Source organism: Vanellus vanellus, assembly GCF_965231255.1.
Source record: "Vanellus vanellus genome assembly, chromosome: 14".
NCBI lineage: Eukaryota > Metazoa > Chordata > Aves > Charadriiformes > Charadriidae > Vanellus > Vanellus vanellus.
In genome coordinates this window covers 15,465,488-15,607,505 of record NC_138919.1, presented here as the reverse complement: position 1 = coordinate 15,607,505, position 142,018 = coordinate 15,465,488, and the positions used below count along the sequence as shown (strand labels likewise).

At 52.2% G+C, this 142,018-nt stretch overlaps 4 protein-coding genes across 5 annotated transcripts; 1 reads left to right on the top strand and 3 right to left on the bottom strand.

Moving 5' to 3' along the window:
* Positions 1-3,045: 3,045 nt before the first annotated feature.
* Positions 3,046-22,178, bottom strand: FBXL18 (F-box and leucine rich repeat protein 18; the record flags this gene model as incomplete). The annotated part of the gene is given in 6 exon segments (XM_082490631.1): positions 3,046-3,264; positions 15,023-15,241; positions 18,083-19,623; positions 20,518-20,718; positions 21,893-22,111; positions 22,113-22,178. Coding segments are annotated over 6 exon segments (2,403 nt in total). The 3' UTR covers positions 3,046-3,107.
* A 5,375-nt stretch (positions 22,179-27,553) lies between these two features.
* On the bottom strand, positions 27,554-32,265 carry ACTB (actin beta). 2 transcript variants are annotated; one of them, XM_082490855.1, is made up of 6 exons: positions 32,170-32,265; positions 30,726-30,854; positions 30,156-30,395; positions 29,186-29,624; positions 28,694-28,875; positions 27,554-28,311 (listed from the first exon to the last, which is right to left on the bottom strand). In XM_082490855.1, exons 2-6 carry the CDS (start codon positions 30,846-30,848, stop codon positions 28,168-28,170), a joined length of 1,128 nt encoding a protein of 375 aa, XP_082346981.1. In that variant the 5' UTR covers positions 30,849-30,854; positions 32,170-32,265; the 3' UTR covers positions 27,554-28,167. The 2 variants fall into 2 exon arrangements, with proteins under 2 accessions (XP_082346981.1, XP_082346982.1); XM_082490856.1 differs by lacking the exons at positions 30,726-30,854; positions 32,170-32,265 and adding an exon at positions 29,992-30,038 and having other exon boundaries at positions 30,156-30,219.
* A 26,093-nt stretch (positions 32,266-58,358) lies between these two features.
* FSCN1 (fascin actin-bundling protein 1) lies at positions 58,359-68,125 on the top strand (the record flags this gene model as incomplete). Its single annotated transcript, XM_082490672.1, has 5 exons — positions 58,359-59,181; positions 66,597-66,753; positions 67,236-67,357; positions 67,655-67,822; positions 67,923-68,125. 5 exons carry the CDS (start codon positions 58,359-58,361, stop codon positions 68,123-68,125), a joined length of 1,473 nt encoding a protein of 490 aa, XP_082346798.1.
* A 6,254-nt stretch (positions 68,126-74,379) lies between these two features.
* Positions 74,380-140,523, bottom strand: RNF216 (ring finger protein 216; the record flags this gene model as incomplete). The annotated part of the gene is made up of 16 exons (XM_082490529.1): positions 74,380-75,752; positions 76,412-76,481; positions 86,427-86,649; positions 89,163-89,260; positions 125,006-125,084; positions 125,543-125,691; positions 126,698-126,835; positions 127,805-127,855; positions 128,868-129,007; positions 129,287-129,401; positions 130,425-130,589; positions 131,497-131,599; positions 135,292-135,368; positions 137,230-138,087; positions 139,140-139,273; positions 140,457-140,523. The coding sequence occupies 16 exons, from the start codon at positions 140,521-140,523 to the stop codon at positions 75,433-75,435; spliced, it is 2,787 nt and encodes a 928-aa protein (XP_082346655.1). The 3' UTR covers positions 74,380-75,432.
* Between the last annotated feature and the right edge of the window lie 1,495 nt (positions 140,524-142,018).

Sequence of the window (142,018 nt, the reverse complement as noted above, 5' to 3'; positions counted from 1 at the left end):
GCAGCCCCTGTGAGAAGGGCACCTTCTGTAATTGAATTCATTTATTTTAGACTACGGACAGTGGCATCAGCAGGCTCAGAGATCACCTCATTAGATGCTCACAGATAGCAGGAGGGAGATTTCTAGAGAAATGGGGACAGAGGCCAGAGAAAAGGAGGGGGAATTTCATATTAAGTAAAAGCTAGGAACAAAACACCCCTCTCTCCGTTCTCCTCTCCTCCTCTAATGCTGCACGCCAGAGTCTCAGCGCTGAGTGGGCTCCGAGTCCCATATATTGCTCTGCTCAGAACATATGGTGCTATGTTTAATAGCCCGGCTCTGCCAATTGGGGACTATTAGGGTGGGTTCTTTTCCCAGTGTAAATGTTGCAGAATATAAATTGTAATTAACACCGATGCCAAAATAGCACTTAGAGAAAATAAGCACATTATTAACATCTGGTGAATCCTGCCTGGAGTGCAGAAGCAGCGGAAATTCTCACTCACCATAAGAGGTTTTGTAGTAGATATCAAGCATTGGCCCGGAGTTGGGGAGTCAGGGGTGGAAGGAGTTTTTAGCTTTTTATCACTATTTGTGGTGTTATCTTTATTACCTGTGGGTGACCTTTCCTAGCCCCGATTATAACTGGTAGTGTTTGCATCAGGACTGCCAACCTGCTTGTGCGAATACAGATGTCTAAACATCATACTCCAGGCAACAGAATAATGGCATTATAAAACATGCCTGATTGTCTGCCCCGATCGAGCAAGACACCAGGCAGATGGTCATCGCTTTGCCAAGCACAAGGTCTAAGTACAGCATGTTTCATCAGGTTACTCTAACCCCCAAGAGCAAAGGGTTAACACCACCATTAAGCAACAGGTGTTTTCCGCATACCACTGTCCCCCAGCCCAGGTTTTCCAGCGGGACAGGAACAGGAAAGCTGGCGGTTCTGCCAAACTCTTGCTGATGCCACAGTGTGTATGTGGAGGGGAAATCCCTGCTAAGGGTAGGAATGGCCTCGCTCCTACAGCAGGTACCAAGCATCAGGATCCCTCCACAGGACAGAACATTAAACATTAGAGAGCTGGCTCCATATCCTCAGCCCTCCCTGTACCCTGCCCTGAGACCAGAGGAAGGAGGAGGAGAAAGCAGCTTTGCAAATGCTCGCTGCCTAACCCTCGCTATTTATCCTAGGAAATAAAGCAGGACAAAAACTAGGCAGAGCTGAAGTGACTTCAACTGGACAGAGCAGTGGCTCATGTTTCTGCCAAAAAGTACATCTGATTTGCTGAAGTGAGGGAGGAGGAGAGAGGAAAGATGTTGGAGAGGGAGAGAGGGATTCAAACGGGTGAGTAATATGACAAGAGGTAGAAAGAACGACCTCGCTGGGAGAGCAGGAGAGAAAACAGTGGCAGGATGCCAAGAACAGGGCACCAGCTCCTCACGCTCACCCGCATGGTGTCTAACCTGAGGCAGAGTCTCAAATACTTCAGGAGCGATCGTGGCTCAGCTGCAGCCATTCCCAGAGGAGCACGAGCTGGCCTCACCACCTTGTTACCGTCTGCAAACCAGAGACTGCTGCTGGCACCCTGTCCTGAGTGGGGAAGGGAGAGAAACTCAAGGCAGAGAGGAAAGGCATGTAGGAGTTAGCTTTAGCAATGCACAGACCTGTGCTAGAAGAAGTCTAACACTAACCTGCTCATTAACACCATAACCTATCCAAGCATAAGGGTTAGTGCAGTCTGGCTCAAGATTCACACCAGCAAGACAGATTTCCAGACAAGTTCACACCTGACTGATGGGAAAGTAAGGAGGGAAAGTCCTCCAAAGCTGTGAGATGCATTTTGCTCTCAAATCTATCCCATCATCCCAGGCTTCCTATGAACGACTGATACCAGAACATTATTTGGGAGATGGCATCTTGTGTAGAAAATGCCAACAAGGAGATGGGGACATCATCTTTGGACAACACTGGGCCTCCCCAGGAAAGCACGGCTCAACGCATTAGGGAGCGATTAGGTGGACAAGTTGGACAGCTCTGGTTGATAGGTTTTGCAGAAGACAGACCCAGTGTGCTACCACAAAAAACTGCAGCAGAAGGGGAATACAACTGTCACCCAGAAATGTAGCTCCAGGAATTCATAACTCAGCTTTTGGTACAGCTGTCTGATGTTTCCAAAAGTGCTCAGTAAATAAGGCAATATGAAAGTGATCCAGACCACTTACTGATGCCTGAGGAAGTTCTGTGGAGCAGAGAAGCTGACTGAAATCACACTGTGAAAATACCTCATAACATCTCTAAAATTAGCATGAGCTCAAGGCATGGGATCTAAGGACAGAACTGGAACACTACATTTCCATCTACACTGCAAGACAGACTGCATTTAAATCAGATCTGAGCCTCAACTTATTCACTGTAGGCACCATCTACCCTAGGACAAGGATTTCCAAAAGAGCTGAGAACTTCTTCCACCAGAGTGATGGAAACAGCATCAGCAAGAACATACCATGGTTGAGGCCCTAATAACCTTTATTTGTTATTAAAAAATAAAAAAGAGTCCTTGTGGTACCTCTCAATCAAAAAAAAAACCTTTAAATATCTGTGATTGCATGTGTGTGACTACAAATGCGTATTTGTAACATAGAAAAGATGTGATGCACTTCAATTGAGCAACACATTTTTGTGCCTCTTAGCTGGCTTAGGCTTTCTACTTTGCCAAAACCAGACCAAAGCAAAGAATGATTTCCATCAATATCACAAAGCACACTGCCAAAGTACACAGGGGCCCTTAGGAAATACACCAGGCGACACAGGGGAAAGAGCATCGTTAGGTCAGTTTCTCTTACCTTTAACTTCAGTAAAATAACAAAACAATTCATATTAACCGCAAGGAAATACTCATCAGATTCCAGAAGCCTTTGAGACAGGATTTTCAGATGCAAGCAATATCCAATAGATGTTTCCCCACTGCAAAGGACCAGCTTTTTTTTATTTTGCAATTGAACCTATTTAAAGTGATTGTACAGCATCCAGTGAGGTGGCCAGGAGCTGGAGATGGGGAATCCAGGCCAACTAGAAGCCATTTCATGTGTTCATGCTGACTGTCCTTTCCATGCTGTGACAGTCACCACCACAAGTTGGGAGGTTCCTCAGCCACTCTGCTTTTAAACAAGGTAATTTCATCCAAGTGCCGCATGGGAACATCTCTGATGACCTCTGTCAAGTCCTCATGAAGCAGAGGGAAAATGACAACATTTAACGCAGGGCGGTCCGCCTGGAAACTAAATCAGACACAGGTTATTAGTCGAGAAAAAATACGAATTCTCCAGTGCAAGAGAAGGGGATTGCATGGATATAGATCATGCAGTGGTGGGGGCAAGGAAGGGTCGTTCAGAGGAGGCAGGAGGGGCAGCTGGAAGTCAAGGTCTCCCACTCTTCTCTCTGTGTCAGCAGGGAGTGCAGGCTGGGCTTGCACCCCTTTTCAGCGAGTCTGTCGAGCTGACACAAGCACAAATTGGTCCTATCATGGGGAGGGAGGAAGAAGTTTTACAAAATTAATAAATAAATCACAACATGTAGGTATTCTTAGAGGACCAGAGATCCTGAGAGCTCTGCCCAAACTGGGCAAGGTGCTCAGAGATAACAATTTAAACCACCTACAAACCAGCGGCAAGTTGCAGAGCCATTAAGAAAATCAGGCCAAAGCAGTGCCAGGCATTCCCTCGGGGCTGAGCCTGGGATTATCACTTCAGGCCGGCTTGTTCTGCAAGCAGAGTCTATGCTCTGCAATTAGAGCACAGGCAAGTTTAGAAAGCTTAGATCTGCAGATAAGCGCACATGCACACACACACACTCTGCAGCCTCCTTTTTAACCCAAGTTGCAGAAAACCTGTCTTGGCATCACAGGAATTTGCCCTAACAGAAACACACACATGTATCCCTGTTTGCCACTTCAGTTTTGGGTTCCAGCTTCTGAATCTACAGCCTCAGACTTTTGGTCCTCTCTTAGAGAAATCTGCATTCTCCTCCTGCCCTCCCAGCTCTTCTTGCCAACGTCACACCACTGGATCTGCCTTCCGGCACACATCCCAGACCTTGCAAGCGAGAGGCCCGATATGGCAACATAAGAGAGGAGCAGCAGGGTTATAACTACAGAGCAGAGGAAGAGAACAGCAAAAAAAGTTAGCGCCATTTATACAACGTAAAAAGAGCCATACAAAAAGAGTCCGTACTCTACATGATAGCAACCTGGTGAGTAAGAGAACATGGGGGAAGAGAAATAGTATTACTCAGTGTAGCATAACAAGAGTTCAGTCTTTTAAAGTTGGGAGGTAAAGGGAAGTTATGCTATATCTTAAGAGCTACACCCTGAAGATTAAAAGACTTGTGACTATTAGCCCCATGCCACCAAGATGCTTCCTCCAAACCATGTGACAAGGGCCAGTTCATTATCACTCTAAAGGAGGCAGAGTCAAACCGGCAGCATCAGTCCCTTGAGGCTGAACCAAGTTGTGTTGGGTCAAAAGCAGAGTTCACTGCTCAACAAACTTCTCTTATACAGATGTGTGTCTGGAAAGTTCCCAGCTCATCTCTAGCTCCGAAACAGCCAGATTTCTGTCAAACTGAGAGGGAACGGCTGGAGATTCGGCTGCTGAAAACACACACAAAAATCCCAGGTAGCAATAGAGTCAGCTGAAGAAAAGGCCTCCAGAGACTGGCATTTCCCAGGAGACAGAAAGGATGTTCTCATCCACAAATGATTTGGGGTAGAGCTGCCAAAAGAGTAGCAGAGAAACTCCCGCTTCAAGGCTAGTTACTCAGTCCTGGTGGGTTAAATTAATTTGTCTGAACCTAAGTAGCTGCAGGAGTAAGGATTTCCAGCAACAAAACTACCCGGGGCAATTTTATATCTTTCTGCATCACAGACCTGCCCTTCATGCCTCACGCCTAAGGGCTGGCAGAAAAGGACACTGCTCCTTGAATGGATGTAGGGGCTCGTGCAGGAGCTGTGCAGTTTCTTACTTCTACTGCACTGCCTACAAGAAATCAACCAGCAAATAACTGCTGATCTGGGAGGCAGTTGGTAAAGTCTGCAGTGAAATTACATAAAATACAGCAAATGTCTCTTTGATAGTTCCTCTTCTGCATCAGCTCTTCATGTTTCTTATCCAACACCACAGTCCTGCAGAGAAAATCATGTTAATAGACCAAGTTTACTGAAGTTCAGCTAGGAAGAAACAGCCATCTCCCCAAGGCAAAGAAACCTTTGCGTCTTTCTTTGTATATAGACTCTCCCAAATTAGATCTGCATGCTGACTTCTCACCATATACAAAATTGTAGTTTATAAGCAGCCTTTACATGTAGCTATAAAAACGAGAACCTAGACAAGTTTACATGACAATCTGCCACCAAGACAACTGAAAAAACCCAACACAGTAAGTATACCTTCCAAAGAGGCTGGATTTATATGAGGTTTGAACTTGATCTTAAAAAAAAAAAAAAAAGAAAAAAAAGGCAAAAAGAAAGCTTTGTAATTTTCTCCCCCCCCTCAACAGGAAACTGTATGTTACTGCAAAGCTTGTAAATTCCATACCCCAGCAAGTTGACGCCGGAGAATTCTTTCCATGTACAATTTGCGTGATTTAAGAAAAAAAAAAAATCAAATGCACATGGTTCACTATTATTCTCAGCTAAATGTGCGTGCAAAGCCTCTCCTTTAACTGCCTGTTAAAAAACACCCTGATTTTAACGAGCAGCTGTCATAATGTTAAACTGGGATTAGCAGTTCCCAAAAGCAGACTCCCTCTGCAATCTACGCTCCTTTAGTCCTTCCCCGGAAGGCAATTCTTTCTTCGTACACCTGTCCAGGTGGGCTAGATTAAGTGAGAAGCACTTAGAGCACTAGTTTGAAAGGCCCCAGGCATGGGGAGGAGATAACAAGAAGGGGAAGAGATTGAGTTAATGAGTTGCAGAATAGCTCCTGTAATCTTCTTGACGGTTCTTTCCTCATTCCACACCTGGATGGACTTCAAACTGGATCTACCTCTGCAAGCGCATGGCTTGTAAAATTAAAACCCGAAGGACAGAGAAGGATGTTGACCTGGGGAGACAAAAGAGCTGCAGTTTCAGACATGAAACCCTGCTTTTTTTTTTTTTCCAAGGGAAAGAAGCCAAGGATATGCTTGCTTGCTCTCTCCTACAAAACCTCCAGACTAAACTCATCATGATTAATTAAATGAAAGCAAGTTTTCTAGGCAACTGACTAGCAGCCCCTTCAAAACAGATCCTTTAATCAGAAACAACCACTGGGATAACAAAGAAAATAGCCCCCCCCACACACACATATTTTCCAGCATAGCCTCTGGTCCAGCAGACTCAAGACCAAACCATCAACCACCCAGCGGGAACTTTTACAAGGAGGTCTCTGAAGTGTCCTCATTTGGATGTGGACACATAGTGGGCCTGGCTTCAGCAGCTGGCTGGACTCATCCATGGAGCTGGGAAACGCACAGTGAAGCGCACCGTGTGTCACAAATTCCTCCTGGCATCAGCAGAGGTATAACCTCACTCCACAGTTAGATCTTGAGCGGGTTGCACATGGCGGAAAGGGTTAATGACACTTTGTTATTTGCCTCCAAAATTATCCCAGAACAGGTGTGGACCGGACACAGTAAGGTTATTTTCAAGTGAACAGCTTGGTAAATAGCCTAACACTACAGTCTCAATTACTTCCAACCAGCGTGGCAGGATCCAATATGTAGGTCAGGGACAAAGTCAAAAAGAAAGAGAAAAAGTCTAATGCAAGGCTGCACTTTGATCAGATTTCCTCGATTTTAGCAAGACAAAAGAGTCACTCCCTGGAATGCAGTTATCTCCTGGCAAACACTCTCAGTGTGTTTTCAGACATACCTCTCTACAGAGGCCAGTGAGTCCCCAGGACTCCACCTGCTGATAGAGCTAAAGGGCAGCCCAAAGCCAAAGGAGAATCTCACCAGCCAGCTTGTAACCATGGATGATGCCCCGCTGTAACCCTGCACCACAGACACCAGAAGACACCACCTCCGCTGCAATAGGAGCTGCTCAAACTTACCTTCTGTTACTTTTAAGGGAACAAAAAAGCAGGATTCAGGACTGAATAATGTATTTCTCCTTGAGATTTCCAGAGAAACCTAAGAAAAGCCTTAAGCCAAATTCAGATGTTTCAGCACATCCCAATTCACAAAAGCTGGCAAGCAGGAATAAGGGCACACAAGGTGGTATAATTAAGCACTGGCAACAAAACCAGCACGTACCAGATAAAATGAGGAAATACGGTGTATCAGGAGTGGTTCAAGGCCAGTTTTTTTTAACTCCACAAACAGAGGTGAGCTTATGGGAAAAGAAGCTCTAGAGAAGGAAAGTAAAGAAGGAGAAACCAGGAGAAGCTTGATTTGGCAGAACAGAGCAGATGTGCTCTCCAGTTTGCACGACACTCACAAACGCAAACCAATCTCTGCTGCAGTCGCACTCCTTCTCCCCTCTCCACTTAGACTTTCCTCACAGGCTGCTGAGCTGCTTCTCAAGAGGAGCAAGTTTCCCAAGAGAAGAGAATTCAGACCGACTCACTTTTTGCCATGTATGCAGCTCTGTTACCCGCATGCACAAAAACCCTGTTAATCCTCTGCCAGGCACAGCATAAATTTGTTTTCGCTGGAAGACTTGCTCACATCTGAAAGTTCAAATGTGGCATCTGTCTTGAAAGCTTCAGCCAGCATACCTGAGCCAGGCTGGAAACTGCCATCCCTGAAGCATGGCACAGTGGAACAGAGGAAGTACCAGGAGAAGCTGGAGCAGCTGACAAGTGGCATGACCCAACATACATACACACATTTTTCTCAACTTTTCAGGAAGGCCATAGATACAGTTAAAATTTGTTCCACTGGCCATGCCCTGAACTCAGTACCAGAGAGCTGCAAAAGCTCTCTTTCTTTACAGTAGCGTAAAATGAAGCTTCTCCAGAGCATCTTCCAGCCACACCAAAGAAACTGGGGGTGGAATTCCCCCAGGCCCTTTCCTCCCTCAGCAGGGAGGACCCTTCCCCCCCTACTCACCCTCCAGAAGCCTCTCGAGAGGGGTCCAAAGCCTCCACAGGCTGACTCTAAAGCAGACCCTTAGTGCCATTCTCACTTCCAACCCTGGCAGAGTATCAGTGCTGAGCAGATTTCATTTTCTAACCTCAGAAATGGACTTCAAAAGTTCACGAGGAAGGCTGTCGTGATTCCTCAGGTTGCTCTTAACTCCACACGATGAGGGTATTTCCTCCATGAAGTGTTTTCCTTCAAGGGTGTCTTCCATGCCCTCTTGTCTACACAGACAAACTGGCATTCTCCCAATGCCTGAGGTTTCCCCACACCTTACGCCCCATCACTACAGCCTCCACCCTGACATGAAGGGGCGTAGATGGGACTCTGAAGTCATCCACGCACAGCACTGCCAACTCTCCCATTATCTTCAGTGCAGCATCCTCTGCCACTGCATCGTGTTGTGGGAAAGGAGCAATACATGACAGACTCATCCCAAGTAGAAGCAAATTACATCTCTCTACTGTGGTTTCTCTCTGGAAGGCACGAATGACACTCTGCTACTTCTCCTGTGAACTGGGGTTTATATCAAACACGCTCACAGATTGAGGTTCTTACATTATTTTGCCAGCTGAACTCTGCATCAGTCAAATGTGACCGGACAATTAGAGGGGGAGGGAATAAGAACCCAAAGAACGATGCCAGAGCGCCCAGGACATGTCCTAGGGGAGTGCTCTGCCAGAACAAGCTGAAAGTTATTTCCTAATCTCTTCCACAAATTAAAAAGCTACTGCAATAACTGCTCAATTAGATTTATTTTACTATGGAAATGCTTTAATGCTGCAGTTAATGCTTCCGTTCAGCCTTTTACACCCTCATGAAGAGAAAGCACGACAGTACTATTCCACTATTATTTCTCAGCCAAGAGAGAGAGGAGGACACTCCTTCAAACCTATTTCACACACAAACCAATCTACCCGCTAAGGAAGGTTTCAGGACTGAATTCCCTTCAAAACACATGAGCTAGCAGTTAGAACAAGCCATTTGGGTCAACCACAGGAATGCATTTATAGAAAAGAGTATGTTAGTACCCCCAGACGAAGATACATTAATGTGCCAAATTGGGGATGGTCCCACAAGCTGTGCTGGCTTGTAAAGTATTTGAACCCACCCATAAACAACATCCCTGGTAAAAGCAAAGGTGTCCGGGCCACACCTCAAGCAGAGTCAGCCTTCGCCAAGCCCGCCAAGGAATTCTTGGGTAACACAAGCTGACAAGGATGCAGTTTGTTATTCAGTCTGTGACAGAATGATTCAGGGGTTTCTAAGAGCAGGAAATGAAACAGACAATGAAAGCTGGAACAGGATGCTAATGATTCACTATACCAGCCTAGCAATACATTAAGTCTTCTGCAATCAGACGCAGGGCCTGAGCCCACAACATGCTTAGGCTAGCGGAGTGGGATTGGCAGCTACCGTGCTGGCTCTGGGATCCAGGAAAGCCAGCAGTGTGCCGAAAGGGACTTTTTCAAGGTCAGAAGGAAAAGAAGGTGGTGAAGGGATGCAAAAACGGCTTGAAAATCTCAAGTAAGCCCTAGGTGCTAATACCAGCTTTTTGCAGTGTCAATACAATCGCAGCAGTCAGGTGGGCAGTGCAGGAGGGACGCTGGAGGACTCTGCTGAATTCAATGATGATCTTTCACTGACTTACTGCCCTAACAGCCCCCTCCCACCCAATCTAACAGTAAAAAGGATTCGCCAGAAAGGCTTTTTCTGAGGCCGAGCCCACAGTGAGAATCCAGGCAAGAGGAATACTGCAGGGATATCCAGGGCAACAGCAGCAAGGGAGGGTGGAATGCTTAGCTCCAAGGTAAGCAAAAATTAATTTGTGACAGTTCAGCCCTGTGCTAAATGCCAGGAGAGGGACTGGCTCACTCAGCACTTTCCAAATACTCAGTTTCACCCCCATGCTCCCACCTGGAAGCCCTGTTTCTGCAGCTGAATCCCAGGAGGGTGCTTCATCCCTTCAGCGAGCATCCCGGCTCTCGCAGCCACACAGGGCCACTGGAATCAGCAGTTTAAGAAAAGGTAAGATCCAGCCACGAGTTTCATGTCAAAAAAAGGACAATAAACAAGCAAGGGAAAATTAGGTAATGCTACAGAAGCTTGTATAGTAAGATCTAATTCAGACTGAAATAGCTATTCCTGGAAAGTGGCAGGAGTCCTATTGTGAAAGTCACTTCAAACTAAGTGGTGGTCATACCTGACACAGGCAGAAGAAGGAAGGTTAAGTCAGTGTTTCTCCTTCTCTGGGTCTTGGATCCCTAGAACAGGCAGACTGTCCTAAACCAGTAAAATTCTCTGCACTTTCCAGCACTGGTTAACCCTCAGAGTCACCCGAGTCGCAGACTCACTTTGCAAAGCCATTTGCTGGAGACAAGTAGCCACTGTGGCTCAGAGAACAGGGGCAGAGAGCTTGAGCTAGGACTGCCAGCCCCCCACTCCCCACCCCGCAGCTCTTGGGGGATGCTGCAGCAGGACCCCAGCCAGCCCCAGCCCCCTGCACCTTCTCCCAACAGCTATCAGACCCCAGGAGACGACAACAGCGCTTTTGGGAGAGGTGAGGAGCTGAGCCCAGCTACCCACCCACCTCCCCAAAACACACTTCAGCTGCACTGTAATCTTTCGCTTCCCGATTACGCTCTCTACCATGGCTTCCCTTGGATTGCATTTCTATAAATCACAACTCACCTCTATGCCTTGACACTTTTCCCCTATGTATGAAGAATCCCTAATGACATCACGCTCCCAGAGATTTTTTGTTTTACTTTGGGTTTTTCTTTTTTACCATTGCTTTCTTGATCTTTTACAAGGTGTTTTTTCAAGGACTTTTCACAGGCTTGTATTGTCTGGTGTTGTAGAGTCCTTGAAATCATTACAATGATAGGAGCTATCAAAACACTTAAGCTAAACCTGACAAAATTCTAAAGGAACATGCTGGAAAATAAAATCTGTCCTTGAGGCCAAGGGGTATTTGCCAAAGCATTTCCCATCCCCTCTTCCAGCATGTTTTCTCCTGGTAAGCTTCACTAGGAAAGCAACTTCTCCTGCACGTTTGGGAAGTGCCCACTAACCACACCGTGTAGCTGTGCAATCCTGAAGTCATCCAAATTCCTTGCCCGCAAGATTTCTGAGGCAGAGAAAAACAGGCATATAAATACGATTATTTAGCATGCAACACATCAGTAAGCAGTGGGACACCTTCCATAGGCCACAGCTCCATCTACTGACTCTTTCACAAAATAACAGTGTGGAAAACGTCGGGGAAAGCTGTTCGAAGCACACCCCGTCCCCCCCCGACCGAGCTTTGGACACGTCAGCTCTTCGCAAGCATTTAGAAAGAATCCCAGCACAGCAACTCAGCCCAAAAGGGAGAAGCAAATCTCCCTTTTCAGCAAAGAAGCTTCTTTGCGCAGCAACAGGTCTGGGGTCACACTTCAACCTACAACGTGGATCCACAAATTGTGGTATTTTAGCGTTTCTGGAATTACCGCTGCAGTGGTTGTAACAGAAGAGCTATTTAAACAAAGACAACACGCGCTTGGAGCCAAGCACTTTGGCAAAGTTAGGGTGCAAGCATAAAAGGGAAAACATTGTTTTCGTTAGATCCACTACTATCTGAAATGTGGCAGCAGCTGAGCACCATGTGACAGGAAAAAAAAAAGTCATTTTACAGAGAAACTGAGACTAGACCACTGTCACATGTGAAATCTGAGGAAGAACAGGGAAGTGGATATGGATCACTCAAGCCACATCTTCCACTCTAACCACTGGGCCCTTCTTATGTGCACAGAGTATCTCCCTGAACCATAAAGGAGATTACCCCTCCCATTCACACAGAAGAAAAAAGAATAAAGAAAAACACTGCAATGATTTATCTGCCCAGAGGGAAACAGTCTTCTCTAAAGCTCAGAGGAGACCTTGCCCTTGCAAGCCTCTTGTTTGCTGATGAGGGCTCCAGATGAGTGCTGTTCTGCTTAGTGTATTTAATTGCAAAAGAGGCAGAACTGAATCAGAGGCTTTTAATAACTTAAATATGTAAACTAATCTGTCCCAAATAGCAGCAAACTTCAACCAGAAAACTGCCCACAAGAAAGCTGGCCACCACAGGGCCTGGTTTAGAGCTGTCACAAGACTAACAGACATGAGAACAACTCTCTTTTGGGGCCAGTAGAACAGAAATACATAATACGATCCTTATTTTACAGTCAAGGGGAAGAGTTTGAGAATCAATTCAAGCTTTAAGCCATCAGTGTGATGCAGGAGATTTAATGCCCATGCCCCCATCACCACACCCTGTATATACACCATCTTCCAGTACAACTTGGCAGCTGAAACCAGTTTTTTCTCCCCAAATCTGTCCCATCCTCCTATTCTGTGATCTGAACCCTCCCGCACATCCACCTCTGAAAAAGGAGTGCACTGCACGAGACTGCATTTTCAAGCCCTCCCGGCCCTACCACCTGCAGCAAACTGCTGGTCTATGCCCAGCCCTAAGCCTTTCCAGTTCCCACTCGCATTTCTTCTCTTTTTAGAGGCATTGGGAGAGTGAGAGTCACTTTGGCCCCATCTCCCTGTTCAAAACCAGCAATCACTTGGCTGCTCTCAGCCTAAACAAGGCCATCTCCATAGCCCTAAAATGGGAACTCTAACCTTTAATGGGACCTGAGGAATATGGATCAATTCCCCCAGCTCAAGAAAGGGAGGAAAAAAATAAAGGTTCACAGCCTTGTCATCCCTGCTCTCGCCTCCTCCTTCCCACCCGCTCTCCATGTTTTCTACTCTCCACGTTTTTCCCGCAGACGCAGCATCTCCACACTTTCAAAAAAAAAAAAAAAAAAAAAAAAAAGAAAAAATATCACCTTATTTCATTCTGGCAAAGGATATATAACTTCAGGCTTGCTGCCCAATGGGCTCTTCCAATTTAAAACTTGGATTAAAGAAGCACTAGCAGCACATTTTTAGAGGAAGCCATACTGCATGAATTAGGGCCTTATCCACAGGTTTAAGCAATGAACTAGCTCACACGTCTCTCTGCCCTTGGAGCAGCAGACAAAATGCAGTCAAGAGAAAGTCAATTCCTGACCCCATCTGAAGGCACATTTGTGCAAAGATGAGAATGGGATCACTGGAAAAGTCACGTGGTTAAAGCCTCACTGATGGCTCGTGGAAGACTCCAGGCTTTGCTTACACATCGTTTTCTGTATTTTGTTCCTTCCCTTTTATTACTAGAGACAGTTGCATGAGAACAGGATCTTTGTTGCTTAGGAGAGCATCTGCTCCCACTGCTTATCCTCCTCCTGAAGTCATAATCTTACGTGACATCAAAATCGTTTCCAGAGCCACCAATTACAATGTCATAGAGGATTATGACTTCAGGTGTAGAATTTGCAGTAGGAGCAGATGCTCTCTTCGGGGGGAAAAAAAAAAAAACACAACCCCAACACTTCAAAAATCCTGTTTCCATACAAACGTCTCTATTAATAAAATACAAAAGAAGAAAAATAGTATGACAGCCAGAACTGCCGCTAAATATAAAAATAGTTTTTAACATTTCCACGAGGCATCAACTGCTCTTTGGAAAGTTCCCAGGGTTTAAATTATTCAGAGGTACAGAATGTAGTGAGAATCCATCCACAACAGAGAAAAAGATGGAGAAAAGACTGCAGAACAGCGTATTTCTGCTCAGTAAGCGAACATTAACATTTTGGCCAGTGTTGCAATGGCATCTCAGAGGGGAGGGCAAAATAAGAAATGGGAACTGCGGGTTCTTGGTTGTTTCTAAGGATCCCCAAAGCACAACTGAAATCCACCAAGAAATGTTTTCACAGATATGAAGCTCTGTGAAAAACAAACTCAAAGAACCCTTGTCACATCACAAGGAATTTACTTAGATGTTTCCAACAATTACTCTCCCAGAAGGACACTGAGCCTTTTAGAGGCAGTAACAAACAATCTCGTGTGCAGTTTGGTAGGTAGCTAATATAGTCATAGGCTCTTCTGGATCTGATCCGCGGAAACAAGCCAAGTGTAATAAGTCAGTTTGAAGCTGGAGAAAGGCTGGGGGGAGGAGCACCCTTTAGGATGCAATAATAATGCCGTGTGATTTGAAATTTTTATTAGAGCTTAACAGGGAAAAGCAACAGTAGGTGACAAAGAAAACAGACTGAAGGCGGAGAAAAATCCTTATAGAAAAAAAAATAATAATGGAAAGTCTGTTGCATGGGAAATATTTTGTAAGATGACTGCCACTATTAGAAGATTTCAAAATGCCAAGCGTAATTAAAAGCTCTCTTTTCAAATGCAATTCACGGCTCACACACAAACGTTTCCCACCACGTGAGCCTCAGAACACTGCAAGGGGCCAAGCAAAAGCATTTAAGAACTGCCAAACGTGCAAAGGCAGTTTGTACCAATTCTCCCCCACACGCAAACCCCCCGAAGAAAAACCCTTCACAACAACCCTTTAAAGGCTTTGAATTGCACTGCCAGGGGATTATCAGTAAGTGACATTTACAAGTGATTAGAGGACGGAGAATTATCTTAGTCACTTGTGGGAAAGGAGGAAAGCTTCAAGGTCAAATCTCTCAGTACTTAAAATGTCGGCAGATGTTTTGTTTACACAAAAAGTGTCATTTGATTTATGATGGAGCTTTACATCCAGAACTTCAACTCAGCCAACGGAACTGCAGAGAACATGGGTGGGAATGGAATCAAAAATTCATATAATACCTTCAAATATTTCACTGATTCACTGTTATTAAAATAAGAGGCTAGTTCATGTGCCAAGCAGTTACACAGTACCTATTAGCTTCTTGGAACAAGTGCTCCAAGCCATATAAACCTTGGCAAGCGAGGAAATGGAGATAAATCTTCAACAGCTCCAGAAATCCCACATCAACCCTTTTCTGCACTCACCTCCGGACAATAGATTGCTGGAGATTTTTGCAAACGGTAAGAGATTCTCCCATAAACATGTGGCACATGATGACCTCAAGGCAGTTGGCCATGAATGACATCACTGCGTCAGACTGCAGAGTCCCACTCCGGGAGACGATGCAAAGCCGCTGGAGAGAGGAGCAATGACTCAGTGCCTGGAAGAACTGGGCGCCCGCACAGAAGTACGGCTGTTCCAGCCTGCAAGAATAAACAAAACCAAGTCAACGGGCAATTCATGCTTGAGCTGCTTTCAGACAAGAGGGAAGATAGCACATTCATGGGGGGCCAGCAAATGGTGCAACCAGTGTCGCCCACCGCCTGTGTCACTTACACATGTGGTAACCTTCTACCTGCTTGTGCCAGCGGTATGGCATAACAGACCCAACGTTGCAAGCTCAGACCTCTTGCTTGCTAGTTACTCTGGAATGGTGTGTGCTAAAGGACAAGGACACGAGTAGGCAGAAGGGCCCTGAACTGCAGAATTCCAGCGCCCACAGGGAATAACCCTGGTTTTACAAGTTTTCCACAAAGCATGTTGGGCCTTAGATCTGACCAGCAGATCCATTCTGGTCTCATGACAAGCACAGCCTGGCTTTTGCTACCTGACATCCACTGAGCAGCTGATGTGGATTTAGGGACTTACTGCTCCAGTGCACCAAACACTGATCAAACTACATCTTCAGTTTACTGCCTCGAGAGAAGCAGGCATGAAAAATTCACCATGGTGATACAGAACTTAGGCCTCTGAGCCAACAGGGCGGCCACAACCAGCCCTCCCTGGTCAGAGGATGGCAAAGGATCAAAGCTACTGCTCTCCCACAGGCAGAAGAAACATCATCAATCCAACCTTTATCTTAAAGATCTGGCTCAGAGAAGAAAGACAGGATTTTTTATCATGTCTATCCACAATCTTACGTCACAGCCCAGAGCAGGACAACAAAATGACGTGGAGAAGCCATACATAACCAACAAGGGCCCCATGTTTTAACTAGCAGCATAACTGCATGAATCCCTCACATAATCCAGTCTGCAAGAAGCAGAACCTGCTCAGGGCCAGCGTCACCAGAAGAATACGTCTGCTTAGTGCAGATTTCCTTCAGGGCCTCAGAGCACTTGGAATCTCAGTCATTGGGTCAGCAAGGCCAAGAGCTCCAAGAAGGTTAATCCATTAGGTGATAACAAGCTGTCGGTCCCAACCTGATCTGGATAATCTCTGCGCAGGCTTTCGTAGTATGCGAGGGTATCTCAGCAACTTAATCCTGTTAATTGATAAATTCTGTTTCAGAGTCTCAGCCTGTGACCGCTGGTCAGGTAGCATTGCCTGAAGAGATCCTAAGACCCCACGAGTACTTTGGGTAATGGCTTATAATTAATATTGAGGAAGCGGGAAGCCTCTCCAATTTTTCAACAGCATCACTGGTCCATCGTGAGTTTAGGCCAAAAAAGCACAGAAGCCCTTGCAAACTCACAGCAGGTTTCTAAATTCATCTCTGTGACACGACAGCCATACTTGCAATACTGCCTTTCACTCACTAGATGACAATGTTGCTTTGGAATATTCCCTTAAACTACTTTCTCAGCCTGAAAAATGGGGAGGGGAAAAAGGGTGGAAGCGCAGAGAATTAGGCAAATGAAAAGGAAGCTACATTATCAGGAGGAAGTGCTAAACATTAAAATCCTCTTAAACCTATATAAAACCTTAGACTTTACTCAAGAAAGAACAATGACAGCTTACATCGAAACACTTGGCTGTTACAAGGAAACACCCTTGTTCGTCCTTTATTCAAGGCTCTACGCTGCCTCTCATCTTTATCGCTCTGGGCCTCCATTTCAAAGTCTCCGAAAACTACAGGGCCTAGACTGAGCGAAGCACACTGCACACCCAAACCTCCTTTCCCCAGATCTTAGTTCTTCCACGGCTATTTATTCTCCTGAAGGTTAAAGATACATTCAGTTGACCCAAGCCATTAAGCAACTGAATTTCCAACAGCCGCCATCCCTGGGGTGAAAGACCAACACGCTCCTTGCCTGTCATAAATGGGAAGTGGTGGAAAAGGAAAACCCTCCCTGAGGTGTTTTAGCCACCCTGGCTCCTTTCACTATTGCAATGGATTAGAAACGTGCACACAAACACCAGTCTTAGCTGATGAGCAATAATTTCAGTCACACCGACTGCCTTTGTGATCACAGGAGTGACCTTGCTGTTACTACTGTTAGGTGTTTTAGACCCATTTAGTGAAGAGAGGACAACGGGACTGACAGTTCTAGCACTTTCACCAAGAGAAGCTGATTTAGGGAAAAAAAAAAGAAGGAAAAAAGCACCTTTCTGAAGTAATAACATTTTTGTTCGTATGGACTGGCACAAGGACGCCATCACAGTTCATGCTCTTTGCTTTCATAAGCACATTTTGGCTACTGTGAAGCTCCTTTATGCACCCTTTAGGATCAGATCCTTAGTAGGATCCTTTAAATCCTACCAGGAGAGGAACATCAACAGGACAAACTCTAACATTTGGAACATTCTCAATATATTATCAAGAAAAGAAAAAGAAATTAAAAAATAAAGAGGCAAGACTTTAATACAAACCAAAGGCAGAAAAACATCTCATTGGGAAACCTGAGGAGATCTCTACATTATCTAGGTATTGTAGGAGTCTCTTCCTTCCTGGAAATTTAAGAGATGTACGTGTACACAAAGCCAAAAAGTCAGCAAAGGCATGTAGTATTTCACCTAGCCCCGACACACTGCTAGCTCCCAAATTTGCAGCATCCACTCTTCCTTATCTAAAAGGAAGGCAGTTGCAGCACAGAGAATTTTTGCTCTTAAAACACTGGTGAAAGGGCATATCCTGAGCTCTCAAGGACAGCATGCGATGCCTTCCACAAGCCAGGAAGGAAAATACTCAGTTTTCAAGCCATTGCATCTACTTTTCACCAGAACAGGAACGCTTGCAGCTTTCACACTAGCCACAACAAACCACACACTACATTTCTAGAGATCCACAAACAAAATGGAGACATTAAATGGCAGCCCCTCACCTGAGATCTCTCAAACACTTGCAGTATTTCAGCATGTCCATGAGAGCAGACATATAGACCACTTTCCCCATCATGCCCAGGTTGGCCAACGAAAGAGTCCGCAAATGCTGGCACTGCATTCCGATGCTAATAAGCCCAGAGCCAGTAAGAATATTTGGCAGTTGTGCTAAGGTGAGGCTCTGCAAGTAAGTCAATTGGCTAATGGCAGCCACCTCTGAATCCCCCACGCTTTGTGCCCGGACACAAGGAGGCAATGAGTTCCGAATTGCTGGCTCGTTGCGGGGCATGGCAGAAGAAAAACTGGACCCAATTATTTCCAAGGTTTCCAAAAATCGGAGGCTTCCCATCAGAACCCAGAATACCGAAGACTCTATCTTCTGATTTGCCTGGCCCGCTAAGTTCTTTGGATATGTCTGTATCCCAATCCGAACTTTCCTTCCAAATGTTTGGGGCACCAAATTAGACGCCGTGGGAGGCTTTTCCACGTTTGCAGCAACGTCTGTGATGGAGCAAACCGGTAGCGCTAACGAGAGCAGGTGCTTTAGCCTGGAGAGAAGCTGGCACAAGTGATTCCCTATGCTTTCTGAGCTGTGATGGTGAGCTGCAGAGAGGTTGAGGTGTCTCAGGTTGCAGCAAGACACTACCAGGCTTTCCAGAATGCTACTGTCAATGTCATCTTCTGCTTTTCGAAACAAGGACTCCGGAGCCAGACAGTGAACGCAGCCACTGAGATTCAAACTGGTCAAGCTTTTAAGATCCTTCCCGCCATTAATAACCCTCTGGATCAGGTGACCACCAGATAAGGTGCATCGGCTAAAGCTGAAGTAGAAAGGGTTGTTGAACTTCAAGTGTTGCAGGAGCCCAGAGCCATTAATCCAGGCTTTGGGCAATTGTAAAGCATCCAGACGTACGTTTCGAGCCATAGAGTCCAGGAGGTTTTTAGTAGCTCCCGTCTCCACAAAGCTACCAGGGGCAGAAATAAGGAAGGCGTGAAGGTTCTCAGGTGTCCGATCACTTAGCACCGCCAAGTACAGCCTCACCACCTCCTGATTAACGTAGCCAGGAGCCAGCCTGGCATAGAAGACACGGAGGTTCTGGTAATGGGGCACATTGCTCTCACCTACCATTAGCTGCCCAGAGAGCATAAATCCTTCTCGCGAGCGATCAAGGATCTCAAAATAAAGCAGCAGTTTCTCAAGGCTAGTGCAGCACGGAACGACACCATATGACGGCGTGTAAAGGGTTTGCTTCAATTCCGAGACACGGCTAAGAGTGGCTTTACACTCACTGCTTAACTGACCGGCATCAAAACCCGGATTTACATCTATCGCCAGGGAGCGCAGGTGCTGGAGCGTGGACAGCATCTTTGAGAGACGGAGAGAGGTGACGTGGCACCCAGACAAGTTGAGTTTTACCAGGTTCTTGCATTGTGTTACGTGATCAATAGTGGAACTGGGCAGCCAATAGCACCCAGCCATGTTCAGCTGGTAAATCTCTTTTCCGATATCCCTCATCAGTTGCTTCACTTTGTCTTTGTTTACCTGTACTCAAACAAAACCACATTCAATGAGATATACGGCAATGGTGTGTACTGACTCAGTTTCCCATCTGACAATGGGGATAAGAGTGGTTAGCACTCAGATTACGTGGCTCACCCAAAGATTTCGGGATGCTAGCACAGTCTAAGAATTATTATACTGCTGGTAGCTGTCTTAGCCTGCCATGATTTGGACTCTTAAGATTACACTTCCTTTAGCTTCTTAGTCTGCGCAGCTCTGCATTACTGACTGTGAGGCCAAATCTGTTCAGCAACTGATAGCGGACTGGAAGACCATCTCCATTTTCTAACAGCAAAGCTATTTCAGCAGAACTAGCTAGCTACAGAAATTCAAATTGAAAGAAGAATGTTTCCATTCTCCTTCATCCAGTTTCCTCTTTTGGAAATGAGTAAGAGAGGCTTCCCCTTGCCTGCACTTGGTGATATAGTCCTCATAAAACGTATCAGCCTTCATTCCCAAGCTTTATTTTTGTTATAACACATATCCAAGTTCTGGCTTAGCTGACTGCATGCCTGGCAGCAGTACGCATAGGATTTCTTTTGCACAACAACATGGAAAATGTATTTTGAGAAAATGGTAACTTTACACACCACAGCTACAAATGGAAGGTCACGTTTACTTTCATTGAGCTTCCAGAAACACAGAGAAAATAGTTTTCACTGATGGTATTTTATATAACTAAGGGAGAACAGAGCTGTTCTAACAAAGCATTCTGGAAAACAAATGCTTTTATAAAACAGTTTATTGTTTATTTGATTTCAGAATTCACGAGCAGTTCATTTATGCAGACACACTGGAAAGTTCTACTTCTTGGCATTTTTTCAGAAGTCAGATTTGTCTTCACAGCTAACAGAAGAAGCAAGCTACTCTCCCCACCTTATAGTCTTTCTGAAGTAAAACTGTATGTGTTAGACTCTTGTCAAGGCAAAGCGTTGCAAGTTTCCTGCAGGTTCTCCTGACGTTCAGGACAAGGTCTGTGCAAGGGACATAGCTGAGGATGTGCAAAAGGATCTCATCTGAGAACTCCATCAAGTTGACGCCATTACTTTCCTCCTCGCTCTCTCCACTTATGATCTCCTGGTGGGGAAAAAAAAAAAGAAAAAGAAAAAAGAAAAAAAAAGAAAAGAAAAGCTACTAGCTCAGAAACTTCAGCAAAGCTTGTAAGAAAATAGATGACCCGAGTCTCATAAAGATTTATAAAGTGAGACAAAACAGAAAAGCTTGAATCTTTAAGTACTGCCATCTGCATGAAGAAACCAAAATCTTTCCCTTAGAAGACAGTATGGAGGTAGTGTAAACCTTCACACAAAGCCACAGTATTTTCACTCACTCTTTCGCTGTTGGCTGCTTTAGAACAAGGAGGAAAACGTTTACATTCATTCCGCTTTTGCCACTTACTTTGCCATTGGAAAAGCAACCGTCCCTGATTCTTTTCTAAATATAACGCAGCAGTCTCTTTCTACATCTTCGCTCTATGTGCCATCTGTTTCAATAACCTTAAGAGTTATATAACCATATATATATATACACACACAAACAAAACCGCAGTCCAGCATCAGATCACCCATCGCGCTCACACCTTAACCCTGTGAAACCCCACGACTGACAGTCAGGCTCCGAAGAGGGCATGAGAGCCCTCCACCCCACACTCCCTTCCCGCGACTCTGGGGTGACGAGGGACACCCCAAACCCGCCGGCACCGCCTGACGGGAAGGCGAGGGGGTGCACACCGCCATGTGCGGTGCGGGGACAGGACACAGCTCCCAGCCCACCCCGCCATGACAACGGCAGCTGCAAGGGGACGGCTGGGACTTTAGCACCGTCTTTACTAAAGCTCAAATTGGCCTTAATGCCATGGCATCCCCTAAAGGGAAGGGGGGAGTTGATCCCACCTTACAGCCCCTGTAAAGCCCCCACAGAAGCACCCCAGAGGAGAGCGATTTCGGCCCCGTTAGACGGCAGCAGTCCCGCCCCAAGAACCGGCTCCCCGGGGCCTTCCCACGCCGCCGGGCAGCCCGCGGGGAGAGGGACCGCCGGTGCCGGCCGCCATTCGAGTCTCCTCACCGCCCCCGCGGCCGGCTCCAGCCCCTCTCGCCTCACCCCCATCCCTGAGGGGAGCCCGGCTCCCCCCAGCCCCAGCCCCAGCCCAAGGAGACGGCGGCGGACGAGCTCCGGTTAACGGCCCTCCGAGGGGCCGGGGCGGAGGGGGAGACGGAGGGCGGGAAGAGGGCCCCCCCGCGCCCCAGCTCACCTCTCCACAGCGGAACATGGCGGCGGCCGCGCGGTCCCGCCGCCGCCTCCCCTGAGAAACGCTCAAACCGGCCGCGTCCCGGCCTGGCTCCTCGCCGGCCCGGCCGCCGCACGGTTCTTCCGGCGCTGCCATGACCCGGCTTCCGCGGCTCGCCACACCCCCGCCTTCCCCTCGGCCACCCCGCGCCGCCATCTTGAGCGTGGCGCCGGGTGCGGCGGGAAGGCGCCGGCCGTCGCTCGGCGCCATCTTGAGAGCGGCGCCGCCATGATGGGAGTGGCGGGTCCATGTTGGGGTACCCGCCTCAGTTGTGCCGTCCCTTCGCAGTTTAGCCGTCTCTGAGGGAGGCCTCGTCTTAAGGGCGGCAGCTCTCTGCCCCGAGCGGGTGCGGAGGTGAAATCCGGCTTGTTCAGCGGGTCTGGCTCCTCTGCCCCCAGGCCGGCAGTGCTGAGGCATGGGAGACAGTGGGAGCCAGGCTAGCGGCTGCTCAGCCTCCTCCGCCTTCAGTGGCTGCCAGCCACGGGCCCTCTGCCACCCCGGCAGCTGAGTCACACCAGGCCCGCGCCCCGCAAAGCCCTGAGTCGGCTCCAAAAATGTAAATCTGCCCTGTCAGGATTTACAGCCTGTGAGGTGACTGGGAAGGGGAGGGCAGAGCGACACTGCCACAAAGGCCGTTGTGCGGCCCCCGGGGCGCTCGCTGCGTTAGCACCCTCGTTTTCCAGGGAGCAGCAGGGCATTTGAGAGAATGATCCTCTCCCGGTTCATGCTGTGGGCTGGAAGAAGCCGGGGGTCAGAGGGCAGGACATCCACGAGCACTGGTGCTAACAAGGGGGCTGCGGGTACCACCCCCTTCCTCCCAGGAAAACCCTAAATATAAACCCATCGGCTTCAGGTTCACTGGTCACCTATGCAACAATCATCAACCTGGGCTCTAGCCAGGCTAAATATTCTAGTTTTGGCTGCAGGTGCGAGATACGATCCTTTGCTGTGCTGATGCACAGAGGGGCCGTGCAGAAGTCATCCAGGGCTGCTGCAAGCACAGCCATGGCACACAGCAACGTCCAAGGGGAGCAGCTGGCTCAGCACTCTTACTATTAGCTCCTCATCCCAAATCTCAAGTACAGACAGGACCGGAGCGCTGGAATTTCCAGTTACGTGTATGCTTCGGGAATTTTGTTCATAGAAAATGTGTTTTAAAGATGACCCACAAAGGAAGATGAATAGGTTGCTGTTTGCTTACTGCTTGATTGTTGCCATTTAAGGCCATGAATTAGATTAGGGGTAGATTGGGGTTTTCACTTAGAAATATCAAGTGCCTCTTGATTACCTATTTCGCTTCTGGGCCTGTGAGAAGGCTCTGGAGTTGAAGAGGAAAACTCCTCAGCCCTTAAATGAGGGAAAGCCTCAGTAAGAGAATCTGTACCTGCTTTGTTTGTCATGTGTTTCACTTAAATAGAAGGTAATGACAAATTAAATCCAGAGGCCCTTCAGTCAAGACCGACTTGTTTGACATCTGGGAAAAATACCAACCTACCATATTTGCAGTCATCAGGGAAAGCAGAGACCAGGGTGGAGGAGACCTTTATTTCCAATGCAAATGGTAAATAAAATCATCAGCAAGGCCCATAAGCAGAGTAAAACCCTGCCCAGAGATCCGGATCGGCTAGAGCAGCCTGTGTTTGGACTAGCCACAGCTTCTCTCCAGCCCAGGGGACATACATGGACCAGACAGCAGTTGACAACCCTGAGTAAGAGCTGGGAACAGAGATAGGTATAAGAACCTCCTGCGGAGAAACCAGGCTCACAGCAGTTTGTAAGAGGAGCTGCACTTGGACTCATGATCCACCAAATAAATGAGCAATGTGGCAGTGTAGATTAAGACATGGAGGTTGAATACAAGACAGCAGCAGGACATCAGATGGGCGGTAAAAGAGGAAGGAAATGAACAGCTACACCAAACTGTGGAGTTTCTCTCAATGGTGGCTGGGAGGTGGCCAGCCGGTGAGAGGAGGAACCCTCCCTGCTGCACCTTGCTTCAGGAGCGCTCCTCTCAGTGTAGGCACTTGTGAACCTTCTGTGAGGATGGTTCAGTTCAGGGCTGGGCCATCTCAGGGCAGACTTTGTTCATCTTATGACTAATACACAATTTCCTTAGGTCAAAGAAGGTAGGCACATACCATGCTGTCCCAGTCCAGGAGGGCAAACAAACAAATTAATGCTAGTATCAAGGTATTTTGCTCTGTATGAGACAGAAATCTCTTAACTGCTCAAGGCCAGGCTGACCTGTTGATTTTATATTTTTCTCTCTGAAAGTTTTGGGTCATTTCTCTCTGATTCTTCTTATGACTGATACAGTCTGGACATCTCATCTTTTTGTCAGCATGACTAAAGCCCAGCTGGACTACTGTGGCCAGAGCACTTGGTGAGCTTGGGTGAACAGTTAGCTCCAGTGCTGTAAGTGATTTTCAATACTTGATACGGTTTAGTACAGTAAGGCCTGCTAAAGTAGATTACAGATGGGTATAATACAAGTCAGGGCAGGCTCCAGGTCAGCAATCCCTCTGCAAAGACCAACTTCAAAGACCAGGAGTCTTCCTGCCCCCAAGCACAGCCGATACCCACAGTTCCATCCATGAACCAATACCTCAGAAAGCCCATTTTCTGAAGCTGACGCTTTGCACCCTTGCAGGGGACTTCTGCGAGGAGGCCAGTTTTGTTTGAATGCTTTGGGATTTCCTGGGACTTTTGCATGCAGCCAGCTGGCACCTCTCCTGAAGCAGCACACACTCGCTAACGAGAGAACAGGACCCCCCCGCCCACACTGGGACTGTTTCTGGTCAACACTCCCTGACACGGCTAAGAGACAATGAGGCCCTTCAGGGCTAAATCCCGAGAGCCGCTACCATCTCCTTTGCCAAGGACATCACTAATTCCTGGCGGTGGCTTGATTCCATAAGCAGCTCAGCGAGGTGACTTTCCAGGTCACCAGCTAATTGCAGGTGAAGTGCCAGTGACTGTCTCCAGCAGGAGCGAAAGTTGGGAGCACTGGAGGAAGAAAAGGCATAAAATGTGTTTGCTCAGCTCCCTTTAGCTGAGCCGGCTCCCCCCAGGCAGCTGAAAGGAGGTGAGAAAGGGCTGGGTGGCTTGCAAAGATCTACGGCTGAGTCCCGCTGTCTTTGCAGCCTGAGAAATCCTGGTACATCACCAACGCTGAGCCAGATGGGGGGACATGCTCAGCTGGGCCCGTGGGTGGCCATTTTAAACCTCCTTGGTGCCCCCACAACCCCTGGTTATTTGTGTGCTGGAGAGAAGGAGGAGGTGGTAGCCAGGGGATTGCTTATGCCCTATACATCATCTCCTTTGAGCCTTCCCCACTGCTGGTGGCTTCAAGAACCAGGAGGTGGCTAAACCAACTCCTCCACCGCCCTCCCTGTGATGGGCCCCTCGGCATTTCCCCACCTCTGTGAAACAGCGAGGGGTGAACCAAACCTTCCGAAACATGATGATGGAGAATCTGCAGTTAAAAAGAAAATAAAAAATCCCCCCTCTTCCAGCGCCTGGCGTTCCTGAGAGGAAACCACCCTGGGGTCCCCCCCTGCTTGCTGGAGTCGGGAGCGGTGAGTAATGCTCGAAGGCTTCCCTGCCCGGCACCACATTCTTTTCTCCAGCATGTAATGGCCCAGAGGAGGAATAAACTGAGCCTTGTTGGAGCAGCTTGCAGAGGAGCTGTGCACGCCATGGCCTCGCACTTGAGAGGCATCGGGAAGGGTTGTGAAAGGCTCAGCCTCATTTTATTGGGGGGCTGGTTGCCTGGAACAGCAAGTGAAATAGGAAGAAAGGAGAAAAAACCCCACCCTGCAAAGCGTTGACTAACAGAAAGCCTCATCTGCTGCGTTCTGGAACATGAAAATCAGCCCAGCTCTCCCAGTGGCTCCACACCACCCCATCGCTTGTCCTCTCCCTACGCCTGCACCTCTGCCCGCTGCTCTCTGCCCCCGGCGTTTTGCTGCTCTGTGGTTTCTCCCTCACCGCCACCATCATCTCTTCTGGTTTTTGCATCTCAACACATTTTTCCACAGTAATCAGGGACCATTTTGGGAATGGCTGAAGAAAGGCACCCCATTTCCCTTCTACCATCATCTCTTTTTGCCTCCCGGCCTTTTTCCTGCTCCGCTCCCACCAGCTCCCTCCCCAGCAGCTGCCATTGCTTCCTCCTCACCCCATTTCCCCAAAGACCTCAGGTTATAAGCCCAGTTTGGGCCTTGCTCCAACCTGTTTCACCTCCCCTGTTGCAAACTGGTGCTTCCAGTAACTCGTCTACCCAGGCCAGTGTCTGCACCTACAGCCCTGCCAGGCTCCTACTGCACCTGGGGCAGCCAGGAGGGACGCTGGGAAGATGAAGGACAGAAACCGGCAGGTCCACCCTGAACACAGCATGATGCCAGAGCAGGATCCGGCCAGGCAGAGGATTAAAGAGCCAATGGAGCCTCTTCCCTGCCTTTCATCTGCTGGGAGCATGACACAATCACAGCCATTAGCTCTTCAAAGCCAGGCAGGTTGGAGGAGCCTTGGGAAGCCAGCACGCCTGTGAGCAAGGCTCCAAGGTCTGGTCTGCCTGAGTTGGCAATGTGCGGTGTCACCTGGCTTTGCGTCTCCCTGATCCCTGACCTGGCAGCCTCGATCCCCTCTGTCTCCTCTTTTCCACAGCTGTGGCCCCAGGCTTTGCTGTGCCCAACAGTGTCCCAGCACAGCTTTGTGAGGGTCCCTGCTGTGGCTGCTATTTTCATCAAACTGGAGAATTTGATCCATCAAACAAGGCTGAAGCTTCAGAGAAGGTTCAGAAGCCCAGAGGATGTGGACAGAGCCATGGCACTGTGCAAACCTCCTTCCTGGCAGAGACTGGGCTACAGGCAGGTATCTGCACTGCCCACAGAAAGTCCTAGAGCTGTAGGTGTCACTCACTCTGCCAGAGCTTCCTCCCTCCCCACACCCTTTGCCCAGCCCTGCCCAGCCACGGCTGACAGCCCAGCAGCCCTGCTGTCTTCTCAAGTTAATTTTTTTTTCCACTTCACAGAAGACTTTCTCTTGCTTTCACCTGAAAGCTGCTCCACCCAGCACAGCAGCCTGACAGAGTGCAAGTCTCCCAGCCTGAGCCCAGGCCTTCTCCCAGGGCAAACCAGGAGGACAGACAAGCTCAGGCACCTGGTGCAGGGACAAAAGGGGACACTGCCCCATGAGCCATGGAGGAGGGCTGCAGACTAGCCAAAGGAGCCTTAGCTAAAAGGGAAGGCAGCTGTTTAAGGTACCACCACCCCACTTGCTTTCATCAGGCCAAAACTAGTCACACTGCAGCACTAATGAGACACACACACAAGGCAGCATATCAGAAGGCGCTGTTAGATCCCCAAACTAAGCCCAGCTTCTCCAGCAGCTCCTCACTGCACACACGGGCAGTATCTGGAGAGCTCCAGCCTTGGAGAGCTGCAGGTTTGGCAAGCTCTGCTCATCTCCACTGTATCACCGTGAGCCATCTGGCTTGCGCACCAGACAGCCCCCAGCACCAGTCAGATAGCCAATCTGCACAGCCTGGCGAGGATAGATGGGAGCATGTAGTAACTGTCAAGAATTGGCATGGAAGAAGGAAAAATGAACAATCGACACCAGTCAAGCCTCTATGGTGTGCACTTTTATTTGAACTGGTCTTAAGTCAGTGTACAGGTAGCCCCTCCCTCCCCCACATACTGGCACCGCTTCTCCTAGACCCTTGCAGGGGACTGTAAAGCCTTCATTCACATCTATCACTGGGGATACACAGCCCGCTTGCTTGCTTGACAAATCGAAGAGAAAAAGGATCAAGTGTGTTTTGTTTTTAAGGCGGAAAGATACAAAAAGACACTTGTTGGGTTACATAATTTACAGACAAGCAATTATAACCTAACACCAGAAACTGGCATCGGCTCCCTCCGAGCTGGGCTGCTGCCTTCACAGAGGCGAGTAACTTCCTGTAACAATGCATTATAACAATATTTGGAATGACTATTAAAAAAAGAAACAAATGTACAATCAAAGTCCTCAGATGCATTGTAGAACTTTGGGGGCGTTCGCTCCAACATGTTTCATTTTAAGACTGCTGCTGACACCTTCACCGTTCCAGTTTTTTAATCCTGAGTCAAGCGCCAAAAAAAAAACAAATAAAGCCATGCCAATCTCGTCTTGTTTTATGCGCATTTATGGGTTTCATTTGATCACAAGGGTGTGGGTGTTGGTAACAGTCCGGTTTAGAAGCATTTGCGGTGGACAATGGAGGGTCCGGATTCATCGTACTCCTGCTTGCTGATCCACATCTGCTGGAAGGTGGACAGGGAGGCCAGGATGGAGCCTCCGATCCAGACAGAGTATTTACGCTCAGGTGGGGCAATGATCTGCAGGAAGAGGAGGAATCAGTCAGGTGCACAATGTCACACTATGCTCACTGCCCACGCACAGCCCTCCCTGCAAGACGGAGCTGCCCAGTTCCCTTATCTAGCCTTGGCCAAGATACCGTGAAGTTCAAAAACAGGCTTAAGACACAACTTCACACACCCATCACCTCCCTCCTCCCCGCTTTGCAGCCACTATTTACGCTAATCCCATTATTCATATGGTTGGGTAGATGCCATCTTATCCAGAGCAAGGCCATGGAGGCTGCACCAGACACAGCAGTACGGATTCTATCTTCTCTAGCAGTTCAGCTTACCCTCCTCCACCCACACTCAAGCATTAACAGGGGTGCTGAGAGCTTCCCCTGACTCCACTCCATCCTACCTTGATTTTCATCGTGCTGGGTGCCAGGGCTGTGATCTCCTTCTGCATCCTGTCAGCAATGCCAGGGTACATTGTGGTACCACCAGACAGCACTGTGTTGGCATACAGATCCTTACGGATATCCACATCACACTTCATGATGGAGTTGAAGGTAGTTTCATGGATACCGCAGGACTCCATACCTGTGAGGAAGAAGCAGTCTCAAGTCAGCAAGGGCTCAAACACAACCAAGGAAGGATGAGGAGCTACTAGGGGCAACCAAGAGACCAGCGTGTGGGCACTACAAAGCCATAGCTCTGACAGGCTCAATCTCCTGTTCTACTGTCCCAAGTCTCTCAAATGAACAGCTTTAGGCCATGGGGAAAGTGAGGCTAACTGGTAGGACAGGACAGAGCTTGCTAGAGACCAGCAGTAATACAGTAGCCGGCTGCCACGGTCTCTAGGTCACCCTTTAGAGAAAGGCACCAGGTCTTCTAGAGCAGTTGGACTTACCCAAGAAAGATGGCTGGAAGAGGGCCTCAGGGCACCTGAACCTCTCATTGCCAATGGTGATGACCTGGCCATCAGGGAGTTCATAGCTCTTCTCCAGGGAAGAGCTAGAGGCAGCTGTGGCCATCTCCTGCTCAAAATCCAGGGCGACATAGCACAGCTTCTCCTTGATGTCACGCACAATTTCTCTCTCAGCTGTGGTGGTGAAGCTGTAGCCTCTCTCTGTCAGGATCTTCATGAGGTAGTCCGTCAGGTCACGGCCAGCCAGATCCAGACGGAGGATAGCATGGGGGAGGGCATAACCTTCGTAGATGGGCACAGTGTGGGTAACACCATCACCAGAGTCCATCACAATACCAGTGGTACGACCAGAGGCATACAGGGACAACACAGCCTGGATGGCTACATACATGGCTGGGGTGTTGAAGGTCTCAAACATGATCTAGGGAGACAAAAGAGGGGGTTGAGTCAACAGCAGAAACCATGGTTCTCACTACATGTCTACACCAAGTCCATGCAACCAGTTTTACTTTTGTCCCTAGATAAGAGAACTTGCTCTCTGCTCCCCCTCAAAGTCCATGCTTATCTTTGCCTGGTCTCCACCCACACCTGCCAGGTCAGAGACCGAGCAGGGGCACCACCACCACAGACCCATCCACATCACAGCAAGGAATAAAACAAATGCCAAGTAAACTACAGTACAGTCACTCAAGGCTGGTAAATGGATTAGTGTGGCTAGTCAGAAACAGCAGTTAGACAAGTTGCTAGTTCAGGCTCAGAGAAAGCCAGCTTAGAAGAGCAAACAAAACCTGTCAAGGTCCAGCAAAGAGGAGACTCAGGTCAGGAAAGGAAAACCCTGTAAAGATGGCAAAAAGGGAGAATAGTGGTGAAGGAGGAGAGAGGACAACATGGAAGAGGAGGGCTGGCCTGCAGCAACATCTGCTGTAGCTCCAAGCTCTGGAGTTTTACACACCTGTGTCATCTTCTCTCTGTTGGCTTTGGGGTTCAGGGGAGCCTCTGTGAGCAGCACAGGGTGCTCCTCAGGGGCTACTCTCAGCTCGTTGTAGAAAGTGTGGTGCCAGATCTTCTCCATGTCATCCCAGTTGGTGACAATACCGTGTTCAATGGGGTACTTCAGGGTCAGGATACCTCTTTTGCTCTGGGCTTCATCACCAACATAGCTGTCTTTCTGGCCCATACCAACCATCACACCCTGCACAACAAAGAACAACCAGTAAGTACAGCTGAAGGGCAAGTCCCACTGGGTGGGATAACCTCTTTTCCCCCAAGACAGGTCTCCGATTGCTGTCCCCACTCCATCAAGAGAGGCATTCTGCCAACTGCTCCAGCACAAAAGCTCTGCAGGAGGCTCTGTTCCCCACCAGTTGGGTTGCAGCACAGAAGCTTCTGGTGTTATAAACTCAATTAAAAGGATTTCTTCTTGAAGCTCAATGCCTCTAGAGGAACTGCTTCCACCAACCCCCACCCCCCCAGACCCCCCCCCGGCTCTTTTGCCCGGTAACAGCCACCCCCAACCACCTACCTGATGTCTGGGGCGACCCACGATGGACGGGAAGACAGCGCGGGGCGCATCGTCCCCGGCAAAACCGGCCTTGCACATACCGGAACCATTGTCAACAACGAGCGCGGCGATATCGTCATCCATGGCTGACTGCGGAAGGAGAAGAGAAGGAGAGGGGAACAGGGGGGGCACAGATGAGCATCCGCGGGTCACACACCGACCACCCGCCCCGTTCACCGGCGAGAGGAAGGGGAAGGGCAGCCCGTGCCGCCGGGGGCCCCTTCCCCACCCATTTCCTTCCCGCCGCCGCCCGCTAGAGGGGGCGGCGCCTTCCCCCATTCACCGATTTGGGACAAAGGAAGTCCCCGCGCCCTCTTCGCGTTATTACCATAAAAGGCAATGGATGGGGAAGAGCGCGCGCGCGCCGCGCCCGCCAGCTTTTGGGGGGGGGGGACGCGCGGCCACGCCCCAGTGCCCACCCCCCCCCCCCGGTCATGCACGGTGCGGAGCGGTTCGGGCAACGCAAAACGCTGTCCCGCAGCCCCAAGACGGGACGGAGGGGGTGGGCAAGTAACACCCCACCCCCCCCCCCAGCCCGCTAGCCAAGGCTACGCCCCGTCAAACAGCGGCGGCACGGGTGGGATTAAAGCCGAGGGGTTTATGCAATTGCCACAGCGCCGTTTTAATCCGCTGGTGATGGGGGGGGGGGGGGGAAGGGGGAGTGCACATGTGCGGCCGCTGCCCGGAGCGGGCAGGATGCCTTCTCCCCTCCCCGCGACGAACACGCGGGGGCTTTTCTCCCCTTCTCCCCCCACCCCACCCAGCTTTTGTTCCCTTGCGCCAACCTCGCCCTGGGGAGGGGGTGCGGCACCCCCCCCCCCTTCCTCTGCGAGAAAAAACCACCGGGGATACTTCCATGTGCCCGAGTGGGGGGGGACATGAGGACCGCGCCCCTCCCCAGCGGGGGACAACGCCCCCAGGCCCAACCATCGGTCCCCTAAACGCCGCTCCCCCGCCCCCCCCGGCGGCTGGGGGAGGGGAGCACCGCAGAGCAGACAAAGCCCCGCGCCCCATTCTCCCCCCCCCCCCCCGCTCCCCGGCACACAATAGCCGGAGCCGCCCGCTCCCCCCCCCCGGCCCCACACAGGGCCGCCAGCAATCCTCTTAGGAGGCGGATTAACCCCACGGCCGACAAGGGGGCGCGCGCCCCCCCCCCCCCCCCCTCGGGCGAGCAGCAACACCCCCTCCCCCCCCCCCAACCCCTCATTAAAACGCGATGCCCTTTTACACCCTATGAAACACCCCACCGCGCCGCCCCCCCGCAAACAAAGGGCGCCCCGTAGAGCGCCCACGCCATCTTCTTATAGATTTAATTAACCCGATATTAACAATATCAACGAATTAACAAATTTAACGGCGGAAAAGACACCCCCCCCCCTACACACCGGGCCCGGTCGCCACTCACCTTCGGGGAGTTGCGCGGTCGGAGCCGGGGCGGGCGGGCGCGAGGAGGCGGTGGCGGCGGGAGCGGGGCACGCGCGCGCGGGAGGCAGGCAGAGCTCGCGGCGGCTCCCGCCCGCCGCCCGCCCCGCCTTTTATGGGGCCGCCGCCGCCGCCGTCTCGCCATAAAAGGAAACTTTCGGAGCGCGCCCTTGTGATTGGTCCTCGCCGCGCCTCCCCGCCTCGTGCCGCCCCGCCTCCCCGCCCGGCGCACCGCCCCGCCCGGCGCGCGCGGCAGCGCCCCCCGCCCCCCCCCCTCCCCGCCCTGCAAAGAGAAAAAATATTGGGGGGGGGGGGGGGCAAAACAAATCGGGGGGCGTTGGGGTGCTGCCCCCCCCCCCCAACCCGGTGTCACTGTGCTTTGCTGGGGAACAGGGCTTGGTGTGTCGTGTCCCCCCCGCGTTCACCCCCCCCGGGGGGTCGCGGGGGTCCCACTGCCCCCCCACCACCACCCCCGGAGGGGAACTGCCGCGACCCTCAGACAAAGCCCCGCGGCTGTGGAGGGTACACACAACACCGGGGTTCGCCCCCGGGCTGTGCGGGAACCGGGCGGGTGTAAACCCCCCCCTCCGGACCCCCTCCCTCGGGGGGGCACCCCCGTGCTGCCGGTGTGTGTTTGGGGGAGCGGGGGTGTGTGTTGGGGGGGGGGTGTCTCCTGCCTGCTCCTGCCTGCAGCGCTGCCCGGCGCCCCAGCCACGCAGAGGGCCCATCGCCTGCACCCCCAAAGGGGGGGTGATGGGGAGGTGTTGGGGGGGGGGGGGCAAACACCAGTAACCCCCAGTGGGTCCCAGCCCCGAGCGGGCCGCGGGGCCAAGTTCAGTGCTGATGTCAGCAGCCAGCGGCGACAGGGCTCCCGCCAGCCCCGCGGCCCTTGAACCTGCCCGGGGAACGGGGAACGTGGCGGCCGCCGCCGGGCACCGCTAAAGGCCGTGTCCCCCACCGCGGTGGCAGTACCCGGGTGATGGAAATGCCCCACCGGCTCTGTCTCGGCTGGGGAGGACCCCACTCCACCCTCAAGCCCCCGGGGCTGCCGGGGGGGGGGGGTGGCGGTGGTGATGGTGATGGTGGGAGCAGCGATTCGGTTAATATTTTGTTGTTTTGGGTTTTTTTTTTTCCGCTTTCGTCCAAATCTTGCCGGAGCGGGAGACTGCTTCCCCCCGCGCTGCCTCTCCGCAATTCCCTTTTTGGCTGTTACCCTCAAAATATGGGTTGGAAACGAAGGCGAGGGCAGCGGCCGCGGAGCAGCCGGCAGCAGCGACAAGAGGGATTCGCGGTCCCCAGAGCGTTGCGCGAACGCCGGGCTGATTAATCAAGTTAATTAAGCAGCCCTGTAAGTAAAGTAGCAGGAGCCACTCGCAATCTGTTGCCGGTTGGGAGCGCGCAGGCTTTGGCGCGGGGACCTTGCGTGTCTAATCTCAGCGGTGTGAAAACAGCAATAACAGGAGGGGGTAAAAATTAAAATCTGGGGGGGGAAAAAATGCTAAAAATGCCTGTTTTCCGTGGGACACCCCACGCTCAGCATCATGGGGGTGGGTGGGGGGGGTGGGCTGGGGGAGCTGGCCCTGCCATCAGGGTCTCGCAGCCCGTGCGGAGAAGCTCTTTGTCACCAGGGAGCTGTAGAGATCACCGTGAGGATGAGGATGGGGTCTGGAGGATGGGCCCCCTCCCCGAATTGCCAGCCGTCCTCCCCAGCAGGCGTCTGGCCAAGGGGGGGGTGACCCAGGCGTTATCACCCCCCCCCTCCCAGCATCGCTCCTTGCTGTGGGACAAACAAAGGAGGAGAGCAGCAGGAGGAACCTGCAGAAGCCTGCTGAGATGGAGATTTGCAATTAGCTGGGGGGGTGGGGAGGATGGGAGGAGATGGGACAGCAGGCATGGATGGGCACATGAGGAGCAGCCCTTTTCCACAGGATGGCATCCCCTTCCCCAGCAGCACCTTGTCCAGGAGCTGGTGGAGGTGCCCCAAAACCATGGCTGTTCCCGGATGGGTGCTTTGGAGAGGATGGTGTGGAAAGGAGAGACAGGAGCCCTGTGGGCTCTGCTGGACCACTCCAGGGCCATGCCTCATCCCTCAGGACAGAGGTGGCCATGGGGATGGACCTGCCCTGCCAGACCACACCATGGCCATGCCTCATCCCATACATGCTGGAGATGGCTGTAGTAATGGACCTGCTTTGCCAGGCCACCTTAGGACCATGCCATCTCCTCCACGCTGGAGGTGGCCATGGTGATGGAGCAGAGATACTCCAGCACATGGGGACTGTTCCCGAGGGAAGTCCTCGGTCGAAGGGGACCCAGCCCGAGTGAGCCGGAGTTTCTGCAGGGCAGTGCCGGAGCAGAGCTGCCTTTGCACAGTCGTTTCCCTGCCACCTCGAGTGGATCGTGCAAGATCTCCATATCGCAGCTTCCTTTGCAGTAAAATGGGAGTCATCACTGTTAATTACCTACCTCACAGGGAATTAATTAATGTTTGCGCTCTACTTTGAAAAGGCTGATTATTAATTAGAAGATTATACGTCAAACAAGGGGAGCCACAAGGCATGGGCACAGCCTTGATGGCCCTCACGGGTGCAAATCATGGTCCACGGACATGCTGATAAGGGCTTTGCAGGAAACAGCAGTGGGAAAAAGTCCTACGATAGCACTGGGGTGGTGGGTTTGGGATGGGGAACACCAGCAGGAGCTCAGCACCAGGTGGGGAGGCCACCATGACTCGTGGGGCTCTTGGTGAGCTGGATGCGGTGTGCATCAAGAGGGATGGGATGTTCTGCTCCGCTGCATCCTGGTGAGCCGGTCTGGTGGAGCGGGGCTGGGGAGCCACAGATAGGAGGCAGCCCATTAAGTGGGGTAGGGAATTACCGGGCAATTAGCGTCTCTTGGTTATTGGACTGAATCAGGAAGCAAATCAATCCGCCAGCATCCGGCGGGCGGTAATACCGGACCCCGCGTCTCCTGGCTTTGGGGGGCAGTGGGATTTGGCCTTGGTGGGGATGGCAGGATGTGGCCCTCAGCACCGCTTCCTCCCAGCCCGAAGATGCTTTGATAGCGAAGCCACCAGCCAGTCACCGTGTTCACCACCCAGACCATGCACCGGCTGAGGGACCAAGCCGGCTCCACTGGCCACGGCTCGGGGCTCTCCTCCCGGCTGCTCCCGGAGTGTCGCAAGAGCCGAGAGGAGGGAAAGGGGAACCGAGCAAAGAGCTGCCGGGCCATCGTGTTGCCCTCGGGCACGCATCGCAGCCTCCCAAGTTTCTCTGTTTTGCTTCACTTCTCCCTGTTTGTCCTTGGCGTTCCACTCGCCCCAGCTCCGGACAAAACTATCCGAGGGAGGATCCTCCTGCCCGTCGCTGGCTGATACGGCCGGGCTTGAATTTCTGCACTTGTGGGACAACATGTGAGCTCTCCTTTCCACTCGCTTCTTCTCCCAGCCCTTCCCCTAGAGCAGAAGCCCTTTGTCAACGCAGAGACGGCGTCTGCCACACTTTTGGGGAGAGGAGGGGCAAAGGGAGGAGTGTGGGGGAAATAATCCTGGCAGTTTTGGGGGGCTGGCTTGAATTTCTGCATATCACCTTCGGCGCCAGCTCCTCCATCACTGCCCCCGCCGTGCGCTCGGGCCCCTGTTCTCTCCCTCCCGCTGTTGTGACAATGAGAAAAGCAGTGGAAACTTCTGAAATCAGCCTAGTGGCTTTAAATCACCCTCCTGCACAAATCGCGGAGGTTTTTTTCGGAGCGTTGCCTTTCCCCTCCCTTCCCGCTCCCCAAGGGGAAGAGGGAAAGGCGCTGGCCACATCCCCTGTTTGGCAGCCATGGGGACCATCCCAGCGCCTTCCTCTTTTTCACTTCACTCCTTGCAGCATCAGCTCCAACGGGAATTTGCAGGAGGTAAAAACCTAAGCAGGAACCCCAGGCCCATCTCCCGCTTTGGAGGTGTTCGGGGGCCTCACCGCAGCCCTTTATGGGGACACGTTCAGCGGCAAATCCCAAAGAAAAACAAACCCCGACATTTTTCCTGACTAGCTTGTGTTGCATCCCCAATGCTAGCTCATCTCCAACGAGCTGCTGACTCTCCTCTCCCCCTTTAAGCATCACTCCCCACTCATACATCCCTCCCCGAGGTTCCTGCTCCTCTGTATTGATCCTCGCCCTCTCTCTCATTTATCAGTGCCTTTTGCAGAAAACCACGAAAGCCTTTCCCTCCGCAGACCTCCGTGTGCAAGGGACCGTTCTCCCCTCCATCCGCTGTGTCCGCAGTGCATCGAGCATCTCCGCCCATCCACAACCAAGGTAAATCGTTATATTGTACCACGCTGGAAAACTGTATAAATTCACCGCTTTCCATCTTCGGGCCACCGATAGCCACCCCGTGCCAGGTTTTGCTGAGGCTGTCGGAAAGGGCACAGCCCTACGCAGGTGGTGGAGGTGGTTGAAGGGGACACGTGCCTGCTGTCCCTCATAACAGGACTTTTCTGGAGGGGTTGAAGCCCTGAGCAGTGTTTTTTCTCCTCCCCCCGTTCCCCCAACTGTGCCTGTCCTCGCTGCCTCCAGCCCCATCTCTCCGTGTCCCCGGTCCTCCCCCCGCCCCTTCGTTGCGTACCCTCCGCGCTCATCCCTGCGCCAGCATTTCCAGATCGTGATGCTGGCCCCGGTGTCCCCCAGCCCACACAGGCAGCGGGAGACCAAGGCTTTGTTCCCAGCCTTGCAGGCAGCCGGGTAAGCAGCCGTCAGCCGGTGCCGGAGCTGGGCATCCTCTGCCCAGCGCCATCCTGGTCCCCGGCAGCCGTGCCGCCCTCTCACCTTCCCCAGGCTGAGCTGGCTCGGTCGGAGCAGAGCAAAGCCCTCCCTTCCCCCACTGGTTAAACGTGCTGCTGGTGCTGTCTTGGTTGACCTTGACAGCAAAAGCCAGTGAGGCCCAAGCGTTGAATTGTTTTCCACCCAAGGTCATTCCCCAGCACAGCGCGATTACACCGGCGCAGCCAAACCCCCGGGGCGATGCCGGACGGGGTCCCAGCCTCAGCCCTCCCGGCCCCCCCGCACATCCTTGGGGTCCACTTCTCCCATGGCGATGGGACAGGTATAAGCTAAGCCCTACACTGGTCTCTTCCCCACCCGTGGAGAGCTTTCCCGAAGGGACTGAGAGCGGCGGAGCAGCCCTGTCCCTCCAGCCAGGCCTGGCGTCAGCTTCAGGGGATATTTCCTCCAGCTAAAAACGGAAGGGGAAGAGAAAAAGCTGATGCTCCCTGGGCTTTCTCTGCAAGTTTTGGCCCTCTGGCCCTGCTCACCCCACCCGCATCGCCCCCCCAGACACCACCCTCCGTAGTGATGCAGCCCCCGGGAGGGGATTTTCCCACAAAGGATGCTCCCCGGGACTCGGTTACCTGGCCCGCCAAAAAGCTCCCTCAAGTGTTACGTGGCGCTATGCCGAGCCGTACGGTGTATTTTCAACCGCTTCTTAATTACTTTGAGAATTGATTTTTCTCGGTCGCTGATGATAAAGGCACGGAGGCAGCTGGATGGAGTTTTCCGCTCGTACCGTACCGAGGAAATGAAACAGATCCCGGGCTACCCAGGCGCACCGGGAAATTCGCTTTGATCTCTCTTGGGCTAATGGGTCTTTCCATCTGGGGGCTTCAAGCCTTCGGCAGAGGTGACCTGTCCCACCTCGGAGAGGGAAGGGAAGAGCACTGCCTTCATTTTCGGTGTGGGAAATAGAGGAGCAGAGAGCGGGAATGCCCGTTGCCCCCGGTTGGGATGACTCTCCCACCCGTGCCAGGTAATACAAAGCACTTCTGACTGTACGCAATTCAGTTTTGGGTTTGGGGACACAATCTCCATTCATCTCAGCAACAGGGGGGTCACATTGGCTTAGAGGTTAAATGGCAAAGAGGTGTCTGAGACAGCCGTGCTGTGGCTGGGGCAGCCCTGAGCGCCCGCAGACGGGGACCCTCACCCCTCCGGTGGTCCCAGACCCGCACCCAGCTCTTCTGCCCGTGGGCGCGGGGATGCTCGGGGAAAGGTGAGGTTTGCCCGTTCCTAGAAGGAGGGATGCGGAGGCACGCATCCCAGCCCCATCCCTGCCCGGGCTGGCCCCCGGCTCTGCTTGCGCAGTCGATGCCGAGCCCTGACGCATGTGGCTCGCCCCAGGCGGGGAGGTGGTGATGGAGGAGTGGGACCTGCTCTTCTCGATGTCCCATCCACTCCTGGTGCTCCTCTGGGTTGAAATAAACCCTCAGGGGTGATTTGGCCTGTGTGGAGTACTCAACTCTTTCACCAGAGCCACCAGAAAAGAAACCCAGCTGCCATCCATCTGCCCCCACCTTGGCCCCCCGATGGGGAGCGGGTGCAGGGAAGGAGGACTGGGAGGTTTTCACATGGTGACGGGCAGACCGGGCTCATTTCTGATCCCCATGGCAGGGATAACAGCGGGGTGATGCCACTCGCGACAGGCGCTCGGCAGGGGAAGGAATCACTCCACGGGGTGATGCCGCTTCCAACCAGCCCCTCCAGTCCAGCTCTCGCCAAGATCTGCAGCAAACCCAGGCGTGAGCCGGCGAGCTTGCAATGGTATCACCCCTCTGATATCGTCCGGAGGCCACTCCGCACACAAACTGGGGACGAAAGGAAACCACCGCCACAGAGCTGGTGTGCAGAGGTACCCATCCTCGCTGCATTTTATTACCCTCTCAGCCCACTGCCCCCAAAGTTTCCATCCCTCACTCGGGACAGTATTTCCTCGTCTGCTTTGTTTGGCTCATTTCACACATTCCTGCTGGCAGGAGATAACATCTCAAGAGAAAGGCAAACAAAAGCCGTGGGTGCCCTGCGCTGTCACTCCGCTGATGCGTTCAGGTACCCTGCCTGCTCCTCACCAGCTCTGACCTGGGACCAGTAAGGACACCCTGATGTTCATCCCACCGCGGGCTGGTCCATGGGATGGAGATCCAGAAGGAGAAAGCGTGATGGGACAGATTTGGGTGGTTCTGTGAGTTGTCAGGTCCCTCCTGCTCCTTGAGGAGGAGGACAGCAGACCTCTGGCCTTGCCTGGCACCGGGGTCCCTTTGCCACCCTTGGGTGCCTTCTCCACTGTCCCATGTGGGTGATGGGTCCATGGGTGGGTCTTGAGCCCCTCCGGGGTGGTGGAGGTGTTATCAGTTCTGAGAATATTTGAAAAATGCACTTAAGTCCCATTAAAACCTCGAGAGCTCGCAGGTAGCACTCACCAGAGCAATGGCACTACCCTGGGGACTCCCCACCTGCCCTGGCCCAGGCGTCCCCCGAGGGTCCCCGTGCTGGCACATGCAGGACGGTGTATGAACACATCCCTCCCTCCTCTAGACCCTAACAAGAAACCAGGTTAAGATGTCCATAGTCCTGCTCTCTTCCCTTCCCCACACGGCGCTGGAGCCATGCAGGGTTGCAGAGGTCGCTTCCAGACCTCCTCCATCGCTGGAGCACCACGGGCAGCAGAGCTGCAGAGGCAGCTGAGCAGATACAGGGGCCACCAGAGACACCATGGGGCCAAGACATGAAGGGTGGCTGCTGTCTCTACAGCTTCTCGGCCCAAGGAAAAGGAAAGCAGAAAAACAGGGAGTGATGTTCCTACGGGGGCTTTGCAGGAGACAACCCCAGTCTGGAGCCTCCTTGGTCCCAGTACCGCTCCCCGTGGCTGTGAGATGGCTGCACAGCACCTTTCGCTCTCTGGGAGCACTTGTTCTTGTTTTGCAAGAGCTCGGGGCAGGGGGGAACAAGCAAGAGGAAGATGCAGCGACCAGCCGTGGTGCCAGGAATGAGGAAGCCCCGAGCACGGGGCAGCTCCGGCCCCAGCACAGCCTGGGCTTGGTCCTGGTGACAGCCTGACAGGGCAGGGGGTGTCCCAGCTTCACCCCGACATCGCCTGTCCCGGGTTCCTCGCTGACCCAGCCCCACGGTGACCACAGCCCCCTGCCCGGACCTCTGGGACCGAGAAAGGTTTTCTCCTGCCTGTCCCAACACAAAGCACACCGCTCCACAGCCGAACCCAAATCCCTTCCCTCCACTTTTTCCTCTGACATGGAGGTCGGTGAAAAGGAGAAGACGAGGGAAGGAGGGAGGTCGGGATGGCGAAGGTCCCCCCGCCTCACCTGCGAGCACCCACCCCTCTCCGGCCACACCATTTCATGAACGCAGGGTGGCCATGGGACCAGCACCCAGCAGCTCTCGGCACGGCCACCGGCCTGGGGAAATAAGCCTTAAATGGCAAAACCTGGTCCCGTCTCTGCGCAACCAGCCGGAGAAAGAGGCAGCGGAAACCGGAAACCAGAGAGCAGCTGAGGCCCACGGCCTCCCCCCTGCCCCGCCGCCACACAAACCCTAAATTCATTAGGAATACGCCTTAGAAATTATGGCCTCCCTTCTCTGCCCCATCCGAGCGGTGGGGGTACCCTCCCGCGGGATGGGTGCTCCGCATCATCCCGCATCATCCCGCATCATCCCGCATCATCCCGCATCATCCCGCACCCCTGTACCCCGGGTGGGCACAGGGAGGGAAAGGGTCTCTGTATTTCCCCTCCTTTGAACATCAGCTCGAGGAACGATGGGCAAGAGCCCCCCCGGCCCCTCCCGTTGTTAGTTTTGCATGTTAACTTCCAGCAGACACCAGGGCACGAGTTGCTGAAGTGCTGCAGGCCTGTGCTTGCTTCCAGGATAACCCTCCGTGCTCAGCAACGAAAACATTTCTGAGCTCCCGAAGTCTCCATGCGCTGGGACGGAAAGGAGCTTGGGCGGTCACCCATTTCCCCGGGGGATTTCGGGGTGCCCCCTCAAGTCCCGTAAAGGAGAGCCACTGACCCGCCGGCAGCCTCAGCCCCTCTGCAAGGCTGATGCTCTCCATCGGGTTGTGGACAAGGAATTTCCTCCCATAGATCACCAGTCCCACCTAATGAACCCTGTGCCGGTGCCCGGTCTGTTGGGAGCGCCCTACATTTGCTTTGGCCGGTTTATTGCCCATCCCATTTTTTTGGGGGGGATGAGCATATTTCTTACGCTTGGTCTAATCACATCCTGGCTGGGGTGGACAGCAAGGTCCTTCGCCCGGCTGCTCCCGTGGATTCACGTCTCCGGGATGGGGCAGGCAGCCCGGAAAGCCGTACGATCCCAACGCCAAGACTTGCTGCGTTACCATTTCCCAGCACGTTTCTCCACGAGCGCTCTTGCCAGCAGACTCGTTAGCTGCGACATCTCATTAAAGCACCCGTCCTTGGGGGGAACTGGCTTGCACATAGGAGCGCTGGTTTTGGCGTTGCCCTTTTCCTCCCCACCTTCAGCCGGGAGCGAGGACCAAGCGGTGGGATACCTGCAGCAACTCCCCTTGCTGCAAGGGAAAATCCGCAAAGGGAAAGTCAGAGGGAGAAGTCTGCACACATCAAAAAGAAATAATCTCGGCAAAGTCACGATTATTTAAAAACCACGCAGACAGTCGCCTCCCTACAGCTCTCGCTCAGCCTGCGGAGGAGGTGGGTTTCTCCTCTGCCAGGACCGGTTTCCAAACTCGCCAGCCCGGTGGGGATGAAGCTTGGTCCGCCAGCCCCGCTCTTGTCGCAGGGTCCCCACCCCGGCCGGCTGGGGGACGGGGAGTCGCAGCACCCCTGGACATGGGAGCGTTTCCTCCTGCAGAAGAAGTATGGAAACGACCTGGAAACTGGCTCCAGGTGGATTTAATCCCGTCTGATTTCCTCTTCTGTGAGCTTCAACCCAGTCTTTTGAAATTGTTTCCACTCCTAAATAATAAGAGATGTTTCCAGCCTGGGATACAGTCTTCTTCATCAAAGAGGGAGGCACCAGCCCCTTCACCTCCCTCTGCTACAAAAGTCCTGAGGCTTAAGTTAAACAGGACACAGCCATCCCTGTTGGGTAGGGACCCAAATCCTGTAATTCTAAGCCCAATTTTAAACAACACAACGGGGCTGCGGAAGAGCAGCAGAGCGATGAATCCCCGTGGCCGTCCAGCACCTTGGTGCCCAGGGTGGTTGATTTTCACCAGTAAAGGTGATGCCACCACTGGCAGTTGGCTTTGTCCTGCATCACTGCGTCACCTCCGCGCTGTTTCCCATTGCTCAGTCTTGCAGAAAAATCACAGAAAATCAGTCTCCGAAGACGGAGACCCCACAGTCTGCATGAGAACGGTTTCCTCACCTCTGGCCCGTGGCTCCGCCACTGATGGTTGAGCCCACCTCACTGCCCATCATTCACTGTGGCCATGGAGGACAAGGTGGTCCCTTCCTCTCCACCTTCCCAAGTTGTTGTCTCCTCTAACTTCTTTTCTTCAGGCAGATAAGGGGAAGGGGAGGTTCCCTGCAGCCCAAGCACTGGGGATGCTCAGCGCGTTTCTAAGGCAGGTGAAGCTTTTTCCAGCCCATCGCATCTAGGTCTGGAGCTCACGTCCCCCAGCCCACCTCCACCCTTAGCTTTATTTCTAATATTTCACACGCAGGGTGTTTGAGCATGACCAGCTCAGCAAGGAGAAATAAAACCGAGATGAAAAAGTTTAAAAAAACTCCCTCACCCTATCTTTTTCAAGCCTCAGAGAACCTCAGTCCCTCTTGGTGCGAGCTCCTGGTCCTGGGAAGACCTCACCGTCCCTCCGACACAGGCGGCAGAACCAAGCTGTGAAAAAAAGGACTTTGAGACCCTTCTCCCTGGTTTTATTTTCCTGCCAGTGGCTGCCAGGAGCAGTCATGCTGCTCAAGGAGGTCAGACGGTATTTTTTCCCCATGGGTTGTCTTGACCCAGGGTTGAGTGAGCCCTGCCCATCAGCCAAACCTGGCTGCCAGTAGCCACAGCCAGGCCAGGTGCCCGCAGGGCTGCAGGGACTGTCCTCTGACATGCCGTTCCCACAGTCCCAGCCTTCGAAGGCTTCACCTTCTCCGAGGAGGAGCAGCGCCTAATGACAAGCGAAGGATGGTGCCACACCTGCAGAAAGCCATTTTTGGAAGGACACCTGGGGAAGAAATGATTCCCATGTTGCTGCTCTGTAATTAGCATTAATTACTGGGGCTTGTGAAACCTCTTCCCCATTTACTCCAGGCAGTGCCTGACGGAAACTGTGGGAATCCCATCCAGCTGAGTCAGCCGGGAGCCAGGGAGGGGACGATGGGCCCCCGCAGGGTGCAGGGATGAGTCCCCGTGGTCCCTCCCTCTGCCCCCCCCCCCCCAGCCCATGGGGACGGGGTTTTGGCCAGAGGGGGCTGCAGGGCTGGTTAAGACCCCAAAGGACAGCTGAGGGTCATCCATCTCACCCTTAGGTCTTTCCCCACCCCTGGTGACAACCCAACGCATCCTGGGGCTGGGGGGCTCCCATGTGCCCCCCCCTCCCCTTGTAAAGCATCCTGGCAGCCCAGCCCTGCCTCGCAGGGCAGAACAAAAGGGCTGTCCCCAGCAGCACATTTCTTTGGGTATTTGCCTCTACCCCAGCTCACTGCCTTCAGCAACACCCCGAGGTGTTATTATAGACCCGGGGAAAATCCACCCCAAAAGCCTAACCCCAAGCAGCCGCTCCGTCACCGCCAAATGGCAGGGTACCGCTGCCTGAGTCACTTCTTCATTAGTCTTTCTTTATTTATTTATTTTTCATATTAATGATTCGAATGAATCAGGACATTTCATCATCCGGAGCCGCTTCGGAGTCATCGCACCCTGCCCCAGTGACTCCTCGGTGGCCTGGTGCTGGGGACACATCCAGCCTCCCCCCGCCCGCTGCGGCCTCACCCCCAAACCAGCAGCGTTTGGCTTCAAACTAAAATGATAAAACAAAAGGGAAAAAAAAAAAAAAAAAAACCAAAAAACTCCCCACCCGCAGGGGCTGTTTTCTCGCCGGCCGCTTGCAGCCGCTCGGGGTGCTCCAGCATCCTGGGGGTGGGGGTGACCCCAACCCCCACCCTGGGTGGGGGTCCCAGTGGCATAGGGCATCACGATGAGGGTCCCAGGGGCAACGCCTCGGTGTCCCCCAACTTTCCACACACCATCGCTGCTGTGACCCCCAGGGATGGCCGTAGCCCCCGTCCCCCCACGCGGGACCCCCGTCCCTCCCCAGGGACATAGGCGTCCCCTCACCCTCCCGCTTGACCTAACCTCCTGTCCATAAATGGAGAGGTTTGAGAGCCCGTCCCCGGGGTGGAGGAGGAGGAGGAAAAAGGAGAATAATGCCAAGAATGCAGGACACAACGTGAGGAGCCCGGTCCCGGCCCCCCAGTGCGGGCCGGGGGCTATGGGGGCAGCCGCCGGGGGAGCCCAGCCAAAGCCTGGCCTCGTCCCCATAAAGCCACCCCGGCCGCTGGCAGGAAAGGTGATATTTTTGTTTTCTTTTTCTCCATGTTTCTCACCAGCTGGGGACTTTCCGGGGCTGGGCTGCCCCCTTTCCACCTTGGCCCTGTAGACCACCCCCGGGGTGCAAAGCAGTGCCCCCCTCCTCCCCTCCCCCCCCCCCCGGAGTGTCCCTTTGCAGCGATGTGTCCCCTACAATGCCATCACCTTGCAGCAACGTGTCCCTGTGCAGATGATGCCCTCAGCCCTGTAGTGTGTCCCCTCGCAGTGATGTGTCCCCGCGCAGAGACATGTCCCCCCACATCCTCTCCCCCCTTCACCCCCGCAGGACCCCCCAGCCTGCGGGAGAACCACGCTGGGACAGAGCGGTGGCCTCAATGGCGGGTGGCACAGAGGGTGCCGGCAGTGGTGGCACCACTGGCCAGGCCTCCGCTCGGGGCCAGCGTCCAGCTCCTTAAAATAGAAAGTGAAAACATTCCGGTGCCCCATCCGGATGGGGAGAGACGGAGCGGGAGGGGGGTCCATCCCCACCTCCACCGGCCGCAGGCTGCCCCGGTGCCTCGCCACCCACCCTGCTCCCCAGCCACCTCCGGCCACCCTGTCCCCAGGCTGGCGGTGCCCGTCCCCAAGGTCAGGGTGGATCCCTTCGGGTTCTCTCTTGGAGAATTGCTCCAGCGGCTCGCTCAAATCCTCCTTAAAAGGAAAAACAGCCGGCAGGTAGCACTGCCAAACTTAGTCATCCCCAGTCCGGCAGCGTTTGCAGCTCCGTCAGCAGCAATTTCCTCCCCACGTTCCCCTCCGCGCGGGGGGGACAGGGAGGAGCGGTTCTGCTTCGGCAAACGCCGTGCCGAAAGCACCCTGCGCCGGCTGCGACGTGCCGGGCTTGGCCGAGGGCCGCTGCCGGACTCGCCCGGCTTCGGGAGATGCTGCCGTGGTCCTGTGCGAGGTCCGGGGGGGGGGGGGGGGGGCGGAATTCCACACCCTGGGGCCAGGCCTGGGGCCAGCGGAAAGCTTGGCGCCTTGGTGCAGTGGTACCGCCGTCGGGCAGACACCGAAATCTCACTTTCCTCAAAGAACTTGGTCTGGAGGCACGGAAGTGTAAATACACCCGGGAGCACCTTGAAGGACGTGGAGTTGGGTGGGTGCAGCCTGTTTGCTGCCCGTGGGAGAGGCGTCACGGAGCCCGTCGTTAACGTACAGGACCTTCAGCCCACCCAGAGCACAGGGCTGCCTCCAAGGGTGACCCCGAGCTGGCCCGTCCTTCCCCAGCCATGCCCAAGAGTGGGACATGGGGCATCCCTGTGTGTCCCCCATGCCACTTCCTCCAGCCCCGGCTGTGCCTCAGTTTCCCCATGGAGGATGCAAGGCTGATTGCCTGCACCGCCCTGGGGGATGGTTTAACGAGCCCTGGAGAAGCCACCGGGGCTCAGCACCGACTGTCACCGCTCAGCTCACCCCTGCCGGGGACCTCCGGCATGACACATTCACCCGGGATTACGTCAAGGGAGCAAATGCCCCCGGGGTATGAAGGAGGAAGCGAAGTCTTCTCCCATCGCCCCAGGAGGTGGCGGGGGTGTTGGTCCGGGTGGTCCTGTCACCCACGCATCCCTTGTCACCTCGCCACGGGGACATGGCAGTGCCCCGCGCTTCGGAGTCTTCCCCCGACCAAGGGGCTGGGAGGGGGTTGGGGTTGTGGCATCCCCACCTGCACGATGGGGCAAACGCCCCAAAATACTCATGGGGAGGCCAAAGCAGCAAAGCCGACCCTGCAATCGCCCCGGTAGCGGGGTTTCAGCTGGCTTCTCGCTCCAGAGCTTCCCCAAATCCTGCCTAAATAAACCCACCCCGGACGGGCAGCCCCGGGATGCAGTGATCTCAGCCGCACACCGACTGTCCGCCCTCTCCCCTAAATTCCCCTTTTGCAACCCGTTCCCTGCGCAGGGCAGAGGGACCGACTCAGCTCACAGCTTCACTCGGGGAGACCCCCCAACCCCATCCTGGCCGTGCCCAACTGGCACCGGCTGTTACGAGGCTTTTGCCGGCAGCCTGCCCGCCCCGGTAAATGATTCACCCCAGTGATAAGACGCTGGGGAAATGGCCTGGTGACGTCCCACAGCATCAAAGGCTCACGTGGAGCCACGGGGTGTGCAGTGTCCCTGGGGTGAAGGGACCCCCAAGGGGTGGCCAGGGCTGCTTTGGGGTAGTTTGTGTTTTTCTACTGAATTTTTCCCGGCTGCTTTGGGGTAGATTGTGTTTTTCTACTGAATTTTTCCTGCCCGCATTGGTGAAGGGTGATTGGGTCTGTGCTGGGGCCAGTTCCCCCCCGCCCCAGTCCAGGGACCGGCAATGGGGATGATGCTGGGATGAGGTGGGGGGGTTTTGGGGACTCACAGCCTCTCTTGTCCCTGCACTGGGTACCAGGATCTGGATCAGGCTGTGATGGAGTAAGCGGTTACACCATCACTTTGTGAAATCACGGCGCAAGAGGAATCAGCCCCAGCAATCAGGTCGGAGTCTGCTGTCAGTGGCACGGAGCCTCCGGCATCACTGGTGGGGATCAGTCGGCGCTGGGGCACCCAGTTCCCGATGCTGTGATGCTCGCTCCCACCCAGGGCTCAAATCCTGCAGCACCAGCTGCCAGACCGCTGCGGAGTCCTGGTTTGTGTCTGCAAGTGATGCGCAAGAGCAAGGGACATGCTCCTGGAGAGATGCAGCATCCGCAGAGGGGATCAGAGACACCCCTGGGGGGGGCTGAGCAGGCAGCAAAGCCTCCGCGCTCCCTCCCCGCAACTGCTTTGTTCGTTTCCATATTGCCCACCCTGCAAAGCATTTATTTCCACAAGCTGCAGCACCCGTCCGGCCCGCTGCAAAGCACGGCCGCGCTGCTGGGTGGCAGTGTTGGGATGCACACTGCACTGCGCAGAGCTGCACGCAGGGCCGCGCACACCCAGGCGCACGCTGCAGGCAGGACTGCGCACCCCAAGACGCACGCTGCAGGCAGGACCACACGTGCCAAGATGCTGCGTGCAGGACTCTGTGTGTGCCAAGATGCATACCCCATGCAGGGCTGCGCACACCCAGGCGCACGCTGCAGGCAGGACCACATGTGCCAAGATGCATGCTGCATGCAGGACTGTGCACCCCAAGATGCACGCTGCAGGCAGGACTGCGCACCCCAAGACACACGCTGCAGGCAGGACCACACGTGCCAAGATGCACGCTGCATGCAGGACTGCATGGGCCAAGATGCATACCCCATGCAGGACTGCGCACCCCAAGACGCGCGCTGCAGGCAGGGCTGTGCACCCCAAGACGCATGCTGCAGGCAGGACCACACGTGCCAAGATGCATGCCGCATGCAGGACTGCGTGGGCCAAGATGCATACCCCATGCAGGACTGCGCACCCCAAGACGCGCGCTGCAGGCAGGACTGCGCACCCCAAGACACACGCTGCAGGCAGGACCACACGTGCCAAGATGCTGCGTGCAGGACTCTGTGTGTGCCAAGATGCATACCCCATGCAGGGCTGCGCACACCCAGGCGCACGCTGCAGGCAGGACCACATGTGCCAAGATGCATGCTGCATGCAGGACTGTGCACCCCAAGATGCACGCTGCAGGCAGGACTGCGCACCCCAAGACACACGCTGCAGGCAGGACCACACGTGCCAAGATGCACGCTGCATGCAGGACTGCGTGGGCCAAGATGCATACCCCATGCAGGACTGCGCACCCCAAGACGCGCGCTGCAGGCAGGGCTGTGCACCCCAAGACGCATGCTGCAGGCAGGACCACACGTGCCAAGATGCATGCCGCATGCAGGACTGCGTGGGCCAAGATGCATACCCCATGCAGGACTGCGCACCCCAAGACGCGCGCTGCAGGCAGGACCACACATCCCAAGATGCACGCTGCATGCAGGATACCCCACACAGGACTGCGCACCCCAAGACACACGCTGCAGGCAGGACCACACGTGCCAAGATGCTGCGTGCAGGACTCTGTGTGTGCCAAGATGCATACCCCATGCAGGGCTGCGTACATCCAGGCGCATGCTGCAGGCAGGACCACATGTGCCAAGATGCACGCTGCATGCAGGACTGTGCACCCCAAGATGCACGCTGCAGGCAGGACTGCGCACACCCAGGCGCACGCTGCAGGCAGGACCACACGTGCCAAGATGCACGCTGCATGCAGGACTGCGTGGGCCAAGATGCATACCCCATGCAGGACTGCGCACCCCAAGACGCGCGCTGCAGGCAGGACTGCGCACCCCAAGACACACGCTGCAGGCAGGACCACACGTGCCAAGATGCTGCGTGCAGGACTCTGTGTGTGCCAAGATGCATACCCCATGCAGGGCTGCGCACACCCAGGCGCACGCTGCAGGCAGGACCACATGTGCCAAGATGCACGCTGCATGCAGGACTGTGCACCCCAAGATGCACGCTGCAGGCAGGACTGCGCACACCCAGGCGCACGCTGCAGGCAGGACCACACGTGCCAAGATGCTGCATGCAGGACTGCGTGGGCCAAGATGCATACCCCATGCAGGACTGCGCACCCCAAGACGCGCGCTGCAGGCAGGACCACACATCCCAAGATGCACGCTGCAGGCAGGATACCCCACACAGGACTGCACACCCCAAGATGCACGCTGCAGGCAGGACCACACATGCCAAGATGCTGCGTGCAGGACTGCGTGGGCCAAGATGCATACCCCATGCAGGATTGCGCACCCCAGGACGCGCGCTGCAGGCAGGACTGCGCACCCCAAGACGCATGCTGCAGGCAGGACCACACATGCCAAGATGCATACCCCATGCAGGACTGCGCATGCCAAGATGCACGCTGCAGGCAGGACCACACATGCCAAGATGCTGCGTGCAGGACTGCGTGGGCCAAGATGCATACCCCATGCAGGACTGCGCACCCCAAGACACACGCTGCAGGCAGGACCACACGTGCCAAGATGCTGCGTGCAGGACTCTGTGTGTGCCAAGATGCATACCCCATGCAGGACTGCGCACCCCAAGACGCGCGCTGCAGGCAGGACCACACATCCCAAGATGCATGCCGCATGCAGGACTGCGTGGGCCAAGATGCATACCCCATGCAGGACTGCATGTGCCCAGATGCATGCCGCATGCAGGACTGCATGTGCCGAGACGTGTGCCGCATGCAGGACTGCATGTGCCGAGACGTGTGCCGCATGCAGGACTGCATGCACTGAGGTGCAGACCGCACATATGCACCTCGCTGTGTGCGATCCCACCACACGCGGAGTCGCATGTACCGAGGCGCACGCCGCACATGCGATTGCACACACCAACACGCACGCTGCGCACCGAGGTGCACGCGGCAAAGTGCACACCCCACATGGGATCACGCGCACCAAGGCGCACGCCGCACACGGGATCACACGTGCCAACACGCCTGTTGCACAAGGAATCGCGCGTGCCGAGGTGCACGCCGCAGGCGGCATCACCCACTGACCAAGGACCTCACCCAGCTCCGACCCCCCCACTCCCACCCACGCTCCCCCTCCCCACCAAAGGCCTTTGCTTTGTCCTGCAAAGCCGCATCGGTCCCTGTCCCATCCCCTCTCCCTCCTGTGACACACTGCCTCCCCCAGAGCGCAGAAAACCCAATCTCCAGCCCCGTTTTTCGGGCTCACCCTCATACCCAGGACCGGGGACCCCCCCCAGCCCCCCATCACCCGGGGTTTATTCTCCTTCTCGCTTCCATTTCCAGCCTGAAAACCTCTCGCACGGCTCAACCCCGGCTGGGGAAGGGGCTGGGGAGGGGGTTCCCAACACCGTCACTAAAAGCACCTTCCCTCCATCCCCGCCACCCCCCCACCCCCCCCCCCCCCCCCGCGGGCGCGGAGCCCGGTGCCGGGCGGAGCCGCAGCCCCTTCCCCGGCCCGCACCGCGGGGCCCCCGGCTGCAGCCGGATGCCGACACCCGCGGCCCCTCCGCGGAGGTTTTGGGTTTCAGCGGCCGCCTCCCCCCCCCCCTCCCCCCCCCGCCGTCCTCGACTCGCATTCCTGCCTTCTCGGGGGCCTCTCTGCAGCCAGGCCCGCAGAGAAGCCCCCCCATCTTCCCCCCCCCCCCCCATCTCCCTCTCGCCTGCGGGTAAATCCGGCTTGACAGCCCCTGTAATGGGAAGCGAAGACAGCGGAGGGATGGAGGGATGGAAGGATGGAGGGAAGGAAGAGGGAAAAAACCCGTGTGTGTCCCCCCCCCGGCTCCCATTTGCCACTGATTTCACACCAGGAATCCCCCCCGGGTTTGCCGAGCCGGAGGTGGGATCCAGCACCTCTTTGCAGCGCACACAGTGAGTGATGCTCGATTCAACAAGGGGCTCCAAATTTTGCTTGGTGCCTTCCCCCAGCACCACCGCCCCTCCTTGCAGACCCTGCAGGGAGGACGCCCTCTGTTTCCATCCCAGGTGTGGTTTTCCACATGCCAGATGGGAAGGGAGCGCACGGCTGGGCTCCCCTGCCTCAGTTTCCCCATGCACAAAACCTCCTCCAGCCTCGCTGGGGCTCACTGAGGATGCAGGGAAAGCCCAGACGCTAAAGGGAGATGGGCACGGATGTGCCTAAGGAGAGAAACGAGGGGCTGCAACGACCCCTGGTCCGGGATAACGCTCTCTTTCCCTCCTGCACCCCCAGCCTGCAGCTGCCCCTGACCTGACAAAAGCACAACCCGCCCCGAGCGAGCGCAGGGAGGTCTCTGCTTGCCCCAAAGGCTCCCTCCTCCCTTCCTGCAGCCGTTCTCTGCCAGCGGCCGAGGTGGCACAGTCCCACGCACCGGCTGCCGGCGGTGCCGCCGGGACAAGCAGTGCCATGGGCTGCAGACCCCCTGCCCGAGGGCTGCTGCTGCTGCTGCAGGGTGCGGTGCGGTGTGTGTTTGCATGCGCGTGAGAAGACGCAACGGGGAGCAGGCTGTCGAGTCACTAGGGGACCCAACTGACCCTCTTTTCTGCCAGCTCCCCCATTTCTCAGCCCCACAGCTCAATGGGAATCCCATTCCCTCCTGCATCCAAAGGATGCCTCCAAGGAGGCGGAGATGGGCGCCCGCAGGAGGCAGGGGAGGGCTGGGTGGGAGGTGCGGGGCTAATCCCCAAAGGCCCCGTTCCTAATCCTGGCTAATGGACTCTTTTCACCGTTGACAATGGATTTATCCATCTGGAAAGGGATCTCTGGGCCCAGGAAGGCACAGCTGGCGGAAGCCGTGCCTGGGCAGGGAGGTTTGACCCCCCCTCATCCTCAAACCGCTGCCTCCAGCCCTTTCCCTGGGCCAAAAATCCCAGCTCCTGCCTGCCTGGTGCTCCCTGCTGCAAGCACTGGTGCATGCGCTGCTGCAGCCCTGCATCCTGCCCTGGGATAGCCGGATACTGCCACCAAGAAACCCAATAACCCCCTCCCCTCCAAGCCTCGGATGGTAAAATCCCCCCCTGCATCCCTCTCAGCCCTTTATAGGGATCCCCTGAGGCTTCCCAGCTGGCTCCAATTACTGCTCCTGTCACTGCTACCTCTTCCTTAAAGATATGGGTCCTCCTGCTCTGGGGGTGTTTGGGGGGAGCCCCCCCTGGTCCTGTTGGGGCTTGGCCATGGTTTCTCTCCAGGCTGAGCCCCAGCCCTCTCACTTCGCTGGATGGGTTCACGCGCAAACTCCTGCACCCGTGGGATGCAGCTACCCAGGGGGTGGGGGTCTCGGTCCCAGCCCCCCCCCTGCAACAGCATCCTGCAAAGGGTGCCCGTGCACCCCCCCCAACGCTGCGCCTCGAGCCCACAGCGAGATGCTGGGGTGACGGCAAACACAAAACATGAGCCTCTACCTCCTCCTCCTTCTCATCCCCCATCCTGGGCGGCTTCCTCCTGGCCTGCTCGCCTTGTCCCCCATTCCTGATGTCCCTCCTTGCCATCCTCTGACTCGTTTCCAGCCGCTCCAAGGCTTCCCCATCCCTCTTACGTCCTCTTTGGGATGCACCGTGCACCGTCCCAAGGTGAGGACGGCACCAATGCATTGTGTTTCACGGCAGCGATGTCGTGCTGGGAATGGTGACCACCATCCCAGCCGCGCTCGGACCAGCCCTACGGCATGCGGCGGGTTTGCAGAGAGCAGCCGTGCCGTGGGGATTCAGGCAGTGCCGTTCCTCTGCCCACCAAACCCTTTGGCATGAGCGGAGGCGGCGCCGGGGCCGTCCATCAGGCACAGTGCACCGGCCACAGTGGGAAACGTGGATCCGGGCATGACCGAGCGAGAAAATCGGGGCAGAAAGGAGCTGCTGTCGCAAGCTGAGTCACCTGCTCCGCCTGGCGCTGCCGAGCGGCTGGGGCCGGGTTATTTTGGAGAGCTGCGTGGGCAGATGCTGATAACACACTTTCTTCTTCCCTGCAAATTCTTCCGCGCTGACTCTGTGCTGCAGCGGGGAGTTAAAAGCGGGGATGTGCGGTGGGCGATGGGGCTGGCGCTGGAGTTTTCCTCTCGGCCCCCCGGTTTGGGTGGCGGCTGCGGCTTCCGCGCTGATGGGCACAAGGTGCAGGTGAGAGCTGAGCACGTGCGCGCTCATTGCACCCATGGGCAGCGGCACCACCGTGGCTTCCCCCAACATCACCCTCCTGCCGCCACGGACCGACCCGACCCCGGCCCCGGCCGAAACCTCCGCGCTGGAGCATCCCGGGGGAGGAGGGCAGCCGGCATCGCCCGCTGCCAGAGGCTCCTCTGAAGTGGTTTCGGAGCCAAAATTCACCGCTGGGCTGCGTGTGGGCCGCCAGCAAGAGCCTTCCCCTCCGCGTGTCACAGCAGCGCTGCTGCCACATCGCAGGAACCGGCCACCATCACACAGACGTGGCTTATTTTTCCTCCTAAGGGACTACAAAAAGCCCCCAGGGCTCTCGCACCTTCTGCTTGCAGTTTGCTGCAAGATGGGCAGCAAAGAATGCACGTCCCTATTCTTCCCCCACCCCTTTTTTTTTTTCCTTTTTTTTTTGTTTTTTTTTGGTTTTTTTGAAAGGCTGGAAAGCATCCCTAGAAAGCTTCCTGATTATTTTGGCCCCCCCCAAATGCCCCGCATCTCTCATCTGCTCCTCCTGGGCACTTCCATGGGGCCACAGGCGCCCCCAGCAGAGCCCCCAGGGACCAGGCGGGGCGCTGGGTCCGGGACAAAGAGCATCGTCCCCGCTGCCGAGGTTAATAACCGCCACACAAAAGGTCTTTTAAGCTTTCCCAATAAAATTCATTCTCCTGCTGTATGAACCGGGGTCCGGCCTCCACCCCACCTCCGCGGGGTCCTCGGGGGGAGCTGGAGGAAGGGGCAGGTTTTTGCCTTAGTTTCTGATAATGAGAAAACCACACCAGAACACAAACTCGAGCAGGAAGAGAGGGACAAAGTCCCAAGCCGGGCCTAGGACTGCCCAATCGTACGTGCTTTCCCGTCCATTTTTTTCCTTCATTTGTTTGAGGCTTGCCTATGCCCAACACCCAAACTGCTTTAAAGAGGGCGCTTCGAGCATTTCCATCCCTTATTGTGCTCTGGGTGCAATTAAATTACGCTAACAGGATAAACCCAGCTAATAAAGCACTGAGCAAACCCCACGACCGGTACCGTGACTGCTCCTGACGGCCACCACATGCGGGGACACGTCTGAGCCCCAACGATGCTCCACCACTGTCCTGGGTGATGTGGTTGAGCAGCATCCCACGGGAAAACTCCCCCCGGAGCGCGATCCACCGCTCCGAGCCCCTCTCTTAGGGCTGTCCTTTGTTTTCCCTGGTGCTGCTGCTGCTTTTTTTTTTTTTTTAAATACCGCCTAATACAATTTTAATGAGGCTGGGGCGCCTGCCAACTGTTGGGACAGCCGCAGGAGAACCTCTGCTGAGCTGCCTGGCGGCATATGGCAGGGAGGCCGGGGCAGCCGGGCACCCCGGGGTGTCCCCCGTGGCCACCAGTAGCAGCAAGGGACTCGTCGGGGACCCCAGGGAGATACAGCCCCCGGCCGGGTTGTTGGGTCTGCGCTTGGGGCTTCTTCCCAGCACCGGTCCAGCGGTCCCTGATGGCAGGGTGGTTTTGGCAAAGCCCTCTGTCCCACCAGAGTTGGGCTCACTGGGCTGCACAAGGTCACCCCGTCCGGTGCCAGGGCTCCTGTTGTCACCAAGCCCTGTCCTGCTTGAGGACAGAGGTGGCTGGAAAGACGGTGGCTGCCCGGCTGTGTTGGTCCCCGAGCTCTGCTGAGCCCCCTTGGTGGGGTGAGGGGGGGATACCCACGTTGGGAGGAGCTTCCCAGACCAGCCTTGGCCATCTCGCAGCCACTGCCACCACCGTAAGGGACATTGACACCCCTGGGACATCTGCCTGCACGTGCCAGCGACACCAAGCTGGAGTTCACAGAGATCCCGGGGGGAACAGGCAGCTGTAAGCCAGTCTGTGCCCCGTGAGCTGCTGGGATGAAAACCTGCGAGCAGCCTCCTCGCAGCGAGCCCCCAAAATTGCTCCACCAAAGACGAGGAGGGCTGAGACCCGGCTGGCAGCTGAGATGTGGCTTGAAGGCAGAGGACAGCCACGCTCCGAGGGGTGACCCGGTGGCACTGGCTCCAGACGCGCTGTGACACAGCGGTGACCCAACGGGCTGCGTGTGCCGGAGGAGAGGGCTGGACACGCAGCCCAAAGCATCCCCCGGCTGCTGCGCCTCGGGCTGGTGCCTCCATCTCCGTCCCACTGTGCCACCATGCCCCTTCGCCTGGGGACATCTGCTGCCCTGGGACGGCTCCGCTGTCCTCCAGGGGGACAGAAGGATGAAGCAGCCCATTGCACCCCTATAACTCTTCACCAGATGTTGCCGTACCCTGCGTTGGCCATCTCTGCCCTCCCCCAAACCCCCCGTGCCCGCCGTTGGCACCGCGCCGGTGTGCCCCGCAGCCCGCCCTCCCCGCAGCGGCCCCAGCCACCAGCTCCGTGTTCAAACCCGATTTCACGAGCTCAGCTCAAAGCCCCCGGGACCGCTCGCAAACCAAGCCGGGCTGCGACAAAAAGCATCCAGGCAAGCATGAAAATCCGAGGGCGTTTCTGTGCCCGAGGCGGGCAAGACAAGGGTCACTCCATGACCGGGGCTCCTTTTCTCTTTGCTTTTCTTTTTCGGAGCCGGGGTTTATTTGAAGTCCCAGCGGGTGAGTCACGCAGCCCCTCCGGAGGGGACACGGCCGTGCTCCGGAAAGCCCTTGTCATGGATGCTGTGCGCTGAGGATGAGGTCTCCTGCAGGAGCGATGGTGGGAGGGCTGTGGGGGGTGGGGTGGGTGACCTCAGAAGCGTTTAGTCACGGCAGCTTCCAAAGACGATGGGAAATGCAATATATAGAGGGAAACCCAGCGCCTTTCTTACTGCTCCAGCGCACCCGGCACGCACGGATGCACCCGGGAGATGGGTTTTGACTGCTGCATCCCCAGGCCGGGGGGGCACCAGTCATCCTTTGCCACCACAGTGACACGTGGGGGACATCTCGGACGGCATTTGGGGCTCTCCCGTCCCCGCCAAGCGCAGGCTGCCCACGCCGTGAGGGCAGCTGAGCCAGGCAGTGCCAGCCATCCGCGCCGCGCTGCCGGGCGGTGGGGAGAAAACAGGGTGGGTTGTTTGGTGTTTTTTTTTTCTTTTTCCTGCATAATTGCTAATTTTTTTTTTTTTTTTTTTTTTTTTTGCCTGTGTGTGTCGAACAGAAAAGCCGTTTCTTTCTCAGCCTCGCCACCATCTGCCCGCTGCGGCAGGAGAAGGCAGATCCCGGCAGCTGTGGGTCCCGGGCAGCTGCTCGGCCTCGTGGCCGGGTCCTAACGCCGGGATTGCTTTTACCAAAAGGAGCGTTTTTGCGAGAAAAACGTGGCTGTGCCTAGCTGGCGCTGGGGGAGATTTGTTCCCGGCCCGGCTGAGAGGCTGTGGGGTTGGTTCTGGTTGCAAATGGTCTGTCTGTCTGTCTGTCTGTCTGTCCGGATTCGCAGGGCTGTGAGGCAAGCGCCAGCGCAGAGCAGGTCTGGCCGAGGCATGCGGGAAAACAAACCCCATGCAGGGCTGGCAGGTTTGCCCCCGGGGGTGGTTGTGCCATCGCTCCCCCCGGGGCAGGGGCGGGTGGTTGTGGGGTGGTGCAGGGGCTCTAACCAGTACGGCCAGTGCAGAACCAGTGGAGCCTGGAGGGCCTGGGGGGGCTGGATGAGGTCCTGCCCGAGGTGGGGGATGAGCGTGGGGAAAGGCTCTGTGCCAGCCAGCCCCGAGCGCACACTGTCCCACCCGTGCCCTTCCCTTGTCCGGCTTCCCGATCTGCCTGGAAACCAGTCCCTGTGTCCCTCCTATCCCTTTTTCTCCAATTATCTACTTTTGCACATTTCCCCAGCGAACAGCTCGTTTCCCCCAACCCTTTTCCCCCCACAAGGGCGCGGGAGCCTGTGTGCAGCCTGGGGGGGGCTTCAAATCTGCCACCCCAGCCACGCTCCTCTTCCTCGGGGTTCGTTTCCATGTTATAGACATGGGAAGTGTCCTTGTCCCCAGGGAGCGGTGGGCAGCACCCCTGGGCAGCACAGGCAGCTCTCCCGCGCTGCGGTCCCTCGCGGGGTCAGCCCTGCGGTACGCGCCACCGGAGCGTGGCCTCGGACGCCGCTGACCCGCACCCCGAGAAACGGCCTCAAAACACCCGCCTTGCACAGGAGCGCCCCTGTTTTGTTTCTGGTTTTGCTGGGGGAATTGGGATTCCCCACAGCCCAGGTACGCCAGCCTCGCTGGGGCCTGGCGCGGGGCGCCGGGGTGACTCGGCGGTGGCAGGGGGGCCGTGGCACCTTTCACCCTTCTCCCCTTCTGTCCCGCAGCCCCGCAGCGTGGCCAACGGCCCCGGAGGGGCAGAGGGGTGCTGGGGGGGTCCGGCAATGTAGGAGGAGTCTTATAATGGGATGGGGTCTCGCAAGGCAGGAGGGGGACTTGCGGTTCAAGGGGATGTCTTGCAATGCAGGGGGTGGTCTTATAATGAGGGGGGGATCCTGGAATGCATAGGGGGGTCTTGTATTGTTGGGGGGGGTCTTGCCACACAGGGGGTGTTCTTGCAATGGGGGGAGCACCCTGGGGTTAAAGGGGGCTCCTGCTACGCAATGCCAAGGGTTGGACACGCAGGGAGGAGTCTTGAAATGGGGTGGGGAGGAGTGGGGGGGTGTCTTCCATTGCAGGAGAGGGGTCTTGCAATGGGGGGGGGGGATTCCTGCAATGCAGAGGGGGTCTTGGGGCGTGTGTGGGGTGGCCTTGCAATGCAGGGAGGGGATTTGCCATGTGGTGGGGGTCTCGCAATTGTGCGTGGGGGGATCCTGCAATTCAAGGGGGGCTTTTGTAATGCAGGGAAGGGTCTTGCAATGCAGCGGGGTCTTGCGATGTTTGGGGGGGGGGGAGGCATGCAAAATTCAAGGGGGCTCTGGCAATGCCGGGAGGGGTCTTGCCATGCAGTGAGGATCTTGCAATGTGGGGTGGGGGGGAAATCCTACAATTCAAGGGGGCTTTTGTAATGCAGGGAAAGGTCTTGCGATGCAGCGCAGTCTCGCAATGGGGGGGGGGGGGGTCCTGCTATTCAAGGGGGCTCTTGCTCCACCGGGAGGGGTCCTGCCCCACTGCGGGGCTCTGGGGGGCGGCGGGAGGGGGGGGGGGAGGCAGCGGCGGAGGCCGGAGGGGGCGGGCGGGCGTGGAGAGGGGGGGTCTCAGCAGGGGGGGGGCGGCCCCAGCGAGCGGAGGAGCGGGGGGGGGGGGGGAAGGCGGTGCCGCGGCGGCAGCGCTATAAAGGCGGCGTCGGGGCGGGCGCGACGGCAGCGGCGGTCGGTGGCGGCGGCGGCAGGATGACGGCGAACGGGACGGCGGAGCCGGTGCAGATCCAGTTCGGGCTCATCAACTGCAGCAACAAGTACCTGACGGCGGAGGCTTTCGGGTTCAAGGTGAACGCCTCGGCCGCCAGCATGAAGAAGAAGCAGATCTGGACGCTGGAGCAGGACGGGGAGGACTCCAGCGCCGTGCTGCTCAAAAGCCACCTGGGCCGGTACCTGGCGGCCGACAAGGACGGCCGGGTGAGCTGCGACAGCGAAGAGCCGGGTCCCGACTGTCGCTTCTTGGTGGTGGCTCACGGCGACGGGCGCTGGTCGCTGCAGTCCGAACCCCACCGCCGTTTCTTCGGCGGCACCGAGGACCGCCTCTCCTGCTTCGCCCCCGCCGTCTCGGCCACCGAGAAATGGAGCGTCCACCTGGCCATGCATCCCCAGGCCAACCTCTACAGCCTGGCCCGCAAACGCTACGCCCACCTGGGACCCCGCCGCGACGAGCTGGCCGTGGACCGCGACGTGCCGTGGGGGGTGGATGCCCTCATCACCCTCCTCTTCGTGGAGCAGCGGTACAGCCTGCAGAGCTGCGACCACCGCCTGCTCCGCTGCGACGGTCGCCTGGTCCCCGCCGCCGAGCCCGGTACCGCCTTCACCCTCGAGTTTCGCTGCGGGAAGGTGGCCTTTCGCGACGGGGAGGGTCGCTACCTCGCCCCCTCGGGACCCAGCGGCACCCTCAAGGCGGGCAAGAGCGCCAAGGTGGGCAAGGACGAGCTCTTCGCCCTCGAACAGAGCTGCCCGCAGGTCGTGCTCCGGGCCGGCAACGACAGGAACGTCTCCACCCGGCAAGGTACGAGGGGATGGGGACACACACACACACACGCGACGCGCCTCGGCCACCCCTAAGTCCCTGGGGTGTCGCCGCCCCGGGGTGAGCCCCTGAATCCCCCCCGGCATCGGGGCATGGCGCGCCCCGAGCTGCCCCCCCTGCATCCCTCCGGCATCACCTCCTGCGCATCCCCTGCATCCCTTCGGAGCGCCCCCCCCCCCCCTCCCCCGGCAGCCCCCTCCCATCCCCCCAGCATCCCCTGCCTCCCTGCAGCAGCAACCCCACAGGGTGCCCTCCTGCATCCCTCCGGCGTCACCTCTTTAGGGTCTCTTACGTCCCCCCCCCCCCTTGAGCCCCTCTTCACACCCCTGTAGTCACCATCTCCCCAGGGCACCCCCCTCACCCCTCCAGCATGGCTGCCGCCGCCCCTCCCCCAATCCCTCCATCATCCTGCCCCCCCCCCCCCCGCACCCCTCCCACATTCCCTCTCCCATCCCCCTCCAGCGTCGCCTGCCTGGGGGCCCCCCATCCCTCCAGCACCCCCCATCCCTCCAGCATCGCCTCCGCAGGGCGCCCTGAGGGGGGGGGGGGGGGGGAATGGTGAGGGGTGTGCCTTGGGGTGCAGGGATGGACGGGGAGGGGGAGGGGAGAGGGTTGGGGGGGTGGATGGGGTCTTCCCATGCCATGAAGGAGGCAGGGCTGCCATCCATCGCCTTCCTACCTGCGGAGCCCATTGTTCACCCAACAAAGCCTCCACCAAACTCCCCCTTCCCCGAGCATCCCTGAGCCATCGGCTGCCCCCCCCGCGTCCCCCCGCAACTCGCCACCCGGTGCTGCTCCCCGGCCACATGGTCGCCCGCCCTTCTCCCAGCACCCAGCCTGCATCCCCCCCCTCCCCTCCCCCATCCCCCCAGCTTGAGGGGTGCTCGCTGGAGGGGTGGTGGTGGGGGGGGGTGTCCCCCACTCTGCAGGCAGGGCGATGCTGGAGGTACAGGGCTACTTGCCACGAGGCTTGCGAGCCCAGGGGGGCACATGGCCGGGTCAGGCCGGCACACGCCGGGCGCGGGATGGGTGCGAGCACGTCTGGCTGCTGCGATGCCTGCAGGAACAAGCAGCGGGGAATTTTTATATATATATATATATATATTTCTTTTTTTTTTTTCTTTTGTGTGGATATAATATTTCAAGGTTGCAGCTTAACCCCCATCCGTGCCTGGGCAGCTCCTCGCAGGGAGCTCATGGCTTTTCTTCTTTCCTAGAGCAAATCCTGCCCTGCCAAGCAGCCCCTTAAAAAAATAAATTTATATATATATATAAATGCCTGCAAAGATGGGCAGTGGGGACTATTTGCCCAGGCGCAGGGGTTTGGGGGGGGGAGGGGGAGGGGGGAGGAGGAGAAGGAGGATGGTGATGGCGGGAGGCTGCCGCAGCGCCGTGGGGGGAAGGGCTGCTGCAGCCCTTTGTCACCGGAGATGGGAAAACCAGATGTGGGGGGGGGGGAGATGTGCGGAGGGGGGGGACGGGGGACGGGACCCCACGGCGCGGGTGGGAGAGCTGTTGGCGGACCCGTCGGCTTTGTGTGATTCGGGATGGATGGGGGGTGAGGGGTGGGAAAAGGGGGGGGGGGGTGGGGAAGGCACAAATCTCCCCAGCAACAGGGGGCTCTGGGCTGTGCCCGGCCCCTTTCCAAGCAAAACACGGTGGGGAGGGCCGCGCTGGGGCTGCACATCCTCACTGGAGTCCCGTTTTGGCCAGAAAAGCCGTTTCCACCCGCTTTATCCTGCCCGGCAGCAGGGAGAGGCTGGGAGCTGCTGCTCGCCGGGGCTCGCCCTCCCTTCTCCCGTCGGGAAAGGGCCTCGTCCCAAGGTTATGGAGAAGGCAGCCGAAAAAACAGCCGCCGGAGGAAGCGGTTGCAGCCAGACAGTCCTTTCCCCCGCCGAGCTGATAACCCCGCGGCTGCTGGCAGATGCGCCGGAGGCCGCCGGGGATGCGGGATGCGGGATGCGGGCAGGGAGCGGCTGTGGCTCGGCACAGGCTCCTGGGAAAAGGCTGCTCGTTCCCGCGTGGAGTCAGGAACGGAGCAGGGATGGCAGTGGCTGTGCTCCCGCTGACCCCATGAGAGGAGCGGGGATGGCCCCACGGGGGACTTTTGTGGCTCCCGCAGCTGGGAGCTGGAGCGGGTCCAGCCTCGGGGACAGCGCTGTCCCACGAGTGCCGAGTCAGCTCCTGGCTTGGAGCCTCCTCCCTGTCCCGGGGATGGCCGACGTCGCTGATCCCTGCACACAGGGCGCTGGGGACCACGACGCCAACAATCCCGGGAGGGGGAGCAGGAGGTGGGTGCCAGCGCTGGGGCTGGCCCTGGCACCTCTCCCCTGCCTCCAGCCGCAGAAGGACGGGGTCCCCGGAGAGCCCCGGGCTCCGTGAGAGCCCCCGTCTCCCCACTGCACCTTCAAACCGCACCGAATCGGGGTGCTGCCCGCCGAAAGCAGCCTCCTCCCCGGCTCAATGGCTCCTTTCTAGCCCCGGCTGCGGCAACAAAGGGCTCTTTGTGGCGCGAGGGTCCCGGGGGCAGAGCGCTGGCGTCCTCCCCGCTCCGCTGGGCCCCTGCCAACCCCCCGCCCGGCCGAGGTGTGCCGCCTGCCTCCCCCACCGCCATGGGGGGAGAGGATGGGCCGACAGGGAGTGAAGCATTTCGGGAAGAGGGGTCCGAGGAGGGGGGAGGCGAGCGAGCAGTGCGGTGATGGGAGCGCGCCTGGGCATGCCGGGTTGGCAATGGGGAGCTCTGCTCCGGGGCCAGGAGTCGTGTGTCGTCCCCCCCAGCACAGGGTGGGTTGATGCTGGTTGATTCCCCCCCTCCCCCCGGCTTCACCTTGGTGCTACAGTGAGGTGGAGAGGTGCAGCTCTGGGGTGGGGGGCGCGTGGGCTCGGCCATTTCATCCGGAGATGCCAAGTGGCGCGTTGGCACTTGGGGGATACCACGAAGACACAGGAAATCCATAGGGAAGGAGAGATGGGTTTTCCAGGAAATCTGTGTTTCACCTTCACCCCACACCCGTGACCCCCTTCGCAGAGCTGCACCCCCCGGCGGAGGAGCTGCGTGATTCCCGGCTGCTCCGGGCTGTTGCTTTTAGACAAAAACGTGTTTGAATTTATTTACGGGTGCAGCGTAAGCCCGTCCGAAGGGCAGGGAGGGGACAAGCCGAGTCTCGGGGCACGTGCGCGGCTGCAGCGTGCGTGGGGTGCAGGGCGCCAGAACCCTGCGGGGAGACTGGACCCGACCTGCATGGGCAGAGCTGGGTGCAGCCGCCCCCCCCCAACCCCCGCCCCCGGCTGCTGGGGCATGAGGACCTGAAATCCTGCCCTTGCCTCCCACGAGGGCTCGGGGGCTTTGCGGGGCGCTGCCGGCGCTCCCTCGGAGGGAGGCGGGCTGGGGTTTTTAGGCATAATGGTTTTTTTTTTTTATTTTTTGGAAGGGAGCCTCTTGGCTTTTGGGGAGTTGGGGGATGGGGAAGGTGCAGCATCCCGCCTGCTCCCGGTGCTGGGCTGGGCTGGCAGCTGCCTGCGGGCCCTGCCGGCTCCCAGCCATGGGAAGGCAGCGAGCAGAACCTGTGCAGAGGCAGCTCCTGATGTGTGGGGCTGCCCCCCCCGTGGGTCTGGGTACGGGGGTGCTCCAGCTGGCTCATCCCACCAGTTGGCCGTGGTCAACCCAGGCTCTGGCATCCTCCATGGAGTGTGTCCATGGGTCTCACCATCGCAGGATGGCTCATAGGACACCCTCTGCATGAACTTAATGTAGGGGGAAAGGTTTTTGCGTGCTGTAAACGCCCCCCGTGATGGGTCTGCAGCCCCTCCCTCGTGGCATGGAGGTTGGCACGGCCATGGCAAACTGCTGCTCCTTTGGATGGAGAAGCCTTGTCCCTTTGGGAGGTGCGGGAAGGCGTGTGCGTGCTCTGGGATGGCCACGGGCCTCCGTCTGCGTCCGCTGTCCTGGGCTGGAGAGCGGCGAGGGCCGGGGCATCGATCCCGCAAACCCGAGGGGTCGGCAGCGGCTGGAAACGTCGGCAGCTGAGGACTTGGGAAGCCCATTCCTGCTCCAGTGCCGGCTCTCCTCCCCATCGCCCTTCCCCGGCTCTCCTCTCCGGGGACCTCCAGCCCAGGGGCTTTGTCTGGGGGAGGCTCGGTGTTGGGAAGCCCTGGGGGGACACACGCCTCAGCCCCCCCAGCTCCCACCTCCAGCCTTTGCGTCATCCCCAAGACCCCCCGTAGCAAACCCGTGTCGCAGACAGAGCCGGAGGCCGTCGCACGCGGGGAATTTTGGGGGGCGCAGATGCGCCTCCCGCTCTCGCCCTTCCCGAAGTGCCACCCTCCCCTCCCCCCCAGCCTCCAGCTGTAATTAGCAACTTCGTCAAGGTCAGGCAGAGAGTCACGCCGGCTCCAGACTGTAAATTTACCAAGAGCGGTAATTAAAGCTTGATTGGAGCGGCAGCGGCTCGGCTGGGCGCTGCGGGAGATGCCGGCTCCCTGCCACGGCCCTGGGCTGCGACGAGCAGAGGGGGGGGGTGGGGGGGGTGGCTGGAGGGACAGCCTCTCTCCTGCCCGATGGGGACACCGGGACATCTCTCTTGGACCCGCCATGGTCCTGCCACCTCTCAGCTCATCCTTCCTCCAGCATTTCCCCAGCTGTGACCCCCCAAACCTCCTGCTCCGGCTCAGTTACAGCCCTTTGAAGCCTCCTCCTGCCCCAGCAGTAATTGCATTCCTTTCTGCTGAGTCGGTGTAACCCAACCCAGCCCCCCTTTCGGGGAGGGGGCGGTGGGAGACCCTCCTGCCGCCAGGCCCTGCGAGGCTGCGGGGAAAGCCAAACCTCCGCACGACAGCCAGAGCGCGGGCAACCGCATGGTGGGGAGGTGGGGAGGGCTGGTGGGTTCGCTGTGCTCCGTGGTGGGGGTCTCTGGGGGAGAGGGGACGGTGCTGGGGGGCTCCCAGCACTCGCTGCTCCATCTCCAGCCCGTCCGATCCTGCTCTGCGGCTCAAAGCACCCCCCTGTCCCCTCCCCAGGCTGTCCCCATCGTGGTGCCTGCGGGTCAGGGAGCTCTTCCCCTAAAAGGGTGGCAAACCGCAGCAGCAGCTCTGGTGGATTTTGGGGTGCCCGCAGCCTTGGGTGGTGGGCTGCATCCCCTCCCGCAGCCCAGTCCCTCTCCATGAGCCCCCCCCCCTCTCCAAGAGCCCCTCGTCCCCCTCTCTCGCTCAGCTCCATCTCTCCGGCAGTGGTACGGCTCTGCCGCGGCGCTGCTTTCCCGGCGGGGGTGCAAAATCAAAACCAAATGTTTCCACCGACCGCTGGCTCAGCCCCCGGCGGCCCCGGGAGGCAGCGAGAGTGGGGCAACCACACGAGCCTCGGACTTGGCCACTGGGGATGGGGTTGGTGGCCGTGCAGCATCCCTCTGCCCTCCCCCCCCCCTGCGCTGCCCCAAATACCCCGGGGAGCAAAGCACCAGGGGGAGGGGGGGTCTGCGTGTCCCTCGGGTGCTGCAGAAGGTGCTGGAGGATGCGTGGTGGGGAAAAGGGGATGCGAACAGGCGGCGGTGTGGCAGCCATAGGGCAGTTTGGGTGTGGGAGATAAGATTACAGCCAACAAAGCAAAGCCTTCAAAGCCTAATCCCTTTGGGAAAGGCGGGAGGCTGATATGCAAAGCAGAGGCGGCTCCCCGGGGACCACGGGACGGAACATGGATGCCCGTTATGAGATGCAGGCAGGGTGATGGGAAGCCACCAGGTAGCTGTGTCTGCCCCAACCGCGGGGTCTGGGGGAAGGCATCTCCGTTTCCAAGGCTGATAGCTGGTGTGGAGGTAGATCACAGAATCATAGAATGGTTCAGGTTGGAAGGGACCTTGAAGATCATCTAGTTCCAACCCCCCTGTCCTGGGCAGGGCCACCTCCCACCAGCCCAGGTTGCTCCAAGCCCTGTCCAACTGGGCCTTGAACACCTCCAGGGATGGGGCAGCCACAGCTTCTCTGGGCAACTTGTTCCAGATGGTCCCTCCCCAGGGGTGCAGCTGGTGGGAGGTGGGACTTGCTGGTGGCTTTTCAGTGCAGAAAGGCCACCAAGGCTGCAGTTCCTGAAACCCTCCCAGCGACTGTGCTCGAAATCCTGAGAAACCGGGAGGCAATGCACCGTGGAGGAGCGCGGGGCTGAAGACATTGCCAGCCCCAGGAGCGGGCTCTTGTCTCCAGGAAAAGGCAAATTTGGGCAGAAAGGTTGCACACAGGCTTTGTGTCCTTTCCAGGGTTGTGTGCTTGGTTGGACTTGAGCCTGTCGGACCCGTGCAGCGGGAGAGGGACGCGGGTGCCTTCTGCTCGGAAAAACTCATCCAGTTCCTTTAAACCCAGTCGGTGTCGCCATCCCCTCCCGTGCTGCTCTCACCGGTTACGGACCGGTGCCCCACTGGTGGTACTGGGGCCTGTCTCTGCTCGTGGTGGCTGTACTTAGGCAGGGAGGAGCGGGGGCCGAGCATGAAACCCAGCGCGGCGGCTCGGCCTCTTTGCTTTGGCTGCGGCTTGTGACTCCCATCCCAAAAGTGTTTTTAGGCAGAAATCCACTGAGCTGGAGAGCTCTGGAGAGGGTTTGGCCCCGCTGGCCCTGACTAAGCAGGTTTGCTTGGGCTCAGTGCCTCTGGGTGGATGTGCACGTGGCCCGGGGGGAGGGGCTGGTGGTGGCCCCCGGACTGAGGCTGGTGGCCCCGGGACTGGCCACATCCACCTCCGAGGCTGGTGCCCAGGATGGGAATGGCCATCAAGTGCCAGGTCGTGGCCACAGCGACGTCCCTTCGGTGCAGGGACAGGTCACCCCTGCCGGCAGAGCCAGGGGATGGTTTTTTGGGAGCCAGGGAAGGGCTTGGCCGCCCCAGGGCTTTTCTGAACCTCCTCCCCCCGCAAGCCTTGCCGCCCCAATGGGCCGTGACAATTTACGGACAAAAAAATGGTGCCACGGTCCTTAAACATGCCGCGAGCTGGGGATTCATAGGTGGTGTGGCGACCTCTGCTAATGGACTGAATAACCTGGCTGTCACCTCTGGGGGGAAAAAAAAAAAAACTACAGCCCTTTTCCATGTGAAATATCTTAAGTTGGTTTTTGCTCGGTGCTTAATCGTGATGGAGATGGAGAGTCCTCAGCTGAAGCTCACGGCTGCCTCAGCTCAGTCCAGCCCCCCTTTATGGCCTTAATGCTTGAGTAGCCAAAGGAAAACCTGGATTTGACCCCAAAATGCCAGAGGGGAAATGTGTGCGAGGGATTCGGGAGTCACCAAAGCTCACCCAGGGGAGCGGGAGCACCTCTCAGTTGGGTTACCTGTGCTGCCCCCCGCACCCAGACCCACCGGAGGTGGGTTGGGGTCCCCCCCGGAACCCCCCACCTCCATCTAACTCTGCCCTCGCAGGGATGGACCTCTCAGCCAACCAAGATGAGGAGGGCGACCAGGAGACCTACCAGCTGGAGATCAACAAGGACACCAAGAAATGCGCCTTCAGGACCTACACTGGGAAGTACTGGACCCTCACCTCCAACGGGGGCATCCAGTCCACCGCCTCCACAAAGTGAGTCCCCCATCTCCGGCAGCTCAGGGCCGTGCCTGGGCTTCGGGGACCCCTCTGCATCTCCCTGGCAAATCCAGAGGGGATTTTCCAGACGAGGCGCTTGCCCTGAAATGCTTCCCAGCCAAGGCAGTGAATTCCCCGGAGCGGGGGCTGTGTCGGGGCTTGCTGCCCATGATGCTCGGGAAGTCCCTTGGGCCACGTAATCCTTCCCGGCCAGTTTGGGCTGTGGAAATGCTTTTCCCTGCACTTCAGCCCTACACTAGCTGAGAGACGGGCAGAAACCCCAAAAGCGCACTTACCTGCCTCCTGCCTGCGGGGCGAGGGCTTCCTATTGGGACGGCCACCACGATGTGGCTCATCCCGCTAATATGGATCGAATCAGGGTTTCCTGATCCAGCCGTGGCCCTTTCGGAGGCAGCGGGGTGGCACTGGCAGCATCCCCTTCCGTTGCATCCTGCTGACCACCCCCTCTGCCCCCGCAGGAACGCGAGTTGCTATTTTGACATCGAGTGGTGCGACAAGCGCATCACCCTGAAAGCTGCCAACGGCAAGTACGTGACGGCGAAGAAGAACGGGCAGCTGGCGGCCTCCATGGAGACGGCGGGTAAGGGACCCCCGTAGGGACCCCCACCCCACGCTGGGACGGCAGGGGACGGTCAAAGTTCCCCCTTCCCCTGAGCCGGGCTCCTCTTCCAAGCGATGCTCAGGGATGCGGGCGATAAGTTTCCTTAATGACCATTTCAGGTGCTGTGAGATGGGGGGACGGATGGGGTGGGTGAGAAATGGAGGGGGGGGGGGGGCATAGACCGCCCTCCTCACTCCTGCCAGCAGCTGAGGGGTCCGGGCTCTGCACACCCCCCCCCCAGGCCACTCTCACGGCCCCTTCTCCTCTCCGGCGCAGGCGAGACGGAGCATTTTGTGATGAAGCTGATCAACAGGCCCATCATCGTCCTCCGCGGCGAGCACGGCTTCATCGGGTGCCGGAAGGTGACCGGCACCCTGGACTCCAACCGCTCCTCCTACGACGTCTTCCAGCTGGAGTTCAACGATGGGGCCTACAACATCAAGGGTGAGTCGCTGGGGTTGGGTATGGGCTGGGGGGGCGATGGCCATCGGGGTCCCCGTGGTGGCTCATGGGGCCACCTTGTCCCCTCTCCCTCTGCCCGCAGATACCACCGGGAAGTACTGGATGGTGGGGAACGAGTCGTCCGTCACCAGCAGCAGCGACACCCCCGTGGACTTCTTTTTTGAGTTCTGCGACTATAACAAAGTGGCTATCAAAATCAATGGCAAATACCTGAAGGGTGACCACGCCGGGGTCCTCAAGGCATCCGCCGACACCATCGACGCCTCCACTCTCTGGGAATATTAATGCACTTTAGCGTACCTCCCGTTGCCAACTTCTCTTTCCCCTCCTCCGTCCTTTGTTTCTTTTTGGGGTTTTGTTTCTCCTCTCTGTAAAAGGATTTTCAGACTGGCTTGCCCTTCCCTCCTGCCGTAGAGTTGGTGCGTTACGTGGGAGGTGGGTCTCTATAAATCCCTGTAAGAACTGGAAAAGGGATGGGGCAGCCTGCCTATAGCTTTGTAGAGGGGTCTGTCTCTATCCGCCCCCCCCCCCCCACCTCCTCCCTCCAGGTTTGCTGGGCTTGGAAACTGCCGTACCCCCCCTTCCCGGCCCCGAGCATCACCTTAGGTAGTTTATTTTCCTCTCTTTGATTAAAAAAAGGGAATAAGATCACCTCTGTGCTCGCTTCTGCCATATCAGCGCTGGTGCCACCTCGCTCTGTGCTGCCAGCGTCCCCCGGAGCACCGGTCCCATCCCGCCCCGCTCCAGCCAGGGGCAGAGCGACGGTGCTGGGCTCAGCCGCCTCCTCCCGGCTCCCCCCGGCAGCTTCTCTCCGCTCCTGGCATTCGGGGCGGGATTCATCCCCAGCGGAGCCGTAAGAGGTGACCTTACATATCACAGCATCCCTGGGGACGGGGCTGGCGCCGGCCGGCACGTGTCCCCGCGGAAGGGCCAGCAAGCCAACCCACCCCCCCCCCCCATGCACCTGGAAATGATTTTTTAGGGTGATCCCGTCTGGAAAGCCTCAGCCTTTCATCTCATGGAGCCCTGTGCTCCTCACGTCCCTCTGCCCCTCCTCGTGCTTCTGGCTCTGGAGGAGCATCGGAGACCGCCACGGTGGGTCCAGCCCGGCGGGCGCCGGTCCTGCCGCTGTGCCTGGGAGGGGATGGCGGGGGGGGGACGCAGAGCAAGCCCGTGCCGGGTGAGGGGCTTCATCCAGCCCACCTCCAGCGCAGGGGGGCTTTAGTCCCCGCAGGAGCCCGGCTGGGCGATGCAACCTCCCCCGGGCGGCGCGGCGGCTGGAAGCATAAACTGCAGATTTTGGTTTACAGAATAGAAAAGTTCCTTAGCAAACTTTGCACAGTGGTATTTGCTCAGTACCTTTGGGGGTTTTTTTGGGTTTGTTTGGTTGTTGGTTTTTTTTTTTTTTTTTTTTTCTTTCTCTTCTCTCGTAAAATACTGGAACGGTGATGCAAATCACTGAACACCTAATGCTGAATTAGGAAGCGCCCGTTCCCACGGGCTCCCCCGAGGAGGGCAGCTCCTGGTCCCGCCGCCCCCGGGGCACCTGGGCTCCGCTCTCATGCCATCGCAACCCTACTGGAAAAAAGGAAAAAAAAAAAAAACACAAACAAAACAAACAAACAAACAAAAACAAACAAAAAAAAAGAAAAAAAAAAAAAGACCAAAACAGTATTTTTGTTAGTCTCTATTTATATACGCTCTCCATGGCACTGTGTTACCAGCTGTTGTCTGTACTAGGTCTGCATTAGAGTATAACGCTGTTTGTAACGGGTGATGCTGACGTGTTCTTTAGGGTGTTGAAAGGCACTTTATCCTTTGGGGCCTTCCCGGGGCCGGTATTTGCTCCCTGCAGACACACCAAGGAGCCTTTTCCCCCGTGGGCCCCCGCCGGGGAGGGAGCCCTGGTCCCCCCAACCCCACACCAAGGGTGCTCGCGGCATCGCTGCCGTGCCAAAACGGGGCCGGTCCCTATGGCCGGAGGCTTGTCAGCCTTTATAGCCACGTGGAGGGGCAACCAACCCTCCACAGGAGCTTGGTGCTAAACTCTCAGCTGGGAGAGCGAGCGACCCGTCCCCCCGCCAAGGGGACACCTCCGGGCCGGGGTCCCTCGCCGGCGCAGGGGATCCCGGCTGGGACTCTACCTCGGCTCTGCGCTCACATCCAGGGGCTGCCCGCGCTCGCCCGGGCACCACGCGCCCGCCCGGGGACCACGATGCTACTCGAAGGACCGAGTGTCTTGATGAAGCCCTGAGTGACCCTGTGACTTGGCACACACTTTTCGCTGGCCTTCACCCCCCCCCTCCTCCCCGTGTCACCTCCTCCCCGTCCCCCGTCGCAGTTCGAACCGTGTAACTCTCCCGCTCCGGCTTCTTCCGTGTGACACTAGGTCAACATCTCTCCTGTCTCCTCTTATCGGGTGTTGTGACTCTCTGAAAACATCTCACTCCAAAAATTTTAAGTTTTGGGTTTGTTCGTATTTTTTTGGGGTTGATTTTTTTTTTTTTATTATTATTTTTTTTGTAAGTGCCATTTGTATAACTTAAAAAAAAAATAGCTTCAAATGGAGAAAGATGAATAAAAAAAAAAAATAAAACCTGCATTCGGATCCGAGCGGTGGTGCGTAGTCTGTTGGGGTGAGTGCGGCTGTGGCCGCAACAGCCGCGTAATGAGAGGTGTGAGCACGGAGCATCGGGGGTGGCGGAGCCTTTGGGGGCCAAATTGCTTCACAAAGGTTGACCTGGCTGTGGAGAGGGCTCAGCTGAGTCGGTGGGAAGGGCAGGGTGACCAACAGGCTCATCTCCACCAAGGGGGCTTAAAGCCAAAGCTGGCCGGGGTCTGGGCCACCTCTTGGGATGCTCAGAGGGGCCGTAAGCCACCGAGCCCACGGGCGTCTTTGAGGATGGGCGACCTGGGGGTTGGGGAGATGCACCAGCAAACCACCTCTCCCGCAAAACATCTACTCCTGCAAACCGCCTTCTGCAAAGCCGTGTTCTGCAAACCCACCTTCTCCTGCCCCTGCAGCCGGCAGCGGAGCCGTGTCCCCCTTCAGCCGGGCAGCACTGCGCAGGAGCTGCTTTTTCTCCCCCTGGTTCCAACATTCCCCCCCCAATACGATGGCCCCGAGGGGGGAGGCACCCACCGGGGGGGGAGAGCGATGGAGTGTTGGTTTCGGGTGCACAGCGTGGCGGGAGTCAGCAATAAACCCCCTCCTCTTCTGCTCAGTGATGTGGAGAAGGGGAAGATTTAAAAAAAAAAAAATCTAAGTAGGGGGAGAAGGTGGGAATCCCACCTGGTGCAGCTCAGCCCAGGCCAAAACACGGCCTCCTGCCAGAGGATGGCCGGGATGTGCTCCCAACCCTCCCAAGATAGCCGAAACCAGCCTTAAAATTCAACCAGCCCCAAAACTCAACCCCCCCCCGCCCCCCAGCTTTGATGCTGGAGCCAACCTCAGTCTCGGCTAGAAAGATGCTCACGGAGGGACCAGGGGACACCTCCGTCACCCACACCGAGAGCCACCAGCCCCTTCGCTGCCCTTCATCTCCCGCAGCCCAGATGAGCTCCTGCAGGTCACCGACAGGCGCCTGTTTGGCTTTTAAAATCTCAAAGTGGTTTGCTAGAAGCAAATTTGGGGAAAGGTGGGTCCGCTCAGCCCCTGCAAAGCACATCCCGGAGGGGGGGGACAGTAGGACGGCATTGCCGGGAGGGACCTTCACCTTCAGACGTGGGTTCAGGCAGCGCAGCACGGGCTGAAGGAAGGAAGGATGTTCATTCCTTACTATAAACAGAGGGAAATTAGGGCCACGCAGGAAACGCTGAGCAGCTCCGATGGCCACGCGGTCACCCTCGTGTCCCCCCCAGCAACATCCCCGTGTGCACGAGCGAACCCGGCCACGGCACCCAGCTGTGACACCCCTCACCCCTTCCCATCTCCCCCAGACACCAGCACACTTTTCCTTTCGCTTTTTGGGATGGATTCTGCATTTATCATCACTCCTGCAAGGGGGAAAAGCCCCCCCCATCCTTTCTTCTCAGCCTTTCCCCCCCCATCACCCACATCCCGGTTTCCATTTAAAGGAGCAACTGGAAACCATTTTCTCTCCCATCCACTTTTCTCCTCGGGAACATGTGGAATGTATTAAGCGTTTCCAGGAGGGTCAAACGGGTTTTTGCCTCGCAACTCGTGGAGTTTTCCAGCGCGCAGGCTGGGATCTGAAGCACAGTCCTGCCCATTCCTGCCTGTCCGCAGCCCCAGCCAGGACGGAAGGACGGAGGAGGTTTCGGCTCTAACGGATGCACAGAGGTAAAGGCCAGAGTGCACAAATTTATTTACAAAAATTCAAATTACAGTATAATACAGGAACTTTTTTACACACAGAATATTAGAACAGTTTACTACCAGAAGGTAAAGAAAAATATTTTTTGTTTTCTTTTTTTTTTTTTTAATAAACCACCTATTTATTTTCAGCTATTGTTATACAAAGTTGCAGAACATGCACATCTTTACAGGGTTTCTTTCTTTTAATATAATGTTTTGCTAAGTGCAAATACTAAGTTTCTCTCTCCACCTTTAAGGCAAGTAAAATGGGACACTGCAATTAACCATACAAAGTACCTGTTACGGGATCAGCCTCGGCACAGCGACCTCCCTGTCACCTTTTTAAGGACAAACGGTTAAGGATGGTGGGGCAGGAGGGAAACCGGGATGCAGGAGGGAAACCGGGATGCAGGAGGGAAACCGGGATGCAGGAGGGAAACCGGGATGCAGGAGGGAAACCGGGATGCAGGAGGGAGAGATGAAATGACGGACGGCTCTGGTGGTTGTGCTGTAAGTTTCAGGTTGGTTTTTTTTTTTTTTTGTTGGGTTTTTTGTTGTTGTTTGGTTTTTTTCCTTTTTAAAATAAATCAGCAGAGACCCATGTGCCATCAGAAACCACACCTGGAGGCCTCGTGGGTTAGAGGGGAGGAGCAGACATGCCCTTTGGCTGCAGAGTGCATTTTGGTGAAATTGGGTGTTTCCTCCGGGAGCGAAGCAGCACCAGGAGCCCCGTGTCACCCCAGTGCCCGGGGGAGCGCTAAGCCCGTGGCTCGGGGCTGCTCCCCATCACAGACCAAGCACCAATTTCTCTTCTCTCTGACACGCTCACGTTTTTTCAGGGGACACAGGGACAGCAGTCTGCTCTCCCCCTACATCTACTGGGCTCCTCCAGGGCTGTGACTGCTGCACCACCGCAGCAGAAGACACATCCTAAGCTGGAGGATGGACCATGGACACCAACCTCCCCTCGCCACCTCTGCCCGATGCTTCTCCATCACTTCGGCTCCACCTCCGCACTTCCCTCTGCTAAGGTTTAGTTCTTGACCCCCTGTGCATCTCTAGACACGCACCAAAAGACCATCATTTTTCGCTGGTGCTCCCAGCCACCGAGCGCTGTGTGACGACTCACATCTCCATAGTTTGGGCCACCGGTTCAGCAGCTGAGCCATGTCCCAGCTGCCCGACCCACCTCCACCGCCTGACCCCCCTCTGCACAGGCGGGTGCTGGGAGACAACCATGACCACCCTGCAGGAGAAAGCCACGTGCTTTAGAGAGCCCGGAGGCTCATCCAAGCTAACCACCGATCCCACAAGACCTTGGCTATTAAACCCCCAGGGTTCCCTTTCCGTCCCTTTCCATCAGGGGAAGCCACCCGCGCTTCTTCTGACCTGGGTCCACTTTCTCCTCACCTGCCACCGCTGCGAACACAGCCCTTCCCCAAATCCATCAGGACACCCCCTGCTCCCGGCTACTGCAGGAATCACTGGGTGCAAGGTAGGATTTAAACCCAGCCGAGCTGTAAGCCACACGCTCCTGCAGCCCCCAGATTACTTCCAGAAAGAAATTAAAATAAAAAAGAAAAATAAAATGATAGCAGCAAGGGAATACCACTTGGTTATTAATGCTAGAGACCAGCGAGGAGCTGGAACAGGCACTCCACAGGGTACCTTCAACCCGTAGGCAACGCTTAACAGCGAAGAAATTGCTGACTCAGCTCTGAAAAGTGTGGAAGTCCCCTCTGGGAGACCCTCCTGGGGACAACAGTCCCCGGATGCTCTCCCTGGCCATGGTGGAGGCTGCCCATCTCCGGGAGCATCCCACCCACGGCCCCGCGCCCCTCACTCACTGCACGCCCCAGGAGACGCTGTGCCGAGAGCCATTACGGAAAGCCACAAGCAAAGGTTTGGCAGAAGCAGCGAGGCGGAGGCAGGGAGCTTTATCTGCAATCAAATAAAACCAAAAGACCCCAGGATGCTCAAACATTGGGGGGGGGGGGGGAAGAACGGGAGGAGGAGAAGTGCCACCAGCGGGACAGGACGGGACGGGACGGAGCAGGACACAGCCCAGACCGAACCACTCGGGGGAAACGACAGCACCACCGGGCTGCTGAAAACCGGCCCAGCGTTTCTGGAAGGAGGTTTTTTGGTTTTTTTCCTCCCCCTCTCTCCAACCATTTTCTTTTCTCGAGAGGGGCCTGCCCCAGGCAGCACAGCCAAGAGCTGCGGGGAAGGGGCTTTGTGCCAAAGCTCTTCCCGCAGCCCAGCAACAACCCCCCCGCTTCTTCCAAGGAAGTTTTGCTTTTCCTAAACCCTCACTTCCTAAGCGATACTCACGTTGGGCCTTTTAACGCGCTTTTCCGAAGTCGATTAAGCCGAAGCAGAAGTCATTAAGCGCCGCGGAAGCAGCCAGCTTCCTGCAGCACAAGGCTACGGCTGCCCCTTGGGGTTCGGGGGGCTCAGCTAAGGGGGGGGGGGGCCCAGCTCCTCGCCGCCTGCGTGCACAACTACGCTGGTAGCTCTTAATTTTTCTGCCACGGCACACACCGCACAGCGCTGCCTACGCACCTAACCGGGTATCTGCCCCAAGCAGTTGTTGCAATGAAGGGCGCGAAGGAGTTTTCCCTACCGAGATCTCAGCAACGAGACGGCTGCTGCATCCCCTCGCTCCGCTCGCACAGTGAGAAACGCTAAAAACCGCTAGGTTTTCTTGGGTTTGAACAATTTATTTCTGCTGGGAGGTGCCAGGGATGCTGGAGACCACGGGAAGCCCATCCTCGTGCCTCTCCGCAGGCAGAAGGCTACGGCAGCTGACTCCCGTTACCTCGTTCCTGAGGGTCTTATTCTGCTGCCAATTCTCTCCTCCCTTCCCCCAAGACTCACTCGACTGTGCAGCAGCTGCTCTGGCCAGCAGGGAAGGCAGGATTTTAGGAAAGTCCCCAAGGAACGGCTGCATCCCTGTGTTCCACAAAGCCTCGCTTTCCCTCCCAACAGCTGCCCAAACGGGCTTTGTCATATCGAAACATCTGGATGCCAAACACAGGGAGAGACCCCTGGAAAGGCAGCACCGAGCCCTGTTGCAGCACAGGTTGAAATGTTTGACTGCAAAAGGTTCAGAGAAGCTCTAGAGAGGGGTGCAGTGCAGGTACGCGCGAGTCAGAGCGGGTCCCCTCGCAGCCGGCGAAACCCAGAGGGGCCGGAGCGGAAAGGGGGGGGTGATGGTACCGGGGTGGCTTTTCCCTGCGGTGACTCTGCGCCAAGTGCCGTTTGAACCAGGTCAGAACCGGTGCCGAGGCTGAGGGCCAAAGTGCATAGGCAAGTTGTGCTCCAGCTGAACGTTGATCTGGGGAAAATCATAGTTCACCCTCATGTTAGGCAACGGGGGGACGTAGGGGGCAGGGATGGGGCCGATGTTGAGGGGGATGTTATTGTACATGGGACGGACGGGAGGGAGCGGGAAGGGAGGGTGCACGAAGGGGTAAGGGGGCATCCGGGGTTGATGGAGGTTCTGAGGAACAGGTCTGGGGATGACTTCGATTCTCTGGATTTTCTCCATGGGTTTTTCCACAGGAGGGCCGATCCGCTTGAAACTGTTCTCTGCAGAGGGAGGAGAGAAAAGAACCGGTCATCCCACAAACAAAAACTTACCAAGCTCGGTCCATGGTCTTACATTTGCAATCGGCATCCCCCATCCCCAGCTCGTTCCTTAAACACGCTCTCTACAGCATCACTGCTTGCCCCTTCCGCACGCCAGGCACTACGGAGCACAGCTTTCCAGGCTGCCTCCTTTCATCAACACCACACCACAAAGGGGGAACGCGTCCTTTGGCAGGGACGTGGGGCAGCCCCTTGCATGCCCCTGCGCCCCTCACCACAGAGCGCAGAGGTTATGCTGCCCGTCAGCTACTCGGCCAAGCAGAGAGGAGACGGGTCTGCGCATCCACCGCACCCAGCGCCAAGTGAGAGCTGGACACAAGCCTTGTGCCTCCCCACGGTCCCAGCTAAAGCCTGCAAGCAACAGCACTTTAAAGCTAGACCGGTTCCCAGGAGGAGGAGGGTGATGGCTTGTACTCCTCTCCGGAGCAAGATCTGGGTGCTGCTTTGGTGCCACACAGCAACACATGGAGCAGCCTGCAAGCAGCCAGGCCGTGGGAAGAATCCGACGAAGATCCAGAGACTTATCAGGAGCTGGGAAGCCTATGCTCTCCTGACATCCTCAGTCCGATCTCAAACCATGGGTACAGACTGCGACTTACCTCCATTTTTCTTCCTTTGCTCCTCTTCGGCCTCTTTCTGAATCTCCTGGATTATCTTCTCATCATCTTCCTAGAAATCACAGGAGTACCAAGAGTCAGTGGGCTAATTCCTGCTGCACCAACCTTCTATTCTCCCAATGCTGCTTTTCTTTTCAGCACGTGTTTGCACGGGAATAAAAAGGCAAATTCAGCTGCATCGTCCTCATTTGGGGTTGACTTAGGTTTAGGCAAAAGCGCGGCTGCGATGGGGGATTGCAGCACGAGTAACCTGCACGGAGCCGAGGCTACCCTACGGAGTACGACTAAGAGGCTTAGATCAGCTTTCCAGCGAGATCAGTGCTAAAATTCATTGACTTGATGGAAACCAGAGAACTGCAACCCAGCTCCGCCCATCCGAAGAGTTGCTGGAGAGCTGTTAATCTTTTAAATGGCAATAGTCTATTAAATATTTACATTGTGCTAGCACTTCCAGAGGTTTTGGCCCAACAGCTGGAATTAACACAACTTAAATCCTGGCTCTAGTAGCTAAACGGTGCTGTGACGAGGCCATTTAGATCTTAACTGTAACTCTGAGGAGGGCATAAATTGCAATATGTTTCTTTAATGTCTATCTAGAGGTTATAGCAAGAACTTGGACCTGCTGCTCAAGAACACAAGGCAGACATTGAAAGCATCCCCCCCCCCCCCCCCCCCCCGCCTCTCCCCATCTTCGGTTTTCTCAACCCGAAGGAGCGGCAGTGAGACCAAACAAAGCAGTGAAGCCTCAGGCGGCTGCAGGTATCTAGAGAGATGACATTTATACCACCTTTTACCAGGTGAAGGGAATGTGACGGACAAAGTCTGGAGACGACTACGCAACCTCTGAGCGAGGAGAGGCTCGCCTGGAGGGATGCCCACGGGCACCGACAGCCCGCAGGCTCCAGGCAGGTCACACAAAGACACGCCAGCGCTGGCACGAAACCAGAGAATCACCCCGGTTCACGCTTCGGCACCAACCATCGACTCCCAAGAACGGCTGTGAAAAATGAATCGCTTCACCGCACCACAGCACGCAACAGCTATCGGGTAATAAAGCTCACACCAACCAACTAAAGAGACGACTGACCCCCGCTCAGCGCCACGCAGCGGATGCTTCTGCTGCCATATGCGCAGCGACGGCAACAGAGGTGCTCCCGCTCTCTGCGGGGCTGCATCTGCCGCTGCTTCGTGTCCGTTGGGATGAAACGCTACCTGGCGCTTTCAGAAAACAAACGAGAATAGCTAAGCCTCCTGGCCAGCGTTTGTACTCTTGATGTTTGTTATTAGGGAAGAAGGCCAAGAACGGGAGCCGTTGGATGACACGCACCGCCTGAGCTGCATCCGGCACTCTGGGTCTACCTGTGTACAAAGGAGCAGTTGGTTTCCTTCGGCAGCTCATCTCCACGTGCTGACGGTGGAGCAGGAGGGAAACCCCAAGCCCCACGTACCCCACAACGTGCGGGACTCTGCTTTGTTTTATTCATCCCAATTCCAGTACTGCCAAACCCCATAAATTTCTTCCTGAACACTCTTAATGTAGAAAATATCCTCTATTTCGAAGAGTGCTCTGGGATTATACTCGAAATATGCTTCACGTGTGCAGCTACGTTGAAATTACTTTAAGTCTAGCCAGCTTCCCAATTCCAATGTCATGGTCCTGCACATGTCTAGCAGCAACGCCTGGGAAGCTTGAGAAGATGTCTCCTCCTCCTGCCACCAGATAACTTCAGTCTCCCAGGGAAACTTTAAGTTATCTTAATCTGCAGAAAGCCATCAAACTCAATACTTCCCTCCCTTTCATTATTCTGTGAGTCAATGGCTAAAATTAAGACTTTCCAGGACGCGCTGTTTGTTTTTTTTTTTTCCCCCCCCCCTCCAAGCCGGCTGCTTCCATGGGCTGTTAATTACAGCCTATCTCCCTCCATAAAAACTGCTGAAGAATGGCTCTTCTGAGCCTACAGCAGAACTTCTAATTACCCCCCAAGTATCAGATTGCGACGTTCCCTGGCTGGAAAACAACCCAGGCATGATCCGCAACCAAACATCCTCCGCTCCTTTGCTGCCCAAGCAGTGCTCTCAAGGGGCAGTTCCAAAAGCTTCAAGATTTTAGTATTTTTCTTCACAGAGTACTTTTTGCAATGCTGTGGAAAATGGAGACAGCCACCTCTCCCATCTTATCGCCACTTACTGGAAAAGACAGGGATCTGCTGGAGAGGGTCCAGCAAAGGGCTACAAAGATGATTAGGGGATTAGAACATCTTTCATATGAGGAAAGGCTGAGGAACTTGGGTCTCTTTAGTCTAGAGAAAAGAAGAATGAGGGGGGATCTTATTAATGCTTTCAAATATTTAAAGGGAGGATGCCAGAGGGATGGGAGGAGTCTTTTTTCAGTGGTGCCCATTGATAGGACGAGGGGTAATGGGCACGAGCTTGAACATAGGAAGTTCCATTTAACACAAGGAGGAACTTCTTCACTTTGAGGGTAGTGGAGCACTGGAACAGGCTGCCCAGAGAGGTTGTGGAGTCTCCCACTCTGGAGACATTCAAAACCCACCCGGACGCTGTCCTGTGCAACCTGTTGTAGGTGACCCTGCTCTGGCAGGGGGGTTGGACTAGATGATCTCCAGAGGTCCCTTCCAACCCTGACTATTCTGTGATTCTGTGAGATGCATCTGACATGTTTTTTTTTTTTTTTAGTTATATGAAAAGTAAGAAACGTATTTTAAGATCACCCTATCTCCTTCCCTCACACAAAGGCATAAACCTCACCTTAAAAGCCTAGAAACATGCAGAAATCCCTTCTAACTTAAAAAAAAAAAAAAAAAAACAGCTTTTAATTTAGTTTAAGTCTCCGATTAGCCCTGTGAAGCAGTGTTTTCCAGGGATGTCACCGTCCTGCCACCGCCACCCGCGATGATGCAGCTCCTGCAAACCCCACTGGTGAGACTGGCCGGTCTGGGGAATGGACACATCAACAACGCAACTTTACGCCATCCTCCTGCAGCCAGGGCTACTCACCCCCCACGCCCCCCACCCCCCAGTTTAAACTGGGGCTGACCTCGGCACTAATGACGGATCGACAAAGCCATCTGCCCCTGGGGCTGGCAAGCCAGCTGCACGCACGCCCAGGGTGATGCTGGCTTCAATTACCGCAGCTCCCAGAGCGCCGGGGAAACGCCTAACAGCAAACCCCATCTGCCAGGGCTCCAAAATGACGTCTATCTCACAAGGGTAACATAAACCACATCACCTCAAATGCAGCGGACAAGAGATCCCTACTCAACCCCATCCCCTCTTGGTCTTCAACCCAGCAAGAACAGACCCGGATCGGGATGACGAGTTCCTGACTAGTTCCGCAACTGCAAATCACAGCAGAGGCATAACAGACCACATCTCCAAGAACAGAAGTTATCGGCTTTGTTGCTTCTCTGCTGATAAAAGTGTATTCTCACATTGGAAGGTTAAGAAATATTTATATTTAATCCCACATACCAAGCCTTGGCTCCGAATTTTTTTGCATCAGTATTTCTGAAAAACTGGTATCCACGAATATAGGAAAAATAAAAATACACTACACAATATGCACCTTCCGACTTAAGAAGCTGACATTGAATTTGGCAAGCGATGAATACTGCAGGTATTGAACTGTGCTGTGTACTTAAGATCCACATCCCAGTTGGAACAAAAAAATTGATGATATGTGCACAGCAAGATAATTTTAGGATATTTGTGAAGGAAAGCTGATGCCACAAGTCCTGACTACTACATATTGCACCGGCACAGGTCAGAATTAAAAAACAAGTCTCAGTCCTGCAAATATTCACCAGGTACAACAGTGATTTTTGCAAAACTCCACTAATTCTTTGAGAAGCAACGGCTGTTGTTCTGATTCCACAGTTAAATCGGAGAGAGATGACAGATTCATCTAGGGGTAAAACATCCACACCAAAAATTAAGTTTTCATTAGCGCACTTACGGCTGGCTGTTGTGGTAAGAAACCATTTAATGTCAAATGGGGCAGAGGCCACAGTGCAATTTCAAAAGCCTCTTGTGTCCGTTTTCCTGAGCGGGTTCGAGCCCCTTAATAAAGGATTAGATTATAATTTTAATAGCCTGTTCACAGGCTGTGTGGATTGAAGGGATTTATCTTGTCAAGTTAGCAGTCATCTTCCTGTCAGCTGCCTTGCCTACAGCAATAAAAAAAAAAAAAAAAAAAAAGAAGAAAAAAGCAGAAAAAAGCACCCCCCAGACCCTGGGGGGGTCTCAGCACTGGCCAGCCTGCATGGGTTTTGAGCACGGCTGTAACTTGGCTCTCCTCCTGGGAGGGAAAATGCTATAGCGTGGCCCTTCCCCGTGCTCTGTTGCATCACGGGAGAAGGGAGGTGGCCAAGAGGAAAAAAATGCAAGCCATCTATGAGATGTATTCACCCTTCTTATCTGCAAACACTGCAGAAAGCAAAGGTGGTTATTAATAGCAGCTGCATTTTTTTTTTTAGGTGGTAAAACAGGACTGAGCTTTGCCCCAAACCCGACAGCAGGATGCTCTTTGCAGGAACCATCCCCAGCCCCGTAGCCAAAAGAAATGCCGTCCCTGGCCGGTCTGTGAGCCTGCCCTTGTGATCCCCCCACCTGCAAAAGGACTTCAGGATGGAGGAGGCTTTTCCTTTCAGCCCTCTCCCACTGGATGCAGGGAATGCGGCGAGCACGGAGCCAATCGCAGCAGAAAGGACGGCTCGGTCCGTGGATGGATTAACTAAAGAGCGGGGCTGGGTTGCTAAGCGAGGCACCTTTTCATGGCAGGGAGGCTCGTTTCAACAATGCTGGTACAGAGAAGCCACATCCAGCATCCGTGCAGAGCCCTGCACGCAGGCAGAAAGAGCCGCCGGAGAAACAAACAGCCCATCCGGAACGAGAAAATACAGCAGCAAAGGAGATAAAAGCTCCGCAAGACACATAGAAACAACCTTCCCCCAAATAAAACCTCCCCTGCCCAGAACAAAAGTGCCACCGACAAAGCTTTCGAAAGCTCTGTTTTTATCTCCTGTGCTTCTCGTTATCTTTAATTATTAAGTGTCACGGGAAAACGGCTGCCCGCCTCCTGAAAGAGGGAAAACAAGAGACCTGGTGACTATTTCTGGGCTGCGCAACCCCTCCCCGGTCTTTAGAAAGTGCCTTCACCACCACAGCCTCCCCCTTTCTGGCTTTTTACTGCCCCCCCTTTTTTTTTTTTTTCCACATACGTGTGGCCGCAGCCGTTACTAATAAACTTGAAATGATTTTTCACGACGGAGGCTTCCAAAGGACTAAGGGGTTTTGTTTCAAATCATTCCCAGATCAGCTGCGGAGAGCCTGAGCAAGAACAGGCATCGGCTGTCTCCGGCGTGTTCCTCCGTGCAGCAGGAAGCAGGGGATAAAGGCAGGCTGTGCTGGAACTGGAACGGGGCATCATCCGCAGTGCTGCAGGAAAAGGGGGGCCAGGACGGGGACGAAGCCCACGCCGGAGTTTTAAGAAACGCAGAGTTATTTTAGCACCAGGCATTCCATATTGTCGGCTTTCTGTGTGTACCACGCGTTAACCGTATGCTTACGATTAGGGCGTTTTATAGCACGATAAAAAAAAAAATATAATAAAAAACCCAAACAAACACCACCCTAAATTTAGGGGTGCTTCCCCCCCTCCAAATCCTAAAAGGCAGTGCTGTGTACTTCATGCATTTCCTTAATGCATTTGAAGTTTTACACAGTCTTCACTCAACATCATCTGTTTATAACACTAGAAGGAGGGATAATTGCAAACACCTTATAATGATTAGTCTTCTGCTTTCAACTTTAATGATGGGCATTTGGGAGTGTTTTAAGAGTTTACTGAAAACATCTTAAACTTTAAAGCCAAAAAAGCCGCTATCCAATATTATTCATAGTCGAAAGATGAGTATTAAATTAAAAATACTACATATGAGAGCAGAACCCGGTCTACCAAAACAGTCAGAACGCGTTAGCCAAATCGCATCACGGGATTTGTACAAACCGGCTAAAACGCACACATCGGCCTCGGGTTTGCTACAGATATTTTAAAAAAAAAAAAAAAAAAAAAAAAAAAAAAAATCAGGGAAAACACGGCTCCCGAGCCCCCGAGCCTGCTGTTTGCCGAGCCAATTCCCACCGCTCCGTCCGCAGCTTTGTCTCTGGCAGTATTGCATCAGCCCCTGCCGCAGCCAGCGACGCCTGGGCGAGCTGAGCCAACGCTAGCACGGGCTGCCGGAGAGGCACACCAGGACTTTTGGCCAAGCAGCTTACTGACAAGAGCTCCTGGCCCGTGGTCGTATCCTACGGGGGTGCAGGGCACCGATTAGCTCTAGGAGAAACGCAGCGGTTCAGCGATTACTGCCCGCTAGCCCAGAAGCCGCTGACCACAGCCCGACTGCAGCTTGTCTTTGAGCCAGCAAATATTGCAGCGAGACTTTTAAATTAGACTCCAGTCTGATTACAGCACAGGGACGAGATTTTAACTAACCTTTTATTATGGGAAATTTTGAAGCATCTGCTTTACTCTCTCAAGATCATTTGAGACAAAGACTAACAGATGCTGCAGTTCCTAGAGGACTGTCTTTAATTTGTTTTTAACCCCAGCTAATGAATAGGTTTACTTATACTTTCGCAAGAATCATTTCAGACTCAGAAAACATTAAACATTTGGAAAAGAACAAGTGTTCCCTACTTTAGAGAAACCTGAATTTTCCCTTAAATAACAGGGAGTTAGACCCAAGCCAGATCCTTCGCAAAGGTGTGAAGTTATCCAGGTCTGACAGAAAGCTGAAGTCAACATCCGTGAAACACAATGGACAAGACCATGGTACTGTTGACCATGGCACTGGTCTGCCGTGAAGATGGTTCTAGTCGAGGCTGTACATGAATATATCAGAAATCAGAACAAAACCATCCTGTCACCCTCTAGAAGCCACACTTTGGTGCCACCTGTGTGCCCTCCCCGTTCTGCAGCAGAGCCTAGTCCTGGGAGAGGAGCACGGGCTCCTAATTCCACAGATAACGAGACAACCCAGTCTTGTCTTCTTTGTACTTGCATGCATGCAGAGCATGGCTGTAAACACGTGCAAGCCCACACCAGATACACCAGATGTATTCTAAATACACAACATCAGCTGTCTACTGACTTCAACAGAACAGAAGAAATTGAGCCAAAAGGTGAAACACGGGAGTTGAGGAATGCACAAGAAGACGCCAATGCAGCAGCCAGCAGAGGCAGGATGGGATAATCCCTTGGATGGACATCATCCCTCACAAAGGACAAGACACTAATGATACAATGGCCTTTTGCTCTCTCATATCCCCACGTCAAGATTCAAATTCACTCCCGTTCTTAGAATGGAATCGTTGAACAGTTTGGGTTGGAAGGGACCATTAAAGGCCATCTGGTCCAACCCCCCTGCAATAAGCAGGGACATCTTCAACTAGACCATGTTGCTCAGAGCCCCATCCAACCTGACCACGAGCGTTTCCAGGGATGGGGCATCTCCCACCTCTCTGGGCAACCTGGGCCAGGGTTTCACCACCCTCATTGTAAAATTCCCCAACATAAGAAGGACATGGACCTGCTGGAGTGGGTCCAGAGGAGAGCCACGAGGATGATCCGAGGGCTGGAGCACCCCTCCTATGAGGGGAAGCTGAAAGAGTTGGGGCTGTTCAGCCTGGAGAAGAGAAGGCTCCGGGGAGATCTTATTGCGGCCTTCCAGTCCCTAAAGGGGGCCTACAGGAGAGCTGGGGAGGGACTTTTTACTCGGGCATGTAGCGATAGGCCGAGGGGGAATGGCTTTAAACTGGAAGAGGGCAGGTTCAGATTGAACATTAGGAAGAAGTTTTTCACTCTGAGGGTGGTGAGGCACTGGCCCAGGTTGCCCAGAGAGGCTGTTGAGGCCCCATCCCTGGAGGTGTTCAAGGCCGGGCTGGATGTGGCCTTGGGCAACCTGGGCTGGTGGGAGGTGTCCCTGCCCATGGCAGGGGGGTTGGAACTCGATGATCTTCAAGGTCCTTTCCAACCTAAACCATTCTATGATTCTATGAAAAAATTTCTTCCTTATATCTACTATAAATCTTCCCTCTTTTAGTTTACAACCATTACCCCTTGTCCTATCGCAACTGGCTCTGCTAAAAGGTTTGTCCCCATCTTTCCTGTAGGCCCCCTTCAGGCACTGAAAGGCCACAATAAGGTCTCCCCAGAGTCTTCTCTTCAACAACCCCAGCTCTCTCAGCCTGTCCTCACAGCAGAGCTGCTCCAGCGCTCTGATCATTTTTGTGGCCCTCCTTCTTCACACCTACCACATTAACTCCTGCTTACGTCCCACACGAGTGCAGATCACCCAGGTGGGACTGGGTTAGTGTCACTAAGCCCCTTCTGAAGGGGGACAACGCACACAAGGTATCCCTCATTTCAGCCTTCGAAGCCAACAGTTGAGTTTCACGTTATTCTTTGCACTGCAGCAAGGTTAGTCACCCATCTCCAACTCCCCAGTCCACCAGTGCTCTGTCAACCCATGAGGGGAAAAAAAAATAAAAAAGGAAAAAAAATTAAAAAAAAAAAAAAAAGAGGGAAAAAAAGAGCAGGCAGTGCCAGCTCTTTGCTGACGGTGGGAAATTTTTCTTTGCCACAACATTGGTTAATTAGAGAGCTGGAAAGGGCCTGGTGACAGTGCCCTCTTTGTGCTGCTTATTTATTTATTTATTTTAAAGTACAGTACGGGCTTTTTGAGAGGCCTCATGTTTTCTCTGGCTCTGAACTAATGCCATCACCCAGCACAATCAGCAGCCTGACAGGAACAAAGGACGCCAGCGCTGCCGAACCCCGAATCGCATCCTGGTGGAAAACAGGGAGGAGTGGGACAGGAATCCAGGAAGCGCATTACCAGGTGTCGGAAAGCTACAGGGGTGCCTCGAAGGAGGTGTCTCGGCTTCGTTTAACACCTGACATTGACAGGATAACGCAGGGAATAGTGGCAGGCAAGCAGAGGACTAGGAAGTTTACGCTGATTGAGATCCTGCTGGGAGATCCCCAAGAGTCTGCAGGTAGGAGGGAGAGATTTAGAACGGCTTTTCCTTGGCTCCACGCAAACACAGGATTGCGCATACCACCTGCGGAAAGAGGGGCTGGTACCAGTCTCCAGCAAGCTGCAGCGGTCCGAGACAAAGAAGCATTGGGGAAAAAACAAAGCTCGGACAAGCCCTGGGAAGGCAGATCCACATTCACGTTGTTCCCCTGGTTGCTGAAATCAGGAAATTCAACTCCTGCTCCTACCTACGCTCCCTTCCAGATTTCTGGTATCAAAGACCTCTATTTACAGAGATGCTGCACTAAGTTTTCCCATGCTTGTCACAGCTACAAGCTGTATTAAGTTACTGCAGCTTCCCTCGCAGCTCAGCGCGTGCTTCAGTCCTCCCTTTGCAGCTGCTGATAACAGCCGTGAGAACGGACCTAAGCGTAACTTCGGACCGTTGGCTCGCGGGCGGCTTTCCCTCTCCCTGCGAAGGGACTCGCAGAGCGAGCAGATGACCTGGGCACCAAACCCACGCGGCTCCCCTTGCCTCCAGATGCAAAGCCGTACCAAAAAGCATCTCGGCTACAAAACTAGGAACGAGTCCCACTAATCCCAGTGCCTGCTACCGTGCCTGGTGCCAGCACACACTCCCCACCAGCTCCTTCCACAAGCCCCACTCCCCAGAACAGTGCTTCCAAACAAAGCCCTCGTCTAACAGGAGCTGTTTTTCCCTAAAGCAACAGCCGTTCCTTCCAAGTTGCGGTCAGATGTGACTCTGTGCTGATGTAGGCTTCCAGCGTGCTTTTTAGCTGCCTTGGGAAAGGAAAAAAGTCGCGCTGTCTAAAACCAGCCGTCTTCCTCTGGTGGAAGGCATGTAATTCAACGCTCTGGCATGGAACGGTAATTGAAATCAGGGTGCGAATCATTCACAAAAGTCCTTCGTTACTTACTGTGGGATCTGTCCAGAGAGAGCACTTTGCACAGTCCTGGCAGGGAGCCCCGGGCGACCGGGGGTGTTGGCAGAAGTGGTCGTACCCGTTAATGGCAGCCCGGCAGAGGTAGCACATCTGAGCACCGCAACGGCAGGACATGCGGTTGCAACCCTCCGATTTAATTAGGCCAGTCCCACACTTGTGGCATTTTCTAATTCTTGCAGCTGTCATTTTCTCTTCTCTGCAATGCAAGAGGAGGGAGAAGAATTAGAGAAGGGATGTTTGCAGCCACCAGCCTGTGGTAAAATTACTATTACACTGTCCCAGCGACGCTTTCACCCCCCTTTCCCAGCGCATCTCTCCCCCTCCTCTTTCCTCCTACGCCATATCCCCACGGTCCACCGCTGTTCCAAGGAGGTCTGGGCTCAGCTCCACTTGGAGCCGACCCATGACAACTCAAGAACAAATTAAGTGAAAGAAAGTCAATCACTGGCTGCGTGCTGCAGCCCCGATCCTGGTTTCCATGAGAGCCAAGACGCCGCAGCGCCAGGCTCTGGCCTGGGAGGAATTTACGCCGTGCCAAAGGGCACACTGATGCTTGCCTTGGCGGTGGAGAAATAAAACCCAGGAGATAAAGTTCAGGAAAAGCAAACCCTTGGCTGTCATCTGTTAGCTAGTTTTACGTTTGCCCGTTGCTCCGGCTACAAAGTTGCTACGACCATATATATTATTTTTTCCCCCAACCCCGGCTGCTACGCTCCAGATTTATGTGGGTTTTGTTAAATTTAAACCAGTAACTGAAAAATAATCACTTCTTTCCCCACAGAGACTGGGCTTTCCCCCTTCTCTTAAGGCTCCCTACGTACATTTTCCAGAAGTTGGTGCTTTAGGTTCAAGAGACGGGTTTTACTCTAACGGAGCACACGTGGGAATCCGGGACGAAGCACAGTCCCTGTCCCCATGGGACACCCTGGCAGCGACACGCGCTCCAGCGCAAAGGCTCAGCTCGCGGCAAGACTATTTTGGCACAGAAATGGAGGAAAGCCTCCGTGGGTCATTTAATTAAAAGACTTAAGAATATAAGTTGTCATCCTAAGGGCCAATTTTCTGACCACTGGAGATCACGTTACAATTTAATTCACAACCTAGAAGTGAAATTTGATGACAGAAGAGTAAAGAGACTGTGTTTTCATTGAGGGAAGCACAGTTCTCTGGCTGTGCTGACCTGACAGTGGGGAACGATCTTCCTCAGCCAGGCATCTCCACCCAGCTACTTCAGCGGACCTGCAAAGTCAACACATGTTTGGGAGATGACAGGGAGGTACTTTTGCGGAGGATGGCAGCAGCAAACGAGGCTGCAGCGCAGCCCCACAAACCACTCCGTCAGCACAACCGGAGGAGCGGGGAAGGGTGAGGTGGGAACTTCAGCTGCCTCGCAGCTACCCAAAGCTCCCACGCAGTCGCACCTGGCGTGTCCTGCACCCGAGCATTTGGACATAGGCTAAGAATAGAGACCAGAAAAAAAAACACCAGCTCGAGACTGACTTTCTTCTGAGCTGCAGCTGCTCTTCCCTCCGCTACTCAACAGGATGCTGCGGATGCAGATTTTTTTTTTTTTTTTTTTTTGGAAACTTTGAGCAAGGCAGGAAGTTTGGCCTGAACTCCAGCTGTGCTTCCCTTTCCTTACGCAGGGCTTCAAAAGGAAGCTTTTATTGTACCAGGCAGTAAGACTCATCTATCTGCAGCAACGTTCCTGCGAAAGGTTTTGAAAATGATTTTTTTTTTCCTTATTAGGGATATGACAACTTGTTCCTCATCCCTCTCACCCCTCTTTTCCTACAGGGAAAGGAGTGGCAGAGAAAAAAAAAAAAAAAGTCGTATCAAACATGCAAAAAGATTTTGTTTTGAATTAGGGACAGCAGGATGAGCAAGCAACAGTCATTCAGCCTTCCAGTGGTGGAGCTTTCCAGCCTCTCCTCCTGCCAGACAGAGTCTAAATCAGAGGGGAAATGATTGAGCAACATGGGCAAGTCCCATTCCACTGCACCAGACATGCGGCTCCATGGATGAACCCTCCCTCATTTCCTAAAGGCAGAGGATTTTGTCATTTACTGTAGCAACGAGAGAGATAAAACCTCAAGATATTTTAGGGAAACATTCAAGATTTACACCTGAGTATTTAAAAATGTGACTCCATTCTGTAATGATTTCTACGAACTGGTTAGAAAAAGAGACAAGCTTCTGTAAGAAAACACATCCCCTCCCACAAAGCCAGGATGCAGTAGCTGAGCAAACCACGCTTCGTCACCAGTCTAGATTTTCAAAGGGTAATAACGACTTACTGTGACTCAATGCACTTCTTTCCCTCTTTGCAACACCTCCCTTTTCTCCCCCCGAAGCACCACTAATGGGGGTTTCTCACCTCCGAGCAGGACCAGCTGCCAGCCTGCCAGACACTGGGCCAGCCAGAGGAACAGGCTACTCTGCTGACAACTCTCCCACGTCCTCGAATTACCAGCTGGGTCCGCTGCCAAGTATCTTTCACAGAAAGAATTCCCATCCTAGGTGCCTTCTGACCTCTCACCTTCAGGTCCCTAGGGCCTCCCTGATGGAAGGTAGGGACACCCAGAAGAACTTTAGGGCCTCTGCTAGTCCCAAGAACAGAGGGGTTTCTCACCCCCTCCACACCGGAGCGTATTGCTGCTACGAGTTCATCCACCTCCCCATTTTTGCCTGGTTGTGGAGTTTACGTACATGGACGTCCTGTATTTGATGTCATCCTTCTCAGCCAGCTGCTCGCAGGTGAGGTTCATGTGCTCCTTCCACAGCCCCTGGCACTTCCGACACGTTTCCTGAGGAAGATAACAGGTATTAAAGAAAGAGAAGACCCAGCACACCGCTAACACCATTAGGAGTTGGAGAAATTCCCATCTCTGCCCCCACCACACCGCAGGTTCTCAGTTGAGGATGGTATAGAGCTCTGCCCTCCACCGAGAATGACTCCGTCAACACCAGGAGCCAAGGAGTTCCCAAAGCACAGGAACCCAGGTATGAAATGAGTCCGTAAACCCCAATTCACCTAAAACTCACGGAACGGGTACCAGCTTCACCAGTTACTTCCCAAGGAGACTACAGAGATAAAACCATGGCGCTAAAGGACATCAAAGTTCATCTGCTTCCTGACCAAAATCGTTCCCCTTCATACAAAGGGCTTCTAGTTCCGCAGGCGATGGAAACCTTGCAGCTGCATCGAAAGCTCTGCTTCACCGTGCATACAAGCAAATCCATGTTAAGCTTTGTAAAACCTCACAACATAAAGTTAAAGCAGTTTATGTGAGTAAACAGATTAAAAAGACGGGATGCGGACAAATGGCCGTAAACCAGAGGTGGAATATGAACAAGTATTTATGAATTTAACCAGAATAGCTGGACTAAACTTCGAGCAAGTGACTGAGCTCTCCTGTTCCTGTAAACTCTTTAGCAAAGAGGCTCTAATCCAGCACTGGTAAAGCTGTGTGGAGCAGGAGAGCTGCGGAGGCACTATTGGCAAGGGAACTTGGACTAAGACTGGGGATAGAGCCGATTTTTTCGGTTGGCTAGCCAAAGAAAACATAATTTTGTTTTGGGTCAAACAAGAGATTTTCCTTTAATTTGAGGAAGATTAAAAAACATCCAAATCAAACTTGGAAAAAGTACACGTTTCACAATCCAACCGTTTCATCTTCGGGATGGCTGGGGGTCAGGATTTTAAATCCAACTTTCTCCCCCTGGCAGGAAAACCCATATGGCTGTGAAGCATCCTCTTCCCCTCCACACCAAAGAAGATCCCAAAGAGCTTTGCCCAGCTCTGGTCGCGCTATTAGCAGAAGACGACGATTGCAGAGACCGATCTTTTCCAATTGCGTTACCTTCATTTTGTTTTAGTGAAGAAATCGGACGTTCACATGAGATACGATAGAAATAACTGCTTAAAGACACACGTAGGCAGCAAAACTCTTTTGATCGCGAATCAGACAAACAGGATGAAGAGCAAAGCTTCCAAGGAAGCCACCCTAGGAGGGGGGGTGGGTGGTACAAAATGTTGACTTGTTTGTATTTGGGCTTGCCGGGAGATGTGTAACAGCTTGTGCTTTCATCTGGAGAATTAAAGGCTCCTCGGCCTGGCTGGAAAGCCGGACATGTTTGCAGACTGCAGGGTAAGTGCTGGAGGAAGAGGAGAGCCAAGCGTGTGACTGCATCCCAAAAGCTCAGCAGAGGATTTTGCGAGCGCTCACCTTGCAAACGCACCCTTTGGCAGGCAGGCACTGGTTTTAAGGAGCAGTAAATACTTTGGTTCTATTGATCCTCATGAATCATTCATCATACCCTGCGTTTTCCTGCTTAAAGCTGTTAAAACAAGCACCATTTTGTGTACGTTTGTTTCCAGGCCAGGTCTGTCTCTTATCGGCACGGGAGGAACAGACTTGGAGCCGTTCACGTACCTCGACGAGGACCCACCTTCCCCCTTTATTCTTGATACCCGGCCACATGCCATTCCAAGACCAAAAGTAGTGTAGGTTGTTGGTTTTTTTGTTGTTGTTGTTTTTGTTTTTTTTTAAACATACATCAAGGGTTAAAAGCAGTCTTTGGAGCCCTGCCACACCGAACCACTTTCACACGCCAGCAACAAAGATTTAACAGCTTTTTGCCAGAAGGGTTGGCACACTTTCCAGCCAGGAGCCTACTATTCCCAATTACTTAACTCCAGGAGCCTCCTTCGCTGCCGAATTAGAAACGATGCCCTTCTGAAGCAGATGGTCCCGCTTATACTTTCGTACCAAGTCATTCCCTTTGCCTTTTGTTCCTGCCACCGTCCTTGCTTCGCACGCTGCAGCTATTTGAAAAAACAATGCCCTCCCTTGAGCTGAGGCTGCTGATGTTTGCCAAACAGTTGTCTCCTACAGCCAGGGAAAGGGAAGAGGCACGGCCATGCAGATTCCCAAACGCACTGGGATGGCATGAGATAGGAGGCATCGGGTTCTTCGCGTTACCGTGACCGCCGCACAGCAAGTGCCGTCGCAGCTGCGTGCACATTTCTGGGATCTTTCCCAAGACGTGTTGGCCACGGGGGAGCTGCAAACCCCACGGGCAGCTCTGCCTGCCTGGTCCAATGCACCCCGCAAAGGAGGCGTCCCCGTGGCTTCCTAACTCCGAGTGTCACCTGGTGCCGCTTCTGACCAAGGCACATCCTCTCCAGAACAGATGCAGGAAAAAAATGGACAATAACATGTGCCATTACAGAACTCGATGCAACTTCTCTCCTTGTTCTACCCAAAGGCACACTGTTGGCAGTTACAGGAACCTCTGTTGGACCCCCTGTGCGCAAAAGCGGGGAGAAAGCCCGCGGTTCAGACAAAGGCAACTGCTCCAGTGCCGTAACCGAGGCCCCAGCACTCGCCCAAGAAAAGAAACGTGACCTTTTTAAATTTTTTACTCGTGTTCGAATCCAACTGGCTTGGCTGACGAGGGTTTTGCGTGTCTTGTGTGATGACAGTTCTGATCTCTACAATTTCCACAGGGGGTTCTTTTATTTTGGAAATAGCTTTTTGTTTGATAAAGAAACATACTCCGCCATTACCATATTCATTAACCTAAACAGACAGTAGGATGGCTGATTTTTTGCTAGCAGCCTCAATTACTTCTATTGTAAGAGCAGCACTTGGCACTAAGACCAGCTACCGCAATTTAAGGCAGCGCCTAAACCCACACAAAGAAGGAACGAGTCCTTCCCAGCCCCGAAATCTTCTGCTCCAAACCTAACAGCCGAGAAGCAAGTCAGTCCATCCAAACCAAGACCCTGCGCCCAACCTCTCCTCCAGCGCCTCGTCCACTGGCAAACCCTGGCCCGCTTGTGTAGGGGATCCCTGATGTGGGAAAGCACGTTGTGCTTTAGTTTTAACAGCTTTTGAGTGAAATTCATCGTTTCTGGATGGCGTGAACTCCATCTGTCTCTCTCCTGCCATTCCCCAGCCCACTCCTCCTCGCAGGCAGGTACAGCCAACGCAGCTCACGCTTTCGGTGCGAGGGGCAGCGTGTTTGCAGAAGCCTTGGCGTTGGCAAACGGCTCCGAACCAGGCACGGATGCAGGAGATTGAGTATCTGCTGCCTATTACATCTGCCCGAGCTTGGCAGGCAGCCTGGGACAACCCATCAACGCGCCGGGCTGGGACGGCGGAGAGGAGGATGTGATGGAGAGGGTGTTTAATCGCCCACTGTAATCTCCTCACTGTACATCTGTTAGAGGTAGTGGCTCCGTTTCCTCTCGCTGGCCGCCAGGAAGCAGCCGGGATTAACACAAACATGTTTGGGTTCAGGAGGATCCTTTGTTCCCAGGGTCAGCAGTGCGGATACGCAGCTTTCTGTGCTCAGGGCCAGCCTGGCTAAGGGCAACCAGTTCGCTTTTAGCACAGGCACCGCAGTCCTTGAACATCCTCGTTAATTGTCCCTGCACCAAACAAAGGTAGACGGGAGTGTTTTACGGGAACCTACCACCTTCCTCAGCACTTCTATGGGGACTTGCAATGCATTATGCAGTTTTAAAAGACAGCCTAAACTTTGTTTTTTTCCCACTCTATCTACTAAAAATAACTCTCCAAGGTCCAGCCCTTGCGGGGAGGGGAACAACACCCAAATAACCAACTTCTCCCTGCCAGTCTCCATGTCCTGTCGGCCACAGTCAGGCTGTTGTATGCACTGCCGGCGATGCAGATGCACTGGCTTGCCTGGTTTCAACCCAAACAAATGCCACATGGACAAAAACATCAGATGACAGGCGCAGATCACTGACCGACTGCCCACGGCATTCCTGCGTGCCCGCTTCTTCTGTAGGAGTTTACACGAAGCCATCTACTGACTGAGCAAAACGCAAAGGGAGGAGGGGAAGCTCGACTTAAACAACAGCAGGCGATGGACCAGGCTGTCATCACCACCCTCGGGCTCTCCGTGGTGGCTCCAAGCGGAGTCCAGGGCTTGCCTTAGCTCTCCATATGCTGGTTAATTAAATCCTTTCGCCGCTGCGCCGTGCGACTCCCCGCATCCCCCAGGAAGGGCGAGTTGCACACTGCAGCGGTCTCCGCCGATCGCACACACGGGGACGTTTGCCGCTGCACTCCCTGCTAGGAGTGAGGGGGAGGGAAAACATGCCGCGTATCCCTTCGGAGCTCGCTGGGATGGAGCCCCAGTGATTGATTCTCTGGTTCTTCCTGCTTTTAGACACACAATAGCGCAGGCTAACCTCAAACAGGCCAAGTTTTACCCAAAAGCAGATGTGAATGCAATAGTCTCAGAATAGCACCTCAGGGCCAGTCCATACTGCACTGGTTTAATTAAAGGGCTGCAATTCCTAACCAGACGATCTAATGGGAAAACAAAGAACCACACAGTCTTCCTTTCCACAAAGTCTCCACTGTCCAGAAAGCTGCACTGACCTTAACTAAAAATGGATGCAGAAGTAGCTAAATGAATGCTTTAAGTATGGATAAGCTCTCATGAGCAAACTCCTTCAGGGCTGTTTCTGGGATTTCCTATACATTAAGCTAAGACAAAGAGGTTCTAATCCAGTCTAAGACAATCCATTTCAGTGAGAGACCCTCTTTAGAGATGTACAAACACCCAGCACAGGGAATTGGGACCTCAGCTCCACAGGTACCCGACCGCCCAGTATGGAGAGTGCTCCTTCCAGCAGGAACCGCCGCAGCAGTCCTCCGGTCCCGGAGCTGGCAGCAGCACTGCGTGCAACGGGTGAGATGGGCAGCAAGTACTAACTCCAAATGCACAAAATCCACGCAGCGGAGAGTAACAAATGCCGTGCCTCGGATGGGCGAGGGGGCAAGGAGCGAGGGGCTGGGAGGAGATGGGTGCTGGGGGGGTTTGCTGTTCCCCCCCCCCCAGTAGCCGGCTCCCCCAGCAAGGCTGTTCCCCGGGCAGCGCTGCCGCTCAGCGGTCACCGGCCACACGGCAGCTCCGGGCCCTGAGACCGACAGGAGGCGACGAGCGGCTAAAGAGAAACCCAGGAAAATCTGAAGTCTCCTCTCCTTAGCACGGGCACGATTTATTCTGGGAGGGGAGAGGTTGCGGTAAGAGATAAAGCAAAGGCACAAGCCTTGGACTGGGCTGTAAGAACGTGCCAGCGTGTAACCGTATGGACCTACAACTGATGGAGAGTTAAAAGACGGATAAGAAAAATAGGCATTGATACCCACCAGGAGGGTTGGTTAAAGCTTTTACGGCCATATGTTAAACCCCATTCCAGAAACGATGACCCCAACCAATGCCTTCTGTTTTGCATGTTCTTGTTAAATTCAGCATGTTCTGCTCCCTCTCCATCTTTAAGGCACTGGAGATACACAATGCCCTTTTGCTTCCAGAAACACGCTGGCAGGCTGGTTCCCACTGGTTTGGGTGATCTGCATTAGAATCTGAGAACCAGAAACTCACAGTAAGTCCCACCCCACACTTGCCTAAGTCACTAGGACTATCGCGTATATGTAATTCAGAAGTTCCTGAAACACATACACCAAACCAAAGCAAGCTTTTCCGCTCCCCGGAGCTTGACTTTAAAAGGCCAGATCAACTGCTGGTTCGGGTTTAAAACCTATAGGGCAAAAATATCTGCAGCTTCACGCAAGTGCCGCTCAGCATCACCATCACCTTATGGCTGGTCAGAGGTGGAAACCACAAAAGCAAAAGAAATCGCCTGCTGATCTCATGCTCAGGTACCAGAGTACAATCAGAGTAAGAGAAACAGCTCCTTTGGAGAAGGATCATGATTTAACTTGAACTTGTACAAAGCGTTGAAGTTCCCCTCCCCCCCCCCCCCCCCCCTTATTTGGGATGTTTTGAAAGAAGTATTTTTGTTTCAAAGCTGCTTCCTCTCAAGCTCTAGAGATGCGAGGAACACATGAAAAGTTGCAGGCAGCAGGGCAGCTGCGCGAGTGAGCACTGCAGTATTTGCATCTCACATTCATCGCGGCAGCATCCCTTCCCCTAAACCAAGAAACAGGTGTTTCTCATAAGAATAAGCTTTTCCCCCTAAAATAACACTTTTCAGAAGGTAATCCCCTACCCTGAGCAGACTGAGGTCGCACACAGAGCCTCTCCAGCTCAGCGCACTGGGAAGTTTGGATACAGCCAGGGCGGACCGGCTTTGTGACCTACCCAGAGGTGGTCACCCACCAACCCGAGTCAGCCTGCAGTGCAAGTAGAGGAAACCACCGCTCGGTCACTTTATAAAGTGAAGTTAAACATAGCCCGAGACACCAAAGGTGATGTCTAAATCAGTATACCTGAGGTCATATTGCTCCGTCCCAGGGCAGAAAGTTAAGAGAAATTCAGTACATGCTACCAGAAACACATCTGTAGTTGTTACCCAGTTTTCAGATCTGTTGGACTGATTGCAGATAATAATTATACGCCTTCCCAGCCACCATAAATAATTAAAGCCTAGTTCAAAGCACTCAGCAGCTGACCCTCTTGCCTCTCCCCTCAATGCAGATCTTATCCCATTCAGCACAGGAGCTCTAAGAGGTTATCCGTTTAATCCTATGTACAACCTCACACAAAAAGGGATGCTGCTTCCAATAGCTGGAACTCTAACTGATGAAATCTAGCAGGGCTAAACAGCGGTGGGAGCAACTGTGGAACTGGTGGAAACAATAGAGACCTTAGGAGAGGAACAGATTTAGATTTTGAGACAAGCAACCTGATTTTTAAAGGATAACTCTGGGAGGTTACTCAAGGGGTTGTACCCAACAACATCAAGAAGGTTAAGGTGTAACAAAAGCAAGGTATCTTATTTGCAGAGGTATCTGCTAACGATGCATTGTAAGACCAAGAGAAGGAACAATTACTGAAGTTAATTTTGAAACTTCCCTCTTACACCACCACATGATAAACAAATCCCCCCCATCACCCCACCCCAGACACAAATCCTTCCGCGGGGCTTTGGGTGGCAGGAGCTGGAGAAAGCCTCCTCCAGATCTGCCCTGTTTTTCTTTGGCTCTCTCTCCCCCTACCGTCTCTCAGATTTTATTGTATTATGAAAGGATCACACGAGGAGCTCGGTTACAGATGTCCTCTCCTCCATCAACAGTTTACGTAACACACCTACGACCACTTTTAATGAGCCTCTGCAATACGGCAATTTTGATGGTAATTTAGCAGCATTAACACACTTCATTTCCAATTTAGAGCCTTTTTAACTGTACTCTCTACCTACAGCAGAAGTTAACGCTCCAGGTCTTTATAACACCAGCCAGGGATGAGAAAGGGTCAGCTGCTGAGCTGAGCAGCTACGCCGGTAAACAGCTTTAGCCCAGGTACAAATACACCCTCAGAAATCGGGCAAGTACAGCTTGCTTTGCCACGAGATTAAACCCAAACGAGGGGAAACCCCTAAAGTAAGGTGGTCCTAGCTTTAAACTAGCTGTAGTAAAACAAAAATAACTAAAAAATGCCGGGGAACTACCAAGGATAAAGAGAAATGAAAGCAAAGTGATACCCGGCCTCCTTGAAATCTCGGAAGTTCAGATAATCGATTGTTTTAATGCCTACGTGGTACAGTTACCTCTTACCTGCTGCTCCCCAAGAGAGCTCTGCGCAGAGGGTAAGAGGAGAGCTTTGCAGCCCCCGAACCGAGCCACGGCCACGCAGCGCAAGAGCCACAGCAGCCAGCCTTGTAACTACCTTATTTATAGCTATAATATTTACGGCAGATAAACTGAAAATGGCCCTCTGAACTGCTAACCTCCATCTTCCAAACTCACCACCGTGACAGTGAGTCATCTGCAGCTCATTTGCTACGCTAAAATAAGCCAGTGGTAAAACCAAAGCCGATGGGCTGTACCAGGAACCTGCTGAAACCTCCCGGCGAAAGAGCATTGCGTGAGATTTTAAAAAAGCCAAAACCACCGAGAAGCGCAGCGTGATGGAAGAGTTTACACCTAGAGCTCCAGCGCACTGGATTTCCTCCCACACCACAAAAGCTATTCAGATGCCTGTTCAAAATAATAACAAAAAGATATCAAGCAAATGAGCGCGCACCAAAATAAAGAAGAGTAAAGTACCGAAAACTAATCAGGGAAATAGATGTGCCAGCAACTCACCGATTCCTCTTTCAGAGCCTCCAGATGATGTTTCCATTCCCTCCCATATCCGAAGCACCCATGAGCTCAGCCTAACAGCACCTGGGCCTGGGTTTCTATTTGGTGTAGAGGTGCCAAGAAGCCTCAAAACTGCAATTTGGGGATGTTTTTTCAAGCCCCGCTAGGGCTGTTTAGCTCTGCAGCTTTGGTAGATATAACGTGCCTCCTCAGAGCTGCCGGGAGCAGAGGGACACCGTGAAGGAGATGCAGTGAGAGAAGTGATGTCCAAAAACCATCGGGCAGGGGCTGCAGCCATCAAAAGTGTTTCTTACCCAAAGCACACCTCGCACCGGGGGAAAACACCAGTGTCAGCCCTTTCCAGGCATACACTGTCGCATCCCTGCAGGTCACCGCACCAGCACCGTGTGAATGAATATAGGGGTGTTTTGCAGGCAGGACCGTACCAGCCTTAAGGCTTTGGAATAACAGAGGAATGCTCAGTGCGCTCCCCACAAACCCGCCGGCCCCGCAAGGAGCATGGCGGAGGGGATACAGCCATCCGAGGCCATCGTGCAAAGTGCCTGCTTACCCCCGGACCAGTCTAATCTTGACCAAAGCCGATCAGCCGCCTAAACTCAGTGGGAGGATGGGCAGGTTAGAAAACAGTGGTGCTGCAATATCCTGCCAAACAAGGGTTAAATCAGGGCACATTTGTCTTCTAATTAGAAGAGTTGTTTAATCTGTAATTTAATTTTCATTTAAGGCATATAATCCCTTTCAATTCACTTTTTTTTTTTTAGTCACAGAAAAATCTGGGGCTTGGAAACACTTACTTTGGAGTAAGAGGAAGACAACCACAGATCTGCGGACATTGAAGCTTGAAGCTAAACTGAGTTAGCAATTCCAAGGGGAGCCTCTCCACCCGCACCAGTTCTGAAACAAAAGCTGGTAACCCAGCAAGACAGGCTCGCTTCCGCACAATCATGTGAGACCAGGCAAGAGGGAGGGAAAACAAGAGTGAAGACAACGCCTTGAACCCTGAAAGGTTTATGAGGTCCCAGCACCACACAGAAGAGAGCCCATCGCAACAGAAGTGAGACGGGAAGAGCACGCTGCAACCCTCAGCGTTGTGAAATCCCAAGGCAAGCAGTTCCCTTTCTGTCACACTTCAAAACACTGATCAGAAAGACCAGTTCCCCTCTTCTCCCCCCTGCTTCAGTACCCAACAAGTTTAATTAAGCACAGTGTTCAGCTAATTGCACGGCATGATTTGTCTACGAACCAGAAGTGTTGCAAGCCTGTTTTCTGTAAAAGCCAAAAAAAATACCAACAAAAAAAACCCCACGAGCCACCTTATCTCCAGGGATCCCTTTAAGACCCAGCAGATGGTTGCCCAGAGAAGTTGTGGACTTGGGGCTGCCCCATCCCCAGAGGTGTTCAAGGCCAGGTTGGACGGGGCTTGGAGCAACCTGGGCTGGTGGGGGGTGTCCCTGCCCATGGCAGGGCGGTCGGACAAGACCGATCTTCAAGGTCCCTTCCAACCTAAACCATTCTATGGTTCTGCCACAACCCAACCACAACGGTGCAACAAACCAGAATATTTCACGTTGTATCGCTGGCATCAGTTTTTGAGGGGAGAATCCTGGCTGGTTCAGGAGAAGGAAAGCCACCCTACCACACCGGGCCACTGAGAAATGCAGCTCCTGTTGCAAGATGGGGGTCCACTGGTCACCTTTACCACCCACAGACCACCTCCATCCTTCTACACTCACACAGTAAGAAAAAATTAAAAGAACTACAAGTACGGAGTGCTTTGGTATGGCTGAATGTAGGTAAGGGGGTTACCTTATCAAAAGGATGGATTAAGTCATACTGCGCATGCAGTTTCTCCAAAAGGATTAAGTACAATACCCTCAGAGGGGTATGAACCACAGACAAAAATGCTAAGTGTGGGATACCAAAAGATCAAATCAACTATTTTGGCAGCACAAGTGAAGTATTTAGAAACAGGGCTGGTTTCAGCCATTTCCCCAGCCTTAGAGCCGCTTACAGATCCTGTTCTCATTTTCCCGGGACCTCTACTGTAAAGACAAGGAAAGGAAGGGGGAAAAAAAAAAAAAAAAAAAAAAAAAGTGTGATTACAAACACACCGTTGTTAAGACAGAGTTGAAGAATATGCGGATGCTACTGAAAACCATTTCCAAACAGCTTCCCCAACATGTGGGGAAGCACTTAGCTCCTACTGACCAGTCAGCAACCCCAGGGAAAAGGCTCTCCGTGTCAGCAAGACCTGCTGCCCTTCCTACAGTCAGCCACCAAGGAATGGAGACCTTCAAAACACCTTTCACCAAAAGAGAAGCTTCAATTGTACACCCTCAACTGGAAGCGGTTATCTAGTGAGGGGTGGCTGGAATTAAACATGAGATCTGTAACATATTGAGATGGTTCTGTGAGCCCACGTCTGCCGCTCTCACTTTGGATGGCTGATTCGTTTCTTCAAAGGTGCAAGCAGGGAAGTAACAACCAGTTGGACCAGGGTAAGAACGGTCTTCCAGCTGCCTGCCAGAGGAAAGAGCGGGGGAGCCCATAAATAAATCATTTTGCTCAGGCCAGTGGCTACTGGAAGCAAAGGAGGCTCATGGACAGTCCTGGGAACGTCACAACAGACTCTCCTAACCAGTTACTCTTCCTTGCACACCCCCCCCCCCCCCAATTTCAGAGCCCAAGTGGTGAATAAGAACCGAAACTGAAGCGGCAGCCAACAGGTTTTGCAGGGAAGAAACACGAGCTGGACCACTTAAAAATCAAGCAGTTTAACCGACTGCCAAACGAGCCATTTGCATTAACGTCGCGAAACAGGATATGAAGCACTTTGTAGCAAGAAACAGGAGATTCACTTTATTAGAAAAATACTCTTAAGGTTCAAATTCATAGAACCATTTGCAGCCACGGATGATTTGTAAAAGACATTATTGGCTAGCAAAGTTGGCTTTTGGCTTACCCACACCATGGGCAATTACCACCCAGAGGGACATTACCTGTTCTCAGCTAATGAGCAAAGCCATGCCAAGCGTCAGGCACAAAAACCACATTAACTGCTGTGGAAAACGGCTCTTTAGGGAAAAAAATTATTCTGAGACATCCATGAGAGGCCAAGACATTTCAGTTGGCGTGAAGGACTGAAGGTGACTGTCAAAAAGAAGCAGGTATTGTCTTCCTGCGCTTACCTGGATTCAATCAGAGTTATCTAGGCTCAATCAGACTATCTCAAAATCATCCTGGGTTTGGACCAGATCAACTTCTCCCCACGAAATTAAGGAGACTCACAATTCCTAATTGCTGTCTTAAGCAACAGGACTGAAAGCCTAAGGCACTCCTGAAGCAAACAAAATCAGCACCTCTGGGTAGATGTTGTAACTTGGTTTATTTTAGCCTAGAATTTACTATGTCGCAAATCACACCCTCACCCATTTGGAGCTGGTAAGACCGCCCCCTTCCCCCTGCCCAACTTCTCGCTTCCACTTCTGACCCAGGATTTTATTGCAAAGGGAAACCAGCATTATTGGCCTTAAAAGGAAAAGGCCCATCAGTCACATTTCTGCTGAGGGGAGTCAACGAAGAGGAACTTCATCGACTTCCTTAAAACTCCGGAAACACCAGAGGCCACCGCCGTCCCCCCCCAGTAAGGATTAAAGGGTTTTTCCTCCCGCTTCCACCAGGGATGCACGTGGGCAACTGGACTGTGGAAGAACACAGTTGTCTCATTTTAAAGGGAGACAAAAAGGGAGGGACACCAGAAAAAAAAAGACAGCAGCAAACAGGCAGAGTCAGGCAACGTTCAGGGAGCGCAGCCCCGGGCTCCGTGCGTGGTCCGGGAAGCCTCCACAGGGGCACTGCGGATGCACGATGCACAGTTGCACCAGGTGACCTAATCTGCTCCTTTCCACACAGCCCTCCTCGTGCATCTGCTGGAAACTGATGCTTAACAAGCTGAGATTTTCATTTAAATCAGGAACGCATTTGGCCTTTTAGTTAGGGCATGTGTATGTTTGCTTAACAAACCCCTAAGTTTCTTCCATCAGGTTTTATTCCGAATTCCTGAGCTCAAATGCAGACAGGCTCAATCCAAAAATAAGAGCAGTCAGAAGCTACTTCATTCAGCAACAGTAACTTAGCTTTTATGCTTTTTTTTTTTAAATGAAAAAGTATTCTCTTACCTTTACATCAGTCAGCACAGCCATACTTAAAGCCACTTACACAAAGGCGAAGGCCAAATGGCGCTGCACTTAAGATCGCCCGCTGGTTGCCATCACCACTTCACACCTTGCACTGCAGATGCACCGACAACAAAAGCTGACAGGACAATTTCATTTTCGTTTGACTCTAGTTTCACTTTCAGAATCACATAAAACAATGCAGCAGGATTGGGTGGAAACCCCAAAACTGATTATAACTCCAAAAGTAAAAACGAACCCAAGCTTCAGTTTGTCAAATCTTAAGGGAGATGATGTCTGCACAACACCATTTGGGGATGAAGGACAGTGTAGTGCTCATAGAGCACATTAAGATCCCAAGACATCATCTGCTGTAGTAGAATCACCACTTTGTACTCGCAATGTCTCCAAGTTCCTTCCCTATCGTGGTTCCCACATGCATGACTGCTGCATCCCCCTCCTCCCCAGCACCAGCCTCTCAAACCAGAAGACTTTCAGCAAGAAGGGAACAAGACAACACTAAAGGATCTGTGTCATAGAATCATAGAATTGTCTAGGTTGGAAGAGACCCTTGGGATCATCGAGTCCAACCATCTACCCTACTCTACAAAGTTCTCCCCTACACCGTATCCCCCAACACCACATCTAAACGTCTCAAACACATCCAGGGATGGTGACCCAATCACCTCCCTGGGCAGTCTATTCCAATGCCCGACCACTCTTTCTGTGAAAAATTCTTTCCTAATGTTCAGTCTAAATCTACCCTGTTGGAGCTTGAAGCCATTCCCTCTTGTTCTGTCATTAATTACCTGTGAGAAGAGACCAGCACCAACCTCTCTACAGTGTCCTTTCAAATAGTTGTAGAGAGTGATGAGGTCTCCCCTCAGCCTCCTCCTCCTTAAACTAAGCAGTCCCAGCTCCTTCAACCGCTCTTCACATGATTTGTCTGCAAGGCCCTTCACCAGCTTCGTTGCCCTCCTCTGCACTCGCTCCAGCACCTCCATATCTCTCTTGTATTGAGGTGCCCAAAACTGGACACCATACTCGAGGTGTGGCCTCACCAGTGCTGAGTACAGGGGCACAATCACCTCCCTACTTCTGCTGGCCACGCTATTTCTAATACAAGCCAAGATGCCGTTGGCTTTCTTGGCCACCTGGGCACACTGCCGGCTCATATTCAGCCGCTTGTCAATTAGAACCCCCAGGTCTCTTTCTGCCAGGCAGCTTTCCAGCCACACACAGTGTCCTTCCCCTTTACACCAAAGGAAACATTGCTCTGTCCCACACCAGACCTCAGGACAAGCCACCTCACTTTGTGCGGCTCCGGAACATCACCCGTTGCTCTCCAGCCTAAGTCCCACCAGCACAGCACCCGAGAGCACTTCTACTATTTATCTTGAATTTCGTTTCGCCTTGTTCAGATGCATAAGCTTAACCTTTGGTAACACACACGCCGCAACTGAGAACCTCTGTGAAAGTTTGGTGTGGCGGGTGGGATTCCGCCTGGCAGCCAGAGCGAGCAGCTGTCGAGACCCTCGACCCTCTGCCCCATTTGTTGATATATAAACACTACTACTTGACTTTCCAGGAGTGCAAAGAGGATATACTGTAACAGAAAACCCACAAAAGCTTCACTTTTTGGTTTTGGCCACCAATCTGGAACCTCTGCCTTGGAAGAGCAGTTTTTCAGAACAAGCCTGAAAAACACCCTGTCTTACGGGAGAGTCTCCTTACAGGACAGGTGAACAGAAAATGAAAGTTACCCTCCTCAAGACACCATAAACCACCAAAATTGAATACAGATCAGATAGACATCACCCAGCTTCAGGCTGCAAAGTTTCTTTCAGGAGTATTGGTCGAATCAGATTCTTCTTAAATCAGATCTTCACTACCCGCTAAGCGTTTGGCTGGTTGTGGGTCCCACTGCTAAAGGAAGCCAACGGGCTGTGTTAGCTGCCCCAACAATTTCCAAACCCAATTAATTCTATGAAGCAAGATCCTTAGCACACTCAGAAAAAAAAATGAGAGAGAGAAAACGACAAAAAAATGCAGGCATAATACCTCATTTCACTGTTTTCAGATACAAAACCTCATGAAACTTTTTTGACACGAGGCTGCTAAAAATAACTCATCCTTAAAACGTCCTGTTATTTTTATACAGTCACAAGAATCACTGGATTGCTTCTAATTACCCCATCCTTCCTTGGAATTTCTATTTGTGCTTAACAAGACACAACAGGCTGTGACACCAGTGCAATCATTATACGTCTTGAATTACAGGCAACTGGGTAAGTTTAGTTTCTCCTCGTGAACAATTTTGGGAGGACGACAGTTAAAAAAAAAAAAGCCTGTTTTACTGTGGTCTTTGGAGTCTATGTTAAGATGGGACAACCTTACAGTGAGGTGCCAGATCAAAGTAGAAACAGATCTTACTCTGGCCATGCTCGAAAACAAAACCCATCTCTAAGACGGATTCACAGCAGGATTAAAAATGTTCCACCTAAACAGGATCAACGAGGAAATTCCTAAAAAGCCCCCAGAGCAGGACTGGGTCTGTTGGACTTCACTATCTTTCCTGTAAATACATCCTTACCGCTTCTGGCTTGCGGGGGACATTTACTTTCCCCCAGACAGCGGTAAGACAGAGGAATCTGCTCTAGGCACAACAGAAATATAAATAGTTGGCCATCTGCGCCGCGCCTGACGTCCCAGACTGGCAGCTGTATCTTCACTGGTAAGCACGCTATCAGCGCACGGTCCCTGCTCTCCCAGTATCTCCCGTGGCGCGAGTCAGCAGTCAGTTATTACTGGAACTCATTACTGCACGTCCAAATATTTGCATGGAAAACTTGCTGGACGCTTACTCATAGGATGCCTGGCTCCTGCCTGATCTTCTTAATGCTCCCTCAACACCCCAAGGGGAAGAACATTTCCAGAACTAGCAGCTTGCTAGAAGAACGTGGGGCTGTAGGTGCATCTACTTGAAGCTACAATTCACGCCATATTTCAACTGCTATTATTTCACACTATTTTTTTTTTTTTAATTTATTTTCTCCTTTGAAAAACGTGATGCTCTTCTCCGAAGAGTCATCCATTGCAAGTTGTATTGTCATGGCAACACAACTCCCTCCCCTGCCCCAAACCCCATCCCCGGGTCTCATTGTGCTGGTTCCCAGACGGGCGGGCAGCACGCTGCATACAGATGAACATCGTCTCTCAAAGTGGTCTCAGACCTCCTCTCCCCAAAGCTGTACCGACACAGCTCCTGCTACGGGGGTATAGTTGCAACAGGAGAAGGGAAGGAGTCTTACCAAGTCAAATTTCCCTATTCAGACAATTAAATAAGCTTTATTACTAAGTGGCATTTTTGTAGTAGGTACAACTATACTGGTTAAGATGAAGAGACCACGTTCATACCCAGTCAGAGCAATACAAGAAAAAAAATTACTATTTCAAGCAGGTGTAAGAGAGTTTTGCTAAGGCAGCTTGGACATACTGGTAAAGAAAAGGGGGAAGATCGCTCCACAAAGGAGCATCCTCAAGAACAGAGCTCTGGAGCCCTCTTATGGCAACTCGGTCTCAGCTTCCTCGGAGCAAAATCCCACGTATTCCTCACAGCATCTCTGTGCAGACAAGGATAAACTGCCATTGGGATAGGGTGGGAAAGACCATCACGTGGCTGGGACTGAGCTTTGATAACACAACCATTAAAAACCCCAAACTTCCAGCTACTTGCCTGCTCCTGATGAGTGGGCAAAGCCTGGAAAAAACCTCACATTTAAAGAGGGTGACATAAAACAGCGAGACCAAACTCCTCCGAAGCTGAAGTGTTGCTTTAGCAATAGAAACGCGTGAGGGTTGCTAAGGAAATGACTAAATCTACTGCTCCAGTACTAACAACTGCTCTGTAGGGATATCGGGCTGCCCAGTGCCACGCAGGAAGGCCAGACTGGTTTCATACCAATCCTTTCTTGACCTCTCCAGGCCAGTAAGGTCTGACAGAGCCCCAGAGCTCAGTTATCGACGGATGAAAATCTCTGCCCAGCTCAGGGAGCACACGGCAAGGAAGGAAGAACACGGCTGCTGGGCTCCGAAGGGGTTACAAAGATGGAACAGCAGGGAAATATTTATGGAGGAAAGATGCTGAGCTGTGCATGTTTCCCAGGCTGGAGATGGTTTTAATTTACCTCTTGCAAAGGCTGTGATTATTTGCTGCTGGTTTTTGTCGAAAGCAACTATTTCAGGCTCACTTGCTCCCTCTGGTGACATAGCTCTGCACCTGATTCAGAATAAAACGCCCCAAACCCACACAAACTACAAGGAATCCTGCTTTTTTTTTTTTTTCTCCTTTGGGAAAGAGGGGGCAATATTTACAAGCATTCTTTGACTACAGCACACTAACAACGTTACAAATATCTCCTACAGTTCAGAGCTACAGCTAGAAAGAGTCTCCTCCTCTTTTTCCAGCTCTCCCCTTTGGAGACTGGTCTCTGCCTGACTTCAGCTGGACTGCAGCATCCACCACGCTCCTCGCTACCTTTTCCTCTGCAGCAGACCCCATGTGCATGGTTCTGGTCAGTGCTGACACGCTGCTATTAAAAAAATATAAAATATACCTTAGTTTAGACCTTTTTATGAGCACAGAGATTTTAAAACTAAGAAGGCATCCTCACCATTAGCTAGACTGGAGTCTGGCACGTGATCATCTTGGGACTAGCTGTACCCTGGGGGAGGAAGCTGAACCTCGTCAGCCCTCTCACATCACTCCCCAAACTCCAGAAACCTCCACAGCCCCACAGACAAAAAGGAATCCATCTTCACCATGACCAAATCTATCGCCTCCCAAACAATACCGCCTCCCCAGGCATTTACTAGATGCCACCTTGCTGTATAGCTCTCCTGCTTCTTTCTTCCAGCCTCAAGCTGCTCCTCCTCTGCTTTGTCTTTATGTTTCTTCTCCTGTTTCTCATTACTGAGCTGCTGTGTGATGCTGCTAGAGCACCGAGGGCAATTAAAACACTGGTCCTTGTCCCCCCCCTTTTCCCTTTGTGAGTGGCAGCTGCTCCTCTCCCCATCCTCACCTGGGGGATGCTACACAGGGAGGCTGCCCAGCCCCTGCATCCCCCCCTGCACCCTCACTCTTCCCCACACTGGCAGCAGCATCTCACCCAGACCGGCAGAATCCCTTCTCAGCCCACCTGAGCGATGTTTCCAAGCTCTCCTCATAAAGCACCTACCCCACTTCACATTCTCAGATTAATACATACCTTGAAGGGAACCATAAATATTTGCCTGGATTTTCTGTTAATCTTGCTATGACATAGCTATTAGGATTACTGCAGTGGGGGTTGATAAGCAATGGGGTGGAGTGCTGGAGCGTTTCAGGAGATGACAGTAACATCTCGTCGTATTTTACTGATGTGGATGCCTTGGTGACCTGCACTAATCCACTTGGAAAATTACTATGAGGGAATAAAGAGTCTTAAAATATGAAGCAGAAGGTGGAGTGGTATGAAGAGGAGCTTATTTCCAGACCAGCCTTTTCTAAGTATAAGCATAAACATCTGTATTCAATGCTAAATGGAGAGTCACAAACAGAAAGACGCATAGAAGAACCCAGAGCAGGACCTTCCCACGGGTCCACATCCACGGGCATCCCTTCAGTAGCGGGAGAAATGGAGGAACCCTAGTTTATAGCATAACCTTTCTCTCAGTACATACGGACTGAAACGACCACCTTCAGCCTGGAACAACAGTCATTTAACAAACCACCGTGCCAAAAGGAAGGCTGTGTTGCAGAGTTCAGGCCACAAGTGGAGCTTTAGAGATGCAGTGATTACCTACAGCCCTTTTCATACGCATCTCTTACGCCCAAGTATCAAGATGGTGCTAGTTTTCTCTACCAGTAAAATCAGCGTGATGCAGCACGGTATCACCAGAAGTCCATCTAGACCCGTGTTGTTTCCAGCATAGGGAGAGGGAGGGCAGGTAGGAAGCACCTTACAGCAGGGTAAGACTTTCATGCTGCTCTGCGCTGGCCGGGGACTTTCTGCACCATCGGTGGTACTTCGCCTAATGGTTCTCTACAAATTTTTTTTCTTTGAGTTTGTTCTATGACCTTTCAATCAAGCATGTTCCAAGGTTGTCTCTCCCCGGGTAGTGCTAATTAAGACCGCACATGATCCCTGGGAGAGCATTACCTACTGAAGCCAGGCTACCACTCCTTGCAGTTCTCCAGCTCCGCGGCTGTCGGCCAGCCACGTCTGTTCACACCTACGCTGGCTCAGCCCGGACAACCTAGCTGGATCACAGCTTGAGATGGTGGGGCTACGGACTGTAGTGATAAAGTTAAAGCAATAGACTTCAACCCAGAATGAAACCAAAAGTGACCACTGAAGTAGGGAGTCCTACAAAAGCATCTATTCCCTATACAAAAAATTCCGTTTACAACTAAGTCTAAAATCTCCCCCTTCCTCCTTCTCAATCAAGATATCCAACTTGATCCAAGCTCCAAACTCACTCAATGCATGGGTTTTCAACCAGGTTTGCCTTTTAGACTTTCAATACTGTCTTATCATTACCTTTTACATTTAAGAGGTTACGTGCATCTCTGAAGGCTCGTACATTTCCAGACTCACCAAATGACCTCATAACATTTCTCGAGTTAGCTTTAACAACTTACCGTAAGGCAGGATTTCTAGACTGCAAAGAATACTTGAAACTATTTCTAAGGGTTTTCTAGTTTCCTGTCATTCTTCACTAAGAATCAGAACAAAACACTTTGTGTCCCTAACACCATAAAATAAACGAAATAAGATCTTTCTCCGACTCTACATGCACCAGCATGCAAGTCCAAGGACAACAGCAGCTTTCCTGGTAACGGCATTGCTTGCTTTCGCTTCTCCACGGTGATGTGGGGTACTTCAGAGGAACTACCCAGCCGAAGTTTTAAGGATAGCATGTGTCATAAAGCCCATAGAAAGCAGCAGGATGGCCCACCGACTCTCCAGGTGTAAACCAGAGGCACTCAGAACAGAAAGGAATCCTGAGTAACGCATGCAAACAGATCGCGGGAATTTTGCATCTTCCCGACAAGCAGTTGTAATGAATCCATGTGGGAGACAAGTCAGAGGACCTCCGTCTGTTTCGGTACAGCTGTGCAGTTGCACAACTCATTACATACAAGAACAGTCCACCCAACATGTTGAGTAAATACCTTTCAGTTGTACGTAGCCAAATCAGCCAGGCCAGCCTTTCCCCCACACCCTCCAACTCCCCAGCGCCTTTGGGCTCCTCAGGGTCGGGGCTGTTTATCCAGTCTCACAGGCAATGGAAAAATTAGAGACATGGCGTACAGGAGCGGCAGGGGAGCGTGTATGTGCAGGCACACACACAACACACACTCCAACATGAACACTCGCTTTTGAAGATACGTTCTGGATACTGGAGATGACAGATATCCATTTCTATAAAAAACAGCTGAAGAACAGTCCTTGATTTCAAAATAACAGTAATTGATCGGTGTCTTAGCCATGGCAACTTGCTACATGTAAACGGATGCAGGCGAAGGATAGCATGTCTCTTATTCAGCAGCTCCTTCATTCCCATTTAACTTTCAGAGCTCACAGGAGGGAATAGCAAAGCTAACAGCTACAGCTAATGCACAGCAGCTTTTGCCTGATCAGGTCATCTCATTCCTCACCCTGGCTCTGCTCGCAGCGGGACGTTAAGGCTGCCCCTCGCAGCGACAGAGATTTGAGCCGAGCGCAATTTGAGGAAGCGCGTACGCTTTTACACACGCGGCCATGCGCAGCTATCGCTTGCCAGTCATTTTCCTCTGGCACGAGTCTCCCACACCAGGGCTGAGACAAACTAAAACATGTAGTACAAAATCAGTTATCTACTTATGGAGATAGAGCGTAAGGAAGGCAATTGCAACCATCACAGTAATATATGAGAGTCTGAATTTCAGAGAAGGAACCTGATCTGTGTGTTTGGCGAGTACCCACGGCTCATACCTGGTCCTTAGGGATCACCTGCACCTCTCCATGGGATCATCCCTTTTCCTCATTTGCACACTTGGAGTTCATCACAGTGTTTGGATCGGAAAAAGGAAAGCAAACACAGTTATGTATAAGGCACTGCCTTTCGAAAGGCCACCTTAAGAGCACTGCTTATTTTTTTAGATCAGGGGTCAGCTTTGACTAGGTAAAGGGTGCTTTGCTTTCAGAGGACCAGCTCAAAACAGCTGTGTTAAGTCTCTTATGCAGAATATGGTTTAGTCTGGCAGATGGAGATGCTAAGTGAAGCTCATTAATCTGTTATCACTTTCACCCACCCACAAAAATCCCAGTGGTCTGAAGTCATGGTTTTCTGACACAAATCTAGAAATCTATAGCTTGAACAACAGCTGCAACCAGAATAAAGTTCCAGGAAGAAAAAAAATGCTTCATTTAATTACATGGGTAGGTCAGAATTATTGAAGACAGGGATCTCTTGCAGCAAACCAAAGTTGCCTCTGAAAGTATCTGTGAGCTTGTTTGTGGTACAAAACTGGAAAAGTTACCTAATGACTCCTGCAAAGCGCCTGTTCTTCGCTCTGCACACCTGAAACACACCACAAAGGGTTACAGCCACGGGAAAACAATACACTCCAAAAAGCAGCTTTTCTTAAAAAATACACCGTGTTTCACAAGCAGACAGAACAGCTACAAAAACAACTCTTGTTCATATAATCTCATCTAACTGTCCTCTACCCCAAAACAGGGGAAAGGCAAGGACCAAGGCTGAAAACAACAGCTATAAAGCCGAGAAGCTGGCAAGCTGTTGGGCAGAGCTGGCTGGGATTGTGCCTATCTCCATATCTAGAAAGGTTCAGTGCTTTCATTCTGGGAGGCCAAGAGAAACTAAATATAGCAGCAGGCTACCAGCGAACACACTAACTGGCACAGCTTCCAGCTACCTGAAAGATCCATCCCTCTCTTCGCAGGCCACTCCGAGAGCTGCAATCCTTTCCCTTCTTTGGGGAGAACATGCCATAAGGAGGCACTTTTGGGTTTTACTTACACGGATAATTACATACACAAACTTTAGGATGGAGGTAATGACTTAACACCACCGATACTCCTCTCTCGCCCCACTTGGGGGAATCATCTGGCTCCTTCAGATTGTTTTTTTTGTTTGTTTGTTTTTTTATTAAGCCTGACATCCGCTTGCAAATAGGAGGTTGCATCCTCGTTTCACGTGCCAGGAGCCAAGGCAAGGCCCTGTACAGCAACTGCCTCTTAGCAGCACAGAGACACCATCCAAGAGCATCTGCTTTGTTTTAACCTCTGCCCTTTAAGGAGGGCCCAGAAAGGAAAAAACCAAAACAAACCAAAAAAAAAAAACACAAACCCAAACCAACAAACCCTTCTAGCTGCAGACTGGCTTTGTTGGTTTGTATGAGGCTGGATCTCGTGGCAAGGCTTTTCAATACAGAAAAGGCCTTGGGGAGAGATGGTCACCTCTCGGCTTCTGAACGGCATCTCTGCCACCAACAGTCCAGGGATATTGTGTTTTAAGCAGCAACCCTGAAGACAGACCCCAACTAGGCTTTGAGATTTAGCTTAAAGGCATGCATGCTCCCAACACAAAAAATGAGGTCAAAGAAGCTTCTTTTGAAAAAATAAATAGAGCAATAAAACATTCTTTCAGATTAGCTTCGCAGAGGATAAATCACTGAACAAATACGACCATCTTATCTTGTTGGCAAATGGTACGTTACAGCATCCAGCTTTACGGGAAACATGTTGGTTGGTCTGGAGAGCAAACTGACTTCTCATTGTCTAGAAAAATGCTGCTCTTTACTTTTCACAAGATTTGTTTGTTTTTAAAAAAAACCCATATGATCTCTAAGCAGTGCCAAGCCTGCTTTCCCTCCTGCCTCTCAACACTTTCCTGGATGCCTCGGGACTTCCTAGCAACCTCGCGGCAGAAACACAATCCACCTCCTTTTACCAGAAAGACAACTTGTTTAAAACAAGATCCCGGCTGCCCTCCTGCCATTCCCCAAACGGGAGGGATGCAGTAGCCACAGGACCCCACAAACGCCGGGGAGAAGGCAGTGAAGCAGGCAGGGCTTTCCCAGCACACGGAGGCGAAGCTTTCACCAAACCCTCCGTTCTCAGCCTTTATTTGTCCTTTCTACAGTCAAACACTACGAGCACCCGGCGAGGAACGCAGCCACCGAAGAGCTAATGGGTGGTTACAGAAACGTCGCTGGCTGTGGGACCCAGCAGCAGCTACACCCGTTCAGTATTTTGGCACTGATTTATGACAAGTGTACTTGCGTTTCCATTAGCCGCGGCTTTCTCGGTTGACCCCTCGGCTCAGAGAGGCAGACTCGACATTAAACTCCCATCAGCTCTCAGTACCGCTGACCTCATCCCCAAAACTCGCAGCGATGTTTTACATCAGCCAGGGCCGACGCATTCCATTAATGCTCCCCCGACTCGGGGAAACATCTGCTCTGTTTACACTGGTAGCAGCACGGAGACCACTTAAAGCATCACCTCTGCTCCCCGAGCCCGCGGCGGGAGGAGCGGCCGCACACCGGCCAGGCTCTGGACCTCCCGGCCCCCAGCACGACGAGCCGGCCATTAGTTATTCGGCAGGGCAGAGGTCGCTTAAACCATCACGGCACAGGAGAGGTGTTATGTAGTAGCAAAGAAGGTGGATTCCTTCAGGCCAGAAGTGCAAGCTTGAGAGATGTATTTGTGCTGACTCCAGCGGAAGATGAGCAGGCTGACTGGAAATACGGAAGGACTGAAGAATGCCAGAAAATAATTAAGTTTTTTTAACCCCAGTGGTTTTATGGTTTCATCTGTTCAGGCAGAGATTCAATGGATTAATGCAGGTTAGAGCTCGCACATGGAGGGCACCTCTCCCTCCGCCACCTCCCCAAACACACCCCACTGGGGCGCTGGGTGCCAAACCCACCCTCGCACCAGCTTCTTACTGGGAAAGCCTGACACCTCTGAAACACCTTATCATGGAGGGGCTGCTGATTATCTGTACCACATGCCGGCTGGTTATGGCAAGTCTCCACCAGATCAAGGGGATGCTACTACATATTTTCCCAAGGATTTCTGACAGCTAAGATCTCCACAAGGAGTCAAACCTGTGGCAAAACCTTATAACACTTGTTCCTCCTGTTGTCCCGATGTTAGATGGGCATTAAATTAACCCCTGATGTCTTCTGCTGCTGCTGGCAGCTTTCCTTTCTATTAACCATGTAGTCAAGGCTATAGTTGCTAACAAGCCCATGCGGACACATAAAAACACACAGTAGCCTTGGAATATTTGACAGCATCTGTCACAAACAGAGATAGAGCGTGCCACGTACGGGGGCATTCAGTAAGGGCTGTAAGTTTTTATTATAACGAAATCAGGAACTCGATCGACTGTTTCCATCACTGATCATTGCACCGGTACACGGATTTGCTGCATTTTAGATTTTTGTCCTTTTACAGAGCTTTGCAGAGCTTGGACTATGAGCTCGCACTACAGTAAACACAAGAGGACCACAAAAAGACCCTGACTCCCACAGAGGTCTTAGGCACTAAAACCACTGTTCAATCGCCCCTGTAAGCAAGCAAGAAATCAAGAAATCCATCCCCGAAACATTTTTCTTTTCTTTTTTTTTTTTTTTTTTAAATTAAAACCTGCATGCTAATGAAGGCTGGTTTGATTTGGGCTGTGGCATGCAATTCCGTCAACCCAACCCCACTGATGCTGAATGTGACGGCAGGTATCGGGGTGGGAAGAGAATAAAAGCCACATTTGCTCTCAATCTTCTGTAATACATCAGAGATGAGTGACATGAACTGCACAAATACTCCCTGTTTTTCACCTTGTTCCCAGTGTCCAAGGTGTTGGGAGCTCACAGCTTTGCCCGTTACACTGCAAAACTAAAACACTGACAAAGCACTTTTGTCTAATCCTCTTTAGTTGAAAGAGATGGAAAAAAAAAAAAAAAAAAAAAAATCAGTAGAAGAGGAAGAAGCTGGCATTGAATGAGAAAATTCAAATTGTCCCTTTCCAGTTCCTTAATTCACATGTTAGGGGACAACCACAGCTGGGAATTTCAATCTCTGGAGCAATTAAAGAAAATTAAATTCAGGGAATGAGGCCTTATGCACTCAAAGCTTCATTAACCCTGTCGCCTTTTAATTAAATATGTGCACATGAAATTTTAGACAGAGAAAGCATTTGCTTTACTGACAATACTCAGTTTTAACGGCAAATCAGTACTTGCCTTTTTTTTTTTTAAAAAAAAAAAAAAAGAATACGGGGGTCATAAACTCTAGACCTCTCCAGCTCCACCATGGCTTTATTAAATACGCGGTAGAAATTACTGCCTATCATCAGCTCCCACTTAACGGGAACGTCTGCTCTCCCTCAAACACCCTAAGCTGCACTGGCAAAGCTCTGCTTTGGGCTCACTTGAAGATTACAGGCAGCCCCACCACCACCACGGATAAAATATGAGCCAGGATTTAAGAGCTCTACACTTACTATGATCAGTTAGAGAAATAAAGTTGGCTAGCTACAGCAGGATAGATTTTTCAGCCCACGGAGAAGAGATTAGAGCAGGCAGCCTCTCTTTTAAATACTGTTCATCCTTACAAAAGGCTCAGGCAGGCGCCAAAGGCGGTGTGTGACTAGGACAGTTTAAAGGATAATCTTTGAAAGGGGATATTGTCAAGTCTGCCCAGGCTAAATACCCAGCTCGCTTTTGTGCGAGTTACCATCTGACTCGCGAGGGAGTCATGCTGCTCGTGTGCTGGCCTCCCGGCTTTGTCAAGAACATAGACAAGGCAGGCTACTAGTTTATCTGGATGCACGACCGCCTAGCAGGGACCGAGCACAAATTGCTTTGATGCTTCCCCATATTCCCGCACAAGCGGCGTCACCCCACCGATGCACACACAGGCGGTCGACACGTACTGGCACCAGCACCACAGAGAGGGGAGAAACACGCAGTCCCTTCCCCGGTCTCCGAGAGACTAAGGCATCTGCCACCTTGAGCCAGCCATCTCACCGAGAGGCATCCTCTCGTCCCCTCATCGCCAGCAAGCGACTTGATACGAGCCTCCCAGCTTGCGAGCGGGGAGACTCTGGGAGAGATGAGGCTTCAGATAGTATTTTTTCTTTTAAAGCATCTTCTTGGGAGACCGACTTCAGTCTTTTGCCAGCACGCACTAATCAATTTTGTATTCGTGCTTTATTTCTTACCTACATATTTTAGCCGTTTTAACTATTTTAAAGGAGAACAACGACAGCACGGGTTTAGAGAGATTACTTCCTTTCTCTGTCACTTACAATAAGAGTCAATACGTTTTACAGCAAACGACACTTCCCTTTTCACACTTGCCCCCCTCTCCAGGAGCAAGCTAACGCGACAGCACAACTGTTCACGCAAGGCCTCCAAAGGATGCCAGAGTCCTAAGGGATGCTCTGCCCAATTGAGTGAAGAGGCACAGCTCCATTAAGCAGAAGCAGGATAGACAGGCAATTCCATACGCGTACAGCAGCCCAGTATTCACAGGTTAATTGCTGCATCCCCAAAATAATGTTCTCACTCTGATTTCATAGCAGCCATATTCTCTTAGACAGAGCACGGAGAGCTGTTTGCTGCTACAGGATGCCCTTGGTACTACCAAGGACAACCTGAACACATTGAGTGTGACAGGCTCTACACTGAATGCAAAAATAAATGCGTCCACTTACGCTTCCTGAGCCTTTGACACCAACAAGGGAAGGGGCTTCACACTACAGCGCCAGCAACGAAGAGCACATGAATTTTGTGATGCTTGAAGTGCTACCAGGCAGAACACAACATATCACTCCGTTCCTCTGCTCCTGGAAATTACAGGTCCATTAACCTTTTTGCGTGCACGAGATGGTCTTCCCATCTGCACGCAGCAAATAAAGAAGGAGGACGCGCATGGTGAACGTGCACAGGTACGCTACCGGGGGAAGAAGGCCGTTTCCAATGCGAGCCTGCTCGTACAAAGAGTTCTGCTCCCCAGTTCTGATACTATCATTTTAGGACGACAACATTTCCTGACCCAGTTTCTATCTTGCTCCTCATTCCTCTGCTACAAGTAGTAATTAGTAATGGCAGTGTTCTGGCTGGATTGCTACAGCGCCATTAATAATGCAAGAGTAGTAACAGAGAGAGCACGCAGAAGAAAAGAGGCTTGAAGGTTAAAAGCAATAAGAGAATGCATTTTGGGGGGCACTGGAAGGGGAGGGAGAAGGAAGAGAAGAAATACCAGCCTACTGAGATTATAAACCGTATACTTCAAAACATATCGTTCCTTTCAGGTGGAAGTGGTGGGTGAGTCAGTCATGGCTAATTAGAAGATAATATGTGAATGAGAATGACACACAGGTGATTTTTACTAAATTAGAAGAAAACTTCTGTTTCGCCTTCCCTTTCCCGCTCTAAACTTGCCGCCTCACCGCTTCATGTTCCCATTTCTCCATTACTCATGTTTCAGAGGTCAACGGTAACCTGGCATCCAACGCATGACGCACGCTGAAGATTCCTCTCTCCAGAGGAACTCCTGCGGGAACCAGCCCGTACCTGCCCATCTACAGCCAAGCCTTCAATGCCAGTAATCAAGCTGTTCCTGGTGCACCTTCACCTGAGGCTCTGCTGAAGCTATTTATGACATGCACTCTGGACCTAAACTAGTGCATCTCCCTGTGTTTCTGAGGCCAGGGGGTCTTCTCCAACACCGACAGCAGCTCCCTCAACAGCAATAGCTTCACCACCATCTAAGGCACACAAGCTCCTGACAGCATGGAATAAAACTGCTGGAGTTGCATCCTCGACTGCATCACCTGGAAACTTTTTTTTTTTTTCCTCCCCCACTCCTTTTCCTGCCAAGTCCAGCACAGAATAAAAGAAAAAAAGGAGCCTGCAGGTTTGGTGTCGGTTCCTCAGCTGCTCCTGTTGCTCAGTGAAAACTTACATTGACCATGGAAAGGCTAAATTGTCTTCTGCATACCGAGAAGGAAGCTCGTTTGGGGCCGACTCTGGACTGACAGCGAAAAGCAGGCATGTTCCAAAGGGGCTGGCGGTCCCTTGTTTTCTTGTGGATTTTCAAGACGCACGAGCTGATTTTTAAAGGTCATTTAGCAGAGCTGACCTGCTGCACTATTTCTTCTCCCTGTGTTTGGCATTTACAGCTTCCGACATGGTGCCAGGCCTCTTGTTAGTGGTGATGTATGAAACAAAACAAAGCACGTGCTCTTTCCATTAGCTAAAAATCACACACATCCCTCCCTCTTGCAATATATATTCCAATATAGCAGCTTATCAATGTTGTTATTTAACTGCAGCGTAGCTCCCTCTGTCACTTAAAACAACTATTCCAAAGTCCTCCAGCACGAAGGGCTGAGATGACCACCCAGAAGGGATAAAAAGCCATTGGGCTCATTAAGATGAGCTCACGGAAGAGTGGCAAAGGAGGAAAAAGAACTGGAAGATCAGCTTCAGAACGGCAATTCTTTTTCAAAGAGACCTTTCAAGTCTCACTTCCTCTGCAGAGAGGAAGTGAGAGGAGCTGGAGGTTCTCCGATACAAACAGCTTCCCCTCCACGACAATGATATAAAAGGATGGGTGTTTTTAAAAAGAAAAAAAAAGAAAAAAAGGAAAGCAGGCCAGCCCTGAGCACAGCGTGACCAAATTAGGAAGCAAACTCTACTGACAGCCTCCAAAATGGACATTGTCTGCGGCAGCCTCGTATTAGCTCAGGAAGTCTGATGACTGTGTCATCTGCTGAGATCTGTTTGTGTGCAAACAGAAAGGAGAAGCAAAACACCTCCTCGCGCTACACATGCCAGGTTAGGCCATCCCAGCGCTCTGGCCCCAAGGAGAGAGTCATCAGCTGCCCTGACACAATACTATTCAAAACCTCCACTGCTGACTCACGCCCCTCCAAAGATAACTGCCCTGGAAACGCTAAGGTACAGCAAGATGAGGTGTATGCAGGGAGTCGGGGGTTTTAAGTGCATTTTTTAACTGGTTAGCTGTGGCAGATGAAGCTGAGGTTAGAGATCGGTGATTACTACGACAGGAATGTGAGGGGGAGGGAAGAGAGAGGGAAGATGTAGCTTCTTGACTAAGGTCAGAACAATGTTTTTAATTTGGCTTGGGAACAGCCTTTTTCCATCTTCTCCAACCTCCGTTTCCACTGCAGCAGCAGCGAAATGATAACCCCGCTCTGATGCTCTGCAAATACAAGTAGCACCAGGCAGAGCTTTAACCTTAAACTGGGCCCTGCTGCCGTGGCGGGTACCTGCCACCTGTTGTGAGGACAGACAAGTGACAGAGGCTGAGTTACTTCACTGTTTAAAAATCAAACGCATCAAGCGGTCCGAGCGCTCCAGCCCATACAGAGGTTTAGGGTTTCTCCCCGAGTTAGAGCGATCGTGTTACATTACTCCCTCTCTTGTTCCCTGCGTGAAATGGAAGAACACCACTCCTCCCTTTCTCTTTCAAAGGGATCTAGGAGGAAAAGGCAAACCTTACAGCTCAGCCTGCAGTGCGTCTCAGCCTCTGCTCCACCTTCAGCACAACTACAGCCTTCAGGGTCCTTCCAGCCCCAGCAGCTTGGCTACGAGACCACTTTGGCGACTGCCACATTCAAGGTAGCCGAGGACCTTTCACACCCCGGCACCATCCATCCAGGCTGCTCTTATCCAACTCCTCGTGGAGTCCATCAGCTTATCTCCAAAGACACTGCCATCGTACTTCTGCACCGACCACCACGGCTTTGCAGCCGCTCTCAGCGGCTCCTCTGCCTAAATGGTTGCAGGCTGTGCCAAGGGAGAGAAGGTGAGACAAGACTGCCGAGGCTGAAGTTTCCATCTTCACATGGAGTTGTGTTCAGCTTATTACCCCTGGACCTTTTCTCGGCAAAGGACAAAGCTACAGAGGGAAGATAGCGCTGCTACCTCTTATGGACCTGACAGAGAGGTATTTGCTGGTCAGTAAACAGTGGGAGAATTGCCTTTTCACTGAATGGATATTGCTATATAAGGCAGAAAGCAAGCACAAGAGTAAGCTTTGTTGCTTGAATTTGCACTGACTTACATGGTCTATTTTTAAAGGGACTGGTTTGAATTCTTGCTTTCAGCAGCTTTTTTTTTTTTTTTTTTTTTACCCTCTAAGAGACAGATACCCCATTTAAACTGACCTCTCTCCTCAGGTTCATATCCAGGCTGGGCTTCACCCTCTCCTCCTCCATCAGACTTATTTATCAAGTGAAGCATTTCCACATACCACTGCATAAATAGACTTGACCTTGTAAAAGCAGCAGCACCTGAGCTCCCACTGATGGAGTCTCTCCACTCCACCCCAGCAATTAGCCCAGCCCAATCCTACCCTCTATCCAGGCGAGGTACTCTCAGAGCTCCTACAGCCCCTTCCCATGTGCCTGAGGAAGGGTGGCAGGTATACAGACAAGGCAAGGAGCGATTTTGGGCTGATCATTGTGTCTCCTCTGTAGAAAGGGGCATTTAGGAGCAAGCTACTGCTGGCACCACTCAATTCTTGTAACTGCTCCCGGCCCAGACCAAGCATACACCAAAAAGCAAGCTATGGGAGTTCCCCAGGGGGGACAACTCACTCCTGGTCCCCGGCTTTCCTAGATGGTGGGTATCACCATCCAGCTTCCAGGGAAGCAAGGAGAGCCCCTGGTGTGTGGCTCTCCCTCGTTCCCCTTGCAGCTCCCCCCAAAAGGTAACTTGCCCAGCATGAAGCTGGGGATGAGAAGATCTCCTGACTCTCAGCACTCCCCATGCAACTTTGACCCTACACGCCTCCATGGGATGGGCCACGTGGTTTAGCACATGCATATTCTTCCTACGTGGGACTGTACTTTTAAGGCTTTGCTGCACCAAGAGCACTCTCCTGTTATCTATCTTCCTTTAGGACTTGGCAATAAACTCTACCCGGGTGTTATCTACCGCCTACAATCACCTCAACCCCACCTTCGGCATTGGTCCCTCCCTCCTGCCCATCCCTTTGAGGAGAGATACGGAAATCACTGGCGCTCCTGCTGCAATACTGCCGGCGCTGCCGTCGATAGCATCGCCGCTCGCCCTGCCTGCAGCACAGAGCACCGCCGCTGCAAACGAGTTTCAATGTCCTTTTATGGAAGAAAAATGAAAATCGCCTGCCCAGCCACGGAGTGCCTCAGAGCTGAGCCGAGATGACAGACGGAAACTTGCCATTTGTTGTGGTTTTGGCAGCAAGAGAGTGGAGCGTGTTCCCATGCGCACCGCTCATTTAAAAAGGGGGCAGCGAAGGCACCGAGCTGGAGGAGAAAGCCGAGAGCTCTGGAGCAGGAGGTTTCAGGGATGCAGAGCTGAGGGGGAAGATGGCAGAGTCAGGAAAAGATGGCTTAGACTGTTCTGCCTGCCTGGAAAAGCAGGAGACAGGTCTACGGACAGAAGCGTACACAGGGCACAAGTGCTCCATTCCCAATGCCCCCCAGTAAGACAAGTAGCAAGGTCCCCCACACTGCATCTCCCTTTCCTCCTCAGCCCAACAAATTCTGCTAAGCGACATTCACAAAGACACAGGAGGACAGGAATTTAAAACTGGGAGTCGGGCCTTAAGGTCATTGTCACCAGAAAGACATTACAGGGGCCTGCCATAAGCGAGTGCCACCATCAGCTCTGCTCTCCACTAAAGCTGTGGGGCTAAGCTCTAAGTAACAATCAAATCCAAATAAATATGTTCAAGGAAAAGCATACAGAGAGCAGCAATAAGAATGCCTGAACAGAGAATGAGACGGGGCCATGGGACCTTCAAAATGTCTGTGCTGCTGTCAGGAAGCTGAATGAGACAGCAGCCTTCAACAGCTGGGAAAACATGTTGCAAAACAAGGAGAATTAAGTAATTCTCCATATGCACATCCTACTCTGAGGCATTTTAGACAAGCTCAATTTCTCCAACCAGATTTTTTTTTTTTTTTTTTTCCCCCCACATTGCACACACACCCTGCCAGTGACAAATCTTGATATAGTTTAAGCCTAAAAGCAGAGCGCATCGGGAGTCGGGCAGGGCAGCTCCGGGCAGCAACGGGCCAGTCTCTGGCACAGAAGTCACGGGCCCTGCAGTTGGATGACATCCTCGGAAGGCTATGTCATCCTGAACACATCCCCTGCTGCTGGGTACTTGAATACACAAACATTTCCCCTTGCACCCTATAAGACACTTGTAACCGGCTCATAGGTGGCTGGGTGGCCGGCTTACCTACCTCTTAATCGCAACCAGCTGCGTGCTCCATTGCCGCACCAGGTACAGAGATCACAGGCATTGCGGTATGCCCCTTCGCTCCTTCTGTAACTTTCAGTCTTGCTGATCATGCCACAATTTATTTCAGCCAGACCACTCATGTCCAAGTTGCTGCAAACGGTACAAGGCGACTTACGCTTATTAACATAGGTTGTGGCTGCAGTGTTAGCACCCTGCTAGGAAAAGCCATGTTCAGACACAGCTTTGCCAGGCAGAACTCCGTACAAGCTTAAACCTGTCTCGCTTCCGACAAGAAAATGAAGGTTAAAAGCAGCTGGGTGCATCTGTTCCTAGCCAGCACCTTGAAATCAATCCTGAGACATTCTAGCAGCTTACAAAGAATGTGTCTTAGTCCTGCAAATTAAAAGCACGCACAAGGATTGCTGTGGCCAGAGAGCCTAACCCGAAGACGAAAAGGCAGAGAGTGGAGATTTTATCCTTCTGACACAGGCACATCAATGCTCATTTTTCCCGTGTGACAGTTCAGGCTCCCAGCAGGAAAACCCCCTCCCTAAACACAGCCTCATTAACAGGGAGCACTAAGGAGCCCTGAAAAGGGGCCACCTGCCCAGTCCAAGGGCAACGCAACTTCGCATCCAGCCAGATGACAGCTCAGTACAATAAAGTAACAAAAATTTTAAGCTACGAGTTTTAAGGAAAAGTCTTGGAAATTCAAGTCCCTTGCAATGTGGCCTGGCTACAAAATGAGTGTGGAGGATTTTCGAGCTCTCCGGCACCAGAGGGACAGCGCTGCTCCGTGCATGCATTATTTCCATGGCAACGGCAGCTTTCACCTCCCCATCTCTGGCTGGCTGAAAGCCCTGCAGTGCTTTGTGCTGAGACTGCAAAGAGGGGAGACCATCTCCCCCCCACCCGCAACACGGCGCCGGGGATAGCAGCAAGCAGCCCGGGAACAAAAAGCCTTGTCTTCACCCAACAATGCGAGGTCTTGGGAGGAGGGAGGCAGAGCAGAAAGGATGGACTTCCTTTTCTGGTGGGAAACAGTATTTCCCCCGACGTGCAAAAGTGCACGCTCGCTTCCCAGTGCTGCACAAGTTGACAAGCAACATGTGCTTTTTCCCCAGTTTTACCAGAATCGCCAGCTTTGGTTTGCTGGGTCAGAGCGCAGGGAGGAGAAAGGCGCATCGTGAGAAATGAGGAATTCCAGCGCTGCTTCCACGCAGGGATCCTTGCGCAGAATAAGATGGAAGCTGACCAAGCGGGCTGGCAAACCCTCCTGCCACCGGGAAGCCTGGCTCCGTGCACAGTCGGTGACCTGTCATTGAGCAAAACCTCAAAACTCAAACAGGTCTGAGGAAAAGCTGCCTCTCCCCCAACACCAGCTCAGGCTGCGCACACACAGAGAACACATCTGTAGGGTGGTTTGGGCAACGTTTCTCCTTGGCTAATTAAGCTTTTCCTCCACCCTGCAGTTTGTGATGTTAAGATTCAAGCCCTGGCCACCTAACGAGGAGCCAAACTTCACGCCACACAGTTGGAGCCACAGTGGCCCTGGCAGATGGTGCAGGCTCATCTGCATGCTCTCCGTGCAGCCGTTCTGTCACAGAAGGTGACCAGCAGCTCTGCCTGTTGCTGAGGCTACAATTAGCCCATTTTTCTCCCTGCGAGGTGCAAATGACCGGGACTACAGGTGAGATGCATAAGCAGTAACCCAGGTATGCCCAGAGCTCTTCTTATCATTGAACCCAACATACATATATACGGCCAAAGTGAAGGCTTCCAGCTGGTTCCCATCACTTACTTTACAATACAGCCATAGCTCGCCCAAACATGAATCAACTTCTCTGCAAGTTTTAAAGGAAAGCCTGAGAGTATCAGCATGAACTCTCAAAGCAGGACTAAAGATCCAGGGGATGGAGCACAGAAATACAACAGGACCACCATCTGGTCCTCCTCTCCCCACCCTTGAAGGGCCTTGAGGTTTCAGGACAGCCACATTTTGACCTTTCCCTTTCCACACTTCCCCTCGCTTTAGGTTCAGCTGTGCGAGCGCAGTCCTTCCAACCAGAGAGGGACCGCTTCCAGGATCAGTCATCACCACCGCTGAGGCTGCCAGAGGCACTGCTAGCAAAGCCAATGCATCCTCTCCAACCTCTGCAGAGTTCCCCAGATTAGCCCTTTCCTCCCTAAGGGCAACAGTTTCCTGCAAGCAAGAGCATTAACTGAAATGCTTCATTCTGGAGAGAGACAAGATAGCGGGAATAGGAAGAACCACTGCAGCTGATGCTGCGAGACAACACCACATCCTGCTATCCGAATTCCTCACCCTCGACTTCAAATCCTAAAGTCGTTCAAGACTTCCAAGAGGAGCACAAAGCTACTCAGCAGATTTTCAGCTAATGAATCAACACAAGCTGTCCAGGAAACCAGAAATCCAGCCCACTGGAATGCTGCAGCCTGGGGTTGGGGGGGGAGGGGGGGGAGGCAGGCAGTACGAAAGGAAGGAAATGAAACAGCAAACCAGAAGGAAAGGAACATTTCAGCACTGACCCCTCTTACCACAGTTACTGTGCTGCATCACACACTTTAGGAAAAAAAAAAAAAATTTCAATTCATTTTGCACAGTGAAGCATTCCTGTTCTTCAAGCCTGAATTCTGTTCTGTGGTGCTGACATATGTACATTCTGAAAACAACTCATTTTTTTTTGCAAAACCCCCCCCCCAACATTAAAATATTTAAAAGTGAATCAAGACTGCCACCTAGTGACTAGCAAACCTCCTTGCTCATGGCACTTGGATGATCCATCAGAATCACATTTCTTTCCCAAATGCTAGAGGTGGATGTTCACAAGACGTATCTGAGATCAGATATCTAAACCAGAATTCTGCATCTTTCATAAGCAGCTTTCCCCTGCCGGTAGGTTCAATTTTCACTACAGAATGCAAAGTTCACTGCTGGCACTTCAATTTTTCCAGACAACGGAATTTTCCTTCCTATTACTTTCTCAATACAGGCAAATGGTGGTATCACATCAGTACAAGAACCCGAAGCTACAGCAGCTACAAGCATAAGGTTAATGCACCAAAGAGGAATTTCAGCAAGTAGCAGAAATCTCTGCTGGGGAAACAGGCAGTTCCCTGAATATTGCACGAGAATTCACTGTTGTGGCTAAAGTTACGCAAGACGCCTCGTAGTTTCAGTGCTAAACACTGATACTGTACCGGCCCGCTCACTGGCACCAGCTGTAAGCGGGGTTCCGCATACATTCAGGAGACTGGGAAACACATTTCTGTGCTTCTATTTTTCCCCAGAACAGATGGTGCAGAAACAGCAGCAGCAAGTTTTCCCCACTCCGTGCCCCCATTGGGCCTGATGATTCTCCTGTTATGGCTATTAGCAAACTTTGAGAGAAGCACAAAGATCTTCTGCCTGTTGAATGGGCACATTTCAGTGAGCTCTTCAAACAAGTTTTTTGTCACTTCCAACTGAATCTATATTCAGGTGACAGCATAAAAAAAGAATGCAGATGCTAATTCTCTGAAGGATAGCATGTAAAATCGTTTCAGCTCATTCTCCAGAAGTTTCATTAGGTAAAGGACTACAATTCAGTTTTATGCCTTTTAAACATCTAGCTCCCTGTTCACCTAAAAAAACATTTCTGTGCATGCAAGACAGCAACTTAAGGCACGCAGAAGTCTTTTTTTTTTTAGTCAACATCTTCCAAGGGAAGAAAGGAAGACTGTTGTCTTTATCAATAGCGCTCTGAAGCGTCTGTCCAGCCACACAATTTTACAGAACATCAGTAGGACCCAGCAAATCCTTTGACTGCTGCCCCATTAGATAGTCATTCACCTGCTACTAGGAAGTGTGAGTTGTCCTCCCAGCTCTCCTGCCCAACACTCCAGAAGAGACCAAATGGCAAGTATCCCCCAATTACCTTTCTGCAGCGGGGATTAGGGCAGCTGAACCGCTTCACATCGTTGTCCAATAGAGCTGGGAAGTTACAGAACGGACACCTGCAGCCCAAAATAAGATGCCATTAATGCAGAGTGCCAAACATATCTTTGCTGAGAATGGATTTAGTCAAATAGCTATGTGGTAGTTAATAAGGCTGCCAACCAAATGTCTGCCACCAGGATGTGCTGACTGCTGCCTTTTTGCTCATATTTCTTCGATCACTTCCCTGTTTGCAATCAAAATATTATATGCTCAGCACTGCTTTTGAGCATGTAATTTAGAGGATCAGCACAGAGCTGGCAAGCAAGTCTTGGGGGAGACAAGTCTATTGAATTTTAATCTGCCCCGAGCCAAAGGCAGACCAACCCGAATAAACACAGACCTGGGAAGGCCAAACCTGAATTTACAATACAGCTCTTTGAACGCTACCCATCTCGTATTCAGCATGTATTTAGGGTTTCAGGGAATAATTTTCTACAACAGTAAGTGTAGCCTGCATCCTCTGCTGGACACTTACCTGACAAGCTCATCTGCACAGGCAGCAGCCACCTCCTCCTCAGCTTTCCGCTCATAGTATTTACAGAGGATGTTCTCTGGAAGCACTTTCTCCAGCTCGCTGGTGGGGAATGAACACGTGCAGCTGCCTTCCATGCAGCTGAGCTCCGACTAGGGTTGGAAAGAGAGCGCTCAGATTCAGTATGATACCAGAAAAAGCAAGACTCAGTACCCAGAACAATTCCAAATAAGCCAGTGCACAGCCTTGCTTCGAGAGGATAGAGCTTAAGTCAGCAGATGGCTGCCAGAGAACAGGTTTGCTATGGAAAGAACAAGACTAGTTAATCAAACAGACGAGGCCTCAAACAAACACCGGGCATGAAGATGCTGTTGATAACTGGGATCACAGTTCGCTCACTGCAAATCTGCTGTGACCACACAGTTATTACCACATGGTCTCTGCCGAGACCCAGCACTCTGCTCACGAACAGCATGTGGCATTCTTGTCAATACAGTCATATGAAATACAACTGCCAGTTTGGATGTTTACATGAAATATAGATCCCAGAGTACAAAAGCATCCCACAGTTTGATCATCGTATCTCGAGGCAAAGGAGCATGCATGCCTCAGAGCAGGTTAATGACTTGTTTATAACTCACCTGAGTACCCAGATAATTGCTAGCTAAATTGGAGGCTAAGGTGGTTAGTAGTATCATAGAGGAACCAATCCCCAAATTAAGTTGGGATCACAGTGATATTACGAAGGACAAACACTCTTAGCTGGGAGGAGACTGGCCAAGTCAGAGATAAGACTGTGTTCTCTGTGCAGATGCCATTGGTTGATTAAGTAGAAAATAAAAGTGAGGAGTGTAAGGTGTTATTGTTACTATGAATGTTGTAGAAAGTTTTCCTAATAATGCAAGTTGCTAAGCGTAGAGCACAAAAGATGGAGGTTAGCAAAACTGAAGTCCCATGCAGCAAAGATCCCACTGTGAAGCTGTTGGATTTGGATTTCAGGACACAATTCCATTCAAATATTTCCTGGAAAATGCAGTTACATCTGATTTAAGCAACTACACTACGCAAACAGCAATGTCATCTCGCAATAGCAGTTTACCCATTTTCCCCTCGGGAAATTTCCCAGTCGGGAAAGTTTCCCAGTTAGGAAATTCTTACCTTCCCAGAGCCAAAGACTGCCTCCTCAGCGTATTTGATCAGGCACTCCTTGCAGAACAAGTGACCATCCGCACACTGAGTTAGCTCTTCAAACGCAAACTCCCCATAACAGCAGCAGCACTCTATCATCTGACCATCCTGCAGCCATAAACAGAAGTGTTACCATCACCATCATCAAAACATCAACAGTTTTAGCAACATACAGACACATACAACAGCAAGGCATGAACAAATGTCAGCATTAATTCTAAAAATGAGCAACAGATATACACTATTCCATTAGATATCCTATTTGGTGGTCAAAACTCACTAAACACAACCAGAAACTCAGTTTTAAGTAACTTAATATCTACATGTCCTGCTTGACAGCTTCCATAAAGCTACAGAACATAGGGCATTTTAATAATTCTCAGCTCACAGACAGAGAAGCACCTTGGGTTTGGGAAGCTGCAGTCGCAGTGAAGCAGCAGAGTACATGCCACTCATAAGGAACATTCACCCCTCGGCCTGGAGAGACCTCCTCACTGCAGGGGTGGAGAAGCTTGCCATTGTTGAAGAGTAAGTATGGCCACTTCTTCAGAGTTCCAACATCTTCTCACAAGTTTGAAGAGAAATGGGCATTGAGAATGAAGAGGTAACCCACAGCTGAACTGATCTCTAACCTTTCTCTCTTTGTTTAAGGGGAAAGACCCGATTTTCAGGTTTTTAGAGTCCCTTCTGCAAATGAGGAAGGCCTTTGCACTGGCAGAGCTCCAGCAGCAGCAAATCTGTTTCAAACAGCCATAATGGTGGTAGCAAGAGCAAACCTGGTCCTATTCTATTGCAATGTTTGTTCTGGCCAGTAAAGATACAAGCAGCAGCTGACTGAATTACTAGAGATCGTTACGTGCATCAATACTGTCTTGCTAGACTCAGCTCTCGTCTACCTTTTCTAAAAGCCAGCCAACACGCGCTATGCAGGTTTTGCTAGCTCAGCAAAAGCAGCACAGTGCAAACGCAGCTTCAGAAAAGCTCCATTCCAGAAGCCAAAAGGGTCTGTGAAGTAGTAAGTACAAAACAGTGCCTACGCGTAAGCTGAACTCGAGGAACTGCATTATAGATACTGACCTTCTGATACTGCTCCTCATTCATCTGCAGAGCAAGGAGAAAGTCTGCATGCTGCAAGAGAGACATGTGCAGCTGTATTAACAGAATAGATAAAGCCATTTTCCAGCCTCTGTGCTCTTTCACATTACCTCAAGGCTTACAAACCGCCATAAAAGGCACACTGTGCTTACACCATCACTCAGCCCATCCTTCCAATCCATTAAGCTATTTATGATTCAGCTAAAACAGATGGGGGAAGCAAAGGCAGCAAGAACAAAGAATTGAATTCTGTATTATGGAGGGCTGCTGGTTCAGGTTTCCATGGGCAGAGATGATCTCACCCACTGGGCCCCTCCAGAGAAAGCCCCAAGGAACATTAGCTTTGCGTTTAAAAGGAGACACTATCCATCTGCCTGAGAGACAACAGTCTTCAGGAAGTTACTTTAGAAAGGACTGTAGGTGCAGAGCTGCGAATTCAGTCCTCCCTCGGACTATGAGGGGAAGACAACACGCCAGCGGGTGTTGTGCGGTTCTGCTTTGGAACACATGGTCCTCCGCACAGGACAAGACGTTCTGGAGACACAGGACTGCCAACTTGTGGAAGGCTGAGGGGACAGACTGCCTTGGGGCTGGTCATCATTAGCCACCAACACTGAGCTGCAACTACAAGCCCTAAAGCAGCAGAGAAGCCTGCTAATAATTAGAGGAAAGAATTAATTAGTAGAGCTTTTAACTACTTTGTAGGGGGAAAAAAAAAAAAAAAGGTCCAGAACAGTGTTGCATCATGGACTATACATCGACATTAGCAGATATAGGGAAGGTTTTCAGCAGCAAAAGTAGCAGCTATATATTTAAGTCAATATGAAACTCTGTGCTTTTTTTTTTTTTTCTTCCCAAGTAACTTATTTTTGGAGGAGTTATACATGTTAACAGGTAGTAAAGGGGCAAAGGTAGTCAGTTATTTGACATTTTGTTCAGTCTTTGAATTTCTTTAAGAGGCAGATTTCCACGTTTAGGACCAAGACCTCTACAGTAGTTCAACAGTCATTTGCACCACGAGACCAAAGCAGCTCCTACCACTCACCTCTGCCATCTCTTTAACTTTCTGCTCGTAGAATTCCTGCTCCAGTAGCACCGGAGGGAGAAGAGAGTGCTTGTCATAGGACCTCCAGTGCCGTCTCTTATTCTCCAGGAAGAACATGCGCTTCTCGATTTTCACATCCCCTACAGCAGAGTTAAAGGCACACTGAAATGGGATGGAGCAGCCAGAACAAAGCTTAAATCCTTTCACACACCACCAGCTGCATAACTTCAGCATCTCAAACAGCGCTGTACCAAGTAGAGGCATTAATGAAGAATATCTCCAAAATCGATACCGGACAGCAACAGAAACATAGCCGTTTTAGGACCACATCCCTTTTCGAGAACAGCATTTTTTGCTGCAAGCCAGTTCTGCTCACAATAACGATGCAGAGAGCACAATACATACAGCTTGGTATTTACCTTGCTCAAATTTGAAGTCTATGTATGAATACTGATTCATTTCTTTCCTCCTTTTTCGTTTCCCACTGGTTTCATGAGACAGCTCCTGCCATTTTTTGATAGCATCTGAAAAGGCCTAGAAAACAACATACACACTTAAATCCTGCCTCTTCCTGGAAGAAAGAAGCAGCACATTCTTCAAATCTAAGCACACTATAAACACGTATATAAGACTGGTCCAGAACCAGAAATCCAAACACCCCATATAGAGACCCTCTTCCCTTCGCTCACCTTGTTGCTTTACGTACTCATAAAGTAATCATTTCATAAAAACCAAAAATAGTTGAACACACTTCACAACACCTCAGCTATTAACTCTAATACAGCTGGTGTCCACTCTGATGCAGAGCTGCTTTGGCTTTTTTTTTTTTTGTTGTTGGGCATGGGTTTTTTATTAAAAAAAAAAAAACCAAAGCAGCTCAAATACTCAGTGCTCATGAAAGCAAGTGAAAAGACAAGGAGTTTTTGTTTTAGTTAAGTCCTGGAATAGTAGAGAAAGAAGCTCAAGCAAGAGGAGCGTATCAGAGGAATAGATCCAAATTAAAAGCTTGAAGCCACATTTACATTCAGTTTGTTGATACCTAAAGCAAGTGTCTCTGCAGCTCCATTACAGTGAAACTTTTTTTTTTTTTTTTTAAACGAGGAATATAGGACTCATTCCACAAGTCATAATAAGAAGAAACAGGACAGTGAGACTTGGGCTATTTTCAATTACATGCAGTCAGTTAACTAATAGCAGCAGTTAAATGTTTTGAGATTTAGCTAAATGTCTAGGCTTTATTGGCAATTATACCGCACTTCAGCGGCGACGTACAGGAACACTTCTCAGTTTAATGCATCACCTACCATCAACTAGCGAGCGTTTCCCCAGTTCTCCTATTAGAGAAAAGTAAAAACTTCCTGCAGCATTCTGTCTGGCCAGTAAGTTTTGCCAGTTTCTACTAAATGGATTAATACTTCTAAAAGGAAAGGAAGATTATAAAAAGAACACACATAACCACACACTAGCAGATGGTACAGTAAGGCAAAACACATCGCACTGCTCTCCACAGACACAGGAGAGAACCCCAGGAAAGAAAACAGACTTGAACCAGAGAACCTTTCGCGTGATTGCATAGTGTCCCTTGAGTTCATGTAGTGCCCACTTAATGTCTTGGCTGCTCAGCATTTTGAAGTCTGCCATAAGGAGGTCAGCTGCCTGAATAAAGCACCGCTGATCAAGTGGGGCAAGTTTGGAAAAGTCGAAGTAGTCCACTTTAGGCACCTAAGGAGAAAATACAAAGAGATATAAAAAGGTTGCTACAAATACACACAAGAACACCCCGAACTGCTCTTTCAGCGTTCAGGACCTTCTGCAAGACCACCCAAAAGTCAGGTTATGCATCACCCAGTTGTGAGCACATATCTAACCATCAGCTCAGCGTGCAGCACGGGTGCGAAGCGTACCGGTGTATGCACTCCTGTGGGTAACCTGCCCTGAGCTGCACCACGCCGCAGCTCTGCTCCTCGCAGGACCCACGCCACAGAGTTCAAAGCCACTGCGTGTGGCTGCACAAGACAGTGGGAAGAGGACACATTTAGGTTACTATAAAGGGTGAACAACATTATTGGCTTGAGGTTGAGAGATGCTTCCAAGAGTAGAAAGAGGTACTCGACATGTCTCTCTCAGGCCACACACAGCGACTTCAACATACCCAAAGCAGCTCCGAGAAATTCTTTTTGTCAAATGGACTTACCCACCCCCCCAAAAAAAAAAATATCAAGAAGCTGTAGGGAGATTTGCAGTTTGGAGGCTGAAAGGCAATGCCTAAAGGCCACACAAGAGAGACCGGAGGACCAAGTCTACTTCATGTGACAGAACAATCGAGGAATTCTTGTCCCAGTTATCAAAACTAACACTTCAGACGGGGTAGGTGACAGGCAGGCAGGGCGGAGGGTCTCACTGAAGGCAGAAGAGCGGACATGGTGCAGCTACGCAACAACACAACAGCAAGTCACCTCGCAAGCAACTAACTATTGCTATTTAACACCATCTTAAATGCAGGCAGAGGCCTGGGTACGGCTCAACCAGGCACTCTAAAAATATGCACTAACAGAACCAGACGTCCCAAGATCCGCTCAGGAACAGACCGGATGGCAGGCATGCTGTAGATAGGGATATTTTCACTTGCCTTTGTCTCATCTTGGCTGGCAAGCAGGCTGCTGCTGGGATTTAAAACCACTCTGCCTTTCTTCTTTGGGTAATCTGGATTTTCCAGAAGAAAGTTACAAAGTCTGAAAAGATAAATATAGTTACTTCAGGGTTTGGGAGCTCAGGTTCATTCCTCGCTTGTCCAATTTTTAGTTACCTATAATTACGAGGCTGGGCAGGCAAGTGACAACCTGCCCTGTAAGAACCAAGAAAGATCTCAAACTAGAGCAAACTGAAAGTAAATGACCGAGAATTCAGTAAAGAATGATCACCTGTATGACTGCAGAAGGAAAAGCAAATAGATCTGTCTTTCAACAGTTACATTTACACAAGAGAAGCTTGTATGGGTGAACTACTAACCAACCCACCTCTGTCCGTGCCAGAGGTGAATAATCAGGCTTAGTTCCCGCTCACACCCATGGGTAAAACCCCTTTGAGCAGGTGTGGAATCCTGCACGATCAGAGTCACAGTGTATTAACTTTCTGCTACTCTGGAATTAACATTATGAAGACTATACAAGAAAGAACAGTCACAGCATTAATCGAAACCTAGCTGCCATCTACTGCAGCTAATACAAATGCAGCTATGGAAAAAGCAGCATAAAGATCCCTACAAGACCTGTGAAAGGTTGCCGTCTTCGTCAATGGAAGACTACAAATTCAAGTTTGAATTAAAGCCTCCAGTCTCGATCTACTTTCACATTAGAGCAGGACCAGAGACAGAAACATGTTTAAACCGTTTTTACACATTTTTTTAATGTACTCCAAATACAGGTTTCATTGTAATAAAGCTCGAAATCCCACCAGCATTGTTCAATTCACACTAGAAGCTGGTCTAGTGAGAACAGCACTTAGAAAAAAAAAAAATCATTAAAAATTGCTTAAAAAATGCATACTAGCCTGTAAACGCAGCATACCTGGGGTCCTATCAAAAACAATCATAACTTTGTCAGGAAAACTTAGTTTAACGGAGTATTTCAGCTTAGAAAAGACTCTAGCAAGCAGTTTCAGTATACTCCATCTCTGGAGATCCGCAAATACCTCGGAAGCCTTTTTGAAGGGGAAGCTTGCTGTGGGCTGTTTGAATTAAACTTTCACAGCTCATTCTGAGCCATCACTAACCAGCTGTGCTAGCTGGGTCAAGTAAACATATGCTGTTCCTCAGTTTCCCCAGCTGTAGAATAACATCCTTCTGAAAGCAGCTATAGGACAAGCAATTAACATTTGTAAAACTTCTTGAATGAGAAGGTGCTAGGTTGCAGCAGAGACATAATTGCAGCTAATTTACATTCCTTGATGTCAGAAATCAGTTCCTAATTAAGAAATCTGAACTGGCTTGAAGCATTAACCCACTATCAAGGCCCGATTACTTTAGCCCTGCTTTCACATTCAAAGCAGAGGCATTTCTTTTTGTTTAATCAGGTATTGACATATTGAGCCAGAAGCTTTTGACTGAGTGTGAATGCCTCTGCACACAAAAGCTGAATAGATGATACCCTGCTAAGAGGAGCTCCCACATCTTATCTTTCACATCAGTTGAAAAGTTTTAAGACCATCATTTCGGAAAACAACAAAATATCTTGGCACTGAGCATTTAATAGCTTCCAGCCCCCCCCCCCCCCCCGCCTCCCCCCGGGTCCTTTTTGTAAAAGATAACTGTTTTAATCCATCAAAACAGAAACTTCAAGGAGCTCAAATCACTGCAGCTCAAACACGAGGCTTTCAGCTGTGGCACAGTCAGAATACATTTGAACTATTCTGCGTGTTGCCATTTTCAATGCGCAGGATTTTCAGAGATGTTAACTTTCCCTGTCTGACAATTAGTTAAGTGGGTCCCAGCGCGCAACACACACACACTTGCAGCACTGTTCATTAATATCTGCACCACAGGACACAGAGCCAGTTAAAAGCCTCATCCCTGCCCAAACCCAGCCACCCTTATTTATTATTTTTCAAGCCTGATTCAGCTTGACATACCATGGAGATCAAAGAGAGCCTGCCAGCGAGGCTGACCAGTGCTTTGACCCATTTGTTCTCATACAAAAGACGCAGTGACAACTCAAAAGATAGGTTGGTTAAAGGAATAAAAATATAGAGAAGAAATCTTTATCATCCAGTAAGTGGGTAACGCACCGCTGAGCAGACACTGTAGATGGCCTACAGGGAAGCCTGTAAGCACCTTTTCATCTCACTGGGTCTGTGGCACACAAAAGGAGAGAAGAGATTTCGGGAGCAAAAAGGGAAGGAACACATTAAGACTGATAGAAGCCAGTAGTGGGATTTAATTCTATCAGGCTTCGCTAAATCCCCGCAGGACACAATAACGAGTTTTTTCACACAATCTGTGAGAGGCTCCTGCAGCCAGATGCCCAACTTCAACGGCCCAATCGCCCCAAGGTATGGCCCTACCAGTCTTCTTTCTACACTCTCAGTGCAAGCCTTCGTGCCGGGCTGCACCAAGTACACGGCACAGGCACTTGAAAGCTTCTCTCGTGCTGACCACACCACCCCTGCAGGGAAAGTATTTTGGAAAGATAAGAAAGAAGTTGCAGCCTGATGAATTTCTAACTAAGAAGCCCTACTTTGGAGACATGACAGACAAAGGCAGCAGAATAAGAAATCCATGCCCGATGGATGGGATCATCCTTAGTTCCTTGCCAGTTAACTTATTTATGGTCCAGTAACTAATTCTAAGCTTCACGTACTTGAATACTGCTTAATTAGTGCCCTAGTTAACTGGAAAGGGCATTGGATTCATACAAGATAGAGTGAATACTCTGGCAACCAACACCTATTCTTCATTCCTGTACCCCATAATAACTAGTTTCAATGTGATTGAGATAGCAGTGACAGCTGCAGAGAGAGGGGCCACCTGCCATCAGACACGAGTCACAAGCGATTTACTTCAAACCACTCTGCCCTCTGTGTCGCTGGTGCCAGCACACACAACCCTTCGCTCTTCAGCTGTGCAAGCTTTACCCAAAAAGGGCAGGGAGATGATGCAACTTATCGATAAGGTTAATGACTTTTTTTAAGCTTTTGATTCTAACATGACTCCCAGAGATATCAAGCATGATGAACACTAAGGTATCCTTGAGCTGCTAACACAACTGGGAAAGCAACAGTCCTCACGCTGATTTTCCATTCCTTGGCCTCACACTTCTGCTCAGTTTGACCAAAAATCAGTCCATCAACAGATATCTAGAATCAGTCCTACCAGCCTTAAATGTGTTTGCTCTGATCCATCTGCAAAAACTGATGTGAGAAAACAAACAGCACCACTGCTACTGGATTAAATACAGGGGATAAAAGCCAACATCACAACATTAAATAAGGGAGTCCAAAACAGTATCAGCTTTACTTGGAAAAAGCCAAAAGCCAGTGAAATGAAGAGGCAGGAAACTATTTTCTCCAACTTAAAACTCACCAACCCACCTTCGTACTATGTTTTATAGAAGTCATCAACATCTTAATCCTGACACTCACCCTTCTTAAGAATCCTAGTAATAGTTAAGAGGAAATTATATGCGGTATCTTTAAATAAGCAAATGATCTTAAAAGCAGAGAAGCTATAGCACAGCGTCAGAATTAGAGAGGATTTAAGAAAAGCTTTAAGAAAGAAAAAAAAATTCTCTGCTCTTTGGCACTATCAACACAGTGCTGACTCTCAGCCTCGATATGTTCTAGAACAGCATCATTAGCAGGTGGGGAAGTGGAAACGTGACTGCAGCCAGACTGTTGTACGATATACCCTGGCTCTTAGCTCTATACTTACACATTTAAGTCATAGCAGTTCTTGATGCTGATTAGCTCTTCAATATATTCCTTCTTCACATCTGGGAATCTTGCTTCCTACAGTAGGAAAAGCTAAAGGTTACGTAGGTATTAGAGGAGCTGTGTAGCACAACCTAGCAACAGCACCAAAGACAAGAGATTTATAGGTAATTATCTAGCACGCTCCTGAGACAAGGGCCAAAATGGATTTCAAGAGACCATTTATATCCATCCAACCAGAATACTGCAAGCTGCTGGCTCTCCTTTGCTCCACAGGATGATTGCTTACAGCTCTTTCTCACAAGAGTATGGGTAGTGATACGAATGGCCACGAGCAGCTGGCCTAACAAGTGATTCAGTCTGTCTGGAAAGAGGAGAGGCACGTAGGTATGATCTACAACACAAGCAAAGCTAATATTTACCTTCAGACAGAAGATTAAGGAGTTCCAGATTGTATGCTGAAATACAACATTCCAAAGCAAAAGGAAAAAAAACAATACATATACTCACCCAAAGCACCCAGACACCAATGAGATCAGAATAGACAACAAACCTTTACTGGCATTTCTGTGAAAGCTCTCCCAGCATTAGCCACGTAGCAAAGAGCACCCTTTGCCGCTCTCCCTCCTTGGGTTTCTGTACAGTTATTGCAAGCGATTGCACCATACGATATTTCGCTTTGCAAGACTGAACTGGTCAGGGTTGTCAAGCAATCCTGACAATGCAAGAGCTTCTACTTGTCCATCTCAAAGCACATCACTGATCAACAAGGTCTTACTTGGGAAAAAAATGAATTTTGTTGGACTCCTACTTAAAGAATGTTTTCCTCAACCCCAGTTTTCCCAAAGAGAATCAGATACGGGATGTGGAGGGAAGACTTGGAGGGGATGGGGTGGTGGTGGTGTAAGACACAAATGCAGTAAAATACACTTCTTTGCAAAAAGTCCACCATAAGGCATGAAGAGAGACCCTTCCTCCCTTGCAAGCAACGGGAGGAGTGTCTAATGTTTTCCCTTCCAGTGCACACATGAAGCATCACCACATTTCTTTTTTGGTTTGGTTTCTTTTTGTGTTGTTTGTTTGGTTATTTATTGGTGTGGGGTTTTTTTTGGTTGGTTGGGTTTTTTTTTTTTTTTAAATATGCACCACATTGCCCAAGCTGCTGAATATATCAAAGGTTAAGGAGCACTCTTCTTGGTGGTTCAGTTCTTGTAGCTAGTGCCCCTCATGCGAAGCTTCAGGCGCAGAGTCAGAGAGGAGTGTGTGGAGTTAATATACACGAGTCTTCATGCTGCTTATCCAGTAATCCCTCAGTGCTGCTGTTTGGAAATCCACACTGCAAGGGCAACCATTACCCCTGACCACTATGGTGGCCTTAACATGGCCACAGACCAAACTACTCCAGGAGCGCCAGGTGAAAGCAGCCATGTGTCTCTAAGCCTTCTCTACCTCAGCCTCCAGCCCTTTGCTGGTGTTTAGTGTCTCAGTTTTGCTGGTTTAGCTCTACATCCATTCCTAAACCAGCTCTACAGAGTTGGGTTAGGAATCAGCCAGACAAGAGCAAACCAGCAGAACCGATATGCAGTAGCCTTTAAGGGAACAGACCCATGTTATTTCACCTCACTGCAACCTCAAGACCTGCAATCAGCTCTGCTAAATCTCTCTGGCCAAGAGCTCATCCCCAAGCAAATAGTGCCCTCAAGATCTGCATCCTCTCACCACTTCTGCCATAGCGCTGGTCTTTCGAACCAAAGTTTCCCAAGACAGTTCACTGCGTGCTCCTCACCTGGTGCACAGCTGAGTCTCAGCCAAAATTAAGAGGATTTGCAACTGAAGTAAAGAGGACTGTGCTCTGAGCATGTGAAACACTACACACCTCGAAAAACCTGTCTGAAAATAAGATGCACGCTGAAGTCAAACAAGCCCTGGGAATACTCACTGTCTCTCTGATGAGCAGCGCAGTGAGGTCTTGGTCCTGCCCAGCAGCTCCTTGTTCTGGAACATTACTAGAGCCGAGTTCATGAGAGCCCTGCGCAGGGAACGCTGGACCCGGCTGTTCATTGTCTATCACTGCCTGTTGACCCGTTTCTTCTGGTGGATGCGCTGGCTGTGGCGAAGCGGGACCTGGAATCCCATCCTGCTGTGGTTCAGGTCGGGGGAAGGCTGGCCCAGGAGCCTCCTCTCCATATGCCCTCAAAGATCCTGGGTCTGCTTCAGGCTGCCCTTGCTGAGGAGCACAACCATTTACTACAGCATGCGGTTCGCCTTCCAACGGCTGGAAGTACTGGTGATCCAGCTGGCTGTTCTCGTGGATCTCCTGGTCTGTGATAGTTGCAGCAGCTGCTCCTCTGAGGTTTTGCTCTGGCTTCAAGTCCTCTCCTTGCCATCCATGGGCTTCCACCTTTTCTTCTTGTTGAGGTGGAAGGTCTGCATTCTCCAGACTAACGGTATCTCTGGTAACAACAGGCTGTGGACTCGTCTTTATGGCTGGAAGCAAACTCGGGCCAGGCTCCTGGTTACTTGTAAGTTCAAACTTGGGGCCATTAAGCTCAGATGGTCCAGGCTGCTGCAAGGCAAAGCTCATATTCTCATCCTTGCTTGGGCCAGCACTGCCCTCCACCATGTGATTATACCGGTCTCCCTGGCACAGCAGAGCCGAGTTCTCATCTTGCAGATATATGCTCCTCAAGGGCCCAACAGCACTTTTAGATCCTCCTTCTCCCACAGTGTTTGCACCCTGCCATTGAGCAGCAGGTCTGATGACATTGGGACGCAGAAGCTGCTGATGCTTTGGGGTCTAAAAAGAAGACAGACGAGAGTAAGTAGGAGTTCTTGTCTGCATGTCAGAATCTTTGCCCCAGATGATCTTATGCATCTAATCAAATTTCTGATAGGGAACAGATGAAAAGTCTGTTTAGCAAGGTGCTTAATAACGCATAAAACTGCAACCCACATACCTTTGTTTCACTGAACTCCATCCTCTGTCTGACCCCAGGTTCTACGAGAACATTTGGCAGAACTAGGGGTGCACAGGACTTTCAGACTGGAACAACTTCCTGAGCTCACCCCAGCCCCCACTTCCCTCCCAGTAAAACAGTCTGGAAAGGAGGAACTGGCTGATGGCTTATTTGCATTCTCACCAATTTACTTAAACAGGAGCAAGAAACAAAGCTCAAAAGTGTTACTCTCTGGCCTTGTTCTTGCCCCTGGCAGGCTAGGACACAGTTTGAAGATTCTCTGCAACTGTTTTCAACTACGAAAGGGTCAGTTTCGCAACCCATTTTCTCAATGCCTCTGGTTAGTTTAACAGAAAAGTGGAATATATTCTTAATATAATTTAGATATTAAATTAGACACTTAATCAGAGTAAGCTAAAGCCTTTGGCCCTCCTGTGTGTCAGTGGAAAGAGACTTATCAGGTGGACTTGCTTTGTAAATCTACAAAAATGTAAGTGCCTGCAACAGGCCAACAAGAACCCAAACAGCACAGAGGGATATAAAGCATACAAGGCACATTTGGAAAACTTGCCTTCTAAGGAACATCAAGACATCTTACAAAGCATTCCACCTTTCAGGATATAGACAGATAACTTTACGGAAGCTACAGCTTTCATTAAGTAGAACTTTAAAGACAATGCAGTTTAACAGTCTAGTTCTCCCCCCCTGTGCCCAAAATATGATTAAACACTTAAAGCCAGCAAAATGCTGTCATTTCAACATTTGTTTCAGACATCCCAAGTAAACTACCGTAACTGGACAGGACTCTCAAAGGAATGCATCAGATATTTGCACAAGAGTTGGCTATAAAGGCCATGAATAAAGCAGGGCAAGTACAAGAATGAAAAAATACCTCTGCCAAGATGACTACATCATCGTCATCTTCCTCACGCTGCTGCTCCGCTTGTGTTTCCAGCAACAAAGGTAACTCTTCATCCGAGGAATCTGATATTGTGATAAGACCTTCGTCCCTGCGGTTTATCCGGTCTGTAGTAAAGTAAGTAAACGTAGCTATTTGCTGAAGGTAAATCACTGAAATTACAGGGCACAAGCACCAAAACATCTGAAAAAATCAATCTTCACATTTGCATTTCAGCAACAGGGAAGAAGCCCTCAAAGGTCACTGGTTGCTCTGCAAGTTACTGTGACGGCCACTCCTGCCTCCCTCAGTCCCCCGAGCAAAACACCTGCACAAACTACAGCTCAAGAGACCACAATGGCACAGGCATGAAACAGGCACTCATTGGGATAGAAGAATCCCCGCCTCAGTGTCAAACTTCAGCATGAGTCCAGCTGCTGCAAAAATTATTCTGAACAAGCCACATACAGAGTAATTCCTAATATTTGCAGAGAAGTCCTGAATGCTCATTATCTCAGGGATGTTACTTTTTTTTTTTATTAATGTGCAGTGCATTCTAGCAGAGAGATAAGGCTCCCTCTGCATGCATCCTCTTCCAAAAGAGCATGACTGCAGGAATACCTTATGGGAGTCTGAAACAGGGCCCGACTGTGGGTGCAGAAGACATCCTGCTATTAGATGACAACCTTGTCCCTCAAGGCTTCTCAAGAGTGGAATATAGATGCTGCTGAGCTGGAACTCAGGAGAGACACTCCAGCCAAAACCAGAGGGTTTCTGTACTGCAGAAACAGTATATAACCATGCTTCCCTACCATTTGACACAATGCTTGGCTTATGCTTTAGCATAAGTATTCATTATACTCATTTATCACTTTTCAGGCATACACAGAAAGCATCACTTTGAATTCCACTCTTGAAGGAACGGGTGCCAATGCATACAGCGCCATGAGGATATGAATGCAAAGCCGGCTTCTCTCCGATGAGGTCCTCAGAAGGGTGGAACACCATAAGCCCCTCAGATCTGCTGAAATACCTCTACATGGTGTTCCCACGAAGTTCGCAATCTGCCTTAAGGCAGTAGAACATGAGAAAGACAAGAGCCAAATATTTTGCATGTCAGCATAAAATGAGAGAATTTTCTGTAGGTGGCTGTGAAGTAAATGTAACTGAGCAGCAGATGACACGGCAAAACAGACCACGAGCGGGTTCCCATTAACAGCACTCTTGCAAGTTTAGTATCTATGAAACCTGCTGCTTGTAAGCACAGTTTTACAACAAGAGTTTTGGAAATACGCACAAATCGGTACTCACCTTTTCCTCTGTGACTACGGAAGCTGTTCAAGTTAGTAACTTCTTCATTTCCACCTCTCTCTGCCATTTTAAACAGCTGTACCCGAAAGTGTCAATGCCCAGGCATGGCAGTCAGGCTCGCATGAGGAACTAGAAGACAAAATAAAAACAGGAGGTAGTAAGGCAACTCAGCAGCACCCTAATCAGGCTTTCCCAAGACTAAGCCACAAGATCATTTTGGGGTTCTCCTGGCTCTCCCAGCACAGCCTCTCCACGAGGATACTTTTCTGTACCGCCTTCACGGCACCTAAAAGCAGACTTGTTTCTGTTGTCTTCCGTTCCAACAGTTAAGACGGCCGACTGAAGAGTGCAACCAGGCCCGAGAAGCCTCTCTGGAGAAGACAAAGATGATCATAGCTGTGCAATCACAGAAAGTGAAGGGAGAGATGCAACTCTGTCCAGCCAGGACTCAAAACATCCCCATATGTGGATCTTCCCCTGTTTCCAAGAAGTCAAAAACCTGATGCATCAACTCACACAGCGGTGTTTCTGCCACCACCTACTGGTGAGAGGAGCAAAACCCACTTGCCTGAGCTGCCACAGGGCAACACGGTGTAAGGCTGCATCTCAGAGGTACCGGTTGATGTCGTTACAACCATCCCCAATTGTACCTAATGCCATGAAGCCACACCACACACAAGTGCTGCAGAAACGCTAGCACCGAGGTGACAAGGCAATGTCACCGGTCAGACCTGGCAGCCTCGCTGTTGAGGAGCTGAACCATGAAGTGAGCCACGCTGCTGAAACGGAGACACCACCACCAAACCCTGAATTCCCTTGTGTGCCGCCAAGCCGAGGCACAGCTCCAGAGGGACCAGAGATGCTTTAAGCTCACTTCCCCACTGTCCATGCTGTTGGCACACCAGAAGGAAGCTGCAACCCTTGGCAGGGCAGTACAGAAGTACGTGTTTTGTGTCTGCACTGTGAACTGGCATGGGAACAAGTCACATTTACAGAGCACGCTTTCTTGCCATCATCTGCTATTTTAAAGAAGAGACCTCCCTGATTTATGACACATCCCCTCCTCAATGAGGGTCTGGTACAAATTCCACTATATGCCACCCGCTCTCACACCAAAAAGAGAGCATGACAGGGATCAGGGTCCTTCACAGGACTGAGCTTTTGGGACTAAAGTTTGCTACCCCCACCTGTTCTGAGAGAAGCACAATGAGCCGGCTGGAGGCTCTCCAGCAGGATTAGGAGATCAGAGGAATCACTGCAACCTGAACAGTAGGTTTCCATTTTATGCTCTGTCAGCTTATAGCTCTCAATTCCCGCTATCGCAGAGCAGACAAATACATACAGGAACTCCGACCACAGTTTGATCACAGGAACAAGAAAGGAGGTCTTTTTACTGAGAAGTATTCATCTCATTATTAGAGCACAGAGGAATTTGTATTATTAAATATTTACTGATGCATAAGTTGGAAGAAAATGGTGGGTCTGCTATAAAATCCTGTTTGCGAGTACACAAGAGCAGGATAAATTCCTCCTCAATAATTCTACTCAACCTCCTCCGCAGG

Bases quoted from the DNA above. Each gene is read 5' to 3' on its own strand.
- ACTB (XM_082490855.1), bottom strand. From the start codon at position 30,848: ATGGATGACGATATCGCCGCGCTCGTTGTTGACAATGGTTCCGGTATG. The intron at 30,396-30,725 runs GTAGGTGGTTGG...TTTGTTGTGCAG, and splicing joins TGGGTCGCCCCAGACATCAG to GGTGTGATGGTTGGTATGGG. The intron at 28,876-29,185 runs GTAAGTCCAACT...TCTTCCTCACAG, and splicing joins CTTCCAGCCATCTTTCTTGG to GTATGGAGTCCTGCGGTATC.